At 45.7% G+C, this 140,661-nt stretch overlaps 11 protein-coding genes, 1 long non-coding RNA gene and 1 other non-coding gene across 25 annotated transcripts in view; 9 read left to right on the top strand and 4 right to left on the bottom strand.

Annotated features, from left to right (window-relative positions):
- Window positions 1-13,516: 13,516 nt before the first annotated feature.
- Window positions 13,517-17,537, top strand: Bre1 (E3 ubiquitin-protein ligase Bre1). The gene is made up of 4 exons (XM_001353091.4): window positions 13,517-13,658; window positions 13,890-15,042; window positions 15,102-16,000; window positions 16,068-17,537. The coding sequence occupies exons 2-4, from the start codon at window positions 13,897-13,899 to the stop codon at window positions 17,164-17,166; spliced, it is 3,144 nt and encodes a 1,047-aa protein (XP_001353127.2). The 5' UTR covers window positions 13,517-13,658; window positions 13,890-13,896; the 3' UTR covers window positions 17,167-17,537.
- A 2,634-nt stretch (window positions 17,538-20,171) lies between these two features.
- Or67b (Odorant receptor 67b) lies at window positions 20,172-22,265 on the top strand. The gene is made up of 9 exons (XM_001353090.4): window positions 20,172-20,309; window positions 20,384-20,483; window positions 20,544-20,682; window positions 20,748-20,939; window positions 20,994-21,098; window positions 21,154-21,322; window positions 21,374-21,479; window positions 21,542-21,799; window positions 21,865-22,265. Exons 1-9 carry the CDS (start codon window positions 20,173-20,175, stop codon window positions 21,919-21,921), a joined length of 1,263 nt encoding a protein of 420 aa, XP_001353126.1. The 5' UTR covers window position 20,172; the 3' UTR covers window positions 21,922-22,265.
- LanB2 (laminin subunit gamma-1) lies at window positions 21,961-31,607 on the bottom strand. Of its 2 annotated transcripts, none has more exons than XM_001353089.4 (10): window positions 31,484-31,607; window positions 28,494-28,877; window positions 28,167-28,294; window positions 27,968-28,095; window positions 27,289-27,903; window positions 26,255-26,666; window positions 23,576-26,164; window positions 23,179-23,515; window positions 22,820-23,120; window positions 21,961-22,749 (listed from the first exon to the last, which is right to left on the bottom strand). In XM_001353089.4, the coding sequence occupies exons 2-10, from the start codon at window positions 28,683-28,685 to the stop codon at window positions 22,538-22,540; spliced, it is 4,914 nt and encodes a 1,637-aa protein (XP_001353125.1). In that variant the 5' UTR covers window positions 28,686-28,877; window positions 31,484-31,607; the 3' UTR covers window positions 21,961-22,537. The 2 variants fall into 2 exon arrangements, with proteins under 2 accessions (XP_001353125.1, XP_033238345.1); XM_033382454.1 differs by lacking the exon at window positions 31,484-31,607 and adding an exon at window positions 31,091-31,242.
- A 1,511-nt stretch (window positions 31,608-33,118) lies between these two features.
- Tmc (Transmembrane channel-like) lies at window positions 33,119-49,854 on the bottom strand. Its single transcript, XM_001353088.4, has 19 exons — window positions 49,212-49,854; window positions 43,016-43,152; window positions 42,916-42,956; window positions 42,545-42,838; window positions 42,181-42,308; window positions 41,787-41,891; window positions 41,251-41,439; window positions 41,044-41,174; window positions 40,843-40,953; window positions 40,076-40,170; window positions 39,912-40,008; window positions 39,757-39,849; window positions 39,512-39,667; window positions 37,541-39,446; window positions 35,942-36,046; window positions 35,657-35,838; window positions 35,406-35,582; window positions 35,012-35,334; window positions 33,119-34,943 (listed from the first exon to the last, which is right to left on the bottom strand). The coding sequence occupies exons 1-19, from the start codon at window positions 49,446-49,448 to the stop codon at window positions 33,319-33,321; spliced, it is 6,132 nt and encodes a 2,043-aa protein (XP_001353124.4). The 5' UTR covers window positions 49,449-49,854; the 3' UTR covers window positions 33,119-33,318.
- On the bottom strand, window positions 44,706-45,825 carry LOC4812744 (MORN repeat-containing protein 5). The gene has a single exon (XM_001353086.4). The coding sequence runs from the start codon at window positions 45,710-45,712 to the stop codon at window positions 44,771-44,773; it is 942 nt and encodes a 313-aa protein (XP_001353122.2). The 5' UTR covers window positions 45,713-45,825; the 3' UTR covers window positions 44,706-44,770.
- On the top strand, window positions 46,037-46,825 carry LOC4812745 (serine protease 1). Its single transcript, XM_001353087.4, has one exon. The coding sequence runs from the start codon at window positions 46,053-46,055 to the stop codon at window positions 46,803-46,805; it is 753 nt and encodes a 250-aa protein (XP_001353123.1). The 5' UTR covers window positions 46,037-46,052; the 3' UTR covers window positions 46,806-46,825.
- Window positions 49,855-50,213: 359 nt separating the features above from the next.
- LOC4812742 (capon-like protein) lies at window positions 50,214-95,822 on the bottom strand. Of its 5 annotated transcripts, none has more exons than XM_015188690.2 (10): window positions 95,572-95,820; window positions 89,887-90,489; window positions 66,721-66,792; window positions 65,957-66,052; window positions 65,730-65,897; window positions 58,626-58,830; window positions 55,756-55,862; window positions 55,186-55,356; window positions 54,997-55,119; window positions 50,222-52,455 (listed from the first exon to the last, which is right to left on the bottom strand). In XM_015188690.2, the coding sequence occupies exons 2-10, from the start codon at window positions 89,986-89,988 to the stop codon at window positions 52,183-52,185; spliced, it is 1,317 nt and encodes a 438-aa protein (XP_015044176.1). In that variant the 5' UTR covers window positions 89,989-90,489; window positions 95,572-95,820; the 3' UTR covers window positions 50,222-52,182. The 5 variants fall into 5 exon arrangements, with proteins under 5 accessions (XP_015044178.1, XP_015044176.1, XP_001353120.3 ...); XM_001353084.4 differs by lacking the exon at window positions 50,222-52,455 and adding an exon at window positions 52,859-54,708 and having other exon boundaries at window positions 95,572-95,822; XM_033382299.1 differs by lacking the exons at window positions 50,222-52,455; window positions 95,572-95,820 and adding exons at window positions 52,859-54,708; window positions 90,709-90,818.
- A 3,822-nt stretch (window positions 95,823-99,644) lies between these two features.
- Ir67a (Ionotropic receptor 67a) lies at window positions 99,645-101,485 on the top strand. The gene has a single exon (XM_033381523.1). The coding sequence runs from the start codon at window positions 99,671-99,673 to the stop codon at window positions 101,483-101,485; it is 1,815 nt and encodes a 604-aa protein (XP_033237414.1). The 5' UTR covers window positions 99,645-99,670.
- A 13,630-nt stretch (window positions 101,486-115,115) lies between these two features.
- Window positions 115,116-115,187, top strand: TRNAP-UGG (transfer RNA proline (anticodon UGG)). Its single transcript has one exon. It is a non-coding gene; the product is annotated as a tRNA-Pro (tRNA).
- Window positions 115,188-120,011: 4,824 nt separating this feature from the next.
- On the top strand, window positions 120,012-120,770 carry LOC6900331 (uncharacterized). The gene is made up of 2 exons (XM_033383413.1): window positions 120,012-120,511; window positions 120,569-120,770. The coding sequence occupies exons 1-2, from the start codon at window positions 120,119-120,121 to the stop codon at window positions 120,716-120,718; spliced, it is 543 nt and encodes a 180-aa protein (XP_033239304.1). The 5' UTR covers window positions 120,012-120,118; the 3' UTR covers window positions 120,719-120,770.
- An 83-nt stretch (window positions 120,771-120,853) lies between these two features.
- Window positions 120,854-121,553, top strand: LOC6900330 (uncharacterized). Its single transcript, XM_033381524.1, has 2 exons — window positions 120,854-121,111; window positions 121,170-121,553. Exons 1-2 carry the CDS (start codon window positions 120,884-120,886, stop codon window positions 121,551-121,553), a joined length of 612 nt encoding a protein of 203 aa, XP_033237415.1. The 5' UTR covers window positions 120,854-120,883.
- Window positions 121,554-123,543: 1,990 nt separating this feature from the next.
- LOC117184512 (uncharacterized) lies at window positions 123,544-124,636 on the top strand. Its single transcript, XR_004469913.1, has 3 exons — window positions 123,544-123,637; window positions 123,675-124,487; window positions 124,548-124,636. It is a non-coding gene; the product is annotated as an uncharacterized lncRNA (long non-coding RNA).
- Window positions 124,637-124,657: 21 nt separating this feature from the next.
- The window catches only part of rols (rolling pebbles), a 54,199-nt gene continuing 38,195 nt past the window's right edge, over window positions 124,658-140,661 (top strand). For 2 of the 8 annotated variants that reach the window (XM_015188682.2, XM_015188684.2), the window contains exons 1-2: window positions 135,608-135,882; window positions 136,290-136,889. In XM_015188682.2, the coding sequence (XP_015044168.2) occupies window positions 136,634-136,889 (256 nt within the window). In that variant the 5' untranslated portion in view covers window positions 135,608-135,882; window positions 136,290-136,633. Of the gene's footprint in view, window positions 124,675-127,614; window positions 127,960-130,587; window positions 131,579-135,607; window positions 135,883-136,289; window positions 136,890-140,661 lie in introns of those variants that run through there. The other 6 variants (XM_033382560.1, XM_033382561.1, XM_033382559.1 and 3 more) reach the window with 6 other exon arrangements.

Here is a 140,661-nt window from a genome sequence, read left to right on the forward strand (position 1 = left end):
TGCCAAAAATCGGCCTCATTTTGGTAGTCGAGACTTTGATGCCGTCCGACAGTCTGGATCCTCACGATCCTGGGAAAGTAGGTCCTTCACCGATCGGGCCCTATTTGTATGAGATATAGCCTTCCGAAGATTGACATATCATGAAAATACTGGTTTCTTCTGCACGCTATATCTCTGCTAAACGGCAGCCGATCTGGGAGCGGCACGTCTCTCCGTGATCGGGAGAGTCCTGCCAACCGATTGACACCAGAAAAAGGGACATCCACTTTTTCACGATTTTCGCAAAAAATCATGATGGTTACATCATTAAATTTGCCAAAAATCGGCCCCATTTTCGTAGTCGAGACTTTGATGCCGTTCGACAGTCTGGATCCTCGCGATCCTGGGAAAGTAGGTCCTTAACCGATCGGGCCCTATTTGTATGAGATATAGCCTTCCGAAGATTGACATATCATGAAAATACTGGTTTCTTCTGCACGCTATATCTCTGCAATACGGCAGCCGATCTGGGAGCGGCACGTCTCTCCGTGATCGGGAGAGTCCTGCCAAACGATTGACACCAGAAAAAGGAAAGTAGGTCCTTCACCGATCGGGCCCTATTTGTATGAGATATAGCCTTCCGAAGATTGACATTTCATGAAAATACTGGTTTCTTCTGCACGCTATATCTCTGCAATACGGCAGCCGGTCTGGGAGCGGCACGTCTCTCCGTGATCGGGAGAGTCCTGCCAAACGATTGACACCAGAAAAAGGAAAGTAGGTCCTTCACCGATCGGGCCCTATTTGTATGAGATATAGCCTTCCGAAGATTGACATTTCATGAAAATACTGGTTTCTTCTGCACGCTATATCTCTGCAATACGGCAGCCGATCTGGGAGCGGCACGTCTCTCCGTGATCGGGAGAGTCCTGATAACCGATTGACACCAGAAAAAGGGACATCCACTTGTTCACGATTTTCGCAAAAAATCATGATGGTTACATCATTAAATTTGCCAAAAATCGGCCCCATTTTCGTAGTCGAGACTTTGATGCCGTTCGACAGTCTGGATCCTCGCGATCCTGGGAAAGTAGGTCCTTAACCGATCGGGCTCTATTTGTATGAGATATAGCCTTCCGAAGATTGACATATCATGAAAATACTGGTTTCTTCTGCACGCTATATCTCTGCAATACGGCAGCCGATCTGGGAGCAGCACGTCTCTCCGTGATCGGGAGGGTCCTGATAACCGATTGACACCAGAAAAAGGGACATCCACTTGTTCACGATTTTCGCAAAAAATCATGATGTAACCATCATTAAATTTGCCAAAAATCGGCCTCATTTTGGTAGTCGAGACTTTGATGCCGTTCGACAGTCTGGATCCTCACGATAATGGGAAAGTAGGTCCTTCACCGATCGGGCTCTATTTGTATGAGATATAGCCTTCCGAAGATTGACATATCATGAAAATACTGGTTTCTTCTGCACGCTATATCTCTGCAATACGGCAGCCGATCTGGGAGCGGCACGTCTCTCCGTGATCGGGAGAGTCCTGCCAAACGATTGACACCAGAAAAAGGAAAGTAGGTCCTTCACCGATCGGGCCCTATTTGTATGAGATATAGCCTTCCGAAGATTGACATATCATGAAAATACTGGTTTCTTCTGCACGCTATATCTCTGCAATACGGCAGCCGGTCTGGGAGCGGCACGTCTCTCCGTGATCGGGAGAGTCCTGCCAAACGATTGACACCAGAAAAAGGAAAGTAGGTCCTTCACCGATCGGGCCCTATTTGTATGAGATATAGCCTTCCGAAGATTGACATATCATGAAAATACTGGTTTCTTCTGCACGCTATATCTCTGCTAAACGGCAGCCGATCTGGGAGCGGCACGGCTCTCCGTGATCGGGAGAGTCCTGATAACCGATTGACACCAGAAAAAGGAAAGTAGGTCCTTCACCGATCGGGCCCTATTTGTATGAGATATAGCCTTCCGAAGATTGACATATCATGAAAATACTGGTTTCTTCTGCACGCTATATCTCTGCTAAACGGCAGCCGATCTGGGAGCGGCACGTCTCTCCGTGATCGGGAGAGTCCTGCCAACCGATTGACACCAGAAAAAGGGACATCCACTTTTTCACGATTTTCGCAAAAAATCATGATGTAACCATCATTAAATTTGCCAAAAATCGGCCTCATTTTGGTAGTCGAGACTTTGATGCCGTTCGACAGTCTGGATCCTCACGATAATGGGAAAGTAGGTCCTTCACCGATCGGGCTCTATTTGTATGAGATATAGCCTTCCGAAGATTGACATATCATGAAAATACTGGTTTCTTCTGCACGCTATATCTCTGCAATACGGCAGCCGATCTGGGAGCGGCCCGTCTCTCCGTGATCGGGAGAGTCCTGATAACCGATTGACACCAGAAAAAGGGACATCCACTTCGGTTACATTATTTAACTCTTCCTTTCGTTTGGCAGGTCGCCCCCTCCCGCGGACACCGTTATGCCGACCATCGCCTATCAGGGGCTTTCCCCTTCTGGTCTTCCGGTTCATATGAGCGAGTGTGCGCTCTATGACGGCTGTCCACTCCAGGCGCCTGCCCAGCAGACATCGCGAACTCCCCGCCGGCTCCAGCACAAGGGGCCACGATGACAGAATCGTATCCCAGCAGGACAGAAGCGCACCTCTTGCAATATCCGAAACTAGCAAGCCATCGTCATCCTTTGACCCGAGCACCGACCACAACGACTTTGACTATGTCAACCAAGGGACTACGCGCGTTAATAGACTCTAGATGTAGCTCGTAGTTGTTAGGTTTAAGGATATACACGTCCATTTATTTAGATAGTAGATACAAATGCTTAAACTTGTAAATTTATTTATACTAAGCTAAGCTTTGATGAATAAAACTATTGAAAAATCATCCTTGCTGTATCCTTTATGGGGGAAACTATCCCGACGGCACGCCCAGATGGGTTGACAAAACAAAATAGTTTTGCTTGGGGAAAATGTCCTTGATCCTTGATAAGGACTCCATCAAATCAGGGACCTTTTTTTGATCACAGGAAGTCGTCGCACGTCTAGCTCGGCCCACAAATAGCCGAGAAAACTAAATATGTATAGTTGGGGCTGTTGTAGTCCTTACCGAAGGATCAAGGAAAGTTTTCTGATCACTGCGGGCCATGGCACGCCCGATCGGGCCACAAATTAAGGAGAAAACAATATATATATGTCAGGAGAAAATATCCTTGATCCTTGGTCTTTGAGAAGGAATGCATTCGATCAAGGAAGCTATTCCAAACACAGGAAGACATCGCACGCCCCGATCGGGCCACAAATTAGGGAGAAAACAACAAAAGTTGTTGTTGTCAAATTTTGGTTGTTGTACAACAACAACCCTCAACCTGCGACCGCCCAAATGGACAAAATTTAAAATTTTGATCTGGAATACCAGGCGAACAGAAATCAGCAGAAGGTCGCTGGTGATTTAAAATTCCTTTTAATTTGGTTTTTACGTTTTTTCATATTTTCTTTGGCCGCTCAAATGGGGAAAAAGGGAATTTCAAATCTGGAATACCAGGCGAACAGAAATCAGAAGAAGGTCGCTGGTTTTTTTTTAATTCCTTTTACTTTTGTGTTTACGTTCATATTTTTTTTGGCCGCTAAAATGGAGAAAAAGGAGAATTTCAAATCTGTCCTCCATTTCTGGTATAATCGGGACGTGCGATGGCTTCCTGTGCTCGGAATAACATCCTTCATCTAAGGCAGTCCATATCAAGGACCAAGGATAAAGGATATTTTCTCCTGACATGTATATCATGTTTTCTCCCTTATTAAAGGCCCGATCGGGGCGTGCCATGGTCCTCTCCTTGGTCCTTCGGTAAGGACTCCAACAACCCCAACTATACATATTTAGTTTTCTCGGCTATTTGTGGGCCGAGTAAGACGTGCGACGGCTTCCTGTGATCAAAAAGAGGTCCCTGATTTGATGGAGTCCTTATCAAGGATCAAGGACATTTTCCCCAAACAAAACTATTTTGTTTTGTCAACCTATCTGGGCGTGCCACACCTTTTTGCAGTCGGGATAGTTTCCCCCATAAAGGATACAGCAAGGATGATTTTTCAATAGTTTTATTCATCAAAGCTTAGCTTAGTATAAATAAATTTACAAGTTTAAGCATTTGTATCTACTATCTAAATAAATGGACGTGTATATCCTTAAACCTAACAACTACGAGCTACATCTAGAGTCTATTAACGCGCGTAGTCCCTTGGTTGACATAGTCAAAGTCCTTGCGGTAGGTGGTCGGATCGAAGGATGACGATGGCTTGCTAGTTTCGGATATTGCAAGGGGTGGGCTTCTGTCCTGCTGGGATACGATTCTGTCATCGTGGCCCCTTGTGCTGGAGCCGGCGGGGAGTTCGCGATGTCTGCTGGGCAGGCGCCTGGAGTGGACAGCCGTCATCGAGCGCACACTCGCTCATATGAACCGGAAGACAAGAAGGGGAAAGCCCCTGATAGACGATGGTCGGCATAACGGTGTCCGCGGGAGGGGGCGACCTGCCAAACGAAACGAAGAGTTAAATAATGTAACCGAATAAATAATAGCTTAAGAAGGTGAAATAAGATGAATACAGATGAAGGATCAACTGGACATACAAGAGTAATTATTAATTTTATTATTAGCATTATTTTCAATGGTTTAACCACTAACCATTCAGTATATAGATGTGCCGGCTGGCAGTCGATTGGCAGGACTCTCCCAATCACGGAGAGACGTGTCGCTCCCAGATCGGCTGCCGTATTGCAGAGATATAGCGTGCAGAAGAAACCAGTATTTTCATGATATGTCAATCTTCGGAAGGCTATATCTCATACAAATAGGGCCCGATCGGTGAAGGACCTACTTTCCCAGGATCGCGAGGATCCAGACTGTCGAACGGCATCAAAGTCTCGACTACGAAAATGAGGCCGATTTTTGGAAAATTTAATGATGTAACCATCATGATTTTTTGCGAAAATCGTGAAAAAGTGGATGTCCCTTTTTCTGGTGTCAATCGGTTGGCAGGACTCTCCCGATCACGGAGAGACGTGCCGCTAATAGATCGGCTGCCGTATTGCAGAGATATAGCGTGCAGAAGAAACCAGTATTTTCATGATATGTCAATCTTCGGAAGGCTATATCTCATACAAATAGGGCCCGATCGGTGAAGGACCTACTTTCCCAGGATCGCGAGGATCCAGACTGCCGAACGGCATCAAAGTCTCGACTACGAAAATGAGGCCGATTTTTGGCAAATTTAATGATGTAACCATCATGATTTTTTGCGAAAATCGTGAAAAAGTGGATGTACCTTTTTCTGGTGTCAATCGGTTGGCAGGACTCTCCCGATCACGGAGAGACGTGCCGCTCCTAGATCGGCTGCCGTATTGCAGAGATATAGCGTGCAGAAGAAACCAGTATTTTCATGATATGTCAATCTTCGGAAGGCTATACCTCATACAAATAGGGCCCGATCGGTGAAGGACCTACTTTCCCAGGATCGCGAGGATCCAGACTGTCGAACGGCATCAAAGTCTCGACTACGAAAATGAGGACGATTTTTGGCAAATTTAATGATGTCCTCTTTTCTTTTGCGAAAATCGTGAAAAAGTGAATGTCCCTTTTTTTGATGGCAGTCGATTGGCAGGACTCTCCCGATCACGGAGAGACGTGCCGCTCCCAGATCGGCTGCCGTATTGCAGAGATATAGCGTGCAGAAGAAACCAGAATTTTCATGATATGTCAATCTTCGGAAGGCTATATCTCATACAAATAGGGCCCGATCGGTGAAGGACCTACTTTCCCAGGATCGCGAGGATCCAGACTGTCGAACGGCATCAAAGTCTCGACTATGAAAATGGGGCCGATTTTTGGCAAATTTAATGATGGTTACATCATGATTTTTTGCGAAAATCGTGAAAAAGTGAATGTCCCTTTTTTTGATGGCAGTCGATTGGCAGGACTCTCCCGATCACGGAGAGACGTGCCGCTCCCAGATCGGCTGCCGTATTGCAGAGATATAGCGTGCAGAAGAAACCAGTATTATCATGATATGTCAATCTTCGGAAGGCTATATCTCATACAAATAGAGCCCGATCGGTTAAGGACCTACTTTCCCAGGATCGCGAGGATCCAGACTGTCGAACGGCATCAAAGTCTCGACTACGAAAATGAGGACGATTTTTGGCAAATTTAATGATGTCCTCTTTTCTTTTGCGAAAATCGTGAAAAAGTGGATGTCCCTTTTTCTGGTGTCAATCGGTTGGCAGGACTCTCCCGCTCACGGAGAGACATGCCGCTCCCAGATCGGCTGCCGTTTAGCAGAGATATAGCGTGCAGAAGAAACCAGTATTTTCATAATATGTCAATCTTCGGAAGGCTATATCTCATACAAATAGAGCCCGATCGGTTAAGGACCTACTTTCCCAGGATCGCGAGGATCCAGACTGTCAAACGGCATCAAAGTCTCGACTATGAAAATGGGGCCGATTTTTGGCAAATTTAATGATGGTTACATCATGATTTTTTGCGAAAATCGTGAAAAAGTGAATGTCCCTTTTTTTGATGGCAGTCGATTGGCAGGACTCTCCCGATCACGGAGAGACGTGCCGCTCCCAGATCGGCTGCCGTATTGCAGAGATATAGCGTGCAGAAGAAACCAGAATTTTCATGATATGTCAATCTTCGGAAGGCTATATCTCATACAAATAGGGCCCGATCGGTGAAGGACCTACTTTCCCAGGATCGCGAGGATCCAGACTGTCGAACGGCATCAAAGTCTCGACTACGAAAATGAAGCCGATTTTTGGCAAATTTAATGATGGTTACATCATGATTTTTTGCGAAAATCGTGAAAAAGTGGATGTCCCTTTTTCTGGTGTCAATCGGTTGGCAGGACTCTCCCGATCACGGAGAGACGTGCCGCTCCCAGATCGGCTGCCGTTTAGCAGAGATATAGCGTGCAGAAGAAACCAGTATTATCATGATATGTCAATCTTCGGAAGGCTATATCTCATACAAATAGAGCCCGATCGGTGAAGGACCTACTTTCCCAGGATCGCGAGGATCCAGACTGTCGAACGGCATCAAAGTCTCGACTACGAAAATGGGGCCGATTTTTGGCAAATTTAATGATGGTTACATCATGATTTTTTGCGAAAATCGTGAAAAAGTGGATGTCCCTTTTTCTGGTGTCAATCGGTTGGCAGGACTCTCCCGATCACGGAGAGACGTGCCGCTCCCAGATCGGCTGCCGTTTAGCAGAGATATAGCGTGCAGAAGAAACCAGTATTTTCATGATATGTCAATCTTCGGAAGGCTATATCTCATACAAATAGAGCCCGATCGGTGAAGGACCTACTTTCGCAGGATCGCGAGGATCCAGACTGTCGAATGGCATAAAAATCTCGACTACGAAAATGGGGCCGATTTTTGGCAAATTTAATGATGGTTACATCATGATTTTTTGCGAAAATCGTGAAAAAGTGGATGTCCCTTTTTCTGGTGTCAATCGGTTGGCAGGACTCTCCCGATCACGGAGAGACGTGCCGCTCCCAGATCGGCTGCCGTTTAGCAGAGATATAGCGTGCAGAAGAAACCAGTATTATCATGATATGTCAATCTTCGGAAGGCTATATCTCATACAAATAGAGCCCGATCGGTGAAGGACCTACTTTCCCAGGATCGCGAGGATCCAGACTGTCGAACGGCATCAAAGTCTCGACTACGAAAATGGGGCCGATTTTTGGCAAATTTAATGATGGTTACATCATGATTTTTTGCGAAAATCGTGAAAAAGTGGATGTCCCTTTTTCTGGTGTCAATCGGTTGGCAGGACTCTCCCGATCACGGAGAGACGTGCCGCTCCCAGATCGGCTGCCGTTTAGCAGAGATATAGCGTGCAGAAGAAACCAGTATTTTCATGATATGTCAATCTTCGGAAGGCTATATCTCATACAAATAGAGCCCGATCGGTGAAGGACCTACTTTCCCAGGATCGCGAGGATCCAGACTGTCGAACGGCATCAAAGTCTCGACTACGAAAATGGGGCCGATTTTTGGCAAATTTAATGATGGTTACATCATGATTTTTTGCGAAAATCGTGAAAAAGTGGATGTCCCTTTTTCTGGTGTCAATCGGTTATCAGGACTCTCCCGATCACGGAGAGACGAGCCGCTCCCAGATCGGCTGCCGTATTGCAGAGATATAGCGTGCAGAAGAAACCAGTATTTTCATGATATGTCAATCTTCGGAAGGCTATATCTCATACAAATAGAGCCCGATCGGTGAAGGACCTACTTTCCCAGGATCGCGAGGATCCAGACTGTCGAACGGCATCAAAGTCTCGACTACGGAAATGGGGCCGATTTTTGGCAAATTTAATGATGGTTACATCATGATTTTTTGCGAAAATCGTGAAAAAGTGGATGGCCCTTTTTCTGGTGTCAATCGGTTATCAGGACTCTCCCGATCACGGAGAGACGTGCCGCTCCCAGATCGGCTGCCGTTTAGCAGAGATATAACGTGCAGAAGAAACCAGTATTTTCATGATATGTCAATCTTCGGAAGGCTATATCTCATACAAATAGAGCCCGATCGGTGAAGGACCTACTTTCCCAGGATCGCGAGGATCCAGACTGTCGAACGGCATAAAGATCTCGACTACGAAAATGAGGCCGATTTTTGGCAAATTTAATGATGTAACCATCATGATTTTTTGCGAAAATCGTGAAAAAGTGGATGGCCCTTTTTCTGGTGTCAATCGGTTATCAGGACTCTCCCGATCACGGAGAGACGTGCCGCTCCCAGATCGGCTGCCGTTTAGCAGAGATATAGCGTGCAGAAGAAACCAGTATTTTCATGATATGTCAATCTTCGGAAGGCTATATCTCATACAAATAGAGCCCGATCGGTGAAGGACCTACTTTCCCAGGATCGCGAGGATCCAGACTGTCGAACGGCATCAAAGTCTCGACTACGAAAATGGGGCCGATTTTTGGCAAATTTAATGATGGTTACATCATGATTTTTTGCGAAAATCGTGAAAAAGTGGATGTCCTCTTTTCTGATGGCAGTCGATTGGCAGGACTCTCCCGATCACGGAGAGACGTGCCGCTCCCAGATCGGCTGCCGTATTGCAGAGATATAGCGTGCAGACGAAACCAGTATTTTCATGATATGTCAATCTTCGGAAAGCTATATCTCATACAAATAGAGCCCGATCGGTGAAGGACCTACTTTCCCAGGATCGCGAGGATCCAGACTGTCGAACGGCATAAAAATCTCGACTACGAAAATGAGGCCGATTTTTGGCAAATTTAATGATGTAACTATCATGATTTTTTGCGAAAATAGTGAAAAAGTGGATGTCCTCTTTTCTGATGGCAGTCGATTGGCAGGACTCTCCCGATCACGGAGAGACGTGCCGCTCCCAGATCGGCTGCCGTTTAGCAGAGATATAGCGTGCAGAAGAAACCAGTATTTTCATGATATGTCAATCTTCGGAAGGCTATTTCTCATACAAATAGAGCCAGATCGGTGAAGGACCTACTTTCCCAGGATCGCGAGGATCCAGACTGTCGAACGGCATCAAAGTCTCGACTACGAAAATGAGGCCGATTTTTGGCAAATTTAATGATGTAACCATCATGATTTTTTGCGAAAATCGTGAAAAAGTGGATGTAAATTTTTCTGGTGTCAATCGGTTGGCAGGACTCTCCCGATCACGGAGAGACGTGCCACTCCCAGATCGGCTGCCGTTTAGCAGAGATATAGCGTGCAGAAGAAACCAGTATTATCATGATATGTCAATCTTCGGAAGGCTATATCTCATACAAATAGGGCCCTATCGGTGAAGGACCTACTTTCGCAGGATCGCGAGGATCCAGACTGTCGAGTGGCATAAAAATCTCGACTACGAAAATGAGGCCGATTTTTGGCAAATTTAATGATGGTTACATCATGATTTTTTGCGAAAATCGTGAAAAAGTGGATGTCCTCTTTTCTGATGGCAGTCGATTGGCAGGACTCTCCCGATCACGGAGAGACGTGCCGCTCCCAGATCGGCTGCCGTATTGCAGAGATATAGCGTGCAGACGAAACCAGTATTTTCATGATATGTCAATCTTCGGAAAGCTATATCTCATACAAATAGAGCCCGATCGGTGAAGGACCTACTTTCCCAGGATCGCGAGGATCCAGACTGTCGAACGGCATAAAAATCTCGACTACGAAAATGAGGCCGATTTTTGGCAAATTTAATGATGTAACCATCATGATTTTTTGCGAAAATCGTGAAAAAGTGGATGTCCCTTTTTCTGGTGTCAATCGGTTGGCAGGACTCTCCCGATCACGGAGAGACGTGCCGCTCCCAGATCGGCTGCCGTTTAGCAGAGATATAGCGTGCAGAAGAAACCAGTATTATCATGATATGTCAATCTTCGGAAGGCTATATCTCATACAAATAGGGCCCTATCGGTGAAGGACCTACTTTCGCAGGATCGCGAGGATCCAGACTGTCGAGTGGCATAAAAATCTCGACTACGAAAATGAGGCCGATTTTTGGCAAATTTAATGATGGTTACATCATGATTTTTTGCGAAAATCGTGAAAAAGTGGATGTCCCTTTTTCTGGTGTCAATCGGTTATCAGGACTCTCCCGATCACGGAGAGACGAGCCGCTCCCAGATCGGCTGCCGTATTGCAGAGATATAGCGTGCAGAAGAAACCAGTATTTTCATGATATGTCAATCTTCGGAAGGCTATATCTCATACAAATAGAGCCCGATCGGTGAAGGACCTACTTTCGCAGGATCGCGAGGATCCAGACTGTCGAGTGGCATAAAAATCTCGACTACGAAAATGATGGTTACATCATGATTTTTTGCGAAAATCGTGAAAAAGTGGATGTCCTCTTTTCTGATGGCAGTCGATTGGCAGGACTCTCCCGATCACGGAGAGACGTGCCGCTCCCAGATCGGCTGCCGTATTGCAGAGATATAGCGTGCAGACGAAACCAGTATTTTCATGATATGTCAATCTTCGGAAAGCTATATCTCATACAAATAGAGCCCGATCGGTGAAGGACCTACTTTCCCAGGATCGCGAGGATCCAGACTGTCGAACGGCATAAAAATCTCGACTACGAAAATGAGGCCGATTTTTGGCAAATTTAATGATGTAACCATCATGATTTTTTGCGAAAATCGTGAAAAAGTGGATGTCCCTTTTTCTGGTGTCAATCGGTTGGCAGGACTCTCCCGATCACGGAGAGACGTGCCGCTCCCAGATCGGCTGCCGTTTAGCAGAGATATAGCGTGCAGAAGAAACCAGTATTATCATGATATGTCAATCTTCGGAAGGCTATATCTCATACAAATAGGGCCCTATCGGTGAAGGACCTACTTTCGCAGGATCGCGAGGATCCAGACTGTCGAGTGGCATAAAAATCTCGACTACGAAAATGAGGCCGATTTTTGGCAAATTTAATGATGGTTACATCATGATTTTTTGCGAAAATCGTGAAAAAGTGGATGTCCCTTTTTCTGGTGTCAATCGGTTGGCAGGACTCTCCCGATCACGGAGAGACGTGCCGCTCCCAGATCGGCTGCCGTATTGCAGAGATATAGCGTGCAGAAGAAACCAGTATTTTCATGATATGTCAATCTTCGGAAAGCTATTTCTCATACAAATAGAGCCAGATCGGTGAAGGACCTACTTTCCCAGGATCGCGAGGATCCAGACTGTCGAACGGCATCAAAGTCTCGACTACGAAAATGAGGCCGATTTTTGGCAAATTTAATGATGTAACCATCATGATTTTTTGCGAAAATCGTGAAAAAGTGGATGTCCCTTTTTCTGGTGTCAATCGGTTATCAGGACTCTCCCGATCACGGAGAGACGTGCCGCTCCCAGATCGGCTGCCGTTTAGCAGAGATATAGCGTGCAGAAGAAACCAGTATTTTCATGATATGTCAATCTTCGGAAGGCTATATCTCATACAAATAGAGCCCGATCGGTGAAGGACCTACTTTGCCAGGATCGCGAAGATCCAGACTGTCGAACGGCATAAAAATCTCGACTACGAAAATGAGGCCGACTTTTGGCAAATTTAATGATTAACCATCATGATTTTTTGCGAAAATCGTGAAAAAGTGGATGTCCTCTTTTCTGATGGCAGTCGATTGGCAGGACTCTCCCGATCACGGAGAGACGTGCCGCTCCCAGATCGGCTGCCGTATTGCAGAGATATAGCGTGCAGAAGAAACCAGTATTTTCATGATATGTCAATCTTCGGAAGGCTATATCTCATACAAATAGGGCCCGATCGGTGAAGGACCTACTTTCCCAGGATCGCGGGGATCCAGACTGTCGAACGGCATCAAAATCTCGACTACGAAAATGAGGCCGATTTTTGGCAAATTTAGTGATGTAACCATCATGATTTTTTGCGAAAATCGTGAAAAAGTGGATGTCCTCTTTTCTGATGGCAGTCGATTGGCAGGACTCTCCCGATCACGGCGAGACGTGCCGCTCCCAGATCGGCTGCCGTATTGCAGAGATATAGCGTGCAGAAGAAACCAGTATTTTCATTATATGTCAATCTTCGGAAGGCTATATCTCATACAAATAGAGCCCGATCGGTGAAGGACCTACTTTGCCAGGATCGCGAAGATCCAGACTGTCGAACGGCATAAAAATCTCGACTACGAAAATGAGGCCGACTTTTGGCAAATTTAATGATGTAACCATCATGATTTTTTGCGAAAATCGTGAAAAAGTGGATGTCCTCTTTTCTGATGGCAGTCGATTGGCAGGACTCTCCCGATCACGGAGAGACGTGCCGCTCCCAGATCGGCTGCCGTATTGCAGAGATATAGCGTGCAGAAGAAACCAGTATTTTCATGATATGTCAATCTTCGGAAGGCTATATCTCATACAAATAGGGCCCGATCGGTGAAGGACCTACTTTCCCAGGATCGCGAGGATCCAGACTTTCGAGCGGCATCAAAATCTCGACTACGAAAATGAGGCCGATTTTTGGCAAATTTAATGATGTAACTATCATGATTTTTTGCGAAAATAGTGAAAAAGTGGATGTCCTCTTTTCTGATGGCAGTCGATTGGCAGGACTCTCCCGATCACGGAGAGACGTGCCGCTCCCAGATCGGCTTCCGGCTTTGGCCACAACTGTGCCAAAGGGCGCCGATGGTCTTCAAAATGGCCGCCACGGAAAATCTCCCCACAAATCCAATTGAGATGGCAGTGCCTCGATAGGTCGAGGCAGTTTCTCAATATCAATTGTGTTATTGATTAAAAATTTATACCGATGGTTTCATATCGATGATTATAAAAGTATCGATATTTGATTACGTTATCAATTATTTTGTAATTTTTAAAATACCAAAAAATACCGAAAATTACACTGCTTGTAGAACTTGAATTCGAATATTTACGGTATATTTTGAAAATGAGGCGGTATGTTTCGGTATATTGTTGAGGGTCGGACGGTATATTTTATCGATAAGTCCGCGGTCACACTGAGAAGCAGATAAAACGTAGAAATTAAATAGATTAGCTTAATAAATGTTAAGTTAAAAGTGTGGAAACCTGAGACTAAGGTAAGCAACACTTAGAACATAAGTTTATCTCAATATTAACGTCGTTGGGGGGGGGCGTCTTCGCTGCCTCTGTTCGGCGACACCCGCGCCACCACACGATAAAAAAATGGAGTACAGCCACGAAAATTTGCGGCCGTAGCTGCGAGTGCCACTTGCCGCTTCTGCACAAAAAATCAATAATCCGAAGTGCGCTTTCTGTTTTCAAATGCATTTTTGTTGACTTGTTTGCAGTGAAAGGATGTCGAAACGCAGCGCTGAAGATGCTACTGGCGGCAGCGGTAGCAGCTGCTTGGTGGCGGCGGCAGCGGCTGGACAGCCACCCATTAAGAAGGTGCACTTCGAGCCGCACCTCATTGGGCCGGTTTCCACTCTCGAGGAGATGGACATCAAGGTGCTCGAGTTCCAAAACAAGAAGCTTGCCCAGCGCATCGAACAGCGGATGCGCACCGAGGCTGAACTGAGACACCGCATTGAACAGCTGGAAAAGCGGCAAACGCAAGACGATGCCGTGCTGAACGTGGTGAATCGGTATTGGAATCAACTGAACGAGGACATCAGAGTCCTGCTGCAGCGATTCGATGCAGAGACGGCCGATGAGCTGGAGAACAAGAATGAGAACGAGGTGACCACTTCGTTTCTAACGCAACTCTCCACATGGGACAAGGAGGAACTGGACGAGAAGCTGGCCAACCGCGTCCAAGTGTCGAAACGTGCAGTGGCCAAGATCGTGCAGGTTATTGATCGGGTAATGCAGCGTAATGAGAAGATAACTCATGTTTTGAGAGGCGATAGCCTGTCGAGTGCAACAGGGTCCGGGGCCGCGGGAGCTAGTGGTGGAGATGAAGAGCAAAAGTCCAGTGGCGAGGCGGAAGCGGCTATCCTTCGAGTTCAGGCGCTCGAGGAGACGCTCAAGAAGACGCACATCGAGATCATGACCGAGAACCGCAGCCTTCAGAATCTGAACACGTCGCTGCACGAGAAATTCCACACAATGTCGCTAAAAATGAAGGAATACCAGGACGCCCTCACCGCGAAGGAGACGGAGAATGCCGAGCTCAAGAACCAAATCGATGAGCTGCAGTATGACCTGGAAAAGATCCACTGCCGCAACGACAAGCTCGAGAACCATCTGGCTGAGGCCATTGAGAAGCTGAAGGCCTATCACCAGATCTACGGCGATCCTAACAAGAGCAGCAACAGTGCCAAGACCCCAAGCACGGGTTCCGCCACTACCACAACCAGTGTGAACAGCCAGCTCCTGGAGGATTTGCAAAAAGAGCTGGAAGAGTATCGGGAATTGGCCAACAATCGATTGCAGGAGCTGGACAAGCTGCATGCAACGCATCGCGAGACCCTTAAAGAAGTAGAGAAGCTCAAGATGGATGTAAGTATATAGCCTTAGTTGATATACCAATTTATATACTCAATTCTCGATTTCATCAGATACGGCAACTACCTGAGTCGGTGATTGTGGAGACCACGGAGTACAAGTGTCTGCAATCTCAGTTCTCCGTTCTCTACAACGAGTCCATGCAGATTAAAACGATGCTTGACGAGACGCGGAACCTGTTGCAGACGAGCAAAAATCAACATCTCCGTCAGATCGAGGTGATGGAGAGCGAGGAGCTAATTGCCCAGAAGAAGGTGCGCAGCGAGATGATCCAAATGGAGGACGTCCTAGCCGCCATACGCAAGGAGTATGAAGTTTTGCGCATCGAATTCGAGCAAAATATGGCTGCCAACGAGCAGACGGCGCCCATCAACCGCGAAATGAGGCATCTCATTACCTCGCTGCAAAATCACAATGGCCAGCTCAAGGGCGAGGTGCAGAGGTACAAGAGAAAGTATAAGGACACGTCCACGGAAATTGTCAAGATGCGGAAGGAGCTGGACGATGCCCTGGCCAAGCTGGAGGGCAACAAACTTCAAGCAGCTACAAATGCTGCAGGCGAGGAGATCAAGCAGGAATCTGCGGCGAATGTAAAAGAAGAGAATGCCAACCACTCATCCTCCTCTGGGCAGACAAACAATACGAATGCCGGCAGCGACACCAACATAGCCAATATTAAAGAGGAGAACCCTGCCACGGCCGATGATGAAATGGATGACGAAGCTGGCAAGGATGTCAAGGATGGTATTAAACAGGAAAAGCTTAGCGCAGCAGAGACCGCGACAGCAGAGAAGAAGGACTCTCCTGGGCCACAAAACTCAACAGCAGGAGCCTCAAATGCTGGTTCAGGAAACGCCGTCAAAGCCGAAAAGGACTCCAAGGATGGTGTGAAAGCCAAGGACGTGAAGACCGTGGAAAGCGAAACGGTACGCGATCTCAAGGCCCAGCTTAAGTAGGTTCTATTCCATCTGAAATGGCGAACTGTTTTCCAACTTAATTGTATTTTTCTTGTTTTATAGGAAAGCGTTGAATGATCAGAAGGAGATGAAACTGCTGCTGGACATGTACAAAGGAGTCTCGAAGGATCAACGCGACAAAGTACAACTGATGGCCACCGAAAAGAAGCTCCGCTCTGAAATTGAGGAGCTGCGGCAACAGCTTAAGAAGCTGCAGGAGAGCAAGCGCGAAGAGCGGAAAAAGCTCGCCGACGAAGAGGCGCTACGGAAAATCAAGCAGCTCGAGGAGCAAAAGTACGAGCTTCAAAAGCAAATGGCCAACCATAAGCCCTCGGAGAACGCGTGGGGCGGTGCACCTGGCCCAGCGGGTAACTATACTCGGCCTTTTGTGGGCTCTCACGAGGAAGAGGCGCTGCTTAACGAAATGGAGGTCACGGGACAGGCTTTTGAGGACATGCAGGAGCAGAACTCGAGGCTCATCCAGCAACTGCGCGAGAAGGACGATGCCAACTTCAAGCTCATGTCGGAACGCATCAAGGCCAATCAGCTGCACAAGCTACTGAGGGAAGAGAAGACAGTGCTTGAGGACCAGATGGCCACTGCAACGAGTCAGATCGAAGCCATGCACGTCGTGCTGCGAAAGCTGGAGGAGAAGGAGCGCAGTCTACAAGCAACAGTGGCCTCGATGGAGAAGGAGCTGATGCTGAGGCAACAGGCAATGGAGATGCACAAGCGTAAGGCCATTGAGTCGGCGCAATCGGCGGCCGACTTGAAGCTCCATCTGGAGAAGTACCATGCACAGATGAAGGAGGCGCAGCAGGTGGTGGCTGAAAAGACGAGCTCCCTGGAAGCGGAGGCGTACAAGACGAAGCGGTTACATGAGGAGCTGGCACAGTTCAAGCGCAAGGCAGAGCGCATGAAGAAGATGGAAATGTCTGGCACAACCATCGACGAGGTGATGATCGAGGAGATCCGCGAGTACAAGGAGACGCTCACGTGTCCATCGTGCAAGGTGAAGCGAAAGGATGCAGTCTTGTCAAAGTGCTTCCACGTCTTCTGCTACGACTGCCTGCGCACACGGTACGAGACAAGGCAGCGAAAGTGTCCCAAATGCAACTGCGCCTTCGGCGCCAACGATTATCATAGGTTATATCTGCAGTAAATAAGCGATAGACCCCCTTAAAGGTAATTTAGGTACGTTTCGGCATGTCCTATTCACAACCACACACACGCACTCATAGACAGACATTCATGCCGAATTATTCATTATGAGCATATAATACGAGTATCTAATCTATGTATGTATGTACTAATCTTTTGTTTAAGTAGCCTCCGAATAACTCCCCGATTCCCACTGTGGGCACTTATTTGAATTTGTTCATATGGCGCCAAGCATCTCACTATGAGTTCCGCGAGACTTCGTCGCGGCTTTTTTATGTAGCTTCTAGTTTTTGTAAATCAAACTATTTTTAAATGATTTAATTTGAAACTAAATGTACGAACTCTAATAAATGGCTAAAAACTTTAATTTTAGATTCTAGAGTTAATTAATCTTTCAGTCCGTTTTCGCAGTTTGAAAATGTCTGGTTTTGGGGCGGTCGATAAATATACATAATATCTTATCGCACAATAACATCGATATACATATCACAGTACATATATTGATATGACAATCTTTTTAATTATACCCGATACTCGATTTGTGGTGAAAGTGGACGTGTAACGCCCAAAAGGAATCGTTTCCGACCCCATAAAGTATATATATTCTTGATCAGCATCAATAGCCGAGTCGATAGAGCCCTGTCTGTCTGTCCGTCCGTCCGTCTGTTCGTCTGTCCGTCCCCTTCAGCGCCTAGTGCTCAAGGACTATAAGAGCTAGAGCAACGATGTTTTGGATCCAGACTTCTGTGATATGTCACTGCTACATAAATATTTCAAAGCTTCGCCCCGCCCACACAAAGGACGAAAATCTGTGGCATCAACATTTTTAAAGATACGATAAAACCAAAAACGCAGACTCGTAGAGGATGACCGTATCTTCTAGAGTGTAAAATCTCAACCAGATCGTATAATTATTATAGCCAGAATCAAGAAAACAATTTGCAGTGGCTACGCAGCGCCCGACGTCACGCTCAGACTGATTTTCTGTCTCTCTCGCACGCACTCTTTGTCGTGTCGTTTAATATTAGCGCCGTCTGCCGGAGGAGAGCCATACTGACTTAGTATCGGGTATAACTGTAGAGTTGCGGTGTCCGCAGCAACTCACAACGTTCCCCCTCGTTTTTAATTTTAAATGTCGGAAAAAGGCCATTTCGAAGAGTGTATAACTGAGGTTTTTCAAAATGCTGCTTTCATCAAGACGCAAGACCATGCAAACCGTCGTATGAATGAAGCAAAAAGCATACGAAATCGCACAGCACAAAGAACTTTCCAACGAATTCAACAAAATAACGAAAATGTGCGTCTGAGTAGGTAACAATTCCTTGGTCGCTCATTTCCAAGAAACAAAACATTTTCACATGTTTAAGAGGTTGAATTTCAATGAAACCGAAATAGTAAATTTAGAGTAAACCTTACATTTTGATTCGCATAAAGTGGGGACAGATCTTGTGGCGTGGCTGGAATTTCTTGCTATACTTGTCAACTTTCCCTCAAAATTAGGATATGGGGGATCCAGACTGTCGATTGGCCTTAAAATCTCGACTAAAAACGATCAAGGTAAACAGACGCGCAGACTGACCCATTTTAGGAAACATTCTACTTATAAGAAAGTAGTGAGATGAGAGGAGATTCAATTACAAATAGTTTCGGGTTTCCAGATCGTGTCGTAATATGCATGGAAATCCGCCCCAACTCCCGAGATCCATCCATCCATTCCATTGAGAATTCCTGATTTAAAGCTTGGATCGAAAAACCAACCCAAGGGAGCCACAGAATAGAATAGAAGGCACTTTGCTTATTTACAACGAAAAGAACAATTTAAAGCCTAGAAATAGCTTGAAATAGCCTAGAATAGGCGAAAACTATTTGGTTAGGTCCTGTTCATTATAGGGGTACAGATTATAAAGCTAAATCCACATTTAAGGAATAAAGAATAGAGTATTTTGTATGGGTTCGTCGAAATTATGGACCGCTTTTGGATGTCGATATTCTTGTACATTATTTATCAGCAACTTGATCATCATCAATGACCGAAACGATATAGCTTTCTCTCTCTCTCTCAAACTCTTTCTCGTGCAGTTCAAGCCCCCTGATGGAAGGAAGCGAGATAGCAACACAGTTGGGTGGTTGGGGTGAGAAGTGAAATAGAGAGAGACAATGTAGCGGAATAGAGAATAGTAGCGGAAGAATGGAAAAAGATAAAGTAAATTAAATTCGAATTAAATAGGTAATTAGAATTAATAGTTATAACATTACGAGCTGTCGTGGTTCCTCTCTTTCATTCTATGTTTTTCCCATCTCTCATTCCAAGTGTTAGCAAGAATTGACAATTGCCGAGAGATATTGTAGAGAGATCACACCTCCCCGCATTAACCAAAAAATCAATTCCTTTCTTGAGCGAACAGCAATATCAAAAGACAGAAAGAGCCGTGGCCTTGGCGCGGCTCACACCGTTCCAGCTCGTTGAATTGGAGTGTTGTCCCCTTTCCAAAGGAGCACCATTAAACCAACTATATCGGTTCTGTACTTAAAAAGTATGGCTCGAAACGAATCTTAGAGTTACCTGCAATATAAAAATTCTGCTGTTCACCTCAGAGATAGTTAATGGTAAAAGTATATTTGATGTGCTCCTAATCACATTATTAGATCGACCCATAAATTATGGAATCTTATCTTTGATCTTTGCATAGAAATACTTTTTATTGGGATGCTATTCAAAGACTGTAGGGAATATTCCATTCATAAAAGCTCGACATTCTTCGATTTCGCTTTTTCGGCGTTGGTACCATATGCACCTTCGATGAGTTTTAAATTTTTAATGGCTTTAGGTCACGCCCATCCAATTTCAATAATTATTTGTGCACAATGACCATAACAATACATATAGCAAATTATCCCAGTCTAGCCATATAATTTGGGGCCACTAATTGAGACCCGAAAGACTGCGAATGCCATAAAAGTTTAGGCTTCGCATTGGGTTCAATCAGTTTTTGAATTATCCTTTGAAATGCAGGACCTTCTGGATCAGGAACTGGATCGTATGGACAAGCTGCCAAAGCAAGGTCTGTTCTGGGTGGAGCTCAGCGCCTATGCTCTTGGTATCAACATAGCTCCGCGGAAGCGTAGCTCCAAGCACTGCCGACTGTAAGTACATACATACATGTACAAGGAATTTTTCATTGGGAATTTCGTGATGATTTCATGTTTTTTTTATATAGGACGCTCATTGTGGTCTTGCTTGTCAATTTGAGCATAATCTACAGCCTAGTGGCGTTTATTATGGCTAATTTTCAGGTCTCCTTTGAGACCTACGTTGAGGTTCGCTTGGGCTATCACTTGATTGCATACGAATAACTAACCGTTCTGAGTTTCCTTCAGGCTGTGCTGCTCACCTTCCAACTTAGTGTTGGGGTGGTCAAGATGTTACACTTTCAAAACAGCTTGGGAGCATCAGTACAATTGGTGCATTCGACGGAGACAGGACAGGTACTGAAATCATTGGGTCTCTTCGATTTGGGTATGAATAACACAAAATCTGCAAATGCAAAATCCGCAATATCTTTCTAATGAAACTTGTCTTAGATTTGCCTCGAAAACAGGATCTCCTTAGGTCTTTGAGATCAATATTGCTCGACAATTGGCTGATCATCGATCGCCAGGTCATGTTTTTCTTCAAAATTGTCACTATGCCGGTGCTCTACTACACAATGCGTCCATACTTTCAGTACATCTTCGATTGCTATATTATTCGAGATACGTGTGAAATGACCCTGAGTAAGTGCTGACTCGGAAAGTAATGGTCATTTCATAATCCCTTTATCTTCATAGCTTATCCTGCTATAGTACCTTTTGTGAAGCTTGGAGCGTATGAATTTCCTTCCTACGTGGTTCGATTCTTTCTTTTGCAAAGTGGTCCTCTTTGGTGCTTTTTTGGTAAGTAGCTAAACTGCTAATATCAATCTGACACTAATCGCAATGCCCCTGTCAGCTGTATTTGGCTTCAATAGCCTCTTTGTGGTGCTCACAAGGTACGAGTCGGGTCTTATTAAGGTCCTACGATACTTGGTGCAAAACTCCACGTCGGACAACTTGGTGCCCAAGCATCTACGGGTGCGGTATCTTCGATGTTGCGTCCGACTCTTTGCTCGTATTGCGAAGTAAGTAGGGGTTCCACAAAACCCATCTTTCTTTACTAAATTTCTTTGCAGTCATCATAACCAGATAGAAAACCTCTTCAAATACATTATCCTGGTGCAGTGTTCCGTCAGCAGCGTCCTCATATGCATGCTACTATATAAGATTAGCACCGTCTTGGTGTGTTATTGGTTGTATGTATGAGTTTACTACATCAATTAATGGTGGCTCTGGTTTTTTAGGAAGTGGGCTGGGTATGGATGGGCATGATTATGGTGTACTTTGTGACAATAACTCTGGAGATCAGCTTGTACAATGTAAGCGCGCAGAAAGTGGAGACCCAGAGCGAGCTGCTCTTCTATGACTGGTACAACTGTGGCTGGTATAATGAATCGAGGGACTTTAAGTTCATGATTAAAATGATGCTTCTCTTCTCTCGACGAACATTTGTCTTGAGCGTTGGCGGCTTTACCAACCTCTCGCACAAGTTCCTAGTACAGGTTATGCTCCTAGATATGCTAAATGAAGAATTTGAATTAATTTGAATTAAACCACAATCCCGCAGGTCTTTCGGCTGAGTGGAAATTTCTTCTTGCTATTGCGGAATATGAACAACAAATAAGCGGAGTTTGGTTTATACAAAATTACAACGTTGGAAAAGTTATATTTTGAAGTGAAATCTTTAGGCAACTTATACACAAAGACACATGTTGCAATTGGCACATTAAACGTAGATGACAAATATGTTAATATAAGTATATTAAAAGTATACAGAATAGATTTCAGGCTGGAACAAAGGCTGAGATAGAGAAATGCAATTGGATTATCTGATTGGAGTACAAGGTTTTCGTATTTCCTTTTTTTTTTTTGTATTTGTATCTGTGCTTTTCCTTTCTTTAATATATAATACAGTCAGCCCATTCCATCCATGGCTGGCTTGAACGCGGTACGTGGTGAAGCACAGCTGGCAGTTGTTTCTCGACAGTGGCATCATTCGATTGCATTATAGTATATGGCATGATGCGTTAAAGCTTAACGTGGGTTAGTTGATCTCTTTTGTGGAACCTTGTCTTGTCACTAATCAAAATATTTCGTCTAAGGCACTAAAATTACATAATTTCATGCAACGACTACGTTCTATCATAAATCTGATTTGTTCGTCTCGTTCGACTCCTCCTCGTTCTTAGGGTTAATTGAAGTAGTTGTTATTGGGAGTGGGTCTAGTTCTAGCTCCTCGTCTAGGGCTCCAGACGATTGCGACTAAAGCACTTGTTGGGTAGTGCCTTCGATATTTGACCAATATTATCGACCTCCTTCATCAGCTCCTTCAGCTCGGAGCCGTACTTGTCGATCAGATTTTTCTGTATGGTGCGCTGCTCCCGGTACTTTTCAATGCGTCCCGTGAGGTTCACGCGATTGATCTCGCCCTCGACAATAGTCAACCGATTCTCTGAAAGATATAGTTAAAATCGAATTAGTTACCTGATGTTTGAGTGCGAGGAACATGTGGCTCGACTTACCCAATTTATCCAAATCAGCTGTATTGATGTCCTTCAGATTCTCCAGCTCATCCTTGATTGCCGTCAGCTCGGCGTTGGCCTTCTCGATCTGCTTCTGCGCCTCCTGTGTGTCGGCCTTGGCCTGGCCCACCTTTCGCTTGGCATCATCCACGAGATTGTCGTCTTTGGTGGAGCTTTCTTCCAGCTTGAAGATGTCCATCTCGGTCAGCTTTACGCGATGGTTCAGCTGATCGGCCTCATCGCGCAAGTTCCTGGCAGCCACCTTCGTCTCGTTTGCCTTGCGGCGAATAAGCTCTGCATCCTGTCGGGCAGAGGGAACTTAGATTGAACTAAGTCGGAAGGATAGAGAGATCGCTTACCTTTGAGGCCTGCTCGGCATACTTCTTCTGCGCCTCCTGGGCATTCTTTTTGGCCTCGTTGGCATTCTTGTTGGCTCCGTCTAAAGCCTCGCCCGCCTGACCGATGAGGCTCTCGGCGTTCTGTATCTCCAGCTCGATGTTTGGAACTGTTTGCAGTGCCTGAGCAGCACTCTCGGATGACCGCTGGACATCCGACTGGAACCCGGCCAGCGTATTGTAGGTGTTGTTTGCCTCCTTCAGTGTGTTGTCACCCTGCTCCACTGCCTTTGTGGCCTTGTCGTGTGCAGTCTTGGCGCGATTCAGCAGCTCAATGTCGTCTTGTTTCTGTTTGTCAGCTCTGCGGGGTGGGACAGTGATTAGTTGGACAATGTGCATCAGGTAACATAATGGAACCTACCGCTCCAGCAGAACCTCAGCCAGGGTGCGTTCCTCTTCGAAGTCGGCAAAGACCTCGCCGTTGCTGTTCGACAGCTCGTTGATCTGCTTGAGGAGAAGATCGGCGCGCTCGTTGGCTGCCACGGCGTCCCGCTTTAGCTGGTTGATGTCAATGTTCGGCTGTGACTGCCTGTTCACGTCGTTAAGGAGGGTAAGGGCTGTATCGTAGACCTCGTTGGCCTTGCGCAGCGCCTCCTTGGAGGTCTGAGCCACGGCACCCAGAGACTGCTTCACCTGGTCCAGTTCGAGCCGAACTTCGGAGCGTAGCTCCACACTAATCTTTTGCTGCAGATCGATGGCATTCTTGGCCAAAAGGTGGGCCTTTTCCACGGCATCCATGGCGTCCTTGGCGTTCTTCAGATCGAACTGCGCCTCCGACTCCAGTTTGTCGGCCAGTGCGCGTGCCTCGCGTGAAATGTCCGAAATCTGCTGCGACTGCTGGCCGAACTCCACGGACTTGTCCTTGGCCTTGGCCAATGCCTGGGTACCCTCGTCGTTGAGTAGATCGAGGGCCTGCTGCAGCTCTCTCTTTGCATTCTCGGTAATATCGTGAAGAATCGTGTAGTTCTTGCGGGCCTTGTCTATCTCAACGTTGGCATCCTCTTGCAGTTTGTCTGCACTTTGCAGATGTTCCCGCACGCTGTCCAGTCGCTTGTGGAGGTCATCGATGACCTCTGCATAGGTCTGGCCGCCTTCGCCGACATTGTCGCGGGCGTCCTGGGACAGCAGGGCAACCTTCTCCTGCACCGCCCGCAGCTTGGCCTCGAACTCCTCGTCATTGGTCACCGGCGTGCGAGCAATCTCGTCCAGGGTGGAGCTCAAGTTTGCCAGCTTAGCGCGATGCAGATTGGCGGCGTCCTGCACCAGGTTGTAGCAGTCCGGACAGTCGATGCAGCCGCGATGGCGATCGTACTTGTTCTCTTTGCAGCGGTCGCAGCGACGTCCCTCCACGTTGTCATTGCAAGGACACTGTCCGCTCTGGTCGCACTGGAAGCCCTTGGAGCCGCTCTCGTCGCACTCGCACGGCTTGCAGCCTTCCGAGGAGAAGCCGTAGAAGTAATTGGCGCACTGGTCACATCGCAAACCCACCACGCCCGGCTTGCAGTGGCACTGGCCCGAGTAGCGGTCGCAGGTGGAGTTGAAGCTGCCCACGGGGTCGCACAGGCAGTTTTCGCACCCGTTCCCGGAGCGTATGTTGAAGTATCCCGGCTGGCACTCGCCACAGTCGCGGCCGATGACGTTTGGCTTGCACTGGCACTGGCCGGTAACCTGGTCGCAACGCGAAATGCTCTGCTCGTCCTGCTCCGTGCCCGCCTCGTAGCAGCTGCAGCGGTCACACTTGCCGTGGGGCAGGGAGAGCGGGTCACCAAAGTGCCCGGGCAGGCACTGGTCGCAGTGCTCTCCGGCAGTGTTGTGGATACACTTCAGGCACTCGCCCGTGGTGCGGTTGCAGTTACCCACCGCATTAGGGTCCACGTTTCCGTTGCAGTCGCAGCCCGTGCAGGTCTGCACGGTGCCCAGGAGACCGGTGGGGTCTCCGAAGAAGCCGTCGCTGCACTGCTCGCATCGGGAGCCAAAGTATCCCACTGGACACTCCGTGCAGATGACCGTGTCGCCGTTGATTTGCAGACAGGCCCCATCATTGGGACAGGGACAGCGCTTGCAGTCGTAGGGAGTTCCACCTAGGGCGACTCCGTAAAAGCCCTTGGCACACTGGTCGCAGTTGTCGCCGAAGGTGTTGTGCTGGCAGATGCAGCGACCGGTCTCCGAGTCGCAGATGTCGGCATGTCCGTGGCAGTCACAGGGGATGCACGGCATGAAGGGTCCACCTCGGGCCGGGCTATGGCGGTAGCCGGGAGCGCAGGACTCGCAGAACTGGCCCAGATAGCCCTCGGGACAGGTACACTGCTCGATCCAGGTGGCCGGGTGGCCGGCTGCACCGCGATGCGCCGTGTGCAGCTCTACATCGTCGAGAATGGCCTCGCCTTGGACCGAGTAGGTGGCACGGATCTTGATGGCCGTCAGATTGGAGAGGATGGAGAGGAAGCCCCTGGCCGACTGACTTGGCTGCCATTGGTAATCGTGGTGCTCGTGCAGACGGAACGTGTACTCCTTCACATTTTGGTCGGGGATGCCGTTGCCCTGGGCGAAGATGGGCAGCGAGATCCTGCTGCCAGCGCCCTCCAGGATCACGTCGTTGGCGCTGGTGCTCGGCCCCACCTGACCCACCAGCTGTAGCTTGAACTTGAGGTCGCGGTTGTATGAAGCACGTTGATCCCCCAGGAAGCGATCAGGGGCCTGGAAGTAGACGAATTCGTTGCCCTGGGCCGTGGTCCCGATGCTGCGGCTGTACTGGTTGTACTTGATGTCCACCTCGCGACGGTTTAGATCGATGGCCGTCCAGCGCTCCTTGAACTTGTTGAAGTTGGAGGCCACGGAGACAATCGAGTAGCCCGGTGCCGTCTGGCACTCGGAAGTGTGGCCGTAGCAGAAGCAGGGCGTGCACCCAAAGCGATTGATCTTGTCCAGGTTGAAGAAGCCAGGCTTGCACCTAAGAGGAGGAGAGTGAACATTAGGATAAGATAGGATCGTCCAGATGGATTCGTTCGTTGGGTGGTTGGGGGAAAGGGGGGTTTCTTACTCATTGCACCGCCTGCCCTCCACATTCTCCTTGCAGAAGCAGATGCCACTCTCCGCATCGCAGGCTGGAGTGTTCTCATGGGAACCCCGACCGTCGCAGCCACAGGGCTGGCAGCCATGAGGTCCGAACTGGTAGTAGTTGTTGTCGCAGCGATCGCATTTGTCCCCCGTCACGCCCGGCTTGCACTGGCACTTGCCCTGGCTGTTGCACTGCAGCGAGCGGGATCCAATAGAGTCGCAGCCACAGTTGACACAGTACCCATCCTCGCGCATGTAAAAGTTCTCCTTGCAGCGTTCGCAGTTGGGTCCATCACGATTCTCGCGACAGTCCAAGCAGTGGCCGCCATGACCCGTCTGGTTGAAGAGATGGGCATCAAAGAAGCATTTGTCCGCCAATCCATTGCAGTTGCAGGCTGTGAAAGGAGAAACATCAAACATCAAAAGAGGTTCCTGTAGAAGTTCTCTGTCTGTTTATACAGTTGATCAGATACCAATGGGCTGGCCCTGTCCCAATGAGATTGGTCTGGAGGCTGTAGTCACGGGACCAGGCCTGGCCTTGCACAGAGGACACGGACACCACCAAGAGGAGGACCGCAGACAACCAAAGCAGCATCATGACTGATTCGATTGATGGGTCGTCTTCTGTCGGATGTGAGTAGCGGCTAACGGAAAAGTAGTTTGTCCTTATATAGAAAGCATTACCGAGATACAGTGGGCTGCTGCTGTTGAAAGCCAGAGCTCGTCTAACCCAACATAAATGAGAGCCACTGTGCCAACCTGTTTGCTCTCTGTTTCCCCCTACACTGAGGAAAACGTGTCTCCTAGAAAAGACTTTCGCTATTTAGCTGTGAGAACTATGCAGTATTAAACAAAATTTTGAATTCAATTGAATGAACAGCAGTCTACCTATCACAAAATATCATTGGTTGTTGTTTAGTCCTATTCTAGACAAACTGTCTCAAGACTGGGAATATATTTTCCCTCCGATTCCATCATCTCTTCTAAATTGTTTCCAGTTAATAATTCCCATCCTACCTTTGCACTCGTTGACTTCCGTTGAGGTGGCCCTCTTCCACTTGACGTCATTGTACAGGGGCAGACAGCGGTCACAGTCGGGTCCATCGGTGTTGTGGCGACACTCGCACACCAGCGTCCTCTCTCCGTGCATACCCGTGCTGGCGACGCACTTGCTGGCGTGTCCGTTACACTTGCATCTGGCACCCACGGCGATGTCACTGATGGCATAGAAGTAGGACTTCAGCACCTGGGGATCACCGAACAACTCGTCGCCGAAGGTGTTGAGGCGATCCAGCGTGATGCGGATGTCGGTGGCCGTGACCCAGTCCTGCAGCTCCAGGCTGCGCTCGAAATTGATGCCACTAGGACGACCCTCGAGGGTGGAGAATGCGATCTCGCCGTCGCGCAGCGGGGAAATGTCACTGTACTCGCTGGTGCAGAGTGCATGGGCCTCGCCCTCGCCCTTGCGGATGGCCCGGGAGTCGGGCAGGAAGTAGGTGTCCCTACAGGTGGCACTGTAGTACTGGTAGGGAATCCAGGCACCGTTCTCCGAAGTCCGCTTATAGATCGTGAAGGACTCGGGCCGAGGAGAGCGGAACAGAATTCGAACATAGGTGATGTCATAGGATTTTCCTGAAATATTTTAGGGATACAATATTAACTGGATTTTCTCGGCTCTAAACGTTGATCTACTCACGTAAGTGGAGCGTCAGATTCACATAGTTGGGATGCTGTATCCCCTCGAACATGGTCTCCGATTGCCACCAGGATGGATTCTGCGGATCGTGCAGGTCCGTCAGAAATGAGGGATTGTGATCTTCGTATCTGCAAGGGAGAAAGATCCAATAAATAGCGGCATCCGTTTGGCTAGCTTCGATTTGGGATTTTACACTCACCTGCAAAACTCGCAATTCTTGTGATTGGGATTCTGTATGCAGAAGTGTGTGTCACTCTGCTCGCCGCAGGTGTTGGTCGACTCGAATTGCAGTTGGTATGCGGCATTGATGAACTCGGGAAGGCATTTCTATTAAGGATGAACAGATGACTCAATATTTACCATCTCAATGAATATTCTCTTAATTGCTCAATTGGTCTGTATCTTTCATTTGAATTTGACCCCCCAAAACGGAATGAATAAATACTTGAGCCACTTATAATTTCTTTCAATTGGTCTGTGGACAAACAAATATTGGGGGGCGACTCTCTATTCCTCCCGCACTTACCTGCGGTCTGCCATAGGGATCGTAGCACTCGAGGGCCGGCATGAACGTGGTGGCGCGTAGCTCGTGTCCGGCAGAGTTAATGGGTGTGCGTTGGGCGCCGAACGCGTCTGGGGTACAGCAGGAAAGTAGGACGCCGACCAGCAGCAAGCGCGCCGTGGAGGAGCCACATAGGCTCCACCTGCTGCGCTTCATGGTGGGTTTCGTTGGGTGGTTTAGCCTTTCGCTTAGAGTCTATAGGTAGGTGACAGGATACTTGGGAACACTATTTCGAGTATCTGTATTCTAGGTGGGTTTCCTCTCAGTTTCGTCGTCGTTCCACAGCTCAATTCATAACTGGATCGTTGCTCTTACTGCTGGAGGTTGGTGAGCGACTTCCGTCATATGCTGGAAAAATGCATTGGTTCATCATGAGTCAACTAATATCATCTAAGAATCAATCCCCGAAATCTGGAAACATGTGTGCCACATATTGTGGCAGATATACTCGCAAACACGCAAAGAGGAAGACCATATTCCGGGACGGGTTTTTAATTAGTTCCTCGGACAAATGGCTCGAAAAATAAACTTTGCCCGACCAGTTCACGCAATGAGCTCTGTGAGACGCGTCTGGCCGGCCTTCCAGTAGTACATTTGGATAAACAGAAACCAAAAGCAGAACAACAAAAAACCAAAAAACAAAACTGCAAATGAAAATTTCAAACAACTGCCAGCCGCAAGCAGAGAGAGAGACATAAATAAACTAAAAAGATATGCGCTGGAAACGAAATGAGCTCCGAACAGTTCTGTATAGTATGTTTGCTTCCTATAATGTACATACAATGTACTAACAGTCTCCCAGTCCCCTGGCTCTATTTGCGCTATTCGGGAACTTGAAATAATTATATCCGATGATTTCATTCACTCCGCCCAGAGGCACAGTCATTCACATGTGCTGTGCCATTTAATAATGGGCCTGCTCAAATTTTTGCTGCAGTCTGTGGATGCATTCTTAATCCCCGGCAAGGCTAGATTCATTTAAGCTATCCTAAGATCCCAGATTCAGTATCTTTATGTACGAATTCAGTTAGGCGGTTGGTCTGAGGCACTAATTAGCAAATATTTGCCGCAAGTACTAGCTGGCGATGATATCACCCTTTATAGAGCGGGGTCCTAGCAAGAGCCACACAAGATGAGAAGAAGCTAAGATGTTCGGCTTTTGAGAGCAAGAAAATTCCAGTTCTTGTGGGTAAGATTCGGAACGCGAACCCAGTGCAAGCTGATACCGCCAGCACCAAGAGGAATGCAGAGCTCTGAAATGTTCCATGACTTGTGTTCTATAATAACTTAAGTTTCCCAAACGGTATTCCTGGAACTATGCTCTTTCACTCGCCGCTCGTGCCTCGTGTTTCATTCTATTCCTACTGCTATGATCAGTTAATTTGTCAACAAACTAGGATCCGATCCAGAGATTCGTAGATTATATACATTTTTTTTCTTTCATGTTTTTATCAATGGTACATAATTAATTTCCCCTGAGGCGTAGCACAGATTCAGATTCGTTGGTTTCTTGTACGATTATAGTCGAAATGTGTACTATGTTTTTGCTTATCAGTCCCGGGTCACAAGAACGGCTTCGCTTCGAGTCCGAATTGAGCACATGAAATCGTTCTGGGGTCTGTGTTGTCAGGCTGGGGCTCATGGTGGGGCTCATGGAGTCTCCGATTTCGTTTCGACTTCCAGCCTGAGAACCCTTTGCAGGCGGGCGAGTTCAGCTGAGGCCAACTCACCAGAACACACACTGATATTGTATGTACACACAATATGTACGATCAGATCTGTGTACTTATGTATGTATGTATATAGTCCGAATGAACATCCGCTCCATTCAGATTTCATTTGCTGAGCGGGAGCGGCCCAAGAGCTCTGTGTGTGGACGCGATACGCGCCTATGAACACGAGTTCCTTTTGCGATAAGAATTTGGGGCTACGAACTAGCCCGTCTCCACATAGTGTGATATCAGACTCTATATAAAGACGACTTGGCTTTGGGAGCCACAGATCTGATTCGATCCGCTGCCCTGCCCTGCTCTACGCTGCCCTGCGCTGTGGCGTTTGAAACTGCTTTTTTGTTTGCACCTTTTCGCCTGTATCTTTATCGCAGCGTTTGTTTTTATCCACTGCTTCACTACAAACTCACACACACAGACACAACGTTAGCACACACACTTAGACGTAGCCAGCAGGTAGAGAAGAGGAAAAACAGAAAAAAAACACACTCAAAAAGAGCACTCCCGAACGCACTCAAGATACTTTTACGAACTCCGAACCGCGTTTCGTATCTTACAGATGCACAGATGCAAGAGCGCAACAACTGGCGTTATTTTCGTTTATTTATCGGCTATTTTTGTGGTAGATACATTTTCTGTTTCTGTTTCGGTGTTTTAGGTAGTCCAGATTACATGCTGCTGCTGCATGTGCCTGACACTTTTGGGGGATTTCAGATCTCCCAAATATTCCTGATATTATTAATAGGACAATTGTTGCAGGGGTTATTTTCATTTGGGTTTCTTTCATTTAGATTTCAATGGAAGTGTGCACACTTTTCTGAATTTTTCTACCATTTCACTTTTCTGCTGACTGTTGTCGTCGCACTCGTATTATGTTGCTCTGTTTTCCCTACCACATTGTACGCGTTTCATTCGTGTAATTGTATCAGCACATCGAAGGCAAGAACCTTTCGAGTAAACACTTTGTCATATGGCCATAGCCACACACACACAATAAACACAAGATACTTTTTATCTAGAGGTTTTCTTTTTGCCTGGCTGGTCCCTGTCTCTGGCCCGCAGCAGCAAGACAGTCAAAAAAAAAAAATAAAGTGACCCAAGAAAACTTGAGACTCCTCCGCCTCGCTCCGCTCCGCTCCGCACGACACTGCACCACACAACCACACCACATTTACAATGGAGTGGGCTCCACATCCACAGAGCACCCGATCACCGATCACTTACTCGTCGCTCAGGAGAGACAGGCAACAACCGCAACGCTCAACGGATTTTCGAGGAATGCGACGATCGGCCGATCGCAACTCTCAGTCGAGTGAAACTCTATGCGGAGCGGCTCTCTTTGTATCTGTATCTGTGAGTGTGCTCAGAGCGGGCACAGATCTTGCTGGACTTGTGGGCTCTCTGTCCCAGAAGATTCAGATGATCTTCAGTGCTATGGTACTCGCACTTTAATTGCTCTGCTCTTCGTTTTCGTTGGGCTTCATATTTCCTAAGTGAAATACCATTTAATCTGGTAAATATTTGAGCAGTGATTGTCTTATAAGAGTTGTCTAAATAGGTTTTCTATGTGGCTCGGTAATAGCCAGGAAGCTGTGCAGTGCCGCTCTCTGCTCTACATTTCGTCTAGTTTTTAGTTTTTGGAGTTAGCAGGTTATCGCTCGGGCAGCTGATAAGAAGGTTATTGTACGACAAAACGTCGCAGCAGTTTCGGTTTCATTGAAGAAATCATATTCTTTTCGAACTGAAATTCAATTTCTGAATAAACTAATCTGATGAATACATGTACATATATGTATATACTGTAATAGCTACGGAACTATCATTTATTAATACATAGTAAAAACGCTCTTTTAATAAAAGGAAATTTTTAAAAATTTTTGTAGGCCTGAGTTTACGTTTGTGGGCGAAGGTAGTTCCGGATATAGTTCTGGCAATATTTATTTTAAAAGTACATTATTTAGATAGTATAATTTAAGTTGAGTTCCGCTTTAAAAGCTGTAAATTGAAAATATTTCAAAATAAATTTAATTTCTAGTTCAAATAATTTTACACTGGCGCCATTTGGTTGCGTCCGCAGAAATTTGGAAACTTTATAACAGAGCTTTTAATTTGATCAATAGTGTTGACAACGGACGGCGCCAACAGTGTTCGATAACACACTTATACTAAGCCCCGCGATTTTGATATTATTTAAAACTTCCCATCACACTGAAACCACGCCAATAATTGGTTTATATTCATATAAAAGTAAATACTTGGACTGTGTCATGCCGGAGACTCAGTTTTTTTTTACATAGGATGACAAAGAGTTGCGTCCTTTTCGAACGCAGAAATATTCGATTAGTTTCCCCCTAAAATAAACTAATTGTATCATTAGATAAGGCATTATTTTGAATTCATGAATCCATCCATATATGGGAGGAAAATATCGGTTGTTTTAATGTTGAGAGGAAGATCTCAGACAAACTCTACAAAGAAATTATTGAAATTATTAAATATATATGAGCATCAAGTCTTTTCCATAATTTTGTTGATTTCATAATTTCAGTAGCTTTCCTGCTTGTTTCAGCAACACAAATCAGCTCTTCTCATGCCGAAATACTCTACGTCTGCCAGTGTTAACGCCTATTCTGCGTCACTGCATTTATTCCGATATCGATACGAAACGCGTGGCAGTGTAAAAAGGTAATGAGTGACGATATATAAACTTGCACAGCTAAAAGCTTCTTGGCAGCTATCGATACCAATGCCAGACGTTTGCCAGCACTATGCTTTGCGCGTCTTATTTGATTTCAATTGAACACGCTGCTCAGTTTACCATTACTTAAATGAGTTTTTTCAAATTTAAAACAAAAAATCTCCTTCCGTGCAATATATAGATTTTATTTCAATTTTCATAAGGAATTAAGTTATTTAATGAAAGTATTGTACGAGTATTGTATTGGTAGTCAGTTAGAAGAACAAGATTCAAGCTAAATTGTGATTAGAGAGTAGGAAGAATACTAATTCCTTCGGTTAAGAAGACAATCTGGCGTTCAAGGCACTTGAAGGACGAGCATTTATTTATCCTGCTCTTCCTCGTCCTCAATGTTGATCTTGATAATGTTGACCGTGGGCCCCGGCGGTTCACTGCCACGCGTCTCTGGCAGCCCATTTTCCGGCGGCACCGCCTCCACAATGCACTCATCGCTGCCGGTGGTGCTGATGGTGATTGTGGGTATGTTATCGGACCAAATGGAGCTCTGCGAGTCCTGCCTCATGGTGCGACGTCGCTGGGAGGCGCTTCGGTTGGGAAATGTGATGGGTCCGGGCAAATCCAGTTCCTCCAAGTCATCCATTGTGGCCAATGTGGCCGTTGGGGTGGTCACCCCTGGCGGTGGTTTGGGTGGCCGCGAATTAGGACGACCAGACGATGAGGATGTACCGCTGCCAAAATGCAGAGGTGCACTGGGCGTTGGAGATTCTGGTTCCGGTGTAGGTGGCATCTCGAGGGCAGTGGCGCTGGAGTTGCTCGACAATACTGAAGGTGGTGGGGGCGGTGTGTAGGCCAAATATGTGGGCGTGGTAGGACCAGGAGACTCATCCGAGCCCTGCTCCACATCGTCCTTCTTGAGGTTTACAGCCTCGCGTACGAGGGCGAGAAGAGAGCCAATCTTCTTACGCCCCTGTCGCGAGAGGACAGACAACTGGCGCTGATGATGGCCCTGACTGGGCGTGGGTGAGGGCAGGTTCGGCTGCTGCTCCTCTCCGCCGGCCACCTCGCTGCTTAGGTGATCCGAGGCGGGCACATCTGAGAGTCCACCAGCCTTGCTCTTCTCCACGCTCCTCTCATCGAACTTGAACACTTCAGGCTCTGGCTTAGCAACCGCATTATTTGACTTGATTTTGTGCTTGCGAAACTTGAACTTTCCGAGGCCAATAGCCTCGAGTCCTCCGCCGCCTCCTCCGCCGCCTCCGCCTCCGCCACTTCCACCTCCGCTTTCCTTGGGCGATGGCAAGGGTTTATCTTCTACCTCCTGCGGCGGCTTCTTTTCGTCAACTATGTGGAATTTGCTCTTGGCCAGCGGAGGCGTTTCGGGTGTTGACTCCTCTGCTGTCTGTTGGACGCGCTCTGTCGTGGGTGTCTGCGGCTCTGGTGTGGGTGGCTTCGACTCGTCCTCCCCTTGCTCCTTGTGGCGACGTAGCAAGCTGGCGCGGCGCTCGCTGACAATCCTTGAATTTGTATCCGGATCATGTTCATTCTCCTTGGGCGACTCGTAGGGGGGCGGTTGCTTGTGCCTGGGCTCCTTTTTCTCTTTCATGCTGCCTCTATCTCTTCGCTCGTGTTTCTCGACTTTAAAACGGCTTTTGGGATGCGGCTCCTTCACGGGAAAGTTGCCACCAATTCCGCCACCCGCCCCTGAACTGCTGGCCACTCCTCCACCATTGGCAGCCACAATGGAACTGGCCCGGGCCCGTTCCTGCTTGGCAATCTGCACAATGTCCACCAGCGAGGGCTTCCGAGTGCGACGAATCTGCTGCAGTCGCGACAGGCCGAACCGCTTGTCCTTGGCCTCCTCATCGTGGGGCAGCGAGTCCTGGTGCTCAGTGTCCGTATCGTCGTCATCGCGTCGCACAAAGGAGTCTTCGTCCGAGGTGGCCGAGCCCTTGCGTAGGGCCTTCTTCATGATGCGTGAGATAAGCTCTGGGGAGGAGAGAGTCAGAACAAATGATTTGCAAGCTGAGATAGGATATATTTCTTCTTGGGCTTACCCTTTCTGGCCTGATTCTTGTACTCCTCCGTGTCGAAATCGGGCTGCTGCGTGGGGGTGACTGGCGAGGATGCTTCGAGTACCTTTCGCCAGCGATTTGTCAACGTTGTCGCCGTCGGTTCCGCCTGCTTGACCTCGGGCACCTTGAAGATCTTCTTGCGCTCCTCCTCGCGCTCCTTCTGCAGCTGCGTCCGCAGGTCCTGGTTGGCTTCGCGCAGGGCGCCCGTCAGCGACACCAGATAGTAGATGATCAGGATGAGTAGGAGCAGCAAGGGAATCACGGTGCTCGATGAGGTCAGGTAGTCCAGGGGTTCATGGAGTTGTCTGAAATTAGGCAATAATACCCAATGACTACCTCGGTTCTTTGGTTTGCATGAGATTCCTTGTCATCTTACTGGGGCAGGGCATTACGGGTGGTATTTGTAATGAACTCGGCAATCCGGTTGTACTCCGAGAAGGGTCCACAGTGCCAGGAGGGGCGCAGCCAGACAATGGCATATCCCACGGGTAGCACACAAAGGAACAACATGGTCAGCAGCAGTGACAGGTAGAAGTTGTTTGACTTGGAGGCCCTACAAGAAGAGATGGCACTGGATTAGCAGCCATTCCATTAACCCAATTCAGCCACCCAATAGGGGACACTCACTTGAAAACGACCTCGTGGGGCACGTTGCAGGTGAGGACTATCCACGACCTGAAGTACATCATAATCATCAGCTTGACCAGGTTGATGAGTACCAGGCCCGGCGAGAAGAATATGCCCATCCACACTTGGCCCTGGTTATTAATCAACGTCAGGATGTTCTCGGCTATCTTGAAGTCCCCGTACTGCCCAGGAAAACAAAGCCTCGCATTAGTCAAAGTTGCACCTGCACCAGAGTCAGAGGCAGAGCCAGAGCCAGACAGAGTCCCGGGCTCTCCTCGCACTTACCTGTGGAAAAGTCTTCTCCATGTCCCAGCACCAGTTTTGATTGACGTAGCGCACAAACAAAGCACGCAGGAAGTCGATGCAGAGTGGGGCCACAATGGACATCAGCTTTTGAATGGGAAGAAGGTGGGCTTAATAAGCATTTTGCAATGAAGCTCCAGTCGGATTTCGGACTCGAGACACTTTAAAGCTGAAACACGCAACTGTCCCTGTAGTGTCCTTGCTGGTGGATCTGTGTCTTGTAGTTTACGGCTGATTTCCCTAGTCTAGCCGAACTATCCCACAGAATCGCCATACACATTTTGGTCGCTGTTCATGCACGAACACGTGCCTCAAGTTCGAATCGAAAACCAAACGAAACCGGGCTCAAGTAGTATCCCAAAGGCCACACACAAAGAGCACACTCAATTTTACTTTGCGGGCCTTTTTGTTATGCGTAAAGCATGAATGCGTTTAAGCCCCTGCCCGTAACTTGTTTAATTTATGTGCTTAAATCGTTTAATAGAGATTATGTACGCCATGTCGGGTGCATAATCAAATTGGGTACCAGACCCATTTTGTTTATTTTTTTGTGGCTCAGCCTTGACCCTGGCAGTTTACACGAATGTCGGACAAATGTTAAGTACGAAATAAAAGGGAAAGTAATCCCTGGATTGAGATCCCTTTGAATGCCCCCAATGCCCGCCTAGTTCTGTTATGGTTGCTCCTCACATTTGCTCTGTCTGATAGCACCGACTGGATAACATCGATGTCAGGTCATTGATGGGCAGGGCAACCTTGAAAACTTTAGCAATTCCCTGAATTTGTTTACGATTAGACTTTAAGTTCAGCGAACAGCAAGAGCAAGCAGCCCCAATGGGATGCCAATCGACACTCGAGACTCATCGTGGCAAATGGGCAAATAAGACTTGGCGTTCGAGGGCTAAAGTTCACAATCATGCTTATGGCTTATGTAAATTTTCGATTTCGGATTGCACAGGGGGGATTCGTAAGTGTGCCCCCCATTCCCACTTCCTCGCCCACTTCCACTTCCACTTCCATTTCCTGCTCTGCCTGAATGCCAGCTGCGTTTTGTATCAATGGAAAGACTCCCGAGAGCGATTATTATGATAAAATACTTTTCGTTTGTGCTTCCTTTTCTTCCTTTCAAATATTTCCCTATTCAGATTTGCTCTTTTTCCGACGTTGGCCTTTTTTAAGTCAAGTTGATTTTGGGTTTCTAGACGAGCGCAAAAATTTGATTTTTCTACTCGTACACCCCCGTGTACCCCAGGAAGAGACGAAAGAACGGAAAACAAATTTTGCGTTACATTTTCCGGATAATTTAGCTAAACGGGATTTCACGCTCAAAACGCTCAAGAGATGCCAACAAAATGGCTGAAAATTCCCTTCTGGTCTGCCCCCCTGTGTACACAGATACTCCGCTTTGGGTTCAATCATATTTTGGGCTAAATAGATTTTGATACAGTAGCAGTTGGTTGGCTCGCTTCCGAGAGCCCGGAGTCGAGTCGGGAAATTGATAGCTGCTTCTGGTGATAAATTCACTTTTAAACTGTGGCATCTTTGGGATTGCTCAGCAGCTGGTCTCCCTCGTACACTCACCCCATCGAAGACGATGACCTTTGATAGCTCCTGGCCCAGGGACGTTTCCCAGCACATGGTTGTCAAATTGGTCTGGATTTGCTTAATCGCCAGCTTCACCTCCCGCAGACGCTTCATCTTCCGCTCCAGGGGAGTCAGCTTGACTGTGGATAGATGCTTGCTGTCGCTGCTAGGGGTGGTGCTGTCCAGGCCATCGGTGGTGCTGCCACCGAATATGTCGTCCTCTGGCCCCTTGGGACACACGGTAATTACACAGAGCTCTAGGTACTCGCTGTCCTCGTCGTAATAGACGGTGCTCCCGATCTCCGCCGCATTCCCGTATCCTATATAGTACGGGGTCTTTCCATATCGCTCAGTGAAGGAATAGTCATCCTCAGTGGTGCTGCTGCCGCCGTTGCTGGTGCTGCTTTCTGGGCTGGTTGAGTCAGTGCCAAACTCTGTGGTGGATGATGTGTAATCCTCCGTGGTTGACGTACTTTCTACGGTTGTTGTCCTAAACCATCCTCGTGTTCGTCGGGTGCTGCTGGTGGGAGTGGCCGTAGTTGTGGTGGTTTTTCTGCGCCCAAGTCTCAACTGATTTATGAGGTTATTCCACTCCTCTTCGGTGAGTATCCTCTTGGTGGGTCTAGTGCTGGCAGTCGTCCTTGTTGTGGGAGGTCTATAGGGTGGCCTATAAACGGGCCAACGGCTTGGTGGCGTATTCGCAGACTCTGTGGTGGACCCAGCTTGTCTCCCAGTGACACTGGATTCATTTCGATGTCGTCTACTATATTTGCTAGTTCGCCATATAGGTGCATCGCCCAAAGCCCTTTTCGTTCGGATCTGAGCCTTTTCCTCGTCATCATCCAATTGGGCCAGAACCAGAGCCAGGGGGTCATCGGCCTGTTGGGTGGTGTCCCCGTCCTCCGTGTCCTCGTAGTCATTATCCGAAACGGGCGGATCTTCCGAATAGTCCGTGTAGCTGGAAAAGTTATCATTGTCCGGAGCCACAGTGGAGGGTGATGCCAGCGGCTCATCGCTGCCATAGTCGTAGACATCTTCGTTGTCGTTGTCGGTGGTATAGAAGAATTCTTCCTCCTCTTCTTTCTTGGGTGCCTCCGTCGTGGTGGTGGTGGTGGTGGTGGTCGAAGTAGTGCTTGGCCTTAAAGTTGTTGGTACGGCTGTCGTTGCCCTTGCGGTCGTGGGAGTCGTGGGGGCTTTCGTTATTGTAGATTCTTCAGGGGTGCTTGTTGAAGGCGGAACTGTGTTCCAAGGTGTCGTTGTGCTCGGCTCTGTGGTCAATGTGGTAGCTTTCGTGGCTACCGTTGTCCAAAGCGATGAAGTCGTTCGAATTGTAGTCGGTTCCGTGGTCGGGATCGTGGGCAATGTCGTTGGCAAAGTTGTAGGCAAAGTTGTAGGCAAAGTCGTTGGCAAAGTAGTGGGCAAAGTAGTGGGCAAAGTAGTGGGTAAAGTAGTGGGTAAAGTGGTTGGTGGCAGCACGGTAGGTGTTGTCAGATTAAGCAGCATCAGTGTGGTGGCCAAGTTCTTTGCACTGATTATGGTTCGTATAGGTTTTGAGCATTTGAAAGTCATGTTATAGCACTTGATCCGCTGCACAGCGGAGGAGATCAGGGCGGCGGCTGCTGTCGTAGAGAGCAGGCCGTCGGTGGTGCTGCCTCCATCCTCGCCCCACGCGGCAGTGGAAGTGGATTCGTCGAACAGGCCCTCCGATGTACTGTCGCTGTAGAGCGACGTGGTGGGCGTCATAGCACGCAGGGCCTCGATGGAGCTTAAAAGATTCTGCAGCTCCATTGTGTTGGTCTCGTTCTCCAGCTTCAGCAGCTGCAGCGGCTTCTCCTTGCTGTTGATCTTGTAGATGAAGGAGAACATCAGGGAGTACAGATTCAGCATGTTGAGTATCATAATTCTGCAGGAAATACACAGAGAATAAGATACCCCCTGGGAGAGAGGACGCTATATTTATTTTCTTACCTTGCCAGCTGCAATCTTAGCTGCTGCCTGGGATGCCAGTTCTCAAACAAACCCAGAGCCTCGAATATCATGGGCAAGAAGAAGGAGAGCAACGTCATGGTCACGTTCACAGCATTCCTGCTCAGCCAGTTGTCGTGTTTGGCCAAATCCTCAGAGCTGCAAAAGCAAAGCAAAGCCAAAGTCAAAGCGAAGCCAGGAATAAGTGGCAGTCTGCCTGGGAGATGTGCTCTTCTCCATTCACTTACTGATTGACAAGCAGCACCACCGTGGCACCCGACAGACCCAGCAGACCCATTACCAATATATTGACCAGTATTCTTTGGAGGATTACCCGCCAGCTGAAAGGGCATTACCCCATTGATTATGGCACGCGAATAGCTTAAACTTGGCGGGGACTTACTTGCGATTATCTTTCTTCTTTTCGGCCTCCTCCAGCAAGGCCTCCTTGAAGCCGACAACCACGGATGCAATGCGATTATGCGCCGTCTCCGCGTGTCCTGTGAGAGTTGCAAGAGTTGCAAAAGTTTCTGTAACGACAGCTCAGCTGCGTGGTCGACCACTTACCAATCATAAAGTCCCAGCCGGTGAAGAGCTTCCACGAGAAGACACACTCATCATCCTTCGAGGAAAGTTTCGAGTTGCGAGAGTTCTCTGCCATTCTATTGAGAAATCAGGGAAAAAGTTTCAGCTGCTGGTCCTGCTGCTTCCGCTCCTCCTGCATATCCCGCTCTTACAAGCCATAATTTGTGCTCAAATCCTGACAATCCCGAACCCTATTCCAATCCCAATTCCAGTTATCCTAATGCAGCATAAACATACGTATAATTCACGCACTCTGAGCACGTGCCACGACAAGTGGCAAGGTCAGGGCTGGGCCTGCTCACTGTTGACATTGCTACTTTGTTCAATTACGAAATCAGCATAATGCCGACAAAGCCATTAAAGCGAGCAGCCCAATGGCGTTCGCCTGGTCAAAATGGCGTTTTGCCGTTTCGTTTCCGTTTCCGCCCTATAGACCTACAGTCCTGCCATCCAGCTTACCGCCCCCTGCACGTGTCTGTGTCCCTGTGCGTGCGTAACTCATAATGGTCAATTCCTTTATGGCTTCTGCTCCTTCCTCTTTTTTGAGGGCGCAAAAGTTTCGTGAGCCAGACACGCCCGTGCCAAGATTTGTATTATTTAATCAGCGCTTCAGTTTTGTTTAATTAATTAACGAGCAGTCTGACATTTAGTTTGCTTTTTGCGGCTTCGATGACCAGAGATTTAATGAAGTGCCTCTTCTGCACGGACACCCCCAGGGACCCCGACCCCATAGTCCTAGCCATACTCACTTTCTCAGCGTGGCCACAAAGCTGTAGATGTAAACCAAGACGGCGGTAAGGAAATAGGCTAAGGGCAGCTTATATCCGGAAACGCTGATGCCGGAAGTGCTCGAGTAGTAACTGCGGAAAGAGAGACAAACAAAGAACAGAAGGCAAAGGAAGCAGGGAAGATGAGCAGGGTAATTATCGGCAGGTGCGGAGGAAACTTACCCATAAAACATAGGTGAGTATTTGAGGAATCCCTCAAATTCCCAGAATGTGAAGAGATTGCCAGCCACATTTCGTTCCGCGTCGGTCATGCGTTTCCTTGGATCCGTTTCCCCGTGCTTCGTGGCGAAATACTGGGCGAGAAGAAACACAACGTACACACAAATGAATGCATAAATGGGGGCTTTCTCGCTGGTTACGGCTACCCACCTCCGGTCCGATGACAAAGGCCACCAGCGGAATGGCTATCATAATGTTGACCCACATAAGCCAGCGCAGGAATGTAAAGTAGGAGGCGACGCCGGAGCCGAAGTGGGATTCGATTTCCTTGATGCGCAGCTCCCAGGGTATGAGGACGGTTAGGAAGCTGGTCGTCTCCCGCTTCCAGTGTCGCCAGCGCTGCAGGTTGGAGATAGAGGGGAAGCACATGAGTTACGGGCATGGCATGGAGTCTCCAAGGAGTTGCATCCCAAGTTCGTATTTTAATTGGTTTTCAAGTGAATGCCAGCCACCGAACCGAGCATAAATCTGTGAATTATGCGACTGGGGATTTATTGAATGTCCGTCCGTTCTGGCATCCAGTCCGGAAAGTGGCCCATAAATTGTGTAAACATAAATATTTTCGCCCTACTAGGGGGCTGGGCGCATTCTGCACTCTGCAGTATGCATTTTGTATTCGGCAGGCGTTTCCGGCTCTGAAAATTTGCTGCTGAGGAGAAGACTGGGATAAGGGGAAAATCACTTACTGCCGCCATTAAAATTTTAAACCTCGCCCACAAGTCTCGGGTGCTGCGTGACATGGCGAAGCGCTCCTGAAGCGCGCCCTCGTGGCGTGCCACATATGTTTTGGCCTGTCAACACATGCACGGGGGGCAGATCCAAGTCCAAACATCATTAAAAATGCCAGGGCGAAGCCACAAGACGGGGCAAACCCGGGAATGGAAGGAACGTGAACAAAGATAAGAAGGAGGTGGTGTGAATGAAATCGAAAAGTTTGCTGTGAGGATTTGATGAGTGGAGTGTTCGAAGGGAGGAGGAGGTCGTAACATTTTCAACGACCTGACAGGCAGCGTGAAAACGAACGCGCCCAGTTTCGAGGCCCTCCCACTCTCTCCCACTCAGCCAACATTCCGTACCCACCTGCCGCACCAGCTTGAGCTTCTTGCGGATGGGCCATGGCTGTAACTTCACCGACTGTATAACCTCCTTGTGTAGGCGTATGTTCTCAAAGATTTGCTCTTGCGTGGACTCCTGATTGGTGCCCTCCTCTGTGAAGTAAACCAAAGCATAGCACACACACACGTTACACATTACACATACGCCGAGTGGGCTCCACGCTCGTGACCGTCTAAATGGCCGCACGTAGCCTGGGAAATTACAGAAAAGAGGCCCCCAGACGTTGATTAGCCGCCACTAGAGGACGCCCATCTCCATCTGCCATCTCCACTGCAGCTGCTCGTTAACTAAGCGAAATCTTTTCCCCACAATTGCGGGAGTGCCTTGCCTGAACTTGTCGTATAGACACTGGAGCGCCGCCGCTCCACACTATCCAGCACGTGATCCATGGGACTAGATGCTCGTCGCGAATTGCGACTGCCACGTTTTCCCCGATAGCCGCGTACACTGGCACGTCTCTGCATTATTGCCGATACGGATATTGAGTAGTCCTCCTCATCGTCAACATCGCCAGTGCCGCCATCTTCATAAAGTTGTGGAGGCGGAGGAGGAGACTGGACGACAAAGTGGGGCTCCTGGTGGCTGCTCTCGGCGTCGCTGCTCTGGTTCTGTGATTGGAAATCTGTGCAAGAATATGTTTGGTAGAGAAAAAGCTGAGATGGGGTCCAAAGATGGCGTGGAAAAGTTATCTCCTCCTACCGTTCAGCTCATACGACCTATTTTCCTCCTGCGATGCGGCTCTGTATTTGTAATTATTGCATGAGAAATGTAGGGAATTCCTTCCGGCAAGGCTACTCACCTCTTTCCCCTCTGTCCTCTGTAGAATTCCCTCTTCTCATCGGCGCTGCTCTGCATTTGCCAGCCCCCTTTATTCAAGTCGCATGGCGGGGCCCAGGTCACAGATAATTGATGTGGCGAGGTGACACCAGAGTTGTTCTGGGAATTTGGGTTTTAGTTTTAAAACTTACTAATTATCTTAATCACACTTGTCACATTTAATACTCGTTATGCAAAATTCTTCAGAATTGCTTATTAATAATTGCACTTTAAGGATTAACTTAGTTGTAACTGAGTATCCTCTTGCACCGCTTTGAGGGTGTGCTGAAGAGTCTTCATCACAGGATGTAGGAAAACTATTTAATTCCCAGTTGTTAGTTAGTTCGTCCTTCGCCGTAGCGCGTCGGAGGAGCCTTATGCGCAGACTGAACGGCTTAGCCCGCTTACCAGGCCAGCAAGGCGCAAAAGACCATCATCCAAAAGGACAACGACTAACACAAATACTTCTATACCTCCGCCCCCATGCTTGCTCACACAGACACTAGCGAATGCTGAATTTTTTCTAATAATGAATGAATATGAATGAAGAACAGACAGGGAGTCGAGTAGAGTCCTGGCCCACAGCACAGTCTAACACCAATGACCAACCCATGGCCAACTTATCAAAGCCAAAACGTGCCCAAAACGCACACAGCGAGCGCTGTGTAACGTAAAGGAATTTACATAGACAGGCACCAGGACATTGCGGTAGGGATCGAGAGGAAGCCAGGACACATACATACACACGTACGGGGCAGTATCTGACTTCCTCGCCCAGTTGGAACGAAGACGAATGAGTGTAAGAATCGCCAGCGGCATGTGATAACAACGCCGTGTCCGGGCGTAACTTCGAATGTCCATTTAGATGGTGGCCAGGTCTGAGTGCTACGAGGACTGTGTCTACGTGTGTGTGTGTTTGCTGGTTCCTATGAATATGTGTGTGGGTTGATATTGAGTCACGTTGTATTCTTGGCTTCTTGTTCTGTCCAGTCCTGTCCTCTGTTACCTCTCCTTTCCCATCACGGCCTGGTCATGTAAATGAAAATCAAACATGCAAGGGTTGATAAAGAAAATCGCGAATTCTAACACAAAACACACAAAAAAGTATACATATATATATGTATATATATATATAGGATTTTCCAGTCCTTTCTTTGTGTCATGGGAGCGCCCACTATTGAAATATGTTTTGGCGCTCTGCGCTGTGTTTTGTGTTTCGCTTTTGCTTTCCTTGCCTTTCTCTGATTTCACTTTCGTTCCCTTTTAATTAAATGAAGTTTTTGCTGAGGCTTTAATTAACATCAAATTTATCTGTGCGTGCTTCCCGCCGAAGCCCATGGCGACTCTGAACGCCCCAGAAATCTGCGCACGTGTAGCACAATGCCAGCCGCCAATGGGTTCATTACCCGAATGTGTGCTCGACTCTTGAGCCTGTCTCTGTGTCTGTGTCTGTGTCTGAGAGTCCTAGAGTGATTCTGTGACAGGTGCAGGTGAACTTGAAAAGTGCTACACACACTCGCTGACCCAAATGCCACGCCTCATCGGGATGGGGGAATCCTCCATCCGTAGGCCTAAGTGGCTTTCCATGTTCGATTGCAGTTTTGGTTGTTCCGCCATAAATCTTGGGCCCTAACTTGTCCCACCACGCCTTGGATCAAAATATAGGTCAGCCGTACAGAAAATATAGATATATATTTAAGCAGAACCGAATGAAAACTAATCCCATGATGATGCAACATTAGTTGATGCGGCACGCGTGTGTTTCGCTCGTGTCGCTTCTTTTCTCGCGTCTGCCCTTCGTCGGAGTCTTCCTGCACTTGCGACGGGGCTCCTTTTTCACGGTACGATCGATCTTAGAGCTGCAGCTGTCCGAAGTGCTGGCCGCATGTAGGCGCGTCTCCTTGGCCGATTCGGAGCTCTGCTGGCTCTTGGAACGGTGACATACGCCAGGGATAGGTATTGGGGGCACGCCGCCAGACGTTTGCTGACAGATTTGGTTGACCTCCAGATTGTTTTTCATAATCTGACGGTCAAACTTTGCCTTAACCGCGCTTCTGAGATGGTACTTGGTCAGCTTGCCGTGACGACAGTTCTCCATGATCCAGTGACGCACCTTGCGACAGCCCACATAGATGCTCGGGGAGCCGTGCTTCAGGTCCATGAGGTAGCCCTGCGGGTGCAGCCGGCCGAAGCCTAGGTCAAAGACATTTAGCGGCAGATCAGGCGGAGAGGGTCCGTCTTGGGTCTGATATTTGTATGGACCTACAGCGGCCAGCGGAGATCTCGTCTCTGTAAAGAAGCGACGATCCTCCGACGAGCAGTACTTCCAGGGATGGAAGCTAACGGAGCCATCTTTCATTCGAGCAAAATCAACCTTCAACTGATCGTCAAAGACCATTTCGTCGATCTTCAAAAGCTTGCCGTCATGGTGAGTCACCTGGAAGCTGACACCCAACGGAGCAGGCAGTTGGATGGAGCCACTTCCGTGAAAGTGATTGTTCCGAAAATAGCCCACGTAGCGTGAGCCATCTGGATACGTGTAGGTACCATAATCCTGCATACCCAGCTCATTCATTTGGCCAAAGAATTTGGTTCCAGTTGGGAAGTTACTGTTGCGTGTGCCATCAATCGACCTTCCCTCACCCGTTGAATCGCGAACCAGTGTAGTGTATCTCTCCATCGAATAAGACCCAATTTTGCAACTAATACTTTGAAATATAATCTGAGACTGTAGCTGTAGAGCTACTGTTATTGTAGAATTATTGAATATTAGCACCAGGCATGCTTGTTTTTGGATCCCTTCTACGAGTATACAGTTATTTTTCGCCTACTCCCATTTAAAGTCGTTAGCAAGCTCAGACCTCAGCTCCCAAGTCTCTCCCAAGTCCCGAGATAAGAAATAATAAATGATGTCTAATGCGCAAAACTCTTCCCTTACGAGACCTATGGTAATTACACTCTGACCATATGTATATATATATAAGCTAATATCCCATGTGGACAGAATCAAAGCGTCGAACATGCCACTGTTGGTAGTAGTTCTGTTAGCATTGGCTGTGGCTGCTGCTGATGCGGTCAGTCCCGAACCTGACCAAGTCATCACCAACGGAAGTCCGGCGTACGATGGACAGGCTCCCTATGTGGTGGGCATGGCCTTCCACCAGAGCAATCAGTGGTGTAGTGGCACTATCATTGGCGACACATGGATCCTGACTGCTCGCGCCTGTCTGACGGGCAGCACCGGGGTAACAATTTACTTCGGAGCGACACGCCGAAGCCAGGCTCTCTTGGCAATGTATGTGGGAAGCACCCAGTACATTCAGGACAACGAACACCTCGCCCTAGTGCGCGTCCCTAAGGTGAGCTTCGGCAACAGGATTAGGAAGGTCGCTCTGCCAGGACTGCGGAACCAATCGAATCGGTACGAAAACAGGTGGGCCACCACCTGCGGCTGGGGCAGCAGCGCATCAACACGGACGCAACCCGACTGGCTGCAGTGCGTCGACCTACAGATCATGTCGAACACCGAGTGCATCCCCTTTTACGGCCTGGCCACAATCACGGACCGCATCCTCTGCACCCGCACCACCAACGGCAAGTCCATCTGCTTTGGCGACGCTGGCAGTCCGTTGGTCATAGCACAGGGATCCACTATGGTGGGGCTGTCGCTGTTTGTGTCCACGCAGGGCTGTACCCTGGGACTTCCAGCAGGGTTCTCTCGGATCACTAGTCAATTGAACTGGATTCGCCAACACACTGGAATCTACTATTAAACTGCAACTAAAATTTAATATTTAAAGAAAAATCCATATATCTTCCGATTTACAGCTGAAAGCGAGAACGCGAAATTTCCATATAACTCGATCGACGAAGCATGTTGGATTGCACCACGTTCAAATAGTCCGTGTTTGTCTTCTTGTTCATCATGACCTTGACCGTGTCGTAGTTCTCCGTGGGGTCCAGAGGGATCGGCTCTGAGGCAAAGCTGTCGGACTGGCAGCTGGATGGCCCGACGGAGTCCACGCGCTGGTCATCCGAGCTGCTGGTCCACTGACGGGGCTTCACCCTTATGGTCATGTTCTCAGTCTCAGTCTCATCGAAGTGATACGTTGGCAAGTCTCTGATATCTTCTAGTTCTCGCTTCTCCGCCACCCCCTTGTGGGCACGGAGACACTGATCCGTGGCCCTGGCTTTGGAGTTCGGATTATAATTGCAAGTAAACGCCATCGATGAGGGGTCTGTCTTCGGCTTGGACTTTCCCTTCTCCTTGCACAGCTTGTGGTAGTAGTGCTTGCGTTCCATCCTGAAGTTCGGCGCATAGATGATAGTCTTGGGGAGCTGGGACATCTCCGTCTGTAGATTGTTGTCGATGATTTGGCGACAGAAGTACGGTATTGGCTCGCGGATCTCATCCGTGTGAGCATGACGGCAGTGGCGCAGGATCCATTCCTTGTCCCTCGGACAGCCAACGTAGATGCTGCTGGAGAAGGGCAGTGGGCGATCCGTTAGCCAGCCAGTCTGCGGATTGTAGATTCCCTCCTCCACATCGTAGCAGTCCTTGGGCACGATGCGTGACCTTAGACTGTTCGTCACATAGGCGGTCGGACCCACGGGCGGCTGACTGTACAGGTGCTCGGACTGGTAGCGTCGGTCCTTGGGCGTCAGATAGTCCCAGTCCGAGGAGTCAAAGTCAATTCCAGTGAACCGAGCAGTGAACTGGCCCTGGACATGGAGTCCATCGGGGAAGCACATGTCCTCGATGCTCACCAGTTTCCCGTTGTTGAACACACCCTTGATGGTGAAGCGATAGGGCTGCGCCAGGCGCAACTGGCCGAACCCATGGAACTTGCCCTGAAGAAAGCGGCCGCGATACTCACTTCCGTCCGGATAGTGATAGGTGCCGAGGCCATCCATCATGTGCGCCTCCTTGTTCCAAGCTCCTTCGTAGCTGCTGCGGGTGATGAAGTGCCTCAGCGGCGTCATCTTCACGCCAACACTCGACATCGCTTTGTGAAGATAGAGAAATGTCCTCGGCTCTGGTGCTTTGAATGCTCTTTTTTCTGTCCGCACCGTGTGTGTGATTGTATGATTGTCTGAATGTGTGATTGTGTATCAGAATCAACTGTATTTGAATTTGAAATGGAAACTGAGACACACCTGACCCACTTGGAATGGCCTGCCTTGTTGAGATTACCCATCAGCTTTATGACTAAATAAATGTTTGGACTCGACTCGACTCGACTCGACTCGACTCGACTCTGGGTCGGGAGTGGCCGCGTCCGCCGCGTTTCCGTCCGCGTTTGGCTTTTGTCGCATGTCTGACCTAATGAATCTTTGCATACTCTTGCGGCAAAAGGTGCGCATAACAGGTGCGTTGTGTTCTTTTTACAATGAAGTGGAAATGGGATTGAGTTCTTGAGTGTTGGGCAAGAATTCTTAGAATAAGAATTTAGTGGAATTACATTTGAGGTTGATATACTAAAAAATTCGTACGCTTGAAATTTGATAGACAATTTTAATAATTAATAGCTTATTCTGTTGGGAATTAATACCACTAAAAAGCGAAAGTCTAAAAATAAGACCATACCATCAACAAAATGGCAATGTTGAAAAAAATTACAAATGTAAAAAAATTATTAAAAATGAACTTTGGTATGATATATTTTCCGGTACAGCCTTTCTATGGCATCCAATTAATAATCCTATGAATAGCTCTCTTTCTTTAGCCTATAAATTTTTTTGGATATCAGTGTTTAAAATGCCTTTTTTCCAATTCCATTCAATATGGCTTCCACATAATGAGATTGTCGATACCTTTCCTCTTTGCTGAATTAAACACGTTCTAAAAAAGAGCAAGAGCATCCCATGTTCGATATGGCTTGAGTGTGCGCTTAACACCCTCTGAATAAATGGTGGGACACATAAAAAATGATTTTAAGCGCCACCTTGGGTCGACTTGCAGCATTGCTTGACCAGAGTCATCCACCGTTTAAGAGCTATTGGCGTTTATAGCTATTGGCATTTGCTGCCGTTGTCGTTGCTGCCATTGCCATTGCTGCCATGGCTGATGTAGGTGCTCTATTCTCTTCCCAATTGCCATGGTTACTGCCGCTGCACATGTCGTTGGCCTGGCCAAATCGTAAGCACTCCCCAGCGGGCAGTAAATCATGCTCACTTACCTCACTGTTGGCGCCAGTGGCGATGTTGCTGCCACTGCCGCTGCCACTGCTGCCCACGCAGCGGAAATCGACAGAACCACCTGATGAGCGTCGCGGCTTGCCGATATCCAGACGAAGGATTCCGGGCTTGGGTCGCCGTGGGGCTGCGGCCGGTGGGCTCTGCATGAAGTCGGTCGTTGCCACTGGTGTGGCTGTGGATGGCTGCGGTTCCACATTCTCGGTGGCCTCGTTCTGCATGACCAACTACTAAACCAGGAAGGCGAGAGTACCCACAGAATGCGCGATTCACCGCGCACACAACCGCCGTGCAGCGCCAACGCGAACAGACTATATCCTGGCATGGCCTCCTGGCCTCCTGTACAGCTCGTGGAAGCAACAATTACGCGCGCAGCCAACGGGCACTGAAATAAAATGTGAATTAAACGCGCCACCCACGCGATAAGTGTCAATGGATGTGTTGAACCCCGTATTCGCATACCCGTGTGCCCCATGGATGTAGTGTGTGCTGTGGTGTGGTGTGGTGTGTCTGCTCCAATGAGGATGACGCTGGACAGGACACGCGGCACTTTCAACTGTTTCTTGTTGCTGTCACAGTCACAGCGCTCACATGTTCGTACCCGTGTTGGGTGACACAAAAGCCAACTTCCTGCTTTCAGGGTCGCCGTAGCCTACCTTTGTGTAATTATGTCTGCCGCAGCCCCAAAAAGTGTCAACAGCGCTGGCCCAAAAAAAAATATCGCATGTCGCATTCACCATGTGAAAATTTCCATTTTTCATTTTCACTTTTCATTTTCTTGTTACTGTTTTTGCTAGTATCTTTGTATCTTCCATTAGTGCGTTGCGTTGGCCCATGTCCTTAATTATGAGAGCACGAAGCATGAAGCGCTGCCTTCACTTTGTTTTATAATTTGGATACCCTGTACTGGACACCGATTGGGGATATTTGAAGCTTAGTTAGGTATTCTAGGATCCATTTGGGGCTTATTTCACAATAAAAAACCCTTCAAACCTTTCGTTTTTATTCGGGTTTCCATTCATTCCAATTCAAATTTAATCGTTTACAAACATTCGAATACTTGTTCTGGCAATATATATAATGAATATTTTATATCTTGTGCTTATTGGGTATCTTTCAGTCGATTTAGTGCTTGCAATACCCCCGTCCAGAACCCTCCCATTTTCCCCGGAATGCGTTCCAGTCCCCAGTCCCAGTCCCAGCCAAGCCCACCTGCGGTGCCGTGTTCGCATATCCATGTCCTGGCAGCCCCGTGCTGATATGCAATGCTTTTTCTATTACATGCAAAGCGCGTTAAATTAATTGAACTGTAAAGTGTCAGCAGAAGCAGCAGCAGCAGTGCCACCAGCAGAGCCAGTGGCAGGAATATAGCGACACCATCAGATGACGAGTAACTCAGCATGTTGCATTTAATTTTTATTATTTTCACTTTATTCTATGGCGCTGAACCAGATCCACTAAATACTAATTTAACTTGGGTTGGTTATGCGTTGCGTTATGCTAAGTGGCTTATACTCGTAAAATGAACTTTTCTATTTTGTCGCAAAAAGTTATTTGTCGAATGTCTAGATGTGTTTTTGTGATGCGTGTGATACGAGTATGTGTTTTGTATGTGCTTCCTGGCCTGGATTATGCTTAGTACAAATTTCAGTTTCAGTCTCAAAAATTGTTTGCATAAATTAACTAAAACCATTTTACGTACGTATATTATTTGTATGTATGTATATTTCATCTTCGTCCTGGATCTATAAATGTCGTACCTAAATGGAAACTGTGATAAAATTGTGAGTAATATCGTCTACTGCTGCAGCCGATGCTGGACAATAAAAGCAAGGCATCTACATAAATAATGCAATAAAACCCCGACGGAATTTGATGACGACTGAAGTTATGTTGGATGCATAAGCATCTGGGCATAGCTCCAGTCTAGTATTTCCCAGTATTTCACAGATACAAATGCCTATCTAAATATTTTTCTAATCATTTTTCTGTATCCTTATCGACGAGTATGTACTTATCCAATAACTTATCAGAGTTCAAGTACAATCTGCATTTGGCTCGTGCACTGTACACCCTCTTTGAAGCTAGCTAACTACTATGTCTACGAGTCCTATCTACGAGTACCTTCCCAACCAAACCCTGTTTTTATAGTTAAAGAATCCCCATAAATTTCGAGTGAATCGCTTATACACCACGTATGCCACACACGCCACCGCAGTGGCAGTAAATTTATAGAGTAGCCCCCTGCAAAAAAGGGGACTGCGAAGCGCAAAAATGGAATCGATTTATGCATAAAAACGTTGATGCTGGAAAAATTTATGAATAGCAAACATTTGATCTTTGTTGTCCTTGCTGCAGGAGCTTTAGCACGCTCTTTTCCCGCCACCTTGGCCGTGTTTGCTTAACTTAATAACCAGTTTTTCTCGTACCCGAAAAACTGGTCAAGTTAAGCAGTGTAGAAGATGCTGCGCTTTTTGGCTGCTTCCTTTTCCTGTGTGTCGTACGTGGCGTATGATTAATGTGCGTGGCTTGTTCGCTTAATGAATTGGCCACAAGAGTACGTGTGTACTTGTGTGTGATTGTGTGTCTGTGTGGTGTGTTGCCAAATACTTTGTTGTTGTTAATACTTAAATACACATTGAGCTCGAGTCCTATGCTCGCTAATTGACTTATGTCTACTCGTATGCCTGTTGCTTTGGGCCTCCTCCATGGTCTTGGTCCACCTCCTGCCTATGTAAATGGCATCCCGATGAGCTTGTCGTTCGTTTTGCTTTGTTTTCAGTTAATTTGGTCATTTAGTCTATTGATTTTCATATGAACTAAGTATGCTAGAGCTTAGGGCCAGCATATTTATCAAACCTACACTTAGGGCTATGCAAAAAAAAAACTCACTTAACAGCTAATAAACGCACACATTACGGCAGTTCGAGGGGCGGCCGCTGTCTGGCCTGGCTCTCAGAATGTTGTCACTTTGCCCAAACGCATGCCGAGCAATTTACGGCGCTTTTTGGCGCTCAACTTTGTCCAAATGGTGCTGCTGCCCTCCACAAGCAGGAACTCGTCGCATAAATCATCAGTTTCCTTGGCTATGCCGCCGTAGAAATGATCCTCCTGATACTTCTCAGAGCGCGAGTCGCCGGAAACGAAGCCGCTCTCCGGCCGTGACAGGGAGGCGGTGTGCCAGGGCAGCTGCTGGAACCATCGTGCCACTTTGGCGGTCGAGGAGAGCTGTGGAAATGAGTGGGTGGTGGTGGTGGGTAAAGTCAGTGTGTAAATTTATGCAAATGAGTTATGTGCGCAAATTGCTGCCCCGCAGCAAATCCAGCGAGAGTAAAAGAGAAGAGAGACGAGCAACGAGCAACGAGCAACGAGGCGACCAGGGAAAGTGAAAAATGGTGACACTTGTTTTTGCTGCTTGTTTCTTGCGCCGCACTGAGCCGGACGGGCATCGTTTTTCATTCATCAAGGGGAAATTTATGCACTCCGTAATGCGCTCAAGAGTACGGTTCTGCTGTGCTGCCGGTTTTTGCTGGAAAACTCATTAGGGAAATTGGCCAGCCAACCCAGCGTTAACATTAAATTATTAACAATAATATATACACTCGGACTGGTATCGAAACAAGTGCAGAGCTCTGGTCAGAATGTTTATACATAATTATGCGACTTTTATTATTATATGCGATGTTTGTGCTGCTTCTGTTTCTGTTAATCTTCGATTTTCCAATGAACAAATAACATTTGCCTAGGCAACTAATTAATGCATAGAGTATTGGCATTTCAAATTATTATTATTATTATTGCGCTTTCCATTTGCATCATATTGTAAGGGAAAGCCTATGCGAGAGAGCCGCATAATGGGAATTAAAATACAACAATTAAAAAAAAAATTATTCAACTAAGTAATTAGAATATATAATAGATTCAATAGCTTAAGGGTAAGGGGTGTATAGGTAGATTTCACTTTAGGAAGAGAAAATACTTTGAAACGTTTACTTTTCCAGGTTTTTCATTGCTGATATGCCGTTGGGGATTTGGTTTAGATTATGCTTCGTAAATACTTTCACTGACTAGACATTAGAGAGTTAGAAAAAAAAAAAACTGAGACTTTGGCACACTTTGATCTCTCATCTTAACAACAATAATCGGCAACATAATCGATAATCACTAGACTAACTTTGAGCTGTGCAAATAATTTGCTTTAAATGATCTTTGGCACACTGGGACCTGCTCAACCTGCTCCACCTGCTCCTAAAATGCAAACTAAAGTTTTCTTCTAAATTAATACTGTTTCACTCATTCACTCGGTCCTTCCACTCACTAGCACTCACACCACTCAAACCACTCACAATCGAACTCACACTAATCGTCTAACTTAGGTCCTGGTCCGTGTTGAATCTCCTGTATCCGTGTATCCACGTATCCGCGTATCCGTGTATCCGCGTCCCATCACTTGGTCGTGTGCCTTGCCCAGGCGGTCCTCTGCACTTGGCTCATCATCTGGCTCCGATTGGGCACCTTCTCGCTTGTGCTGCGCGTAATGAAGCTGGGCGTGGCCGACAGCTTTCGCTGGTGTCCCGCTTCGTCCGTCACCCGCAGCTGCACCGTATTGAAGCGCGTGTCCCTGCCGCTGTTGTTACCGTTGCCGTTTCCATTGCTCTGGCTGCTTCCGGGACTGATGTTGTTGTTGCTGCTGCGTAGACGCGGGGACGAGGGAGAGTCCAGCGTAGAGGAGCTGCGGCTGGTGTCCCGCGTGCTGGTGGATCCCCCACAAGCCAGACCGGCCAGGTTACCGTTTGAGACGGCCGCTTTCAGTTGCTCCTCGAGACTGTTCAGGTTCTGCTCGATGCTGAGGCGAAGGTCCTCGTTCAGCGAGGAGCTGCCGGCGAAGGAGTTCCGGTTCAAGGTGCCCAGCTGCGAGGGAGTCAAGGTGCCCGTTGCCGCCGGAGAAGTGAGAAAATTGAATCCCCCCGCTGCCACATTATTGTTAGGGGTGGCCGGTGCACAGGACAACGGATTCGCATAAAAGAACGAGTTGTGCGGCGAGGCCGAAGGCGTCTGCTGAGTCGGGGCTGGATTTGCATTCAGATTGAGGGCCTGCAGCCGATTGAGCAGCTCCTGGTTGACCTGGAACAGATCCTTGGACAGGGCATCCTGCTGCTGCTGTTGCTGCTGCTGCTGCAGCTGGTTGCTTATGCTCTGCAGCTGGCTCATGGAGGGGTACGGACTGCCTCCACTGGCTGGGGGCGGCGTAGCAGGAGTCAGCTGAGGCTGCGGTTGTTGCTGCTGCGGCGTTGGCGGCGTCTGCTGCTGTTGCTGTTGCAGATTCTGAAGATGCTGGCTCTGCTGATTAAGCCCGCTCAGCTGATGACTAAGAGATGTCAGCTGCTGGTTGATGTTGCCCAGGTTGTTAATCTGCTGATTGATGGTCGCCAGGTTGTTGTTATTGCTGGTGGCCTGGAGCAGCAGCTGCAGCTGCGATTGCTGTGGTGGGTGAAAGGTCACAGACAATGGAATTAAGTACTGGGCACCTGCCGGGCAGCTCAATGAACTTACAACAAATCAGAACGAGAACGAGAACAACGAATAACGAACAAACAAACAGCTAGAACTATAAACAGTCGTGCAAAGAACAGCAAATGGCAGCCAAGTAAATCAAAATCATGCAAAAAGGGGATTCTCTGGGTCAGGATATGCTCGGATTTCAGCGCAAATTTACGATCGCATAACTCAAAAGCTTAAGGTAACATAAATGTCAGGGTATATCCTCACCTGGGGAGCCAGCCCTATGTTGGCTGTGGTGAGGCCAGCGCTCTGCTGCTCGTTGTATGCCCCCAGCGAGGCCAGGTGCTCCAAGAGCTCCCGATTCTGCTGGAGAAGCTGCTGGGTGCGCGCCTGTGGAAGGGATATACTCCAATCAATGTGGCCATTCAATGGGTCAGCTCTATAGTGGCTACTCACCTGCGCCTCGATGCGCGCATTCGTCTCCGAGATGAGCTGCTCTCGCACTAGCATCAGTTGTCCCAGAGCCTGACGGGTCTGCAGGGCCTGTGCCTCCAGCTGATCCTTCAGCTGTGTGATCTCAGTACGCGGCGATGCAGGAGAGCCGGGCAACTTGTCGTCTACATCGCACTGCGATCAAAACGATGTACAATGAATGAAATATAAATTACTAATCTAGAAACATTCAAAGCCTTGCCTTGACACCCTCTCAGGTCGAGCCAAAAACATATTTAATCGAATTTGTTTACTCTTTCTGGGTGGGTTTTGTGTTTGGATAAACAATTTGGAAATATTAATTTGTACAAAAGATTTCACTTCGATTTCCATCTGATTTTATGCCGGAGATTGCGGCTCATAAAAATTTGCCAATCACCGATGGCATTTTAATTGTTTTGGTCGGAATATGGTAATGGCCAATACGATTCGGATGCGGATTGGTTATTATTGGCAGGCCATTCCACAGAGCATTATGGGAATATGATGGGGGTGGTGATGGGGCTGTGGATGCGTATTAGTTACGTTACTCACCAGCAGGCTGGTCGATTTGCGTAGACTCGACTGCGATGGCATCAGCTCCAAGTGGTTTGGACGCTGCGGCTGCGTGTGGTTCAGATCGGGCGTTATGGCCAAGTGCTCTAAAAATAAAAATGAAAACCAGAAATGGTTTGGCGAATTGAGTGAGTGAACAACTGGAGCGTGTACGAGTACACGCGGCCTCATCCACGTCCTCCAATTTGTCAAGGTCATTGGACACCCACCAACCCCCACATGGGGCCCACACCTGGTGGTCTCTCTCGCGGTCACTTTCGCGCTTAATTTCCCATTAATTACAGCATTCTAGAGTTCAATATCTGTTTTGGTTATGTTCTGTCCGTTCAATAAATAATGAAACAATTATCTAGACACTCCCGGCGATCATCTCCCAAGATGATAATAATGATGATGATGTCGGGATGGAAAGGGGGATTGAAAGGGGGCCGAGGCTGGGGCGAACGAGGTCCACTGCCGAAAGCGCTCTGTTTCTGTTTATTTGCAGCCATTTCAATTTGATTTGTTGGCAAATATTTCAGCAATTTCTTCCACGAACTCTACGTACGCCTTTACTGGCTGTAAAACCCGGGGAGAGCCTGCCGGAATCTCATATATATCACTATACTATATGGCCAATGGGCAATGGCGAATATTTTTAGATTCCGTTTGGGTTTCGCACCTTGGGCACGTGTTAATTGCTACCGAATGGCTCCAAGTGCTGTAAAAATCCTTCACAGCATGTAAATTAATTTTGCATTTCACATTGTTCAGCGGGCGAATATTTTTGGCATCTAATTGATTGAATTTGGCCAAAATATGCACCCTTCTTTTGGAAAGAACTTGAATAAGGATTTGGCCTCGACAAACACATGTTTCTTTGGCTAAAATAAGAACATTTTTACAACCCGAATGACCCATTTCGAGGGAACCGAGCACACATCATCCTCAATTAGAGAACAGCTCAAAGAGGCCCGCAGAAACAGCTGCAAAGCAATGAATGGCTGTGTGACAGGGAACAGCAATTAGTAATCTAAATGTTCACATTTTACTTATAGTCCATATACATATAATATTGTGTGTTGTGATACATTTTAGCTAGCCAATTGCCTGGCCAATGTCAATATGGAAGGTATTGAGACGAGATATTGGCCTGCCAAAAGCAATAAATGGTTGTATTTTTATTGTATCCTATACTAGGGGTCTGGAAGTAACGATATATCTAGTGTAGTTCTGCACCAATTGAGAATAAAATATTATCGATTTTAGAATATGTATTCCGGATAAAATGTATAGCATAATTTTAGGTGTCTCTCAGTCTTGGGACATTCAACTCTGTCCCCACTGACGCTAATCTAACCAGAGATCAGAGATCTGCCAGACATATAGACGGACAAAAAGCTGACATAATTCATTAGTTCGGTGTCGAGTCGCTTGCTTGGCTACCCTTCGACACCCAAAAATTATAAGGGGATGAACTATGTATCTATTGATATTAATAAATAATTTTTGGCACACGACTCTAGGGCACGCCCACACGCCACCACGTGTCCCCGCCTACGGTGTGTCTCCTGACAACAAATTCAAGTTCTACCACTCTGATGCCATGGCTATGATGAAAGTATCTGCAAATATAGTAATCCATCTCGAACCTGGCTCCTCCACCTTCAAAAATATCCCCCCACCAAATCTCGTAGCTTTATTTTGTTGTTTTATTTATGTATACATCTTTCTCAGAATTTCTGGCGAATGATGTCGTCGGATGGTTTTAGACAAAAGATGGTAAAAAGAATTGGATTCTTAGTGAGGTTTTAATATTTTTTGTTGTCTGCTGTTTCGTTTTTTTGTTTTCTTGCTTTTGGCAGTCGCTACGCGTTGATGACGTCAAACTGCGCCTTGTCTGTGTAAGTGTCTGAGGGGAGGGTGGTAAAACTGATGGGTCGGGGAGACGGCGGAAAGCCGCATGAAGATTATTGAAAATTGAAGCAATATGTGGAAATTGCTTAACGGCGCTGAAGTGTATGTCGAGAGCGCTCTCATCTCTGCCACAGACTTTTCTTTGCTTTGCTTTTCTTTTCTTTTCTCTTCTCTTTTTTTTTGAATATTTTTCTCTGCTTATATGCGCAGTCATCTTTCATATTATATATTTTCTTTACTTTTACAGCGAGGGGTATTGTAAACTGCTTGTTCAGTCTGTTGGTTGGATATACTCGTACCCGTGCACTCGTATTTCTATAGATCTACATATATTGCATTTTGTGTATTTAAAGAAAAGCACTATGAAGCGGTAAGTAAAATAAACTATTCCTTAGATCAATAAACCGCCAGTTAATCAACTGAATTTCTGGTCAAATTAGTGTATAATAAACTTCGGTGTATCATCGCTTAATTTCGTTAATTTTTGGCAACAGGCAAATGAATTTCAGAAATACATTTTTAATTGTTTTATTTCCCCAATTGCCGTTTTCATTTTTAATTGTTGTTAATTTTTAAAGCTTTTTCCGTGCAGTTACCTCTCAACCCGCCCTTCCTTGTCGGTTGACCGAAAAATGCAATTTAAATGCAAATGCCTGGCGCCCTTCGCTCGGAACTGAATTCGAAATTAAAGAGCAGAAATTTGCATTGGAATGCAAAAATGAATAGGAAACTAATGCGCCCGGCGAGTCCAGAGTGTGTCCATGGACCCAGGAAGCAGCCGATGGACGTAGTCGTCCGGCAGCGAGAGCTTTTCATTTATTTATTGGCCAGGCAACGACCCACTGGCAGAGCCAGACACGGCGTAGTCGTAGCCCCAGTTCCCAGTCCCCAGTCCCCATCTCCTTACCCCCAATTCCAATTTCCATTTCCATTTCCAATCCCATTTTTCTTACCTTTCTTTGGCGTCTCGTTGTCGCCGCCGCCACGTTCCCCATCTTCGCTCAGCTGCTGTTCGCTGATTTGTTCTACATCGAGGAGCTCCGACGACGAGATATCGGAGCGCTCGTCATTAGGTTCCAGGGAATTCTTATGAAGATTAAATTTGTGGCACACTTCAAAGGCTTGGCCGACGGTGCGAACGATGCGCATGGCCTGAGACTGCAACGAGAGGAAGAGAGTAGGAGGAGAAGACGAAAAAGGAGATTAATATAATTTGATTAAGCCATCAGGCCCCGACCAATCTCCCACCTCCTATATTGACTGCAATTAAGGCTCCCAAGGAGGCACCACATGTGGTGCCCAGTGCCACGCCACTCAACGCGACGCAAATTACGCACACACCCCGTATACCCATTGAACCCACCTCAGGATCGCTTGCCGCACAGCCGCAGGAAATTGCATCCTTTGTGCGATTATTGCATAAATTATCACAGTCGCTTCCTCCTGCTCCTGCTCCAGCTCCTGCTACTGCCAATCCCCCTCGGGTGCGCTCCAGGGGAGAGCTGCGTCGTCGTTGCCTCGCCTGCCGCTGCTCAGCCATTAGGAGCGGCAGGACCTGGTCCCCGGCCACAATCGGCTCCCGGAACGACAGTTTCTTGCGCGGCTTGTCCGTCTTGGGTCTTTCCAGCATAATGCTGCTGTTGCCGATGCCAAATCCATCGCCACCTCTCCCTCCGCCACCACCACCCCCGCCCCCGCCGCTGCTGTGGCTGGAGTTGCTCTGCTGGTCACTGAGGCTTTTGCGGCGCTGCAACTGATGGCGCTGCTCAGAGCGCTGGTGCAGCTGTTGGGCACGGCGCAGGGCCTCCGGAGAGGCCGTTTCGTACCGGTCGCTGGGCAGGCGCTTGAACTTGAGGCGGGCTTTCAGCACATCTCCATTGGACACGGAGGCGGAGGCCTGTGGCTTGTGGGTGCTCTTGGCCACAGGCTGCTCCTTCTTGATGATGTACACGGTGTTCTCGTCGTCATTGAAAAGAATATGCTTGGGCTTGTGGTCGATGTATGTGTCGTCCAGGAAGCGAGTCGGCTGTCCTGCCTGTCCTACCAGTCCGCCTGTCGACCTGGGTGCCAGTTCGCTTTCCACGCAACCGATAAGCTCCCGGATGTCCAGACTCTTGTTGCGGGACAGATGCTTCTGCTTCCTTTTATTCGCCGGCACCGGGGACTGGGGCGGCTTGCTGGCATTGTTATCCTTGAGATTAAGCTGCTTGTCGCCCACGAGAATGTCTCGGATGAGGCCGCCGCCGCTGCGGAAGATATTCCGATGGTAGTGCACCTCCGAGGGCTTCTCCGCACTGGCCGCCTGCTGCTCGGCCTGTGGCGCCTGGGCCTTGGCCATGTTCACCTTGCTGCGACTGCGCGCCCATGGTAGGAAGTCGAAGGCCTTGGTGATGGGACTGCGGGGCGTGGACGAGGAGCGTTCCAAGAGCTGCTGGTGGCGCTGCTGCTTGTGTTGCGGGGATGCCATGATGAGTGTTTTCTCCTGCTTCATGGCCGCAGCGTTCAACGATCCGCGAAAAGTATTCACAAGGTTGCCGCGTTCACAATTTGTCGCGTTTCTATGTTCTATTCAACTTTCACTCGTACAGACTCTCGATGGGGAAAGTTCAATGCTGTTAAATGTTTGGCTTTTCTTTCGACCAATTGTCGGGCTATTAATTTCATAATTTCTTAGGGCTCTTCTCTGTGGTCCATGGGGTCGCTTCCTTGGTCCAGGTTGTTCACACATTGCCGATGCGCCATTTTTCTCGCACCTTCTAGGTGGCGAAATTGTTTATGCTTCTGCTTCTGCTTCTCTGTTTCGGTTATTGTTTCTGTTCTTATTTTGAGTTCTTTTGCGCGTTCAATTATTTGTGTATTATTGAATTATTTGCAACTTTTCATGCTGCCTATACAGCCATGGAAGATACGATATGAGTATTTCTGGGTTATTTTTCGTTGATTATTTCTGCTGCCTGCATTCGAGCGAGCGAAAAGAAAAACTGTCAATCTCTGGGTTTGTTTAAACTAACCATCGGACAAGACTCATGCAGGCATCAGGCACCAGCAGTCGAATGATGTGCATTTCTCCGATGATTATGAATCAGACCCGCATTTTGACTGGCAGTACGGAAACGGAACGGAACGGATCGCTATCAGAGAGGGGCACAGAATTGCACCCTAAAACTATGAGTAATTCAAGCCATTCCACAAACGGTTGTACACCTTTCCAATTGCCAATTAGGGCCAGGCAAATTTGTGTTCTCCCATTTCACCCATGCCAGCATTTGGCCACAACTGAAGCACTCTGAAGGGCTACTTCAGTGGCGGGCGACTTTGAGCACTTGTCTGAACGACATTAACCACCCATCAATTTGAATTATTTTGACAAGCAGCGACAGCACTTGTTGCGCAAGTGGCAGGCAGAGTGAAATAGAGACAGAGATAGAGGGAAACATGCTTACAACACGTTCCTTAAGACAAACTTCGCGGGTGCCTAACAGTTCTTTCAAGGTGAATCTTCTCCGAATCGAAAGTGGCGTCGAACCGTCTCCCTTTGTGGGGGATTCATAGACATACTGTAGATGTATCACGCTGTCAGTTCATATGCCACGTGTGCCGAAGAAGAACCCGTCTAGAGAAGGTGCCAACTGATTCTCTATCGTGCTTTTGCACAGAAATATATTTCCCATAGGTCTCTTGTGCAATTTCACATAAATCAAATCGAAGGAACTATAAAAACAGCGCATATAAAGTGTGTGGCAATTTGAAATCGTTACAGAGAACGTTACAGCAAATGAAAACTTAAATAAATACACGCATACAGCTTGAAGAACGAAGAAAATCGCTTTTGCTTGGTTTTCGTGGAAAACTACTTGAAAATTTATGGCGTTAAAAAATGACTTTGTTAGCTTTTGTTTTATGTATTTATTTGAATTTTAATTCCCATTTCACGCTGCATGGCAATCAAATCTGGCAGTTTGTTTGCTTTTGCCCTCCCCAAATGTCTGTCATAAGGGAAAATTTTTACAGAAAATCTTTTGAGTAAGCTGTTCCAGCTGGTGGTTCTGGTTCTGTTTCTCTGTCTGTTTCTGTGTCTGTTTCTGCTACTGTTTCCTCCTCTCCCTTCTACTCTCTCTATCTCTGGCTCGTGCTATCTGGCAAATGTTTACTGCGGCTATAAGTCGTTGATGGTCAGAACTTTGCAGCAGTCGGTGGCAGCCACAGAAGCCACATCCGAAGCTCCAGCTGCAGCAGCCTGCAGTTCCCCTGTGGCTGCAGCTCATAAATTCTGCACATTGTCACGTGGTTTCCGCTCTCTCTCTCACCCTCTCTCTCTCTGTCTATCTGTCTCTATCTATCGCCATGTAGAGGGGCTGGCTACTAATGAAGTTCTCATTAGTCATGCAGGAGGCGGCACTTAAAAATTCAATTTACTTAACACGAGTGGAATAAGCAAAAATACTCAAAGAACAAGCGTACGAGTATATTTCTGGTTGTTGATGGACTCTGGCTGGGAAAAACACACCTGAACGTTTCGCTCATTTCGGGTTGTTCGATTTCAGAAATACTTTAGAGCAGGCTATTAAAATAATGGATATATTTTTGCTTGAAATGCAAAAAAAAAAAAAAGAAAAATATGCATATAGAATGGAAAACTGAACGAACGAGCCACGGGGAAACGAGAGGAAAACAAAAAACAAAGCGAAACAAAATGAATGCCGATTGTGGCAGCCATTTTTGGGAAAGTCGAAAAGATTGTGGGGAAAAAGGAAAAGTTCTGTGAGGCTTTTCGCCCAAGCAACAGGTAAACGGAAATAATACCCCGACCCATTTCCACTCCACTCCACAATTTGCCATAAATTGCACAACTTTCGAGCAGTTCATCAAAATATTAGTAGTGTCTGTCAAAATTTGAGTTTGCCTTTGTTTTGCTGAATTCGATTTATAAATAAATAAGCTAAAGAAATCATAAATATTTCAGCCTGAATATGATACACACACGTCTGTGTGTGCTCATAATTCTATTTATTTGGATGAGCCCACGCTTTTCCTGGACTACCTGTGGCTGGCCAGGGCTCATTAAATGAGAGCAACTAATATGCATAAACAATGTATTAAGGAACAAGTGCGTCATGGAGCCACGAAAGATGTATATTCGGCCTTAAACTCAGTCCGAACCGTACGTATTGTACTTATTAGTGAAACCTCTATCCCCGAGGCAAAGTTTTCACTCTCTATCCAAAATGGAACCCCATTAGTGTCTGCGAGAGGCTTGTGCTTGGGCTTTTTTCTGGCAATTAATTTTCTAGTCACCGCTCTGTTCCGCTCCTGCTCCTGTGGCTCATTATTTAATTCCTAGCGGTGCTGGCCATTGTTTAAAAATATATAAATACTGCTTGCTGTTCTGTGCTGTTGTTCAGAACTGATGCTACGGGCATTTAATGGCGTCAGCAGCCCCAAAATCCAATGACAAAACACTTTTCTGTGACTGGTTGATTTCTGACTTCTGATTTCTGCTTTCTGGCAACGGGGAATGTTTTTCCACAACATTTTGAAACATTTAATTTCTCGCCTCGTCTACGATGTTGATAGATGGGACTGGTGAAATATTTTCCCTAACACTTTGACATGCCATTGCCTGAATTTATTTCTCTTTCGCTTTTCTCTCGCTTGACACTTTTCGGTTTATTTGTGCAGTTGGCAGAAATATGGTTTTAGTTTTGGCACAGTTTGCAAATTCATTCGTATTATTATTCACACACCGCCTATGATTGGGTTTGTTTCACTCTTCACTGACACGCACTCGTTGCATAATTTTTAGTTATTGGGCTTTTCGCGGACGCTTTTCCAATCTCCCTGCACGACGTCTACAAAGGCGCGCCGTCTAGAGCGCACTGGACAAAGAACCGTCTGTTAGCGGAGATCGGCGGCCATCGATCGATTGCCTTGCAGCCGGCTAAATGTGAGGGGAGCTTTCACTTGGCCAGAGGCCCACAAAGAGGCCAGCGAGCTTTTGGCTGCTCAGCTGTTAACACGATCGTTTGCGGTTTGCCTTTCGGCCAGTTTCACGCTGCGTTTGTTTTGGTCCGCCGTTCCACCACCAAACACAAAAACAACAAAAACAAAGGAGGACCCACTGCGGCCGGTAAAGTGCGGCGTATGCGTGCGATTGCAGATACTACTGCTGTTGTGACGTCATTGCTTTGTGTTTCGCGGAAGTACTCGGCTCTGAAAAGCCGCTGCCTTTGCTCTTGCTTAGCCATAAATCATACACTTTTCAGCGCATTGTCTGCTGGTCGTGCTTATGTGCTTATGTATGTACATATGTACATACAATACACACATACGTTTCGGCTCTCCAAATTGCGTTGCATTTCCATTGGCCTGTTTTTGGTGTTGCTGTTGCGGTTGCTGTTGCTGTTGGGAGAGAGGTGGAAGTGCCTCTTGCCTCAGGTGCAGCGTTGCTGAGGAGCTTTGCGCTGACGCACGCGGCGTATGCGCAATTTTCTACACGTGCATGCGGCGTGTAGAAGATACTGCCCCCCGCCACGCCCGGCTGTGGCTCCATCAGCCCCCCAACAGTCTATGTCTATGGCCCCCATCCCCATCCTGGCCTTAATTTCGTGTGTCACTTGTCAGGCATTTCGACAGGCCCACAAACACAGTCATGTCAGGCCCTGGCCTGATGTCTTCTGATGGATAGATTGGAATTCGTTCCCAGAATTTCTGCTTGTTAATTAGAAGACAAAAAATAGAAATGCCAACTTGACATTGTCTACGAATTGAAGTTGAAGGCCAGCGAGAAATAATTTCGGAATATGTACCCAGAAATACGGCTTCAGCTTATTAATGGTTATTAATTTGGAACATTTTAGCATTTGACGGAGAATTAATCAAAAACCGCATTCGGTTCGAAATCAAAGCGAATGCATTTCCCCCTGGGCGACTACAAAGTAAAAGCTGATTTATTTATTGGACCAAATCCCGGCCATAACTTAATGGAGAGCAATCCCCATCCTCAGACATGCCCGTTGTCGCCCCGTTAAAATCCGAGAGAATCTGTGGATCGCCCGGATCGCGCGGACCGCTGACTACAATACGGAAATGGAAGCGACCGCCTGGCGGTCTGCCTGATGGACAGTTGCGCCTTACTTTTTGCTCAGTTTGTTTAGACCCCAATGTTCTCTAATGGCCAATGAAAATTCGGTCGAGACTCTTGCCCGAATTGACAATGAAAAATGATCATGGAACCATCAAACAGGCACTAAAGAGCCCAAACGAATGGCTATCAACTGGCGAAAGTGTCTCTGCTGGAAACCTTGCTCGAATGTTCAAATTCTGATACTCACACAAATTAAGAATCTTTATGCGATTGAAAACGGAAGTCCTACGATAAACAAACACATGTTCGAAAAAGATCGTAAGGGGGAAAGATAAACTGTTGGAATAAAGAGATTAATTGGGTGCAGAAATGCTTAATTTATTATAGAAATAAACGAGAAATTTTAATTATGATAAAGAGCTTCTTCTAACCACTCTAACCAATAGATACAAATATTTCGTACACTTGAATGGCAATTGGTTGTTTATTCCACACTTCTTGAGGCTTGCCCAATCTTTAGAGATTCCATCAAATAGATCGCTTTTATAGCGCATCTAATGACTGCACTCTCTCCTGTACAGATCGAGGGATATACTCGTATCTTGTTTATTTGCTAGTTGTTTTCGTTTCGGTTTTCCAATGCTGGATACAAGCCAAAATTATGCATATGTGTAGACATTTTGCACAAGACCAGAATTCTTATTTATAGACCCCCATCCACAGGGGTAAGGTTGGTGCTGTTGGGATGGAGACGGAGAGGGAGGAATGGGTAATGTCAAGTAAGTCACATGTACAAGTAGTAGCCCCTGCATTACGCGAATTGCGGTCATAAACAATTCTGTGTGTGCCCCAGCAAATACCTACTCGTAAAACCCGCCGAGAAATATCAAAACAGAAACTAATTTCTGCTCGCATTTGTATAAGATCTGGATCAGGTAAACATAATGTATATAAAACACATATCGTATCTCACCTTTTTGTGACTTTTGAAGACGGAACACTTGAACGTATCCGTGCTGGCGTCGCGCGCTATATAGCTGAATATCTTGAGATCGCTGCTGTCGTGGGACACGTAGAATATGCGGTATATGGGATGATTGAGCAACTCGATTTCCTCGGGGTCATTGGTCCAGTTTTTTTTCTAAAAGAAATTCCCCGTCAGAAGCTAATGATGGAATATTATGTATGACATTGACTTACTTTTCGGCGACGCTTCTTAAGCACAACGCGTACGCCATTTACCGATATGTGTATGGTGACCTTTCGCTTTTTCAGATTTTGCACTTTGCACTCGTACTGTTAGAGAAGAGAGAGAGAGAGAGAGAAAGAGAACATATAGAGTGCATGTAGGAGTCAAAAGTGGGCCGCGTAATTCCAGAATTTTCAATTAACATTTGACTGCGTCTGACGGCTGGGCTAATGGCAAAGACATGACAATAACAAGCGCCAAATCTGCCTCGTCTCCCTTCCCATCAGCACAATGGCTGACAGACAGGGCTAATATACATCCGCACACACACATGCACACATGTTTCTGGCACAGCCAGGCCAAGGCGGTTTAAGCCAAGACACGCACGACCCGCCAGCAAGGAGAGGGAAGGCTGAAAAAGCCTCGTTACTTTTTATGCTACTAGGATGGCACTTTTTTCTTGTCTGGATTTTCCTTTCCTTTTACCATTTTCCAGCATTTTTCTGGAGTGAGTGTGGGGTGAGTGTGTGTGTGTACCTGTAATCAAAGCGTGTGACGCTTTTAAAATTGTTGCCTGCTTTTGGGGGCAGGGAAAATTTAAAACCGCTACAAGCCTGTTCAAAAGTTTCTTTAATTGCCTGAAGGATATACAATGTACATACAAAGATCCGGGCTAAATGGCTGTGTAGCTTCGCGATTCCCGGATTTCGGGATACCAAAATTCACATGGCGGCCCACATGGCGTATGCTTGATAGATTCTGCCCAAGTACTTACCCTTATGCGACGCATGGCCTGAACAATCTCGGCGCGTGTGTTCGGTCGCGGCACCTCCTCCCAGCCGACAAACTGCAACGAGAAAAGCGGGAAAGAGTGTGAGTATTTGTATTACTGTTGATTGCTCCAAACAAAGGGTCTCAAGTCAAACAAAAGCTACAAAGGCCCTCGAGAGCGCTGCGGGCCGGGAGAGCCCTACAGATGGAGTGGCCATGCCGTGCCATGTCCGTGCCTGTGCCCCTGCCCTGCCCCTGCCCCTGCCCCTCTACCAAACTTTAAATTAAACAAATTAGCTGCCACACAAGCAAGTTTGCCAGCAAAGTTTCCCCCGCCAGCATTTAATGCGAGAAATCATTTAAATATAGCAGAGTCGGGCAATTCAGTTGCCAACAGCCTCGACACAGTAAACGGTTGCGGTAGCCGTATTTTTAGTTGGAGCATTTTCTAAATTTAAGCCAGCAATCGAGTGCAGCAGGCCCTTTTGTCAATGCTGTCCCAGAATGGTGCAGTAATCTGTTCTTTCTACATCTGTGAGACGCCATTGATTTCACTATCATTTGGGCATACATTGAGCGGTAGCCTCTCTATCAAATTGATGGCCCAAAAATGAATCACAAAAGCCAAAATTTGTCGAGCACTTATTTCGTGGAATTGTTTGAATAACACAACAACAACAGCAACAGCAAATTGCAATTTTAGTGCAATATTTCGCGCTGTTGTTTCGGTGTTCAACGCCAAATGCAGCTCAAGGATAACAAATGCGTAGATATGGACCTAGATTTGCGAATTTTATTACAGTGACAACAACAATTTAAATGCAAAATGACAGATGAGAGAGAGCGAGACCGGGAGAGGGAGAGAGAGAAAGAGACGTGGGTGATGCCATCGCGGGTTGACAGTGACAAAATGTGCATGAGATAGCAGCACCACGCCTACCACGCCCATCACGCCGCCCACGCACTTGCCAAAATGGCGACAAATAACGCGCGACAATAATATATATATATGTACATATTTTTATGGATATACTCGTAATGTAGTAGCGAGGAAGGACAATCCTTGCTGGGAAAAATGGGAAAACCTTTCACAGAATCCCCACCTACCCCCCACCCATTTGCCGAGCATATGTCTATTCTCTATTACGAGTATGATCTATGTCAAGTTGGGGTAAACAAATCGAAAGTTTTGCGCCAGATTGCGCCTAGATTTCTACGAATGCTGTGATGAATGCTCTCTGGCCCAAGGCGTGCGACTCGTCGTATAAGGTTCTGTTCCAAAAATATCTCAGATAAATGTTTAAATTCGGTAGAAAATAGATTTTGGCACATTATTCTCGCAAAATTATGAAAGAAAACAATGTTAACGCTCTCCACTGATTGATTCGCAGCCCACACAAAGGCTCCACAGATTTATGCCATGTGCCCTAAAAGGCAGATACATTTTAACACAGAAAAATAAGAACAAAAGTTCATTAGCATGAAAGCCAAATGTTTATTTTAACCAAAAACATCAAACAGAAAAGCAAACTAATATAGATAACCACAAAAGATTAATCATGATGGAGTGAGATAAATATTTATAAGGTTAAGCACAAGGGAGTTTGAGAACCAAGAATAGAACGATTCCTGTCTGTATTAACAGAAGTATGACTTGCTGTTTAGTGCTCGTAATGATGAGTGAATATATTCATAAGAATGATCGTTAGAGAGTTATCCTATCAAAGGAGTTTACGCTCTAAGAGTGTACTTTCTTTTCTCCATAAATAAATATATGTATGTATATATATTCTATATTTGCATGCAAATGCCGTTCGAAAGGTTATGAAACGAGGCTTTAAAAAACTCCCCACAAAAGCCATCCGGCAGTAAGCCCATAAAAAGCCATTTACACAACGGAAAAGAGCCAAAAGAAAAAGCAGCCAAAGGGAAACCCTCTCACTCTCGCCCACAAATATTTGGATTGCATTAAATTCATGCAAACACAAAGGGATAAGAGATACACAGGGCGCTTATCCTCTCCAGCTAGACAAATCCCCCGCGCAAATAAAATAAAGAAAGCCAACTCCAGAGTCCCGGCCAAACGCTGCTGCTTCTCTGCCTCCTCTGATACTTTTCTATTCCCAGCCCCATACCCCATACCCCCATACCCCCCATACCCCATACACCATTTTCCTTTTCCATTTCCATTCAAAATCCCTTTCCCAGTGCCATTCGCATCCCTTTTTTCACTTAAAAACCATTTCAGTGGGACGGCTCTATGTAAATAGCCGCTGGACTTTGCTCGTCGCTTCGTTTAAATTCATTTACTTTGATTAAAACCCTGACCAAGAGAGAAGACTAAAGTTTTATCTCTCTTCAGAGGGAAGGAGTGACGACTCTGCCGAATGGCCGAGTTCATAATTTATTTGAAGGCGTAACTGTGTCTACCTTTATACTTTTATGGCTGGTACGGTTAGGTCTCTTCCCAAGAGCTTTACGACCCGCATTACGTTTATCGATCAAGGCCCACGGCTCTGTATTGTAATACCACTCACGTTTTTCAGACAATTTCCCTACAATTAATTGCCAGAGAATTGCAATCGATTTTCCCCTACTTTCAGTTCTATTTTCATACATTTGTTTATTTATGTATTCGATCATTCCAGTGAAAGACAAGTGAAAAGTCAAAAGCCACGCGGCTGGCCAACTTGACGTCAGCAGGTGTATAGGGATGGAGAAAACGCCTCAAAAGGTATCCCCAGGTACAAAAACTGCTACCCAAATTATAGCCAGTCATTTTTCACCGACAAACGGCAATTAAGCTGCGTTTAATTTCATCCCCAAATCCCGACTAATATCATCTGGAAAGTATCTGAAAAATCAGAAAGATTCAGAAAGGAGGGAAAACCGGAGATGGAAATGGAACGGGCGATGGCCGCTGGCCAACGACAAACAGATTAGAACAGCTTAGTTTTTCCGCAAAAAAATGGGGGTAAAAAGTATGCAAAAAATGAATAAAGAAAAGCCCCAAAGCGTTTCGTAAAAAATCAGGAAAAAAGGATTTGGCCATGGCTAATGGCGCTGCAGGCTGGACAGGCTTTCATGTTCAGCTTTTCCTTTTCCTCTGGACTCTGGGCTCTGTACTCTTTTCACTCCTCTGCTCCTTTGCTCTTTTGGCTCTTTTGGATTTCCCTTTCAACAATGCGAAACATTTGTTTGTGCAGCCATTCCAGCACCCAGCATCGGCGGCAGCAGCAACAGCAGCGTTCTTTCGCGTTGAAAACATAATTTTCGTCGGTTTATTTATAAAAATAAAATACCATTTTATATTTACACAGAGTCCCCTGACCCCCCACACCTGGCATAACTGGCGCAATTTTGTGTCGCACTGCCGCAGGGCATTACAATTTATTTTTGCTCTTTTCTGTTTTACAGAAATTTATGTAATGCTTATGAAAAGCAGTCTTTAAGTCAGATTAACACTTGGCAATGGGTTCGTATGCCTTCAGATTTTTGCATTCAAAGAGCTGTAAAATCACTTAAAACTCTATTCCACAAAAAACTATCCTTTGAAATAGTATCTAAGTAGTTGTATTCAAGGGGAAAGTGGAGTATTTGAAAAGAGATATATGTATCTAGCAATTATCCATGGTCTTTACCGATCCCCGAGTTGGAACACGGAACTGCAGTTCCCTTGTCGAAACTCTTGTCGGATGACGCACAAATATTTATAAGTATATGGCGGAGGCAGCCATTGTTAGGACCAGCTCTCACCGCATCGAAAGCCAAAAGCTGCTTTCTAGCAATCGCCCGTTCCCAGCGCTGCGTACGAACTCTCATAGAAAAGAATAGATTTCCGGTAATATGGCTTAATATAGTCCTGCTGGCGATGCAGGGTATTCTTGGCAACCAGCATGACTCTGGTAAGAGTCAGGATTTCCAAATACGCCTCCCTTTGCCCCCGATCCACGCGTATGATTAGCATGGATTAGTATGGTGGCGACTCCGTCACCATTATCAGGACTAGAGAAAAGGGTGACAGGATGTGAAGTATAAATTCTCAGAAAATAATATCCTGACAGCTATAGATATACGAAGCTCACAATTGTGGTGCCGCTGTTCGATATGTTGAAACATTTTTATAGTGCGATAGTATTTTGAATAATTAGCTCTTTAGTTGTCCGTAGGGGTAACAGCAATTTACATAACATTTGTACCGATTTGTAAAGCATATTTTTGGGCTGGCAAACAATTTTCACAATGCTTCCAGAAAGCTTTTTCTTAATCCCCATGGTCATCCATTGAGTGGTGTTTCTGTTAAATAAATAAAATATTTAAAAAACGTGCAGCACAATGGTAGGTATACATGTGTCCCCAATGATAATCGTTTTTTATGGACTACACATGTACAAAAATAAGCAGAAAAACTATTGCATACTTTTCTGGGATATATTTCACAGAGAACAACAGAACGGGAAAAAAGCTCTTTCCCTCTCTTTCAAAGTTCTCTCTGACCAGAAAAACGACATGTGTAAGAAATTTAAAAATGAATTGGAAAAATAGAATGAAAAAATTAAAAACGCATTGGGAAATTGTGAAAAACTGAACGAAAATAGATTGTCTAGTTGCCTGTATTTATCAGCAGTAAATTGACGCTGTTTATTGGAACATTTAATTGGCCACTTTTTAAGTGCTCTTCGATGGAAATTCGTTTTTAATATCGTTTATTGAGGATTTGATGGCTTCATTTGTTTATCGGTGGATGGAATTAATGTTTGTGGTCTAGGAAAAATTAAAATAAAATAATAAAAGTAGAGCTTCTTGACAGTACTGGGTGTTTATGCACTGCTCTCTCAGCAGGCATGTCTTGGCCAGAGTTCTTGTTTCGCATGCGGTAACGGGAAAAAGAAGTCCGACTCCAGCGGAGAAACAAATTTAAAAATAAAAAAATCAACAGCACAAAGTTAAACATGAAATGCAAAGCCAGACGAAAGGAGAAGCTGAAATGCCCCCAGCAGTCCCAAGAGTTTCCGCTAATAATGTTAATTCCATTGCCACCTACCTCCGAGAACTCCCCCAGAAAGCACCGAAGAAAGCTCTCAGAGAAACCTCCCCCTCCCCCCAGAAGCCTCTTCTAGAGTCTTCCCACAGAACACCTCCTCTAGAAACCGCCGCAGATAATCAGCAAGCAGCTCGGTCTTGTTCTGCTTCCCAGTTTCCTTTTGTTTTGCTTTCATCTCGAGTTTTAGTTTTGTGCTGTCTTGTCCTTCCTTCCTTCCTTGCCAACTTCCTGTCTTCCCATTGCGTCCATTGTTGTTGCGTAACTGAACTTCCTTTGGCCCAGTCCCTGCTCCTTCCTACTGCCATTTCATTAGCCTCATCCACAACCAGGAGGCAACTTAATGAGATGGCGTGCAAAACTTTTCTCCTCTCTCCATTTCGCTCCGCACATCTTCTGTGTTCTGGCGTTTTTCTGTGCTATGCATAACTTTGGGCATTTGGCTTGTGCTTAATTTAAAACAATTATTTGACGAGCTGTAAGTGGCCAAGGCCGCAGGCCAACTGAGAGACCAAGACCGAGCCCGAGCCCGAACCCGAACCCAACCCAAATCAAAGGTTGACCGCACCAGCAAGGCACAAAAAAGGCAGCCATTGAAAACTTTAAACTGAAAATCAACAGTTTGGCAAACCAACAAACAAACAAGCCAACCAGAGGATGGGCATAAAGAGAAACAAACTGAAACTTTACTCCTCCAGTTAAATGATTCTCTTCCTCGAATTGCAGTCTTCCACCGAAATGCAAATGCAAATGAAAATCACCTCCCTATTATATCTCAACTATGGTAATTTACAGCGAAACTACTTGTACAACTCGTACAACTCGTGGCCGCAAGCTAACATTTCGCGGCTCAGATGCCAACTGCAAACAAATGAGTTTGCGTTGGTCCAGCGAAATAAATCATGTCGGGCAGGGGTTTTTGGGTTAGAAATGCTCCTAGTATCAGCCAGTGCTAAAGTGCAGAGTCAGGCCGCCTAAGTGGCGTGAAATGAAATGCTTTCTTTGCACCAACACTCGCGGCAACAAGTTAAGTGCAAGTTAAATCAACAACTGAATTTCCCCCGTGCTAAACAGCAGCAAAGAGAGCCAGCTCAGAAGGTGCCAATGGCATGTCCAGAAGTCAGGGGATATAGGAGCTTGTATACCCTCACAGAAGCTTGAAGAGTACACAGGATTTTCCGTTATAACGAGTAAAAACATTTGTACTTAGTCCTCATTCATTCACAGAATTCAAACCGATCGCAGCTATCGTATTACTATATGAAGATCTGTCATAAGAGTGATCAAATGTAAGCCCTCAAAAATATTCCACTGCAAGGGTATTCCAAGCTTTGACAAACCAAAACACACAGTTTTTCTTTCATTTTGTGCTCATCCTCTCCAGTTGGCCATAAAAGTGCATGTGTGATAGCGCTGGGAGTTGCCTGGTAGCTGGAGCTGGAGCTGGAGCCCCCAGACAGGTAATAAAAGCCAGAGACCTGCACACAATTCTCAGATTGCTTTCTTTCGAGGCATAAGTATTTGCATAAGCCTGACGTGAGTATCTTCACTTTGATTAGTCCATGCCAAAGCGTTTTATTGAAGACAGCGGGCACATTACTCATCCTATCAATGCCTAGCCCCCAGACCTGAGTGGTGGTAATAGTACGTCGTTTCCGGCGACAGAAGACAGAAGACAGAGGACAGACTGTCAGACCCGATGAGCTCGATGGAAAAGGTACGAGTACATTAAAAATTCATACAAATTATGCTTTGCGCTTTATGCGCTTCACACATAAAAACCCGTAAAGCTCTAAGCTAATAATAAACGACTTTACTCGCAAGCCGCGTCGAAAGAAATGGAAAAGCAAAGAAAAAACTCTTGCCCCACGATAAGCAATTATCTGACAGATAAAAAAGGGGGAAGGGTAGATAGTTGCATTCTTTGTTTGTTCTTTGTTACGACTTTCGCTGCGAGAGTCTAGGCCACACTTCATTAACCCCCCCTGCCCTGCCCAGCCCGGCCCTGCCCACAGAATCTCCCCACTCAATTGTGGAGTGTCAAGTTTTATTAGCCCTCTGGGCTGCACAGGGCTGCACACAGTTCCAGAGTTCGATGCGGGAAAAAGTAAAAGTTTCTTTTGGCTGCTGTCCAGCGTTGACCCATATATATTCCTTGGTCTTGGACAGAAATTTCGGTTTTCTTTCGATTCTGTTTAGACAAAAGCGATTCGGAATGAAAATGCATTATGCAAATGCAGCTGCAGCATCATGGGTTTTCTATATACTACATATTTCTGTCCGCTGTCGAGGTCGCAGCGGGTCTCTGATGGATGTGTGTGTGTGTGTGTGGAGACAATGGATATGCCTTGTATGCCACATGTAATTGAAAATCGAATGAGGCATGAAGGCATATCTATCTCAAGAAGATATCTCTATACGGCATTGCTGCTCAAGCTTCAGCGTGGAATGTGGTAAAGTTTTCCCCCTTGAAAAACTTTAAGAGATTTATTTGATTCGGAGTTCGTTTCATGGCTGGACAGGAACCACACAATACCGGTAAAGTTCTCCAGTCAAAGGTAAAATCAATAAACAAGTTACCAAAACCACCCCCCAATAGGAACCTACCACCACCCACCACCCACCCCATGGCCTTAAGCCATAAACAATGGTGTGCCTGAATTACCGGCTCGGGTCTCCGGGTCTCCGGCTCCCCGGTTCTCCGGTTCTCACTGAGTACAGGGTGTACACTGTGTGCAGTGTGTACTAGGGTTCGGACGGAGGGCGACAAAGCGTGTACAAGTTGAACAATAATAACAAAGCAGAAAATCAATTGGAAGTACTTAAGCAAACAATGGACCAAAGTAATGAAAGAACAGGCCAACAAAAACCAATCCCCAAAAAACAAAAAAAAAAAAAAACAAAACGAAGGAGAACAATAAAGGCCTCTTTCGGGGCAGTCTCTGTTTCGGTAGCAAGTGGCGTCTAATTTAGCACAAGACGATTATTTAGATATCAGCAACAACCACTGCAATTACGGCCCTCATTCTTCCCAGAGATGGGGCCAAGAAGAGCGGAGAGTCAAAGTGCGAAAAGAAATTAAAATAAATAAATTGCGTGCCCCACACACGCACGCAGGGGAGTGCCGCGGAGCGTGGGGCGTATGAGTAATGCGTCACAGAATCTAAACGAGCGGAAGCATTTAATTAGCGGCTTTAATAATTCAATCAGCGTTATGTGTGCTCTTCGTCTCTCTCTTCTCTCTCCCCTTCTATTGTGCGTGTTTTTGGCTGACCGCTAATTTTTATACAACAATTTAACAATGTTATTATCGTTCGAATTTCGGTTGTCGTGTCTTCTTTTTGGCGGGTGTACGTTTCACAGACAAGTGCTAAATGGGCTTAAACGATTGATGCCTCAAATTATCGAAAATTTCAATGGATTTTTCTCTGCCTGGTCACACAATTTGTAGAATGCTGTAGAAGGGGGAATGGGGATGAATGTGGGGGCCTGCGGCTGCCTTTGTAACGAGTCCTGTGGCTTTTGGGGGTGGCTTCAGGGATCTTTTGGGGGTGCAGGCATTCAGCTGTTGCTTAGGCCCTTGGTGGCTTTTTGTTTTGCCACCTGCTGGGTTGCCAGGCGGCGGCTTCCATTACTGGTTTATGGGCTAATGAACTCTCCTTAATTAGGTTAGCGGTTTTGCTCCAGCCAAAACTTAACACAAATATTACACTGATCGCTGTGGCGCGGGGGAACAGGCAGAGAAGGAGGGGGAGCGGGAGACGATATGCAAATTAGTTGAAACATTATTGGCTTCGTGTTGACAGAGAAATCTCTGGCTGCTTCTGATGCGACTTTAAAGCGTTAAAATTGCAAATGCCCGACGCACGCACATATAAGGCAGAAATTGCAATGCCATAAATTGCCAGACGGCCAACACGGCAATGGTCAATGCCAATGATGGCCAAGAGGACGCAGGCAAGGCGCTGAGAGTGTTTCGCGGCGAGTGCTTAATGAAAAAGTAGGAAAAACAAGCAGCCAGCCAGAAGCAGAAGGCAAGGCAAGGCCTGGTCAAGTCTGGTCTGGTCTGGCATGGCCTGGCCTGGCCTGGTCAACAGCCATTGATGTTCAAGAACAGACAAACAGAGGAGACAGAGCTAGACGGAGTAAAAACCATCAAAGCCAGCGCCAAATGTTGGTCTAAGCCGGGGAACATGGAACATGGCCATGTCCAATGTGCGTGCATCTTGGCCTGCAACTGCAACTGACTTTTGTCCACCCCACCGTCATCCCATCCTACTCGAATCCATGACCATATCGATGCTGCTGCTGCGAGCTTTGATTTGATGGCCATGTGTCTCCATGTTCGCTTTCTGTTTCTCTCCATCTCTATGTCTCTCCCAGCATTTCACTTTAGCCCGCCTCTCGCCTCTCGGCAGGGGAGTGAGTGAAATCCAGAGACTCGAACCCGGACAATCTGTGGATCAGCCTCCCAAATGACTGCATCCGCCGAGCGAAAATAGAGGAGAATCTTCTGCTATGAAGTAATTTCATGCCATTCCAGACAGCTTTGCCAAACCGAACCGAACCGTAATTATATTCAATTCCAGGCCATTCACAGCAGCAGCAAGTGCAAAACTAATTTCAACAAACGATGCCAAAATGATAGCACACTCAGAGCTCCGATTCGGATCCAGTTTCGTTATTGTTCTCCGTACAGAAGCGTCAATTGCCTAACTAGAACAAAAGCAGCAGCAGTATCAGCTTCAGCTACAGCCACAGCCACAGCAACAGAGCTCTGTCATGCATTCGCCTTTCCCATTTCCCATTAGCAGAGTAAATATAATTACTAAGGCTAACTGGGGCAACAAAAATGTCAGGGAAAAGCCAGGAAAGCCAGGCAGGCCACTACCACTCTTGGCCAGGCCATGCGAAGCGCATAAATGCATGTTCAAGTGAATTTATGCAGGCAGGCCAGACAATGCAGCTTAGATCCTCTGGAGCATCCTCTTCTGGCATCTGGCTTCTATGCCAGGCCCAGATTACACACACACACATACTCACAAGCACCTAGGAACAGGACACGTGCTTGTTAACGTAATGTGAACACCTCACACTAGCAGATTACACCCCTAGCTCCCTCGCCCCCTTCGGCCAGCACCCCTTTGAATATGTTAAGTGGCAGCCGCGATACCGTTGCGTATGAGCATTATTTGCTGCACGTGTGTGCATGCTGCAATCTCAATGGAATGCAATTTGCCATTTTAAAGCCTCACAAGCCTCGTGCAATTAATTTTGCGATGAAAGAAAGTCAAGTTTGAGTTTTGTGGCACAAATGACAAATGGCCTGCACATGCCCCAAACTTGGAATTGGACAAAAGTTGCAGCTCGTAAGACGAATGTGCAGCATTTTCTCAGATTTGACAGCTGCTGACATGTGAAGGCAGGACGCAGGGTCCCTGTCCCTGTCTGTATTTCTGTCTGTGTCGGTGTCTCTGTCTGTATCTGTGCGGGCTCTTTTATTTTCCATCAAAGTTCGGACCCAATGGCGTGAAGAAATCATTTTTCTTTGGGAAAGTTTTTGGTGGTACGGTAAAAAATAAGTAAAATTACATTTAGTTTTCGTGGGTATATCACAAAATTTTCCGCCACATTTCGAAAAGTTAATTCTACTAATAGTACAGAAAAATGTATCCAAAAATCAATATGCCTGACGCGTGGCCTCAACGGAAATGTTTCGGGGTCGTAAAAGAAATGATAAAATGAATAATATTCTTTATTTTCTTTTTTTTTTTGGTTCGGGAGGGGAACATTGCCTAGTGACACGCAACATGGGAGTTATGAAGCAGGGAAAAAGGGTGTGGCTATCCAAAAAAAAAAAACTGTCACACATTAAGGAAAGCGGGAAAAACGAAATAAACAAAGAGACAACTCTTAACGGTTTCTTCCGATTATCCGACTATGGAGTACCCGTTATATTCAGGCAACAGTTAAATGAAACTTTCCTTATTCAGGCAGAACCACATGCGGTTCCGTTTGCTCTTTCAGACTTCTAGATTGTACAATTTCTAGGACCACAAACGAGTCGACAATTGCCACAGTACGAGTATACCCTACTCTCAATGGCTACCACGTAGAGGAAAATGCTTCAAAGATACGTATTGTGTGTGCTTCCCTGCAGCGATCTGTTAATGATACTTTCCCGGTGAAAATCACCAGCGAAATGGCGTACAAAAAAACGAAACGAAACGAAACGAACTCGAAACGAGGACACGCACATTATATAGCAATTTGCGACTGTTGCAACTGCAACTGCGAGCAAAGCAGCGCTCGACTTTCGCGACTGCAAGGCACAAAAAAGTTTGAAGCAATTTGGATTTGGGAATGGGAATGGGATTGGGGGCCACTTTTTCACCGCTCCGCTTTTTGTTGACTGTTGGCCGCCGTATCACGCAACGTGTATGGCGTATGGCGACCAATAAGGACACACTGCCACAATTGTTGCTGTTCGTGAGAAAAGTCAATGTCAAGGTGTCGGTAGCGATTTTCTATTAATACTTGTCGATGCGATACTATATTTATTTGCTATTCGCTGAATGTTTGGCATTGTTGAGTGCCTGAATGTGCATTCGATTGCCCCTCTGACGGCGGGCGGGAGGCTCATTAATTATTTATGAAACATACCAAGATGGAATGCCATGATTCATCCCACAAAATGCATTCAATAAAATGTACGAGTATTCTCTGTGCCCCAGCTGCTGCCACTGCCGCTGCCCCTGCCACACGGCATCGATGTTTTTGCTCTAACTCAATTGTTCTGTAACATAAGATAAATTGTCTGTGAGTGGCAGTGAAAAGCCAGCAACGCTTCATTTTGCCAATTTTGTAATTCAATTTGTCGTCAACCTACGGGAAAAACGTTCTCATTCCTTCTCTGCTCCACTCTGCTCCACTCTGATCAGCTCTGCTCTGCTCTTCTCTGCCTGTCTGTCCATTCTTTTAATTGACAAAATTGATTAAAATGTTGCTTAACATTTTTCGCCAAAAACTGACATTTATCTTAATGGCTGGGAAAATGTCGTTCGTTGGGGAAATAGAAAAAGCCCGAAATGTGCACCGATGAAATGGCTCCATCCGGCAGAGACATTTTCGAAAGATGGAGCTCTTAATTAGATAATGGTTGTCAGCGCAGTTTGTAAATTGAATTTCTGTCCAAGATAAATGGAAAGTTAAGTGATGGAAGGAGACATTTGCTGCTTCAATGAAAAGTTATAAAAAAAAAGACAAACACACAAAATTTCAGAGAATACAGGGAACCCATTCAGCTTCATTGAAATATCTCAAACATTTCAATGGTTTCGTTTCTCTCTCTCTCTCTCTATCCCGGAATATCTTTCGCCTTTTCTCTCGCATGATGGGCTAAAATGAATACCATGTCAGGCCCGCATTTTCGGTATTCCGCTACCGTTTTGATGGGTCTGGCCCACCCGGAATACATAATCTCTTTCACAACATTCTCATGGCATTTCAAACACTGTCCATGGATTTTGCCGCCTTTTTGCTTTATTTTTATCCGTTGAAATTCAAAGACTTTTCTGTGGCATAGTTTTGGTTGCCAAAAAAGATAGAATATTTCTATGATTTAGTAGCAAATGGATCCATGCTCTCTGAACGTTTATAATTTATTTATTGTACAGATGTATGGTGTATGTATGGTGTGCCATTGAGCGACTGCTGACACGATATCCACGCCCCCGCCGTCCTTCCCCCATCGATAGTTTTCGGTTGTCATTTGTTTATAACGACACTCGGATGTTGCGCAAAGAGCGAAAATATACTCGATCTTCTCCTGAATATTTCGATATGCCACACATTAAAGGTGCAAGGAAGGTGGGAGAAAGATTTATGAGTTTGGAGAAGCAATGTGCGGCAACTACTTCCGCCCCGGATGTCAAGCATGTGGCAGACAAATGTTCTCCAACTATTCGATGTTTGGTCTTTGGTCTTTGGCCTTTTGCCTTACTCTCAAGTGCCTGCCACACTGCAATGCACTTGACACGTTTCCAAGGAGCATTTCTAAGGACTTTGGACAGTTTCCAAGGCGCTTGGCGAAAAACTTGGCCTGCAGAAATCCTTTTTGAGAGCTTTGACTGTGTGTGACTGGCATTTTTATAGGCTGCAGCTGAATTACCGACACATTTTCCATTTCTATTTGCCATTTCTTGAACCTTCGGTTCTAGACTGCCCCCGAGACGCCACCCTCAGCATCTACTCAGCCGCACTCAACTCATTTAACTAATCAAAAGTAATTTTAATCAAAGGGAAAAACCTTTGCCCCAGGCACTGGCACTGGTACCGGGACAGATAACAGATAACAGAAACCAGACGGAGCAAAAGCAATTAAAGCCACGTGCAAAGTTTGCCCAACGTTCGGCAAAAGTTTTCATCTAGGTAGAGGGAACTCCACTCCAGAAAGAAGGATTACTGTTCGATTTTTCCCGTATTTGTCTTGGCAAAGATCAGAGGGAAAGGACCTGGGTCCTGGACCTAGCTTGGCCTCTCCTTAGGCAGCGACAGGGGGCTCGGACTTGGGCATGGGTTGGGTTGGGCATGGGTGTTTTCCAAAGGAAAAAGCTCGGTTAAGCAAACTTAATTAATAAACGAGAGGCGCAGCTGAGGGGAGGCTAGACGCTCGCTCTTCTCCCTTCTGTCGTCGGCGGTGCGAGGAATCGAAACTCATTAAAAACTTCCACTGCGGTTTTCATTAAAGCCAGCTGCTGACACGCCCACTCATACGCAGTACGAAGGATGCTGCTGCTGCCATTGTCTTCTATTAATATGTCAAGGCTCGAGCACACACATTGTGCCGGCAAATAAATTTGAATAATTAAACGCCCCACAAAGAAAAGCATCCGACGGAAGCTGAAATAGAGGCGGAACAGATGTCCTTTTATTTTCGGCAAGCTGTTGCCTCCTCTCGCCCCCACTCATTATACAGCAAGAGAGATATGGGGGGGGGACACAAAGACAGAGACAAATAAAGCAAAGATAATCGGGTCTAGCAAAGTGCAGCCCCACACAAAAATAGACCAAAGCGACAGCTTGACAAACTAATGACAAAGGCCCAAGCGGAATGAAGTGGTGGTCCCTTGGCCAACAAGAAGAAGATCCCAGCTGCCAGATAGCCAAAAGGGAAAAACGGCAAAGCCAGTCCCGAGTCCCTAGGCTTTCGGTTAGCTCATTAAAAATGAGAGTGCCTCAGAAGAGTAGCCAGGACCGGGCCAGAGCCAGGCCAGGGCCAGGGCCAGGGCCAGGGCCAACAAGTGCCAAAGTCACAATTTTAATTTTCCACAGACAAAACACAACAAAACAACACAACAGAACAGAACAGCAGTACCAACTGTTTGTTCTGGTCAGGATGGGTTAGAGAGGTTTCTCCTCTCTCCTCCCATGTTTGCCTAATCTTTAGTGAAGTACCCTCATCTCAGCTATCCTTCTAGGAGTGCGCCCTGCTCACCCACATTACCAGCCAATTATGAGGCGGGCTTTCGCTTTGGGCCTCAAAAAGTTTGCCAACTTTAAGCGACAGCCGACAGAATGTACATATTTTAATTAAAATTCAAAGAAAAATCCATGGCATAAATTCTGGCAATTTGGAAATTTAATTGAGCGCGCCCAGAACAAGGACAAACATTCTCTGACAGGATACGTTTTGCTTTACGCTCTGTATATTTTCTTGGGATCACCAAAAGCTGCAGCTGTAGTTTCGGGCCTTATTTATGGCTTGTAATTTTGCAGTCTCCAACGGGAATGAAAATGCTAGGAAATCTTAGATTTTTTTTCGGCAAAATCATAGAAATCTTTAAAGATTTTCCACACAAAAACCGAAGAAATCTTTAAGTATTTTTGGGGAAAATAATTTTCAATGAAAATGCAAATGAATTGGTGGCTAATTGGAAAAGCTTTCAGCACGCGCACACTCTCCGCTTGCCGCCGAGAAAGGTCAAGGAGCAGAGTGGAATACGCAAACATTGCGTATACGCGGCGTTGGTCGCACGCCTTTTTCCTATTTAGCAACAATTAGCCGCCAATCGCGGGCAATTATTAATTTGGCTTGGCTTTCAATTAAGCAATTTGCCCCGTACGCCTACCCGTTCCATTCCGTTCCCACCACCCTCCCCCCCTATCTAGTAGATTGTGGGGCTTGGTGTGCTCTGTGGTTAGTGAAAAGTTTGGCGGCACAATAAGCGGAAGGCGGACCATGAAAATTGGACCATTTATGGTATCACAATGCGGCGTATGTGCGATTTCTAACATTTTACGATTGGCAGGCGGCGAACGCTAAAAATGCCAGAATGCTGCGCCCCCCCACCGAATGTTTTTATGCTAATTTTCCACCCATGAACAGATGAGGAGAAGGAGACGCCAGCAGCAAAAGCCGAACTCAGCATCAAGTGGCGGGGAAAACTTTCCCATTCGACAGAGTGTCGAGGAAATGTTTGTTTAGAATTTGGCAGAGCGTTATTTATGGGCCAATAACTTTTAACTTCACATGCGGCCCCGTCCTGGGTTTGGGCCTGGGAGTGGGCCTCGACCTGGCCAAAAATGCAAATTACTTGCCATTTGGCCAAGACTCACGTAGTGCGGAAAGCTCAATGGGGGCGAATAAATTTAATTGAAAAGCGGGCGGTCGGCGGGAGCGTCAGGTGAAAAGTTCCTTCCCAGAATGTCAATTGATTCGATGGACCACAATCCCTGAGCGGAAGCTGCGGCCGTCAGTCAAAGTGTTTAATTAATGTCTAAACAATGGACGGACGGGTACAATCATCAGCACAGATTTTCATTAAGGTATAGACACTCTTCCGCGTGCCACCGCCGCCCCCCTCGGCGATGTCCACGCCGAAGGTTAAGGTCACGCCCACGCGGCTGCTCAAACAATTTCTTTTTCGTTTTGTTGGTTCTTTGATTGTGTTTTCGGCTACAAATTAATTTCAGAGCAAAAGCCATCACAACAACCAAATGTTGGGCCAAGAATATAAAAATAAGATACCACCAAGCATATATGTATATTAAAAGGTAAGTGTTTATATGTATTTATATGTGGTGTATATATGTATATCCCACAATGACGTCACTTAAGTGGTGGCCAATTAAACATGTTCTGGCCCTGCCGTTTGCTCTTTTTCTGCCATTAACCAATTATTAAAAAGAAAAAGCTTATTTGAAGAGAGACCCTTCTCTGAATCCACCATTGATCTCTCTTTCTATCCATGCGGATTCTACGGAGTACTATCTCTGCCCTGTCACCAGTCGCTTTGTGTGTCTATTCTCTCTGGCAGCAATGTCAAAGGTCGCTGTGAATGGTGGCACATAATTGCACTTGACAGCAAACGACAGCCAGTAGCTGTGGCAGCACCAGTTACTGCTGCACTAGCCGACGACAGTCGACTGGCAGAGATAAGGAAAAGTCAAAGCCCGGGGAAAACTGTGAAAGATTGCATAGGAAAATGAATTCAATTGCATCGTTTTTTCTCGGTTTTTCTTTTTTCGGTGGCTCCCATCCAGGGCTGTCACTGATTAGACGGGCTCCCGGCGCTTTTGATGCTGCTGCACAGATAATTTTTCCATCTTTTTTCTTTGCAGTCGCTTTTCCCAGCAGCAGCCCCCCTCTCTCGCCAATGAACGGAACGAAACGTGAGCACAGCGGCAGTTAACGAGTTTTTTTGCGAACCCTTTTTCGATTTGTTTCCAATGGGAAAATTGGCTGGAAAAAATGATCACAGATCGCAGCGTCGACTCTTGTCATTAAAAAAAAAACAGATATTTTTGGGCTGTGCTGGTTCATTTGTTATTTGTTTTTTTGTTTAATATGTCGGCAGGGTGTGTATTTTCATTTTGATATGATGTTTGCAATGTACATGGGCCCTGACATCTGCAGCAATTCCTCTGTCGGTCCTTCCATTTCCGTAGGTTTTGCCATAAGAAGCGTGGCAGCTATCTTTCTTTTAGTGGCGTAAAGGGTACAAAGCGTTCGTTCCCGTTGAAGCAATTGCTGTTTCTGTTTTTGTTTTTGGTTATGGCCAAACCCAGTCAGGCGGACCGTGGACAGTGGACAGCTGTCAGCGAGCATCGACAGTGGCCTGGGAAAGGGTCGGGTCTGTGTGCCTAGAAGCTGCTTCGTCGAGAGCGTGCCACAGCAGCTGGCGCATGCAACTTCCGCAATTGAGCGCTTCGCTAGGCACCCACAAACGTTGCACACACATTTGCGTGCGTTTCCCATTTTGGTCAGGAAGAAGGGAGTGGGTGAGTTTGGGTGAGGTGAGAGTGGCAGTGGTACTGCGGTCTCGTGAGCCTGCGCGCCTGCCTCTTGCCTGCTGCCTGCCGCCTGACTCATTGCCCATTGATCAAGGGGGGAAACTCGTTTGCGGCAGCTGCGCCAGGTGTAATTGCGAAATACGAACCAATTTGCAACAGCAAATTGTGTAATAGATAATAAATGAGCAGTGTTGAGAGTGGAGCACAGAGCATGTGCCACATTAATGCCTCACTGATCTCAGCACCATTCGAACAGAATGAATCATCAATGAGCTGGCGAATGCCAGATATAAGTATGGCAGAGAGCAGATAGCCGCCAAAAGGAAGCCAAAACCAAAGTCCATAAGCCCTGGCCAAGTAATGGCCACTTAATCCCTGACGACCAGCATTAATGTCGCACTTGACACACATTAAACGCGAATAGAGCCAGGAATTATGTCGGTAGATGAGGTCTGGGTGGAGTCACTTCATCTTTGGAGTGAAGATGGGCTGGTGGAATATCTCTGTTAGCTATTGGAGCTATTGGAGTGCCGAGCAAACATTGGTATTGGTTCAAGGAGGGAGCGCTGCCACAGCCACAGAGTGGAAAGAACCAAGAACCAAAGAAGCCGAGGCAATAGAAATCAGAAAAATCGATTAGCCAGACCAACCAATCAGCACGGAAATAAGCGGAATGAATCTGTAATAATCAAAATGAACTGCAGAGATGAAGGAGCAATCGTGAGTTGGAAAAATTAGTTACCTCAGAGCGTAAGCATCTCAATAGTGGGGAATCCGATGAAGACCTCGAGTCAATCATGTCTGCCAAATGGAAGCCATTTCCGCACACTCATAAACCGAATATCCTCGAGTGGAGTAGTGGAAGGAGTGCTGAACTTTGAACCGGAAGTAGGCCATAAAAGCATTTAGCTGATAATTTGCAATGAATATGAAAGATACCATGAACCCTCCCCCAGCACACAGAGGAGGATTCAATTGGGGCAAAGCAAAAACCCATTTTCCATTATTTTTATTACACTTCCAAGTAACTGGAAATATTGCAAATTTTATTATTGGATTGAAAGCCAGCCACAAATCGATGGAAAGCAGAAAGAGCCAAAGGCCAAGGGTGAGTCCGATGAGAAGAAACGGAACGGAACGGAACGGAGAGAGCCTGTTGCCATAACATTAAAAATTGATTGTACTTTATATTGAATCAAATATGGAAAGCGGGCGGCGGCATCGGCATCGGCTTCCCATCGGACCACTGCCAAAAGTACAAGTCTACCATCAGAATGATGATCCGTGCATTGTCCAGAACAAATTGTGGGTCATAAAGGCCAGCCAGGCGGCAGTGAGGCGTGTGTAATTATCCCATGTAAACCAGACGAATCGGCACACGAGGCTCAATCTATCCGTAGATTTTTTGTATGCTTACCGAAAAATTAACGAGCAAATTGAACTTTAAGAACAACCAAACATGGGCAACCGAAACATATTTTATCCCCAAAAAGAATACTCTTTAAGAGAGACTCTTTAGGCTGTACAGCGGAAACAGACAACAGAACAGCATGAGGCAAAGACTTGAGGACTCTTGACTTTTTATTTGCATTTTATGACTCATTTTTCACGCCCATCGTTTGATTCTGCTACTGGTGCGGGGCTCTTTCTGTGGCAGGCAGCCGCCGCCTGCTGGTGTCAGTTGCGGCTGATAAAAGCCAGGACCAGAAGCACACTTACACTCACAGACAAACCAGGAACCTGGATCCAGGACGAGAACGAAGACGAGGACCATGAACCCAAGTTAAATTGCAGGCCGCATAATCCTTTTTGGGGCCAGGCCACTCTCCTCTCGAAGGCGTTGTCCTTTTTGTCTGCCTTTGTCGTTTGCCAATAATTTATATATGGCAAAATGCTTTTGAAATGCTGCTGCTCCTCCTCCTGCGCCGGCCAAAAGCTCCAAAGGAAATGCCAGATAATTGAAATTGATATACGAGTAGGTCCTGAAACAAAACGATGTCTGCATGTGCCGTCGTCACCGCCGGCCTCCTCCTTAGATAAACACAATGCCCGAGGAAAGCACAAGGAAACGGCATAGGGCTCTCGAATATATTGCGTATACGCCGCATGAACCACATTCATAATTTTTGCGAAATGGAAAATGGGGTAAACACAAGAGGAAAATACAAGGCACACACAGCAGAAGCAGAAGCAACATCAGCAGCACACACACACATGCGTAGCACGTGGACCCAAGGCATGTGGCCGTCTCCGTTTTTATTTGTTTTTTAATATTTTTATGTGCGGGCCGCATTTTCTTTATTTTTCATCTCGATATTCTTGTTCTCTGTGCGTGGAAAATTGGAACACATGCGCTTCACCTTCGCCTTAATTAATATTATTTTGTAAATAATAATTAATTTTACCCCGAGCGTGAAGCAGTGCTCGAGCCAAAAATAAATAATTTCTCATAAATAAAACAGACAAGATGGAAATAATATTGTAAACTGAAAAGTCAGCAGCAGCGGTTTGGAAGAGAAATGATAATCAACATGGGATTAAAATAATTTTGAGGTAAAGAACGTAAATTGATATTTGATTGGAAATTAAGCCAAATAGGAAATAAATAGGAACCCTTCCTATGAATAAAGTTTTCCACAGAACGAAACTTGCGTGGAACAAGTATCAAATTTAACCCGAAATTTAGGTAGAGGGGAAATTCTTCATTTCTTTGAAATAATTGATGAACGCTGAGACCATAAATTCCCCAAACACCAGTCGGAAGTCGGAAGTTGTTAAGCCAAAATAAATCGACTTGAATCGGATGCAATCGTATAAATATTTGATAGAGCTGCTAGAGCTCCCGCAAGCCGCCTCGAATAGCGAAACGAAATCAGGGACTTAGCTCCCGCGTTAAGCATACGCAGTGTTTCCGCGCGCGAAACAAAACAGAAATATACCAAAAAAAAGCCAACGAAAAAAGTGTGAGAAAAAATCGTCGGCGCCTGGCATCGTGCGTGAGCGAATAAGTTATACACCTTTTGAAAGATTTATGCGTCAGGGCCCAGAGGCGGTGGCAGTGGCAGGAGGCAGGAGGCAAGTGCCAGTTGGCAAGGCAATTCGCGAAATCAAAGCGTGAAATTCAATTAATCTAAGAAGGCAGAGCGGGAGGATTACGAGATCCGAGAGATGGAATGAAGCCCATCCAGAGTCAGGCCTTAGTGGGCCACCAGAGCACACACTCTCGGAAATGAAGAGCCCCCAATCGAAGAACCAGTGACTCATAATTCCCAAATTTCTGGACACTCTCCCGTCCCGACCTGTCAGATGATTCAGATAGGGGCGGAGGGACGCTGACAAAGCACAAAAAAACGAAGCAGTCCCTGCTGCTGCTCCTCATACTCATACTGGTACAAATATTCGCTTTCGTATTTGGGTTAGGCCAAGCCAACCATATAGCATCAGCTGCAGCGGCGGCAGCAGCATCGGTAGGTAACGGTACCCACCGTTGTGTTTCTTTTCGGCCAAAAGTGAGACCCAGCCAAAAGCAAACCAAAAACAAATATACACCCAAGCAGACGATAAAGCTGCAGCTGAAGCAAAAGCACAAACAAAGCGAAAAAAAAAATACAAAAGCATAACAAAGTGCAAAAGTTTCGTATACTCTTATAGAGGGTAGGGATTGTTTGCCTCATATTCTATATGTGTCTATTGTCACAGAGCCTATAAAAAGGGTATCCGCGGCTTCGACTCCCAGTGTTAAGATTTTTGTTCGTTTACTTTTTGCTGTTTTGTTTATGGAAATATGCAAATAACATTGAAGTTTTGAATGGGGGTGGAGAAAAACTACAGCACGTGCATGGTGGAGTGCAGCGGAGAGAAAACTTAAAGGAAAGAAAATAAAAGAAAAGCCTCTTCAAGCTCTGCAAACCCCAGCGATTGGTTTCCCTCTGCAATTTGGCACACAGAATTGAGTGAATTTAATTGCAGTTGCAGCAGCAGCAGCAACTCCAATGGCAAGTGCAATGCCTTGCCACACAAAGAAATCCAGTATGCAAAATGCTAGAGAGACAATGTATCCAGAGACACTCACTTGTACGTGAGAATGATGCGACTAATGTTCGAATCATTTGCATACAAAATTGAGCATGTAAAAGGGGCAAAGTCAATGCCCAAGCGGCAGTCATGAACTTGCCACAAACACTGGTTTTTCTTTGCCTGTTGCCAGTTGCCTGTTGCCTGCTGCCTCTTGCATATGGCCACAGCTCATCAATCTTTCAGGTAAAACTAATTGAAATTTTGGTCAACCGCATGTAATTGATCAAATCAAAATCGAAATCAAAAGAACAGAAGATATAACAACAGCAACAGCAGCAGCAGCAACAACATCAACAGTGACCAGAGTCTGGCACGCAAACAATTTCCACACATTGAACAAAAATAATAAACAGAAGCCGAAACCGAAACAACAACGTCAGAGAAACAACGTACATAAAACTAAACAAATGCTCAAAATACGATGCTGAATAATTGAACACGATACACACCACACACACACGGACACTCGTATGGAAATGAAACATTTGTTTACAATTTTCCAGACTGTGTGTGTGTGTGTGTGTCTGTGCATCAGTATCTGTAGCAACATAAAGAACAACAACAAAACTTCATGAGAGTTGAGAGTTGTGACAGTTGACTAACTCTTTGCTTGCCCACCGACTGTTAACGTGGAAAACTCTTTATTTGCTGCTTCCGTCAACCGCAGCAGCAGCAACAAAAACAACACCAGCAGCAAGAGAGAAACGCTGTGGCTTCAAAGACCGAACCTTTATATACCCTCACATATGCCCTTTCTATCCTAAAATGATATTATGGTGTTTTTGATACTGCATTAAAAATAATAAAGAAGTATGCCTTTGGGGTCGCAGATGCTTCCTTCTCGGCATTGAAAACATCCTAGCAATATCAAAATACCCTCTTCAAGGGTATATAGATAGCACAATTGCAACACAATCCACACAAGAGCAACAACCGCAACAGCCAACAACTGCACAAATGGTTATGAAGCCGCTCCAACACATGTCAGAAATATTTAATTGCATTTAAAAATTATTTAGAATAGTTTATTCGCCCAGGCACCACAAATAAAATCGAACAAAATGAAGCTTAATTAAATGGAGATAGAATAAAGAGAGGTTTATTCTGTGAGAATTTACACAATATTATGAAATGCTCGTGGTTGTGTCAATGAGTATTTCATTAGAGATGCATACCATCAATGATTAATGCAGCAGAAATTCCAGTTTATATGAAGAAATATTTTAGGAGGAGTTTTTGGCCTTTTATTAAAGAAGATTCCAAAACCTGCGTGTGTAATGAAATTTCTCCGAAGTGATCAAAGCAGAAAAGTCTTTAACACTAAATAAACACATCTCATTTATGTGTTGTTAATCTTAATTGACAGCGAATCTTCTAAGTCATTCTGTTTTAATGGTAGCAGAAACTAAGAGATTACTATTTGAAAGGCGGCTTAAAGGCTCATTGACAGTGACAACTTAGGTTTGCGGAAAATAAGGAAAATGTTATGGCTTAATTCAAAATCTCGTAAGAAATAGAAGCGGCAGATACTCCAGACTAAGTTCTAAATCAGTTTTGACTAATTTCATCGCCCCGGGCAAATATTTAAAATATTTATTGATACTTTTAGACTTCTTAGTCATGGAAATCCATTAAAATTTCAGAGAAACCATTAAAAAAAAACGCTTCAAAGATGGTCATAAAGATAAAGCACAAACACTTGTCTCGACAGTTCCCCGAAAAATCGCTTCGGAAAATGGAAATATACATGGGACTTACCTTTGCCTGAAATGTGATGCCATGGAAGAAGGCTTGCTCTGCATGAAGGGGCACACGCAGATCCTGATCGTCCTGCACCAAATCGTACGGTGTCGATGGCATTCTCAAATAGTTCAATAGCACCGATTCGGACCACTTGTAGTATCATGAGATGGTTTTCATCTTCCTCGTGCTACGCTTGTGCAGCTGATGGCGCAATTGCCACAAAACGCCACTTGGTCGACGCTTTGGCTGATGTTGCGGCTGTATCTGAGGTTTCTGATTCTGCTGCTGCTGCTGCTGCTGCTGATGCTGGATAATGCCTTTGCTTTGGCTCATGCAAATTGCTGGGGGGGCGACGAGCGCTCGCTCTGTGATTGATTTTCTATGTTTCTGAGGTTCTCCCTCTCCACGCTCTCCCCACGCTCTCCCCAAGCTCTCCCCAAGCTGTTGCTTAATCCCAATTTATGAGCTTGCGGTTCCCGATGCTCAGCAAATTGAATAGCGTCAGTTGGACCAGCGGATTCTTTAGGCTCTTTTCTCTTGCGTTTTATTATGAAATCTGCCCCATTCACATCCACTGCCAATTTAGAGTTCGGTGCGGTGCGGTGCGGTGCGGCGTATCTGCAAGTAGAGAAGAGAGAAATATAATGCCTTAATAGATTAGAAAAATAGAAAGGCACTGGAGGAGCCTGAGTTTGAGCTTTGTGGATACGTATATTTTGTAATCAAACGCCGTCTATCGATCTATCTATTAAAGTGAGTCATTAAGTCGATGATTTTGAGTCAGCTTTTGAATTTCTTGGTAGCCGCAATACTAATCACGAACTTCGATTGACTCACCTTTTCGACTAGACAAGCTCTTGGTGCGATGACACCTCGCTGATCAAAGGTATCAATATATGTACGAGTATATGCATATGTATGGGTTGGTGGAATTCGAAAACCTACCCACTCGTGTCGCTGGTTGCTTATTGAATTCTTAATTTTATTTGTTTGTGGCAATTGTTTTTGTCGAGCAAATGTCTGCACTTTAATTAATATCAATTGTCGATTTACGTTTAACAGAAGAGGATTTCAGTAGCTTTTATAGGGGATAGCTCTCGTTCTTTGGGACAAATATAGCTACTGAGCTTTCACTGTACTCTGTCTGGTGATTAAGTCTACCGAAAACCGAAACTTAAAATAAACAGCTGCTTAGTATCGCCCGCCTCTCTCTCGTTGCCAATATCTTTCTCTCTCTCTCTTTGGCTGTTTATCTCCATCTTTTTATGTGTCTATCTTGCGCTTCTTTGTTTGCAGCCTCTGAGGCTTCCTCTGAAGTCTGAAGTCAGTTCAAAGCCAGGCCAGAGGGTCATGGACGTTTACGCGTGTAAATGACAAGGCAGCCAAAGCGCAACAGCAACAACCAAAACAGCCGCCTTTAGTTGTTGCTTCGTTTGTTTATCTGCCTCCTTTTTGGCTTTTGTGGCGTCTCCTCGGATTGCCTGGTGCCTGGTGGCTGGTGGCTGGTCTCTGGTTCCCGGTCTCCAATGAATAAATATGCCGGAGTCAACTTTTTAAAAGGCCCCCCACTCTTTCTTCGCTGATTGTTTCTCTCTGTCTCGCATTAAGTTATCAATTTGGGTGTCGATTGAGTTCAAATTGCCACGAGCTGATGCCGCCTCCGAATGGAGGGCATTGGGTTGAGGCTGGGGCAGCAGCAACAGCAGCAGTTGACACTTTTCGGGGAGCGACATAAATCAGCTTTGGTTTAAGGTCGGGCCCGCATTCACATGGGGATTTGGGGCGCTTGACCTTTGAAAGTTATTCTAATAGTCGCTTCTGAATAGATAAATGGGTGTATGGAATGCACGCACACCTTTGTGTTGAGTAAAGTAAAAACAACTCTCAAAGTCGATAATAGATGTAGTCTGGACTCCATAGAATGGAGCCCTTATATCCCTAAGAATACCCCTGGCTTCTTTCCAAGCCCTATTTCCTTCGTCTTGTTCCTATTTTTCGCCAGCAGAGAAACATTGTGCAGAGTTCAATGTGCCTGGCTTCGCCCACAGCCATATATCAACCATACTGGTAGCTGCATAAGGTACTAGCTCTAGTATCGACGCCATTTTGTGGCACGAAACTACACACACATACATACATATATGAACAATAAGGTTCAAGTAACTCCAAAGCAGGCTGCACATGCGTTGTACAAAGACCCATCTAGCCAGCCAAAGGAAAAAGAGAGAAACACAGAGAGCACAGAGCAGCAGCAGTGCATTGCATTGCACTTAACACCCACCCTGGAACCCCCAGCCCCAGCCCTAGCTGGAGGGGGGGGAACCCCCTCCACCACGACTCTACGCATGACTCTTTTCGGATTCTTCTATCTTCTAGTTTACGAACAAACTATCGGTTTCGCATTGCGCTCTCCGCCTTGTTCTTCTGCTTCGAGCAGTGTTCTCTTGATTCCGTTTTGTTCTTTCGCCCGCACTATCAACGGCAGGCCACTGCAACTGCAACTGCAACAGCGACTGCGCAGCAGCAGCAACAACAACAACAACATTTAGAAACCCGTATCGCCCTGCAAGTGAATGACTCGCGAGGCTGACGACGACGACGACGACGTGCTTCCAAGCATTCAAACACAAGAGATGAGAACCGGTTTCCATGGGCTCGACTCCACTGCCGAGTCGAGGCGCGAGCCCAAGTCGAAGTCGAAGTCAAAGTCTTGGTAACTTACACGCTCACTTCCTTTCCGGTTCTTGCATGCACAAAGAAAGACAAAGACAGAGAGGAGGAGAAGAAGAGGGACAGAATGAGAAAAAGAGTTGGACAGAGAGGGGCATAAGTATCCCTCCTTGGATGGCTGAGCAAGAGAGAGATGGCCACAAAACAAAGCCCAACTGCAATATCAGCTGCAATTTTATGATACCCAGCAATATGGCAGGGTACCATACATGTTGTGCTTGTGTTTCCAAAGAGGAGAAGTAAATATTGTACATGCTATAGAAATTGTGTATTATGTATGACTTGGTCCCGCCATGCCCTTCTCCTTCCATGCAAAAATCACTCCTATAGCGTTTGGTCATCTCCCACCAATATTTCTATACATCATCTGAAGTGTCAGGGCTGCCATTGTTCTTCCAGGGTATCTAGTGAGTCGGTATCCCTGCTTGACAGTCATTTGCTTCTTGCATCTTTTTTTTCTTTGCAGTTTTTCAAGTTTTGTACTTGGCAATTACGTAGCAGCGAATCAAGCGAATCGCTTCGGAGCTTTTGTCATGCCTGAAACTGAAAATATTTACTGCGCAGCCGCAGCCACAGCCTTCGACGAAGCTGCACTTGCCGCAAGCTGTTTCTGTTGCAGTTGTTGTTGCAGTGTCAGATTATGCAAGTTACTGGGGGGACACACTGAAAACGAAGAAAGAAAAACGAAACTGGTCGCCGCGGGCTGATATTTTATTCGAAAATATGCTGCGCACTTTTTGGAAAACCAGGCGGGAAAACTTGAAAGGAAAAATATCTGCATGGATAGTATATTTCGCGCATTGTTTTTTTAGCCAACTGCCTAATAAACAGATACACAGCAGCAATTAAACAAATACCAAGCGAAGAAAACATGGCTAAAAAGACAGACCAGCTGCGTTGTCTCCTGTGGCTGCTCCTCCTTCTTCCGATATGAACACAGACCCGATCTGGGGGTCCGGTTGTGGCATGGCCAAGGCATCAATCTTGTTTTCGATTTCGAAGAAAATTAACTGCCGAGAAAGGCAACATGCTACTGCCTTAGATGAGAGCCAAGAGAGTGAAGAACATCTCTGCTTTGTCCCGATCCGCAATCCGCGATCGTCATCACATTCTGAGTTCTGTGTCTCGCCATTGTCGTGGCCATATATTTATGGAGCAGACAGCCCCAGACAGATATTCCGACAGCAACATCCAGAAACGAGGGAGAGGAAGATGCGGAGAGTAAAGGAGAGGAAAGAAGACGACTGGCTGCCTGGCTGCCTGGCTGCCCGGCTGCCTGGCTGGGTACGATGCAAAACTTTTTGCCTGTATCTATAAGATACATTTGGTGCGAGGAGCCAGCCCCGCGTATGTGTGATATAAATAGCAGCGGGGCGGCCACTCAGCCTCCGCCTCCGTCTCCTCTCCGCTCCTCTTCGCGTTCCCGTTCTCTCTCCTCTGACCCATAGAACGCACCTCAACAACATTCAGATACAACATAAATCTATTGGGCAAAAGAAACGATTGCCAAACCAAAGTGAGAGAGGGCTGAAGCAGCGTTGATTTGTACTTTTTTCGGGAAATATTTTCCAACATTCTCGGCCATCATTTGTCTCTGTGTTTGTTTGTTTGTTTGGCCGGGCAGCCAGTCACTGGGGATCATTAGACTAAGCTCTATAATCTATAATCCATAATCCATAATCCAGCCAGAGGAACAGGCACTAACCTTGAAAGTTCTTTGCTGGTGGACTTTTCCCCAGAGTTTTCTGTATCTTTATCCACAAGACAACAGAAATAATTGATCAATCGAAGAGACAGAGGAGGCAGAGAGTGAGAAACGAAGCGAAACTAAAGTTAGCAGCAATTTTGTCATTGCCCTGAAATTCATCGTTGATTATGCGTTGTGCCTGCTGCTTCGGTGGCACTGTGTATCTTTCAGATGCATTTCACCAGAATATCATATAAAAGCTTCGGGTGAATCAAACAATACATTTTCTTGTTTTTGTTGTGCAATAATTTATAAAAATAATAAACACGCCTATGGCGGCGGTAGTTTTCATTTCGGTTTTCCAATTTTTCGTATCTTTTTTGGCACACATTCAACTCAAAAACACAGACAAAAAAAACACACACACACATATACGTATATATCGTATGTAGAGTGTAGATCTATCTAGATCTAGAGATCTGCACTGCAGCCAGAATGTATCTAGAACGCGTCGCGTAATCAGTTTTTTAGCTGCGATCTGCAAAATATTTTCTTCTTTTTTTTTTCTTATTCTGCAATGCTTTCATAATGCGCAAAACTTTCCATTTCTATGCGTTCGAACAGTTCTCGAATGTCACAAAGATGGCTTCGAGCTGCTCATCGGGTATATAGTTTCACAGTTATCACTCTCTCACGCAAACAAAAATGCACACACACAGACACAGGTGTAACACCTACGGCTTTCGTTCGGTTCTTTTTCTTCTCTGGAGTTTTTTGTCGGCTGGAGGTGATTTCAAAAATTAACTGCCAATTCTTGGAAACGGACGCCGATGAAGACGACGCTTTTTTCCGTGCCTCAACAACTTGGTTTGGTTTTTGGGGGCTCTGAGAGAGTTGACCAACTGGCGCCGACTTGTTGCTATGTTTGGCTTTTGGTTTTTTTTTTCGGCTTTGGTAGTTTTTTTTTTTTTGGCTATATTCTGTATGAATATTAAGTAAATTTTCGCCAGTTCTGCTTTACGTTCTTTATTTGCATATCCTACAAATTGTTGCCGTAACGGAAATGCTTAGATTATGATCGCGGAGAGAACTTCACTTTCGTCACGAACAAAACCCAGACAGACCGAGAGACAGCCCAAGTCGAATGCAGATGGAAAATGCCGTAAAACCCGTTTTTCAGAATGCATCTGACGCAAACCAATAAGAACCAATATTTTTGGATGGGGGGGCACAGGGCCCTGCATGATTTGACTAATAAAAAAAAATATTAAATGGAAAATTACTTGTATTCCTCTGGAAACCGATATTCCACTGCTTTAGAACCGCTTTTCAGTCAATATTCAACAAGAATCGAACGAACGTGTGAAGCAACCGGTATGCAAGAAACAGAAACAGAAACAGAATTTCGTTTTTCAGTGCGACGCCAAAACTGAGCGGACGATGCGTAAAAGTCGTATAGGCCTGTGTCGAACAACCACGATGAACGCCGAACCACCCAAAACTGACTGTGGCTCGGCAGCGCCAAGAGTGCCCAAGCAAGCAGCAGCCCGAATGCTATGCCAGCATACAGGGTGTTCATTCTCGCTGTGGGGAGTTCCTCTCCGGCGCTTGGAAAACCTGTTTGTTTCCATGGTGTATTTGAACTAAGAGTGAGGTTTGCCCGCTCTCTTTTAGGGTCATTTGCTCTCTTTGTCTCTTGCTCCCTTTTCGAAAAAACTTAAAGCATACAGTCATGTGGAAAATACTAACTATCATAATAATATTAAATAGTAAATAACAGAAATAATAAAATAAATATTTTGATTGGAAGTAAAATATCCTGACAAAACGTAAAACTGTGAAAAATACACACACATAAAATATATTATATACGTATTTGGCAAAAATTAAGTTTTTCTAAGTTACGTAAGTAACTTAAGTTAGTAATTTCAAGTGTAAAAACATGCATAAAAGACAGCTAAAATATCCACGAAGTTAATTTGAGAGGATTGTCATATCTTAAAATGGCAGAAATATTGAAGTGTTCCAAAGGATCGGTGGAAAATGCAATCAAAGGCAGGGATAGGTAAAGGGAATACCTCACCTTCTACTGACGTACCCTGTTTGGCTCTCTTATGCTCGCTGCCTGTTGTCGTCGTCGGTGATTCTGGCTCTCTGCGGAAACGAAAAGCGAAAGCCGTTGGCCAATCAGCTTGCGGCAAATACACGTGCTCGCCGCTTGCCTTCTAGTGCGGGGGGTGGTTGGGGTGTCCGATGGGAGCCTCAATGCGATTTCGCAATGTTTCTCTGTTTTGGTTTCCGTGTGGAAGCCCCAGAGTCTTGGGGATCTCTCTTTAAGTTTGCTAAAGATGCTACAGGGGGCTACTGCCTACGGTACTCGTACAACAGGGTATACATGGTCAAAAATATGTAGCCTAACATGCCTAAGTTGTTGTATTTCTGGAGTTTTGTGAGATTTTTAAATACTTTTTTCAAGTTCAGGGATTACTTATAATATTTCAATGATTTGCTAAAAACAAAAAAACCTATCCAAAGCCCAAATGATCAATTGCAAAGCGAATTTTCACATCCCATCTATGGTTTAGTAAGCCCTTCATCAAAAATTCTTTCGCATTCCTTCAAATTCTGCCCATACCTTTCGCAAACAAACATCTGGCAGACATACATTTATTTTCAATGCGACTCAATATATTGGCCGGAATCAAGGTTGACAACTAAATTCTGCACATACCAAAAGTAACCGAGTTTGGTGTAGACTGCCACAACGTGAGTTAGGATGTTATGATGCCAGGATGGGGGCGAGGTTTGGGGTCAGGCGAGAGGCAGCCCCTGACAACATACTCCGCAGAGCTGCGAATATCCACGCATAATTCAGACCCGACTTGCGGTGAGTGTGTGCAAATTGTATTCATGGGAAATATGCAAAAGCCGCAATCATATGAAAGGAAACAGCGGGAATGGATAGGGGAATGGGAGCTGGAGCTAGAACAGGAGTAGGATCAGTAGTAGGATGGCGGTAGCTAAAGCCAACGACAAGTCGAGACCGCAAAAAGGATGACAAAAAGGCGCAAACTCGCAAAGGATACGGATGCGGCCTGATTACCAGGCAAGCGACACGGAACGCTCACAAATGAACGGAAAGTGTGCTCAGTTTTCCGTATTAGATACGGCTATACGGGACACGGTCACGGCCCGTGGTCCTTGGCATTACTTGCAGAATTGGCCTGAATCGGTGGCTGTCCAGAGAACAACTGCATTCGAACGGACTGCAAATATTTGCCGTATTTTAATTACTTTTTGTCTAAAGTTTCTGCAACAGTGGCAACACAGAGGAACTAGGGATTGGAAATGAAAATGAAAATGAAAAGAGGCAAGGAACAAGTTCAAATGGCTGTCGCCAGTTCTCCTTACCCTTCCTTCCGCCCGCCGAATGGCCACTTTTTAATTAAAAAAGCGCAAAACTCAAAATGGCGTCCACAAAATGGCGTACAATTTCACAGCTTAACATGGTGAAACTTTTCCCAGGCAGGAAAACTTTAAAGGCACCGCAGATACAGATATTTACATACTCGAACATGTGTGAGTCCTTAAGGCCTCTTTTGAAAATGCGTTCAATCATGGAAAGCTGTCCCCTTTGGCCTGTGTCAATTTTCACTTAACACATTGTCGAAAAATCTTAAGAAAACCCTACTTAGGCGGTCCTATCGAACAGAGCAGGGATGCTTAAGGCTTCAGGTTTCAAATGGCAGCAAAAGGAGGGAAAACTTTTCCCTTTTTTTCATGCCTATCCATGCAAACTTTTCAACGAGTTTCCCACTCAATGACTGGATCAATGGAGATGCTGGATGGAACAGCTTTAAAGCCAAATCAATTAATAACTTTTCACTCACATGCACGCTGCACGCACCTCCTATAGCCTCATTATTTTATGCATAAATTATATTACCGCTGTCAGGGAAAGAAGGAACAGCCACTGAAACTCATTTGACATAAAAATTTACTGCATATATTCACCGGAGATGAACAGACGACACAGCAACAGAAACAGCCATGATAAGCTCCATTAGGGGAGGGAGGAAAGCAAGGATATAACAGGATAAAACCAATAAATTTATTGTCGCACGAAGGACAAGCTGCTTTTCGGGGCTTCCTCCTTCTTTTGTGTTAACGCTTCGTTAAGTCTGCGTTAATTTATGAGGGCGTGTTCGGGGGGGGTATGCCTCTGGGCCAGAAGCCAAATGACTTTGATAAACCAAATTGTCTACCTCAAACGGATGTTTTAGAAACGGTAAGCAGAGTGTGGAGTGTGGGGAAGGGGAAATCAATCAGCAAAGCAAATAAATACAATTAATGGTACATTACGTATACGCAATGTAGCACAGCAGCAAAGGAATAAAGAAAAAAAACCCATGAGGCTCTGGCATAAATTATGCCTGGCAACGGCAAGCGTTCACTTACAATTTTATGCATGTCAACGCCAAGGAGCAGGAGCCTGGAACGACTTTATGCAAATACACGGACACGGGAAACGAGGTACAGAAATATGAATAAAGTAAAATCAAATATGCACTCGCGTGAAAATTAATGCGACACGCTCTTCAAGCACTCGACTCATTCAACTTTTTTTTTATCCTTTTCTCCTTTTTCCCCCATTTAACTTATTTAATTGAAAGAGAAGCAGCGGAAACAGCAGCCACAGTGGAAATGGAAGTGCAAATGTGGAAAATTCCAGCTAGGAAAATTCGAGTGAGTGCCGGGCAAACTTCTCGAATAGTTGAGGGAGGCTTACCCCGCCAATCGGGGTTAAATGGTGTGCACATAAAAATGATGCAAAATTCATGAGAGAGCAATTATTATCACGCGTACGAATATCTGCCTCAAGTTTTCATAAATATTTTCCCAGACAATCAATAAATTCAATATAGTTTCATGGCAAGCACACCACAAATGGAAATGAAGATAAATCAAATGCAAAGAGGACTTAATCCTTAATAGAGTCAAAAGGATATGCATATTTGCATGCAAATTTCAGGAAAACATGGAAACTATTTGCAGAAACAATTAGAAACAATCTACAAAGTAGTAATATTTTCAGGAAAGACATTAAGCTGCATTCTAGTTCGACATAAATCGTTTTGCAGTGTTCATCGAGTGATGAAAATGCCTCTGGTAGGTCATTATTATTATTTTCCTGCATTTCTCTGAGATATAATTGAAACTCTAAATACGTACATTAAGTAGTAAAAGTCGTTAAACTTTATGCTAATGGCTGCCGTTTCTCAGTTGCCAGCAATCCGAAGACCATTAGACCATTTAAGGGGCCCCAAATCATTTGTAACCTCCACTAATTAGCGCCGATGCCGAAAGATAAGCTCTGGCCATATGGCACCGAGGCTTCTGGTGGACTTGCAACCATTCCCTTGCGACATGTGGCAGCTGCTGGTTCTTCTTCTGCCACTGGCTAATACTGAAAGTGAGCTGAGCGGCATATTGGACACCATCTATGCGGATCAGCCTTTTGAGACACTTCTGGTGCTACGACACAGCCAAAGCCAGGCAGACGAGCCGGATGAGAGGTTGGCCCGGGCCTGGCCTGTCCTAAGCTTCGATGAGCAAATGGATTGCTATCTGAGTGGCAGCTACAACAACGAGATGCTTGGCCTGGTTTGGCAAAGTGGCGGCAACAATGAAATGAACATGGAGCTATGGCAGGCATTGGACAGGAATCTCCAGAATATGAGGCATGTCCGGCTGTTGGTGGTAATGTCCACACTGGAGGGACAGCAACTTCAACAGATTGCGGACACAGCCGAGCCTTTGAAATTTCTTCAAGTAGCTGTATTGACATCCCAAGGTACAGTCTATCGCATGCAGCCCTTTGCCCAACAGCATTGGGTAGAGATAGATCCCAGAAGAGAACCTATCTTCGCCAGGATTCGGAACTATCAGCGCAAGGCTATAATTACACTGCCCGATCAATTCGCCCCTCGTTCGCTGGTCTACGAAGATACCCACACTCAGGAACGCGGAATGACGGGATATGTGGCGAAACTAGTGATGGAGTTCGCCCGCATCTACAACCTGACCATCCAGTGGCAGCGTCCCATTGTACCCGGCGAGCACATGTCTCTGATACTTCTAAGGAATCTGACACTAAACGGAACCATTTCCCTGCCCATAAGCCTGTGCGGCTATGAGGTTCCCAGCGAATCGGGCGTCTTCTCGGTACCCTTCGATCTCGAGAAGTGGTTCATAATGGTGCCATGTGCGGATGAGATTTCCACAGCCGATGTGTATGGGTTCGTGTGTGGCAAGAAGTTCCTGGGCATCGTAGCGGGTTTCTACTTCATCTTTTCGCTGCTGGACACCTGCTTTGGGTATCTGCTGCTGCAGCGAGGCATCAGCTGGTCGACGCTAGCCTTCAACGAACGCATCATATCGGGGATGATTGGTCAGTCGTTTAAGATGAGTGCCCACAATACGATCAGCTCCAGGGTTGCCCACTCCCAACTGTTTCTGCTCGGCCTCGTGCTGAGTACCCTCTTTGCGGCTCACCTGAAGACGCTGTTGACGAAGCGACCCCCAGACCAACAGATCTCAAACTTCCAGCAGCTGCGGGATGCCCCGGTGGACATCTACTTTGACGAGGCCGAGCACTTCTATCTGGACGGGTTCAGGGGCGCTCGAACCGTGGAGTTGATACGCTCCAAGATCAGATATGTGAGCACAGCGGACTTTCAGTACCTCAGGAGTACGCTGAACAAGTCGCAAGCTTTCTCCGCCCTCACCGCCGAGTGGCTGATCATAGCCAAGAGGCAGCAGTATTTCCAGCGACCTGCCTTCTGCTCTCTGCCCGGTCTGATCTTTGCTTCGAAGATTATCTTGTCGCTGCCCATGCAGGCTAATTCGATCTTTGAGCGTCCAATCAACCGACTGATACTCTATGTTCACTCGTCAGGACTTTTGGAATACTGGAAGCAGCAAACGCTGTACGAGATGGTTGCTCTGGGACTGATACCCCAGGAAGATCCCTATCCCTATGCGGCTTTTCGGGAGTTCAAGGTGGCAGATCTAACTTGGGTCTGGGTACTGTTGGGAGCCTGTCTGCTGCTGTCATGGCTGATATTCCTTTGCGAATATTTCGCATATTCTCTGCAAAGGAAAAAAATATCAAAAATACACCTACAATCTATGTAAATGCTTTGTTTCATTCAGCCTAGATGGCATATGAAAAATAAACAGCTAAACAACTTGTTCAAGGGGTTTTCTGAAACAGGGTTTTATAAACAATTCCAACCTTTCCTTTTAGGAATAGATGATATTAAAGGGATAAATAGTTATCTCTACACAACGAACTCTTCTGTTACTTATGTCTTCATCTATGAGGATATTATTGCTTGCTTAGAGCTGTGAAAGACATATACATACTTGTAAATGTATGTAAATACGTTTATTCAATGAACTGAAAATCAATGGCAGAACATTAGTAAACATTTTCCCAAACATTTACGTAATTAAGAGCCATTTAATGGTGTTTTAATAGCCAATCAAAGTGCGAATATGTGCCAGTACACTCCACTATCTATCCATATCCATATCCTATAGCCCAGAACAACGCTCATGGGTACGGGAACCCGCATAGTCCCGCTTCGGGCTAATGGTCTAATAGCCTCATCCCAACGACAGCTTTACGTTGACATAAATCAAACATTTTGCCAACGAGCGGATTACTTTTACGAAAAATGTCAGTAGATAGCTGCTCCTGCTCCTGCTCCTGGTCGTGGTCCTCCTCCTGGCTCTGCTCATGGCAGTGACGAGGTTCAAGCGTCTGTCGTCAGTTCCGAATGCTGTTTGTTTAGTTTTTGTTTTCGACAACGAGAGCTTCCAGTCATTCAATCATCCGGGCCGTGGGATGTACGCCCACATAATTGACGTTTACGCCGTTGTTGGAGCACACCAGTTTTATCTTTAAAGAAATACCCAGCCAGCCAGCCAGCCAGCCAGCCATTCACCCGAGAAGACAGGGCAGGGAGACGGGTGCTGTGAACAGGATTTGCCGCTTATTGGCGAGTTAACGCGCGCCTTCTGATAACGGGGCATTACAGGACACTTATGGCAAAATCGATGCGACAATTCCTGCTTTAAAGGGAAGGTACTTCCTGCAGGGAAATGCATTATTGTAGATAACATGCGATAGATAGAGTTTTCCATTCTTTACAACGTTAAGGGTTCTGCGGCAATCGAATTACTGGTGCACTGCAAACGGGCCATGGCCATGCATGTGGCAGACAATTTTTAATTAAGCCCAAAAGCATTGAACGGATTCGGTCAGAGCGGAAAGCTGATTCTATCTGCCCGAATCCACTTCCTCTTGCCGCTGTAAGTCCGAAACAAACGAAACCAATGCAGTTCCAGCAGATAGTTTCTGGGTATTTTCGTGTAATGCAATATGCAAATTAGCGGCTAGCTGCCCAGAGCTGCTGTCAGTCAATGCCACTCCCACACTGCCACACAACCCAATGGCCACTGCCCACTGCCCAGAGCAGTACACTACGCTAATTGAACCGCATTTCGGGGCTAATTGCAACTGCGTCAGCCCCAAAATGTTGCCAATGTTTTTGCTCATTTTGTGTTGCCTATCAATGCGGGCGGGCACTGGCGAAAATTCACCAAAACTAAAATACTAATTGCAAACTCATTTTCGGGTTACATTTTGAGATTAAAGATATTTATAGTGGGCCAAAGGACTTGTTCAAGGGGAGCCACATAAAGTGGAATAGATTTTTCCAAAGCCACTATTCCAATTTCAGCAACCAAACACTTTTAAAGTTGAACTTTCCGCGACCTAAAATTACTCAGGCCCTTATGGAATTTTATGGATGTGTTCTAGCTTTACAACAAGATTGAGCTATGAATATAAATGATTTAACCCTCATTAATAGCTGCAGTTCTGTTAAATTTTTATATAAAAAAGAGTATTACTGCTCTACTGTATCTCTCTTCTACTAGTATATTGATCTCAGCTAAATTGCCTCTACTCTCCCTCGCAGTCGCGTAAAGTTCCTTACAGCATCAACACATCCCCTCTCGCATAATATATATCATTTCCACATTAATTACATATAGAAGGGAGAATGAAAAATACAATAATCAATCGTAATTGTTTAAACCACAAATTGGCCCATGTGTTAATTAACTTGTATTAATTCGATGCTTCTGAAAATGCTCAGGGAATCGCATTTAAATGCAAACCAAAGCGATGTGAAAGCCAACCTGTGGTGCCGCAAACATTGGGTGCATTCACGCCGATTCCAAACGGTATTTAAATACGGCTATGCTGGGAATGATTCTGAAAAGTCATCGTAGTCCCTGAGACTGGAAATTTTAGGATGATATTCCGAAACTTGGGTGAAAAAGCTCTTGCAGAGACGTTTTCCTGTAATATGTTCAAGTTTTGAACATGCAAAATGTTGCCCAAAAAGTTTGTCTAGAGTACAGGAAGAGCAACGGAATAAATGTTGCATGCACCTGGTGTGACAATTGTATTTCCTGTGTCTCTCTGGTTTAGCATTCATTTGCATTTATTTATGCAAATTGTGGAAGCATCAAGAAAACTGTCAGACGTCACAAAGAAGTCATATAAAAAGAGGCATAATTTTTCTTGCGATTTAACTTTTGGTCTAATTAGTCGTGAATTTTAACGCACAACTGTAATTTGCATAAATTGCAAAAAGGTTCTGCGGCTAGCCCCCAAAAAATTCCATGCCACTCATTTGCATTTGTTCTAATTATGAGCTCAAGCAATTAGCAATGGAAAACTTTTCCTTTCCAAGGAAGCTGAGCAAAAACAATAAACGGAAAATCAAAACAAGCTTATGGCAGACACCTCTCCATCCCCATCTCCGGATGGTAGGATGGTAACAATCCCTCAGAGAAACTGTCAAAAACTCAATCACGAAACTTTCCTCAAAGCCGGCAAATGGCAAAGTTGTTGCTTTTTGGGGGGTGGGAGAGAGCGGTGTGGGCCCCAACTTAGTTGGCATTATTAACAAGTTTTCTATATGCAAATCAGCTACGAAAATGAATGTAGCTGACAGCACAGCTCAGAGAGAACTTTCAATGGAAGGCAAACAAAGAGGTGGAAAATGTTTACCTTACCCAAGGCTATAGACGTTTCCCTGTTATGTTCTATCATTCATTCCTTTCCTCCTTTACCGGGCTGTCGTTGTGTCTTCCTGCAGCCACTGGCTTTCGTTTTGCTATTAGAATGCGAAAGTAAGTGAAATTGATGAATGCTCTAGTGACAATGGAGTGCTTCGGTTGTCATTCTCCTGTCTAATAAATTAAAGGGAGGAGCTCTGGGGGAAGCGAACGAGCTGCCACATTAATCAAGCAGCTTCAATAAATTTAAAGCCACAAAATGATCTATCCTCATAACTTGTCCTGTAAGCCCTTATCCCCTCTTTTCTCATCCACTCGCTGTGACCTTTAAAGCTGGCCATTGATTCTGGTCTTAGCTCTGGCTCTAGCTCTGGCCTTGCCTCTGGTCTTGACACTGGTCCTCTTGCTCCTTGTCATAAATCAATCCAAGAAGAATTTTGAAAGCATTAAAAGCATTACGAGAGCGCAACATTTTTTTTTTCTTATTGCTGCGAGTGTTCCTTTCTTGCTGCTGCTGCTGCTGCTGTCGCTGTCATGTCTTTGTCATGTTGAACAAAAGCCGCCATACAGGCTGAACACACATTACGTATACACCCCGTGGCCCACATGCAAAAAAATCAAGAGAGACAAACGCTATGGCAACTGAATGAGTGAGAAAATGAATGGGTGAGCGAATGAATGAATGAATGAATGCATGAATGGGAAACCTAAGGCAATCTTTTGTCCTCCCTATCTCATTTCTGGGTTCTGGGTTCTGGTTTCTGTGTTCTGCGTGTTCTTTTTGCCAGCATTTTCCCTGCCATTTGATTGTTTTCCATGTTACATCTCCTTGCCACACATCCATACATACATAGTATGTGTACACTACGCAAATAAAGCTGAGAGCTATAACTTAATATTAAAGCATTTCTACCTACTGGCGGATAGTTATTCTCGCTGGATGTGGGCGGATATCTTTCAAGGCTCCTTTTCTCTCATTTATATGCATTCGGTATCAAGCGATAGTATTTGTATAAGAGCGTAACATTATCGTTTTATATCCTTAAGGTCAACAAAAGTCGTTTGTGAAGATTGCCTTCTGCCAATTGGATTCCACATGGGGCATGCAACATGTACCCAGCCACAGCACCAGCACCAGCACCAGCACAACAGAGCAGAACAGAACCGAACCGAACCGAAAACAAGCTTCATTTCGGTTTCTTTGGGATGCCAAAACAAGTTTGACAGCTATGGGCAACTGATAGATACAGATACTCGTGCAGATAAAGTAAGCTACCAATTCTTGGCTGCATCATCATCATCCCGCAAAAGTTCATTGCCACAAGGCGGGGCAGCAGCAGCCAACAACGAGACCAAGTCGTGGATCCAAGAGGAGTCAGAGCACTGAAAGTGAAGACGCAAATTGCTTCTGCTGTCAACTTGCTGGACAAGTTTTTGGGTTCGCTCTGGTGCGGTTCTGTTCTATTTAAGAGGAACTACTCGCAATATTCGCATGCACACTTCTTGGGGATAAAAGTAAAACTTTAAAATATTTAGGACGAAGGACGGACGGATGGAGAAACTTTCGAATGCATCATTCGCATCCATTCGTGCGAATTAAACAAAATGCCAGCTGCCATTATCCCATATCGTACACCCATTTATGATCTCGCATATAAATTGACAATTGTTGTTGCAGCATCATCATCAGAAATAAAACATTCATTCGATTGACATTTCAAAATGCTTTCCATGCACATGAGCACAGCCATAGAAGCGGGTTGCGAAAATGGCAAAATGGCAAAATGCACAACATCAAAAATATATACGGGGTGTACAGGCATCCAGAAAAAAATCATTGAGAATCGAATTGTTACACTGAGATTTAAGAATGTGTAACAATCGATTTGCTCCGAAAGTGGATATTGGAAGCAAATTTGTTCCCCCATATTATGATTTGGATTTACTTGATTCAAATATATTTTATATTGAAATGAAAAATAGATCTTATTTCAAATGAATATTTTCATATAAATACATTAAATATATTCATATACATTTATGTTTGAATAAAATAAAATTCTATTTCATTTCGCAATTTGCATTTTTTTAGTGTATGTATGTACGTATGTGTATACATATGTATGTATGACAATGAGGAATGTATCGTTTCTATGGAAAATTGGCATACAATTGCCTCAAACGGATTGACCGCAGCATAGCGAAAATAAATTTTAATTCAAATTATGTTTATACGCTTCCTGAATGGCTCATCAAATGTAAATCAGCCAAACGGTGTATTCAACCAACGCATTCTGCGGAAATAGAGGCAGAATTCAATTTATTGGCCACTTATGTTGGGGATTGTACAACGGATTATGATGGAGAGAAGCAATGTACATACATTGTTAAAATAGGAAATCAAATATGATTTCGTTCTTCATACAATTTAAGTTAATCCTACAAGTATATATGGTATGCTGATACTGATACTCGCATATATTCTTTTACATATAATTGTGTACATTCCTATTGCTTCTTAACTTGATAGCATATCATTAAAGGGATCTATTCTAGAATATATATATATTCATATCGATCAAATTTGATTCAATTGATGGCATAACTCTTCCATTCTAATATTCCTTTAGCCCTTCTTCCTGCTTGAAACATTAACCGCTTCATTACGCTTACATTCACGGCCCGACGTGACATTTCAATTGGTCCGTGCCGGGGCAAAGGACTACATAAATCCTCTGTCACCCGTCTGCCCTTTACACTTAACCTCCTCCACTCAAACTCCACACTCATATTCACATTCACATTCACACTGGCATTCGCATTCTCATTCTCATTCAGAGTCATGAGTGTGTGGGGGCCAAATGCATTGCACGTACAGAAGCCTCGCTGTAAAATGATGCCAGCGCTAAAAAGTATAAGAAAATCAGCAACTAAATGGGTGCCCAGGGCAGCAGGGGGAAAGCTGCCACATTCTGCTACTTAAAGCCACAAAAGCCACACGCACACACTAACAGCTGCATAGAGGATGAGGCGGCATCTTTAGCACCGCCATTGTTGTTAATTTTGCAAGAAGGCGACGTCCCTGCCAGGCAACTCTGCGACGGAAGCGGAAACGGAAACGGAAACTATGAGCACTCGGCTCCTGCCATGTCTCGCCGCGTCCTAGCTAATGTATCCGTGTGTGGCTTCGCGTCTCTCTGTCTCTGTGTGCGTGTGTGTGCGGCATTTACAGTTGAGTTATGAGCGCACATAAATAAAATGTCAGCGACAAAATGGCTGCCAAAGTTTATACGGAAATTACCTGAACTACGTCGTTGACACAAAATTGAGCCAGCAGCAGCAGCAGCCGCTCTTTGACATCTTTGGGTCCTCTTCGCTTTGTTTCGTTTCAGATCACGTAATCTCCTGCAATTTTTGAATTGGATTAGATGCCGCTTTGGGAACTGAACTGCCAACGCGTTTGATGAACTGCTAAGCTAAGCTGTGCGGAATTTCGACCCCACTTCCCCCCAGAAACTAATTCGATGAGCAGACAACAACATTATGTTAGTCCATTAAGACTGTCAAAATCAGGTTAAAACTCCATCCCCAAATATCCAACAAAAGAGGATAAGTAAACCCAAAAAAAAGGTTAAACAAAGGCCTCAACCGCAGGCTTGAAAGGGTTCGTTCGCATTTGATATATTTATCTATGAAATATTTACATTTTATTTGCAAGTTTTCGAGTGTCTCTCCCGCTGAATATATTTAAAAATCCCATTAATCCTTTTAAGAAGACTCGTTCGGCTCTGATGTCATGCTTAACCCTTTCTACCCCAATTTGTTTCACTTTCCGACCCTTTTTTTGCTGAGAGTAAATTGATTTTTGGCCTTTGTGTATGTGGCGAAATTTGGTTTTGATTTGAATAAAAATGCAAATGTCTAGACAGGAAGGGTGGACGGGGAGGGCTGGGGGGTGAATGCCGGAATAAATTTGTCTGCTCCCCGTAAGAGTAAGAGTATACCTTAAAGTCCTACCGCAAAAACAGCTTGAGTTCTTTGTGGGTCTTGTGCTCATCTGGCCATGTAATGCAATTGTTTGGCTTTTGTTTCAAGCTGCACTGAACACACCCACCCCGACCCTCCGCAAAAAAATAAGAAACATCAGGCAGAAGTTGCAGCAACATTCTCGGATATTTATTTTACTCCTTTCGGTCGCTTGGCCATTTTCAATTTACGTTTACAATAATTCAACAAAAACGCTCAAATGGCAAGCAATAAATTTGCCACATCAGGAAATGAAAAGGAACCAGAAGCAGAACCATTTACTTGTCTCTCTCATGCAATATAGATGTACAATGTACAAACTTTTAGTTTGCTTTATTTGCACTTTTATAGCGCACACAATGGCAATTTATGTTTTTGCCATTTTCAGCTATAAAACAAGGGAAAAATATATGGTATTAAATGTATCTTTTTGGGGTCAGAGTAAAACAAATGCTGACAAGTGCAATTATCCCAGACGGCGAGGGAGACGGTGGAGCTGAGCTCAAAGGTCCTTCCGCCCTCGCAATGAATGTAATGCCAGCAAATGGCATTGTAAGTGCGGTCTGCTTCAGTCCGGTGTGGAATCGGACTACATATTTCAGCTGGCCAAATGGTCAGTGAACATGGGCAGCGGGGCAGAAGAGAGAAGAGAGGTAGCTGGGCTTCTCGCCAAAAGGTAAGTGCTACTGATTTGGGTTAAGTCTCCCGCGACATTTGGAGAGCTGCAAAGGAATTAGGATTAAAGCTTCTGAGGCAGAATACTAAGACATTCGTGGGGGTTTATAGGTGTTTCCACGTACACTACTTTGATATCTAACCTATTGGTCGATTATAGAAATTATCGACAAATTTAGAGAAGAAAATTAATGAATAAATTATTTAATTGTACGGCAAACTATTTGGCATAGATGCCGGTACATTGCGTTCTTTTAGAAATGTTATAGGAATTTTCCGAGTACCCAATCGTTTATCTATGCATATTTACATCTAGTTCTTAAGCGGATTTTATTTTAATTTCAGGTGGAACTTCTCGCCCTTAAGCCATCTCGTACAGCATTGTTGGATGTCATTAACGTTGCTTAAATAAACATTATATTACCCTACTCTATTCGCCGTATTGTGCCACCTGCCACTCCCTCAACTCACGTCCTGAGCTCAGCCACTAGTTGCCACATACAATACTTACATTTTAGCATCCATAAAAGTTGGCTTTCGTTTTAGCGTTGGCCCTAAATGAATTTATGTCAACGGCACTTCATCCAAAGGCCCAGAAACAAAAAAAAAAAGCTAAAGCCCAACAAGTTTGTGTCTTGTGTCTGACATTAAATTAATTTGTTGCCTACAACTTTGCCGGCTGCAAATAGTACCCATGGGTGGCCTTGTTTCCTTGCTGCCTTAGTACTTTCTCTCTTCTCGTCCTCTCAGAGAGCAGGAGCAGGAGCATTGGCTTTCCCGCTCCAGTTTGGCCTCCACAGAAACTTGTTAAAGACGAAACTAACAAGAAAAGTTTTAAATCATTCGCCAGTGCCAATGTCGCAGAAGTTTGGCGGCAGCCCCAAAAAATAATAAAAGAAACGCAGCGAAAACTAGAACTAAAACGGAAACGGGAATGGGAACGGGAACCAAATAAAGGCGTGTGTTATGGGTGTTGCAACTGCTTCCCTAGGCTTGCCACATGCCGCACTCCACATAGCGCCGAAGCCTTGAACCGTGGCAAGGCGTGTTTCAAGGGCAGCCGACACTCAGAAGGGGGAATCCAACGAGTGCTAAATCTTTGGCCTAATAGTCAACGCTTTTGGGGAAATGTTTATGGATGTTTGTACTTAGCTCGTAACCCAAATTGATTACAAAAGTGGAGTTGGCCACACATTCGGGGGGGTAATATTCAGTTGTGAAGCAAAAGATCTTAAGTAAATTATGGTTGTATCGTTTTGTTTGATGGGTTAATAGATACAGACAAAGTTATCCCCTAGATCTAATTAATCAATATAATACTAATCTTTTCTCTGTTCTCTATAGTTAATGGTTTCAGGGAATAGTGGAAAGTGGAATTAAGCAATGGGAATTCCCATTTTCTTGGACATTTTCCTAAGAGCATGCCTTATTCGACTTTTTAGAACACTCAAAACTCTTTTCAGTTTCGTAATTCCCCAATTCTTTTGGATGTTTTAATGGAATTGCTGTAATTCGGATGCGTCATGCCTCATTGACAAACTTGACCCACATGGGGCGTCTCCGTCTCCACCTCTCTCTGTGGGGCTTCTGTGCCATTAGCTGCCACTCCACCAATTTGTCGATCGTTTGCCTGCATCCACACACACTTTATTTCATGCTCGACCTCACACTCTCTGCCAAGAGTTCTCTCCCACTTGCCACCGCTTTCTACCCTCACATACTCCCCCTGCTTCTTCTTCTATTTACCGGACCCCTCGGTCCCGGAAACTTCATTAAAAGCTCCGACACTGCAGCGGCGTAAACCAATTACAAGTTGGAGGGGGCTCCACCAAATGTGATTAGAGTGCAATGCCGTTGCGGAAACAGCAGCTGCTCCTGGTCTCTTGAATGAAGTTATAGCAGAAAGGGGGAGGGTGCAGGGATGACGGGTATGTACCGCTCATTGCAGACACATAAACAATTTTACGAGGCAAATGTTATAAGCAACAAACGAGCATGGGAAGCTTGTTAAATGATTTAGAGGGCAGTCGAAGAGTCCAGTCCACAGTCTACAGTCTCCAGTCCAGTGTCCAGGCAGGAGTCCTTGTCCACGTCCTTGCCCAGTCAGGACACCGTTCCAGCTGCAGTTGCCTCGGCCAATATGCTGCGACATGCACTTAAATCAATTTACGTCTGCCATTTGGTTGGAAATCTCTCTCTCTTTCAACGGCTACCACACACACTAGGAGTTGGTAAAAGAAAAAACTTGGCCAAGGAAACTATTAAATCGTGCGCATCGACATCCTAAGAGTTGCCACTCTCTCCCCGTTTGTCCTTTGGTCCCTGTGCACTTGCAGTAAATTAAATTTCACCCAGTAATAGACTACTGCCATGAAAGGGATAGGGAAGAGGATGAGGACTGACTGATTCCAGGGAGCAGCATCCATTGCAGCATTGCAGCATCCCCAACTGCAGCTTGGAAAACTTTTGCATATTTTTAGTGACACACAGGCAGTATCCCCCCCATAAGTTCCCTTTAGTTGTTCGAAGCGACTAAAACATTGTTGTGCTGGCAGCTGCTCTTCCACATTCGCTTTTTGCGGGTCTTGTTCTCTGTGTTCCCATTGCGGGTCAGCGTGCATATAACAGAAATTACCCAGCATCCTCCCCGTCCCGCCTTTTGTTTCCTTTCCTGCCGCATCCTTGCTGTATCCACCGATGGCTGTCGCTGTGTGTGTTTCCTATTACCAACTGCAACACTTCCTGTGTGCAATTGTCGGGGGTCCAGTTGACTTTTGTATGGCATTCATGACGGCGCCTGTCTGCCATCCGCTCCCGCTCCCTCTTCCTCTTTTGGCTTCTTCTCTCATGCAGAACTAACCGCATTTCCCTGCACCCAACGAAAAAAAAACCCTGAAATTGTAATACTTATACATAGATTACAAAAAATATATATCAATAGACTTGTTCCAAGATTGGAAACTTTAAAACGAAAGAGTTTCGCATACATTCTAGCATTAATATAAAAATTTTCGATTTAAATATATATTTCAAATTTAATAATGACCATTATTTACTTACCTTTCCTGGGCACTCTTCAGGGACTGAGAGAAGAGAATGCATTTATGGGAAAAGGGGGTATATTGAACCTCTCCCACATCTGATTAATTACGCTGCCCGCGCATCTCATTGAGGTCACATTACGCATTCGCATACGCATACGCACTTGGCTACAAGATTGATGACAAGCCACCCTCCGCTGGCCATCCGACTCTTTTGATTGATTGTGTCCCGGCTGCTGATGTTCATCCTCTACATTCAAGCCACTCATCATCAGCCATGCACGTCGCATGGCATCCTTCAGCTATTCATCAAGAGAGCTGCCTGCTGACTGCTGCCAGCGTGGCCAAGTCTAATCATGGCCGGAATGTTTTCATTCGCTCTTGATATTTCCTTTTTTTAATTTTCCATTTTCCGCTGTTTATTTGGCATATGCCAAGCCCCACTTGACTTGCCGAGCACGTTGGCTTTGGAACGAGATCTCTTCTGGCTGTCGGGCCTTTTGGAATTTTCCTCAACTATTTGTGACAGCCTGACGCCTGCTGCTGCTCTGTTGGCATTCTAATGCACTTAAAGCTGACAAATTTCACGCTTAAAATAAGTTCTTTCTCTTCCCAGTTCCTAATTAGCATGCAAAAAGTTTTGGAAGAAGGAATTGTGCTGCTAATGCTGTAATGTGTATGCCGGGCACGCGATGCCTTGGCAGACTTGGCATTAAATTTCAAATTAAATTGCTGTCTGCAATGCGATACGAGGCAGCGCACATATACACACAGAGGACACACAGGACACACAGTATCCGAAAGGAACATGTGTTAAAAATCAGCGTCGGCAACATTTGTCCCCATCACGTATACGTCACGTAGGCAACCGCCCCCAAAACAACAACAGCATCAGCAGCAGCAGCAGGAAAAACTATATGACCAGCTTTCTGGGAGGGGGTAAGGAGGAAACTTGTCAATTGGTTTTCCGCTCGGAGGCGGCTTAAAGCTTCGGCAGCTTAAAGCCGATCGAAAAATGTACGCATACGCCACGTGCAACAGACGATGCGTTATAAAAATAAACTTCAAACATTAATTCGTGTGTGTGGGTGTGTGTGTGTGTGTGTGTTTAAGGGCACAGGAGGCTCATGCATAAATCTCTTTTAACTAATCAGCCGCCTTCTGGGGTTAGCCCCCAGAAAAAACCAACAGCCATAAAGTAAAAAGTTTAAACAGCACTCGAACTTCATAAATTGCACGCACACACACACACACACATCTCGGAAGGAGGGTGGAGAGGATAATAACCTTATACAGGGGCTGTCAAAATAAATATAATAAAGCGAGAAAACGTTGTCAGCATTTTTAGGAGGAAGCGGCAAATGTCAAAATATTTAACAACAAGACCATCATCAGCATCATCATCTGGAGGAAGAGCAGTATGGAAATGCCTGCCAAGGTGCAAATTCAATAAAGATAAAAACTTTTTTTAGGACGAAGGTCTTACGCGACAGACGACAGGCCGGATAACCTTATCGAGTCGTTGTCACGCCCCATGCCTGCCTATCATTGAACATTTGCTTACAGCGGGAATTATTAAGAAATATGCCCTTTGTGGGCCATCAAATTCTGAAACGGAACGAAACGAAACGAAAGCCAAACGGAGATGGTTTTCCAGTTCAGTGACAGCTTTTCATTTCATTTTGTTCCCTTTACGCTGGCCAGAAAGCCTCAACGTTATGACAATCATATACATACATATATACCCACCCACACACCCATGCGGCCACACGACCACGCACCTAGGGGCTAGCAAGGACGAATAGGAATATAGAAAGGACGAGGAATAAGTCGACACAAGTTTTATCTTTACGCTTGCCTGCGTCTGCGTCCCAAGTCGGAAACAAAGGGCGAACAAAGTAAATTCCACGGCAATGAAGTGTAAAAATAACAAAAGCTGCTTGCTCTCTGCCTCCGCTCCACCTGGACGTCGTGTCCGTGTCCTGCAGAATCCTCCCCCCACATAGTTCGAATTTAATTTCCCAACAATAGCTTTTAGGGCTCCAATCCCCCTCCCACAAGTTGACCAAAAACTTTGGTTTAAGCATTTCCTTTAAAGTCATTCCGCAGCGTCCTGGAGGGTTGCCTTTTAACGCACATTAAGCCCGAATGTGTCCTCTGTTTGCCAGTTCTTCCCCTGGAGTTCTTTTGCCGGCCATTTCTTATGGCCATTTGGCTTTTTATTGACTCCGTTTTTGAGGGGTGCGGGCGGGGGTGCGGCCAGGACCGCATTCTTTCTGCTGTTTCTGCCGCTGCTTTGTGGTGCTTGTCACGTGGCCTCAGATGCTCCAGATTCGCCGGACTCCTTACTCCGTGCTCCATACTCTGGACTCCCTCTGGGTAACACGGGGCTGGATTGCCGTCGGTTTTTATTATTATTCTAGCTCTCTAATTGGGAGGTCAGGCTGTACGTGTGCTGGTGGCACTTCAAAATGCTCGCATCCTGCACGCTCCTCCGCAAAAGGCAATTAACTTGTTTTAATTAGTTTTAACGACAAGTATTTTGCACTCAAATTTGTTAGTATCCTTAGCCCATCAAGGATATGTCTATACCTTGGAGATCTTGGCTAAGGATGTTAGATTGGTTGGAATAATCCCAATTTGTAATAAAGAGATAATTCTAAAGAACTTGTAAATAATGAGGTGCAGAATCATGGAAAGCGTTCACATAAATAAAGCATCTTCTTTTAACCATTCGATGCGATTTTTGTAGCACAACCATGCAGCTGCAACACCTGACCACAAAAGAAACGACTGAAACCGGTTGGCAGCCGATTGGTAAGTCATTAAAAATGCTGCCTAATTATGCATGAATGAACAAAGATACAGATGCTGCTCTGAGCCTCGAAAAAGATAAAGATTCCCTTTGAACCGCATTTTAGAGCGGCTCAATGGTCTAGGGGTATGATTCTCGCTTTGGGTGCGAGAGGTCCCGGGTTCAAATCCCGGTTGAGCCCGTAGTAGCATTTTTTATGAACTTTTTTGAAGTTTTCTCAATCTGCTACAGCTATTTTTTTCATTGTAAACATTTCATCCAAGTGGGTATGCTCTCTTTAATGAGCTAAAATCAATACTCAAGCAAGGACTTATATCTGTGGCAGCCACAACGAGCCAATTGTTTAGCCAATCTCTTTGCCACGGACTCCAAGCAATGATGAACAATTCAATTCAATATATTGAGAGTCGATTTCAAATGTTGCCAGGCTTCAGACCACCCCCTCACCTAATCGCACCACACTGCCCTGGTGTCCCCCATCTGGCCCCCCACATCTAATCCCGTTCTCCCCCTACTTGTGTGATATCCCTGCGTCTTTGGTTACACCCTGCCTCACAGTCCCTCCTGCCAGCCTGTCATGTTTGTTTGCTCGTTCTCAAGTGTTTCATATGCTTGTCAAATATATATACGATGGAGTATTGGCAACACTTGCCTTGCCACAGCTGCAACGCCCCTCTGAATGTCACTCGTTTCCCCCTCCTTTGGCTAACATGTCAAGACACTTGTTGTAAATGAAAGATGTTCAAGTGTCGCTTTCATATTTCTTTCATAGCGTTCGCTTAGGCGTCCACTCAAAACTACTTTAAAAGTCAGGCAAAGAGGGAAGGGACCAGAAACCTCAAATTACATATAGAAATCCACTGAGATCTCCAGATACCCATAGAAAATTAATGTTTATTGAATTTTATTACGCATACACTCGTGTTTATGGCTCTATGAATCTAATCACCATCAAAAGTGCCTCAATTAACATGCTAGGACAAGCACAAGGACTCTCCATATAAGCACAAAAAAAACCCAGAGGGAAAAGGCCAGAGACTCTCCACACATGCAAAATCTACAAAAAATATATGGAAGGGAATAATTGTTTACGCATTTGAGCCAGGCAACCGGCAATAACAAAAATACAGCACCAGGACAACGGACCGCAAGAGAGGTCATGTTTTTGGGAGACTTACAAAAGGGATATATGTATGTACATATGTAGGCATACAATATATACCTATTCGTATATGGGAGCATGTGGCTGTGTGGCAGGAACACGTTTAAGTGGCATACAAAGCAACAATAGAGGGAAACAAATTAATAAAGCTAACAAGAGAGGAAACCCATGCAAAAAGCACAGAACGGAGAAAAAGAAACTGAATGGAAACAGACACACACAAAATGGAGTGCAACCCAAGCTAAATTGATAGCCAAAAAGTTGAAAAAAACCCTACAATCAGTGATTCAGTTCTATCAATATTCATCTGGCATAGAGACCTATCGTTAACCGAAACATGGCAATTCAATCAGCAACTAGAGAGACAGCAACTGTCAATGCCCCCAGGGTGAGGGGCAGCCCTCGAAACATATTCGCCAAATCAAAAACTGCACTCAGCCACAGACCTAACTACACCACTGGCCCCAACAGACATCGATTCCTATGCCACTGCCCCAACAGCCTCACAGTCAGCGTTCCCATTCACTTCAATAAATTTGATTTTCGCCCACAACCTGAAAATTCATATGCAGGCAAAACTATCAGCAAAAACCCGAGCTGAAACAAATATTGAGTTGTCAAAAAAATGAAATCAACACAGACGCGGTATCAACAACAAATAGTTTGGTGTCTTTCCTCACAGATGGGAAATATTTAAAAGAAGAGAAAATGAAATCACGAAACCGAACTGAATATATGTAGAACCAGTTGCCAAAAACCTCCAGATCCAACCAAAAACGGATGAGTAGACAAGAAAGAAATGTTTTATACCCTTTAAGATCCATCTTTTCTGTAGCACTTATTTAAATTAGTTGTGTGGCACTGGCACTGGCACTGGGTACTGGGTATATACGTTTACCTTCTAAGATCAAAAAATCAAACATGTTGTGAAAATCACCATACACTCTTAAAGGATATACAATCTTGTTCAGGGCAAATGTTGTGCCAACAGCAATATGGAACTATCCAATGGAAGAGAGATTGATGGAAACAGCCACAAGAACGGCAGCAGTAGCAGTGGCAGTAGCAGGAACTAAGGCTTAAACTAAATGGACAGGACTGGGAATGGTCATGGCAGGGGCATGTGGAAAAGGAAGAGCCTGCTGGGCCTGGCGAGAGCTTTCAAATAAACGAAATTGCTTGTACAGCTCTTGGCCAGACACTTGGTCACTTGGCCCTGACCTTAGGCACATTTTCACACAACCAGCAACACACACTCGAGCAAATCGAAAAAATCAGAGGTGGGGAAGAGAATGTATAGCTGGGCAATGACAACGGAGCTGCAAAAGGAACTACACGCCTGGTAAATGCTCTACAAAAAGGGAGTTATTTCCACAACATTTACGAGTATATATTCACCGGACATTCAAAAAAACTTTAACATGAGGCAAAAACTTTGCTAAAAGGCAGAAAACTACTGCCCCAAAGTACGCAACACTAAACCCCTGTCTCAAAAATTCTGTGGCAAGAAAACAGTTTGGGGGAAAAACCTCCATGAAGTAGTGAACCCCTAAGATAGTGTCTGTATAACTTGCATGCATAACTTCATCAACTCTCGCTCGCCCAGTGGCTCAGAAGCAAAACCAACCTCAGGCCAGGACAGGCATATGCACACATAGCACATAGCACATACTCGTAATACTCATAAAGCAGAGCTGAAATGTTGTTGGCAGGCGGCTCTGGCACCCACAGGAAAATGGCCAAGAAAAGGGCGAAGAAAAGGAGAGGGGAGAACCATTATTACATTTTTCACGCCAATAAAAACAAACACAGAAAGCAAAAGGGAACAGGGAAAAGGGAAAACTGGGTCTCGGCTCATCCACTGCCTTGGAATACTGTCCGAATGCCTGTACAATGCCGGTATTTTCCATTTTTTCTTGTTTAGGGTTTTCTTTTTGGCAATTTCCTTTTTCAGGCGTCGCCATCCGGATGGGAGTTCGATTTCGATTTGGGGACACGGCCTTTGGTCACTCACGAAAATTACTAAAATTGTATATCCGTTTCCGGTTCAAGTTGGGTCTCCCGTCCCCAACATCCTTCCTTTTTTGTTCTGCTTCCCTCAGTGCTTTTTGACAGGCATATCGAGTGTTATTTATTGGCACATGTGGCCCATGTCCTCGCACTGACCAAGTCCTTGCCAACCAGAAAATAGTTGGGACATAATTTATGGCACAGACACATCACGCATACGCCGCATTGCACACACGCTAGCCCAAGTCTGCGTGGGCTTACGAGGAGGCTGACTGGCCGAGAGAATGTCTGTTCTAAGTGAATGTAAAATAGTTACAGCCATTTTTCATTCTATCCAGTAGCCTGGACATGTAATCCTCTGCAAGCCCACAAGTCGAAGAACAGTATAACAAGTAGAACAATTGCCCAAGCAATCAACACAGGCGGCAAATCCTTGTCCAGCTTCAAGTGGCTGGAAGCAATTTCCCAAAAATGGTAACCCATTTCGAATGCATCACCAGGACCATTGTGGGGCCAAACGGGCAGTTAAGAGGTAATCATTTCCACAGTATGGAGATGGGGGCTTCCCTTAATCATTACGACAAATTGCCAGGCCAGGGCAGGCCAGAGGCAATAATGATTAATAATGAGGCAGCTGCAGTTCGTACCTCCGCAAAATGGCAAAAGTTTTGTGCGGTCGCTTGTGGCTTTATTAAAATAAATAACTACGGTTAAGGAAGTTCCGGGTAAAGGGGGACGGGGACGGGCACGACGACAACCCAAGGTAAGGCTCGACCCTAGTTGCTGTTTCCGCTTCCGTTATGAATAATAAACTTGGCGCGACTTCAACTTTATAGAGGCTCGGGCTGCGGGTCGGCGTCCGGGCCAAAGTTTGTGTAATTTGTGTAATTAAAAAGTTCTCCTGATTAACCTGACAGCTGACAAGGTCACTTAGTGGATGGAACTATCTCCCCGATAGGACAGTAACACAAATCGACAGCCAATGTAAGCCCGTGACAGTTGTACGATTATTGGGGCAAAGATATGTACGTACATCGGGTCAGATGTGTGCAACTTTGCAGCTTTTGTTGCGGGCTTACTCTGGTGGCCCATCAACCTACTGCACATTGTTTTGTTTCGCATTTTGTGTTATTTCTTGTGGCATTTCTACGTGCATTTCATTGCAAAAGTTTTTAGCTCATGTCCTGCGGAGATGTCATGTGTGGTGGACGTTGCTCCAAGGAAATCGGTGGCAAGAAAATTGTCTGTCTCTGGCTGTATACAATGATATTGTTTTACTAACAGAAAACTCTTTTCGGACCATTTGTAGATGTGTATGCCATGGCACATGTTTGGAGCAGTTTAATTGAATAAAATCATGAAAATTAGATTACAAAAAGAGATGAAGCTGGCTGCTAATCAAACCCATCCAATTGAAACTGAATCAAACTGAGGACGAAAATTTAATTGAATAAAATTCTCATCACAAATGAAAAACTCAATTCAAAGGCTAAAAACGTTGAAGTCGATTGTTTGGTTTATTTAAAGAAGAATTAATGTCAATAGCAAAAGAACCCATAACTTGGTCTATGGCATATATGAATAATATAGTTGTAAAACTAATTTATAATTGGAAGTAATAATATTTGACCAGAAGCACTGTGGAATACGTCTGTGGGCCTTTGTGGAGCATTCCCTGGCTCTGACTCTTAGAGATCACACTGTTTAAGATGTTTAATGTTTAAAGGTATCTATCTAGTTTGATCTGAGCTCAATTTAGAACAAAAATAAAAAAAGAACAAAAATTAGCTTTATCTGTTTCCAAATCTAATGTAAATACCAAGTTTTTTCCAATCTAATTGCACTGCCCATTAGTCCGTTTAATTAGCTTATAATGAACAGAGTTACACATACAGAAAAAATTTGATCAAATTGCCAGCAACTGTCAGAGACTCAACACCATGTGGAAACCCATGCCAAGCCTAATTTTAATAGCAATTCTGATTTCCCTGTGCCCTGGGAGCTGCTTGGGAGCCTACTTCAAGTTCACCAACGTAGAGTGCAAGGGTCTGGATCCAAAATTCGTAGAGTTCAAGGAATGCTACCTCAAAATGGTGCGCCGCAATGTGGTCGGCATGAACTTCCATTTGGCGGTGAAGACTGACAAGCCCATCGACAAGATCGAGTTCAATCTGTGCATATTCCGCAAGTCGAATGTCTATAGGCTCTTCATGGTCAATCATACCCTGGACTTTTGCTACTACATGAAGAAGCCACAACAGTATCCCCTGTTCTACATATTCCACGACTCTCTGATGAGCGCCACAAATGCCAATCACACCTGTCCCTATCAGGTAAGTCGTGGCTATCCTTTCTCTCACTCAGTGTATAATCCCCATCTTTTCCAACAGGAAAAGGACATCTTCCTGAAACAGATGACGCTCAGTGAGAAGGCCGTCCGGGACCTTCCACTGCCCAATGGGGAATACAAACTGACGGTGACTGTGGGCGCTTATAAGGTCTGGCGCTTGCAGGTCAGCGTTTATGGTGTGCGTGGATAGTTTTTCAATTTCAATTTTTTTCAATTATTTTCAATAAACACAGTAGATTGAAGATTATACAAAACCATTAGGGCCAACGATGTGCACCATGCGTTAAATGTAATCCATAAACTTACCGTACCCCAAAAAATCAATCAGTTTAATGTCTCATTCCGTGTGGGAAACATGAAAGATCAGCTGGTTTTTTTCAGTCTCATGCTATCCATACTGCTGCTGAAGGAGCTGGAGCCCATCGAGGGTAGGGTCTTCAAAGTCACCAAAATGGACTGCCGCACGCTGGACCCTTCGTTTGCCCACGTTAAAAACTGCAATGTTGTGCACAGTGAGCATGGTAGGGCGGCACTCTACATCCATATAACGATGCTCTATAAGGGGCCCATCGATGATATCATCGTGAGTATACGCAGCGAGCAAACCCCATTAGAGGTCTGGCTAATAAGTGTAAATACAGTTAAATTTGGGCATTTATAAAATATTGAAAAATCGACGCTTCCAATTTGTGAACGAGACCATGGACTTTTGCTCCTTTTTGCGGCAGCCATTGCAGTCCGGATTCTTCGGATTCCTAATCAACCCGTTGCTCAAGATAACCAATATCAATACAACGTGCCCCCTACAGGTAAGGTCTTGGATATCTCTTGGAGGCAATAATTACCAATATACTTACAAAAAACAGCAGCAAGACTACATTTTTAATGGTTTCCCCATCGATGAGGGCACACTCAAAGAAGTTCCCTTACCAAATGGGGTCTACATGTTGCAGTTGCGGACATCCATGCTCAAGAAGTGGAGAACTGACATAAAAGTCTATTCGACACGGGTTGAAAAGTACTAGTATTCATAAACGTTTTATTTTCTGCAGCATTTCACGAATATTAAATCTTAAAAAAAAACATGTTTATTTCATGCATAACCAACAATTTTAGTTATTCAACTTAACAAAAAATTGCACAAAAGTATTTTGTTTCAGAATCATTTGGATTTAGTTAGAACAAAATTTTTGTTTTTATAATTGTAAAATTTCAAAAATTTGCGCAACATAGAATTTCATAGCTGGGAGCAATTTTCTGGTTCCGCATGGAACTTGAATTTATCAGTATATTTACGCTGTACTGAAGAGGGTCTGACGGTATATTTCAACGATAAGTCCGCGTTCACACTGATTTACTTTCCATCATGACTAGCCACACACCTTGCCAATTTTATACATTTCATAGTATTTTTAGTATTTTCCAGTATATTTTAAGACGCGTTATGGGCTTACTCATGGTTTTTCACACTGGCGCTTCCATTGGGCTCATATGGAAAAAAAGCGCTAACATTTTTGAACATTTCCCCTTCAGGTGTCGCCTTTGATAATTACATGAACATGTAGTTAGCATGTAGCAGATGTGTAGTTATTGTGTAGTTACCATGTAAGAACATTGATTTAGCGGAAATTTTTTCTTGGCCTGTTTTGCTTAAACCTTATTTTATAAACAATCCAATAAAGAGGAGAGCTTAAGGTTGACCATTCTTGTAGGAAATTGATGTAATAATCGGATAAATGTATGTGGGCAGGGCTGAGGGTTTTATTTAGCTAGTTATATTGCACGGAATATCAAAAACGAGCAACAGTGTGACTGTTTTTTTGTTGAACTATTTTGTTTAAACCCTGTTTTAGCTAAAAAACAATAAAAGCAAGGAACAAAAACAAGCCAGTTGAGTATAAAATTGATAAATCAATGGCCTAAAATTACGTGGGCAAAACTTAAAGTTTTAGTTAGCCGACATTATTCAACGGAATATAAAAATTGAGTAATATGAACGACGCAGTCGCGATGCCTGGAACGCAGTCGCAGCAGTCGGAACTTTAGGAACAAACAAAACAAAACAAACTTTCGGAACCTCACACAGGTGTCGACCGGTCAGCCGCACGAGGGTTCTGGCTACGACTTTGCGACATTTCTTCACCGCTGCTGCAGCCCGTGCACAGTTTATTCACATTCAAGATCTATACAATTGAAACAAAATTGCAAAATCGCGACTATGTCCAGGACAGAGGTGAGTATAAAATCAGCGTTGCGACTGCGGAAACCACAAAACCCATGTCTCCACGCAGAAACGTTCCTGTCGAAGTTTTGCAAGTGCGACGATGACGGCAAAAAGCAATTTGTTTATAACTCGCAGCGCATAGGGAGCAGGTCCTGATCACCATCGATCTGGACGATCTCGGAGTTCAATGAGAGCCTGGCCGAGGCGGTGATCGACAACCGCCGACGCTATGCGGGCATCTTCAGTGATGTGATTGCCGAGCTGCTGCCCAGCTACAAGCAGCAGGAGGTGCACGCTAAGGACGCCCTGGATGTGTACATTGAGTATCGCTTGATGCAGCGCGATGACCGCAATAGCTTCCCGTCCGAGCTGATGAAGCGATTGTGAGTAGGCCCCCAAAACCTCAGTAAAGGTGAAATCTCTGATTTTATGCCATTTCCAGTGAGGTGGGCTTCAAGCCAATGTCCACGGAGAAGGCCCATTCCAGCCGGTGAGCTCGCTCTCCTTCACGCCCGTCCACGATGGTCCCTCGGGCGATTGCCACGTGAGCAAGGCCGTCGGTCGTCTGTACTTGCAGACGGTACAACTCGAATATTGGACTAAAATATAGAGTGTCACCAAATAATACCCAACTAAGAGAGACAGCGGTAGAGCAATCACGTACCCGAGGAAAAAGTCGGCTACGAACACGCCTATTCGCAGCGGAAATATGCATAAAAGAAGGGAAGAATATGGTATACTTTTGCATTGTGGCAAGTAAAACACATGACCACATTAAAATAAATCTAAATCTATACCCTCTTAGGAGTTTAAAAGCCTATTGAAGCTGGAAGTGACGAAATCGAATACTCCAGGAGAAAGGAGTTCGTCGCCAAACAGCTACAAGTAAAAGGACAGGATGTGGAAGGCGCTGGCAGCAAAGGTATCGGCTGCTCGCCTGTAGAAAAAGCGATCGGCTGTAGGTGTTAGCAATGGCAAGCCCAACGTCAACGCACAGCCTTATACGCCATCTCTCCACTAGCCGATGTATTCTACGATGAGAAGCTGAAGCAGAAATCAGGAAAAGTCCACGCTGCTGAGGAAATACACATCAAGACAACTTTACATTTAACGAAGTTCTGCCCCCGCCCACAGTGATTGGCTATAAGAGCAAGAACATGTTTGCCGTGGACAAGATCTGTGAGGGAAAAGTCTTAAGTGATGTGCCGCTTGGGCAACTACAGCGATGGCACTGTGGATCTCCATATGTGCCGCACTTACTAAATAGCAAATAGGCAGCTCAGAGTTATTTCAAAAGATTGGAGGCAATCGATATTCCTCGTTCAGCGAGTGCCAATCGGCTGCTGTATGTCTCCGGCAATCCGCACAGTGCCAAACGGAACTTCAACGAGCTGGCCAGACCCGAGTGCAAGCAAGGGATCCAGTCCTTGTTTGATACCCCAAAGGATACACACGAAGATGAAAAGCACTGTCAGTAGAAGCAGAATCAGAGGCTGTGGCTGATTGAAACTACAACTAATGTAAACATTAAGACAAACATGGCACTTCTTGTCTGTACAAATCATTTACGTTGCACACAGGCAATGCCCTTCTGCGTCGTCTGATGCGCCTTGCTGTCTGTGATAAATCTCGCATGAAGGGCGTCGAAGAGGCGAATCCCTGCACCGGCTCTCAATGAATATTGATTGCCTAGATGACTCTGTTCACTCCGATCCTAATGCAAATCACGCATTGCGTAAGTAGCACCGAACGTCTTGCCAAACACCTTTAGACAATTTTCGGTTCCCACGTCTAGGTTGCACAAGCATGTGGGCAACATTCCATCGTTCTTTGTGCGCCTGGCGGCGGTTCTGGTTTCGTCAAGCGCCATAACCAAAAGAAGAATGCAGAAAACCCAGTAGAGGAAGAGGATTAAGGACCAAGTAAGTAGTTTGGTATATTTTACTGATTGGCTAACTGAATACCACTACCAGTTGGGTAACTTTTTTTTGAACAATTGCCACCTCTGTTACTGAAGATGACGTACATGCGGGTGCGTACATGTATCCATGGCTTATGTGTCTTAGAACCATTCCCTTCATAGGAATCCTTATAAAAGTTAAAGCATTTTTATACCCGGTACTCGAAAAGTGTGCGGATATATTAGTTTTGTGTTGGATAATGATCTGTGGAATGTCCAGAAGGAATTGTTTCCAACTGCTCTGAGCGTTTCTCGATCAACCAAATTATATCAAGACTCCTGTAATATCACACAGTTACAAGCGTATTTCAAAATTTCGCTTCCATAATCGTGAAGACGGCTCGTAGAGAATTACCACATCTATTAGATCAGATCGGATCATTCTTATAGCCAAAATGAATAAATCCATTTGCTGAGACGCTTCCCATTCATTCCGACGCTTACTCATTCTCTCTCACTCTTAATCGTGCAGTGCCCGAAAGCGAGATGTAATGTTTCCTGTTGATGTGGGAAGGGAAATAGAGAGAGACAGATGAAGCGGAAGAATGGAAACGAATAGTGTTTAAAATTAAAATCAAATGGTAATTAAGTGAGAATGGGATAAACTAAGTGCAAGAGTTAACATTGGAACATAGGGAGTGGTCGTCCCCTCTCTCATGACCAGTTCAAGCTAAACTGAGATAAATCGTGGTCTGAATTGGCTGTCCTACCGAAATCCCCCCAACAAATACATTGGTCCCTTCTGGGCACCGCTAAACCAAAAGACAGAGAGCGAGATAGAAAGCATGCGGCAGTCATCGGCTCCTGTAAAATTACGTTTGAAATATATTGTATTGGTTACATAAATCATAAACTCTCATATATACATAGACACTGATCCAGTGCCGGGAATAAAAGTATAGTCGCTACTCACAGCATTCCCGCTCGTTTTTTAAAATTTAGATTACAATTTGTACTTTTCTCATAGAGACTCCCCCAAAAGATACTTTACAAATTTTTCCGAAATATTCTCCACTTAGACTGAAAGTATGCACTGATGTCGGCCGATGTGAAATTGTTTGCGGCCACTGAAACATTTAGTTGCAACTTTGAGGCATTGCTACATTGTTATACCTTTTCCGAGGGTAGGTTAAATTTGCACAGAATTTGTAATATACACAATTTACAATTTAGATCCGACCATAAGCCCCTTTGGCATCGACCTTATTGTGGGGCATAAGCCTTCAATGCACCTCTGGGGGATTCGATTCAAATTTGTCCGTCCGCGCGTCTATTTCGATGCAAACTAGTTGGAATCTGTTTCAATGTTCAAAATGATGTTCTTCCTTACAGAAATTTCCATTATTTCCTCACTCGAATGTGTCTAATTTCTCGATGGAGGGTCAGGGTCCCAGATGATAATTAACAACAGAAAGAGCCAGGCAACCGCCAGAGGGTTGGGCAATTCGCAAATCCCCAAAATTCTGATTAAGAAAATATTTCTGTATGTACTCTCTGTGGTCGCTTCCAATGCTTCCATCATTCTATGCCTCATACAAATCTGACCAATTTTATAATACCCTCGCCAGTGGGCTGTACAAAGCCATCCTCAATGTATCTTACAAGCGAGTATAGCATATACTCGTACATATTTTTGGTTTTCCCGAATTTATGTGAATTTCCCACAATAATTTATCATGGAGACAGGAGGAGATCGATTCTTAAGCCTGCCTGCAGTTAGACGACTCTTTAAATTATCCCCCAAGATTAAGAAGATTCCATGCGCAGGCGTGGCAGCATCAGAAGTCATCAGAAAGGTGTCACAAATCATTCACGCGACACGACACGACCCGACACCCTCCCCTGCGCGCCGCGCGGTGAAAGTGGAAATGATATTAAAGCAGCCGAAGATAAATACAGGGAAAAAGTAATCAGAAATTGAAACAGTTGTCTTGAAAAAATCAACCGAACTCCAAGGGTCGGGCACTGAGCACTTCCAGCGAAGCATTCAGGCGGCATGTAACACAATCCGTGCGTAACTATAACTACTTAGTACAAGGCATAGAATGTATCTAGTGCGCGGCCTGAGGTGAACAAACTCTGCTGCGCATGCGTCGCTGTTGCTGTCTTCCTCGGAACTTTGTCGTCCTCCTCCTGTTCGTTGTCATCCGATTTCAAAACATGAAAAATTAGTCCACTTCCGTCGCATAGATCCAGGCAGTCACCTCTCCTGCCCGCCTGCCTGCCTGCCTGCCTTGCCCCTAGGTTGAATGAACTGCAATTGTGTCCAATCCTGCCTGCCAGACTTGTTGCCTTTCGCTTGAGTGCATTGAACTCGGCTTGGGGTTGCGTGGTTGAGATAGTTCTTGGATGTGAGTGTGTGTACAGTCAGCAGGATATGGAAGTGGCTGTGGAGGCAGGATTTCAAAGGAACCAACTATATGTTGTAATATCTGGAATATGGCTCTTCTTGGGGAAACTTCAAAATACTCGTACTTATAGCCATTTCCCTTGGCAGTGACATGGGGCCATGGATGGCGTTGCAATTAAATGGCAACCAAGCAAGCGACACCTCTGGTTCCGCTGGCAAACTTTGGTCGCCCTCCCGCCACCGTCCTTCCTCCTGCGGGACCCCATTAGAAACGCAGAGCCCGAGCCGGCTTCGCGGGGTGCAACACAAACAGACGCGACGTCTGCTGCGGCTGCCGCGGCTGTTGCTGTGGCATGTGCGAGGGGTAAGGGGGAACGGGCGGGGGACACGGGGGGAAAACGGAATCTAACAAAAGTGATGGACCGGCGCTGACTGCACGTCCGACTCCGGGACTATTTTTAGCCGACCGCGCGACGTTGTCTCCGTCTAGTTAGTATCGGGAACACATCATCTTCTTGTTGCCGAGGGAGGCTGCTGCGACTGCGCTGCCACACCGCCTCACTGCTAGAACTGCTGCAACGGATGCAGTTGGTGCCGTGATCTGGCTTCCGAGGCGATTCAATTGCATTCCAGCGCGCGCTCGGTACGGATACGTTACGGCACACCAGAGAGACGGATACCGATACGGATACAGCCGTTCAGATCGTGTGCAGACGAATCTCCATTCGGATTAATTGTCACATTGGATTATCAGTGAAAGTGGAGAAATTCTGAATCAAAAGATAGTGCAGTTCCTAACTTCTATGGTTGTGTCTTCAAAGTGTTGTTCCAAGATTGTTCCAAAACAGTACCAAACAAAAAGTGATCCTCAACAAGCAACAACAAAGTTAACTAAAGGTTGGAGACGAAAATGTTCAAGAAACATATATGATTTGTTAATAACACATTCGACTGCAGTTCTGCTGGTTTTATTTTATTTTTATTTATTTTCCTGTGGCGAAGTGCTTTCAAATATCATAGCATACTTTTTGCATTGCGAAACATTCGTTTCGACTTCGATCTAAGAATATCGAAGAGTTCTCTTTGGTCCCTGAGGAAAATGGCAACGAAATGAGTAATGCCAATATAATGCTTCTGGGCTATAGGAATTTGGCCCGTCCCTCGCTCCCCGTATCGTGCAGTGACCACATCTCAATGCCTTTAAGTGCAAATGTCTGGAACGGCGAACCGTTGAACAAAGACATCGGCAGGACAGGACCGTGCCGTGTCGGACGAGGCAGGGCGGGGCGGGACGGGGCGGCGCATGGGGACGCTGAATTTAAATTGGAAACAAGCTGAAAAATGTCGCATGTTCGATGGTTCTCCATTACCAATCCCCCTCCACTCCCCTACCCTCGGCAGCATTTTTAAGCATTTTCCCACTCTCCGCTCATTTCACTTTCCACCCAAAAAGAACGAAGGAATACGTAAACACAAAAAAAAAGAGTGAAGACGCACAAGTTCAAGATTCTCAGAGGCAGAGAAATGTGTGCGCACACACACGCGCAGAGTACATCAAACAGGAGGTGAGGCAGTCGCTGTGCCCGGACAGAGCCTGGTTTTAAGTCCCCTCTTGTTTGGTCTCTCTTTCTCACAGCCATGACAACCAGCCTGCCATTTGCTCTGCAGTAGACTCGCCAGGACTGCCTCACCTCCGGTATGATATGCCTTGCACACACTCACACACGCGTGGAATAGCTAAAAGTAGAAACGCGCGCAGTCGAAGCAATAAACTGCAACGAAAGTAGTTTAATGCAGTTTGCTGGGGATCCTAGGCCCCCCCCCCCCCCCCTCCCCGGCCACCGTGCCTCACCGGATTCCCTTTGCTCTGCTTTGGCGCACGACAAACAACAGCAACAGCAACTGCCAGCACGTCGCGTCATTTTGGTTGCCCCTGCAACAGAACAGAACAGAACAGGCAGCGGCAGCGGCTGCGGCTGCGGCAGCCTCTCCTCCGTGCCCCGCTTCCCGGGCCGTGCACAGCAGACGCGTCACCGTCACCCGATGCAATCGTTTGGTTGATCTATTTTCGTCCTAGCCTTAGCCCCAGAGAGAGGGGATGGGATGGGATGTATAGTTTTTCGTCGCCTCGAGTAATTTGTTTGTTGCATTAGTTTGGTGGAAATTCTACACTGTGAAAAATTTAGCATTACTATTTCTTTGGGGTAGAATACAAATGGATTTTTATCGACTGCCACTTGTGGGAATGTTATTAAAAAACAGTTTTGAATGGCAAAATATTGGAACATAGTAAACCAGCGGGCAACGGCAGACATGTCGTGTGCATTACTCGGCACCCATGTGCCACTGACTCCACTGAAAAGGGCTTTCTTTTTGTTCAGTTGCAAAAATTTGTTCAGTGTAGTTTTCCCCAAATGCCGCAGACCAAACCAAAACCAAAACCAAGTTCAGGCCACCAGCCATAACAAAATCGCATTCAAACAAACTGCAAACGACGCAAAAATGTTTATTTAAGAAAACTTTGCACTGCCAGAGTCAATGTTCAAGGAGTTTTCAGCCCCGCCGTTGAGCGACCCGTACCAGCCCCAGTACCAGCCCTAGTCCCGCTCCCAACCCCAATTGCAGTCCCTTTCGCTAGTTTTCCCAATGGTGGCGCAAGCGACTTAAAAATAGTGAGCTACAGAAGAGAATCTAAGACAGCAACAATAACTAAGACAACACCTACTTGAGAGGCGGAGGATGGGTATGGGGATGAGACGGAGACGGAGTCGGAGTCGGGCCTGTATGGACTCATATGTCAAGAGTGCGACGACATTGCCCATGTAATGGCAGCACAACTATTACGAGTTCTTTGCACTACGGAAGAAGCAGACGCCAGCCATCAGCAGCAGCAGCAGCAGCAGCAGCAGAATCGTTGCAGGGGGCCACACCACACCACACCACATACTTGTACTCGTACTCGTACTCGTACTCGTAGAAGATGCGCTCACATGTGGCCATAAATGGGGGAAGTTGCGTGCATGCGTCTATCGTTCTTTTGGGGGGACACTTCCGTCTTGTGTGTGCCTGCGTGCCCCTCTCCCTCACATATGTACGTATGTACGTACGTATGGGAGATTTATGTTGAAACAATTCCACGTTCTGTTGTTGCCCTGGCATTAAGTGGCATTAAAGTTTCCCGGGCTTATCGCCTACAAGCTCGCACCTACAGATGCACAAGATCTTCGGGCATGAGTTGAGCTAAGATTTGGGCTCATTTCCGCTGGAGGTACATCTGTACATCCATACATCCACTGTGCAGTATGTGTGTGTGTCTTTTATGGAGGATCGTTAATGTCAAGTCAGCCCTCAAATTACATATGTCAAATTATGTTGAATGTGGAGCATTCTCCAGGTACAGTTGTGCCTGGATGGAAGCTGCAGCCGCTGATCAGGATCAATAACCGAAAAGTCGACCTCGGAAATAGTTTGCCTAACATAAAAACCATATTTTAATAGAATTCTTTCTCTTTACCTCCTTTTCAGCACATGGCCACCCTGCAGCAGATGCCACTGCATCACATGGAGGACGAACAGATAGATCTACCGACGCCACCGCTGCCCATTAATCCGCCACCGAAACTGCTCGCCAATGGGATTATCTACGGCTTTCGGACACGTCACTTGTCCTGCATCGAGGAGAACGACTCCGATTCGCTGGCCGGCAGCTCCATTCCCCGTGCCTACGACATGATGCAGCAGGCGGACGAGACCTTCCAGAAGCTGAACGCCAATGCAGAGCAGAGCTGCGAGGAAGAGGAGGAGGAGCAGAGCCAGTCTGGTAGCGAGGATGAGGAAGGGAACCTGGATGATACGATTGCCATGATCGATGAGTCGCGACTCTGCGATGCCGACTATCTGGATGAGCTGGTGGCCGATGAACAGCAGCAGCAGCAGCAGCAGCAGCAGGAGGAGTCCTCGGATCTAGTCGATTCGGGCAATGTAGAGGAGGACTACTGGCAGCCCAGCTTCAATCGCAACGACATCATGATGACCTCCGTCTACGGCACACTGAATGGCTCCATAGCCAGTGAAATCTCCTCGACAGCCCCGCCAGCCTACTCAGAGCTAAGCACTCCCAAAAAAGAACAACCCGAGCCTGTGTATGCCACGCCCGAGAAGCGTCGCGCCAGCAACCGCAGCTTCGACTCCACCTGCGCCTCCCTCACCAGCTCCATCTACGGCGGCTCCATGAACTCCTCCCTCGATCTAAAGTACTCCTCGCTGGTCGTCTCAGTGGGCGGCGGCAGCGGCGGCGGCGGCGACTCTGGCGGCATCAGTGCCACCAGCACACTGCGCGGCACCTCCGTCCCCCCAATGGACATCTCCATGATGTCCAGCGATGGCGTGAGTGCCCTCGACTGGAGCTCGACCAGCGTAGGACACTGCGGACACGTCTTGGACACGGACGATGCTAATCCTGAAGAGGACCTCAACGAGGAGATGTCCGCCAAGTGCCTGAGTGCAGCAGAGAGTGGTGAGTGCTTCACACACTGAATATTTGCCATAAACACCATAAAATTGTCCATCAATGACTAATTGTGAGAGAGACCCAATCCTTGGCATGATATTTATTTCTGTTTTGGCGATTTCTCTTTGTATTGTACTTCCATTTGAATGATGACCGAATGGCAATTCATCAATGCCGACCGGCTTTAAACTCATTTACAATCCTTCATTACCGGACATAGACACCGACACAGACGCAAACACAGCTACAGCTACAGCTACAGCTACAGATACAGATACAGATACTTCCCTCCTCGTACACGCCTGTACAACTGTTTTAATGACCGACTCGCAACGGACTCATTTCTTTCGGCATTAGAAAGGTAGCCCGCAAGGCGGCGGCTAGCGCTGACCCCCAGCAGCACACACTTCAACATCATCAGCATCCACAACAACATCCTCTCAGCCGAAAAACCAAACAGATTTCCACCGGGCTGGGCTGGTGGAGCGGTGGTCCATACGATTGGTACGATTCAATCGGCCGTAGAGCAAACAAAGCCATGGCAAAGGATAGTGGAGAGAGAGAGAGAAAGCCATTTCACACAGATGTTTAACAAGCCCCAGCACCAGGGTCATAAATCATCCAAGTGGATTTTATATATCTCTTATTTGGTTAGCATATGACCGGACCGTGGCCGGCAAACGAGGATCCTCGGCGACTGACTTCTCCTCGGGGTGAAAATACGCTGACATTGACAGTTTCTAATAAGAAAATTGGCCAAGATTTATGTCCCAGTCTTCTGCTGACTTCCTTCCACTTTTCATTTAAAACTAATCAATAAACTAGCACAGCGCACAACAAAAAAAATTGTTGCAACAAATTGCCAAATGATGCTGCAAAGTGCAATGTCACAGTAATTTACGTGCCACTCCAAAGTCCCCCCCACCTCCACAATCCACCATCTACCATCCACAATGCTGATGAGAATTTATGCAAGGGTTAAGTGTCAGCCTCAGCCTCAGCCCCGTCAATATTTGCATAGTGGGTTTCATCCGCTTGAATCTGTTTAGAATCATTTGGGCAACACTATTCCAAATCGTATTCGGTGTTCGATTTGGCATCAAATGATCAGACAAGGAAGCGTCTTTGGTAGCCAAATATCATCTCCATCTCTTCCGAAAGAATTGTCCCATATTCACCCTTTTCCCTGGATAGATATTCGCAAAGTTTTTCTCAATTTTCGTCCACTGTTCTGCCATGGCTGTGGAAATTCGTGGCGCGTTGCGGTGTGTGCGTGTGTGTGTGTTCGCAAAAGTGAAAAGTCATGAATCATATGCATCATGATCACACCGAACACTATGCCCGTGCCACACCAAACCATGGCAAACTAGGATGGATGATGATGATGATGAAGCTCCAGCTCCAGCTCCAACCACAGACACAACCACAGCCAGAGCCACAGCCACAGCCACAGCCAGGGGGAGCATTGAGTGCGAGTGGATGTGGATGTGGATGGGCCATAAAGTTCCATTGCTTATCGCTGGAAAACTTTTAAAAAACACTTGAGATTGCGCTGAGAACGTGCAGAGAGACCGAACCGAACCGAACCGAACCAAAGCGAAGCCTCAGAGACGCATCCGTGGAACAGGTAGAAGAGTCTCTCAGCACACACTCCACTCCGCCGCAGAGAAATGGGGAAGACGAAGACGAAGACAGGCAGTGGCAGTGGCAGACGCTTGTTGTTTGGCTGCTTGTATCTACAAATAGACTTGGAGGAGAGCTCTGACGGCCGCAAGACAAAGTCAAACAAAAGACCCAAACGGTAGTTGCCATGAATGGACCAACAACGAATCGAGAAACCGGCTGAAAACTATCTGTATCTGACGGATGCGAGAGGCCAACACTCGGACACAGTTGCCATTGCAACTTTGTAGCCCGCGGGCACAGCTGGACCCAAACGGGGGACGGGACCCGGTAACTATTTATTGGCACGGATGGATCCCAGGCTCCATCGGATCCAGATAGGAGCCTCAATAAAATCCCAGCGCACGCACTGCGTTGAATGCATTTTGTGTGTTCGATAAGCCCCGAGTCGGCGAGGAGTCGCCGACGTCGAGGATTTCCCACAATCGATGCACTTGAATTTGAATTTCGCAATTGCTCTTTCAATATTTATGAGTTGAACTCTGTAGTTACTCTTGTTCAGTGTTGCGATAATGAAAGTGCCTAGGATAGAAACCATTTACTTACTTGGTTCCTGATTAAACAGAATTTACGACAACAAAAGGATAAAAGTCCAAGAATTCAATCGAATGAGAACTGGAAGAACTAATTCCCAGAAATTTAGAGCTTACCCGCAACATTGCCAAATGTTTAAATCAGTTAGGGTTTTATTTGTAAGTGTTTCTAGATCAGCCTTAATATTTATGGTTCTCTTATCAAGTAGATTCTTGTAATTAAATGTAATTTTCTAGATTTCTCTGTGCCAAAGATTTCTACAACCGACATGTAATAGAATGGCCCCCCAATCGTTCTCCTCGTTGCCCTCTTACCATAATCAAAGCCCATTAATCAAGATTGTGTCACAGGTATGAGCTCATTTGAGCGCTTTACATGGACTCAATAACTGAGGAGGGATCTACGACCAACACGAACCCATGAAAACGAACACGAACATGTCGAGCGATTACAAACCATTATTGTTATTGCTCGAAGATTACACTACGTGAGCTGGACGCGGACGGGCGGGCCTTTGTTTCTTCTCCTTTCTACCCTAATGAGTAGATTAATTCTAATGTAATTGAAAGTTCAGTTGGGCTTTCAGCTATCGAAATGTTTCAAAACTTGGGTAACCTTCCCATTTGACTGGATAGCTACCAGAAATGGTGTTGATGGTGATTGTGGTGAAAATAGAACTCTGTTCTTTAAGGAATTTTTGATTTTGGGCTGTGATTGGGATTCCTATGACACCTGGCCCCAACAACTACTGTTACAATTCCCCTATGGAAGGAACAGATCAAATAGGACTCGTATCTTATCATATAATTTATGTAAATATTCGAAAATAATAATGTTGGGTGAAGAACCTGTGTAGAGTGTAGGCCGTAGAATAATTTCAAGGGAGTCCCGACGGCACCCTGTAGAGTGACACCATTCCACCTTCCACCTCATCCTCGGCCAATCGAAGTCTTGCCTAATCCACTCACTTTCAACCAGTCACTTATCTGCGAGGAGCCCCTGCAGAGGAGAGTCACCTACATCTGCTTGCGTCATCATTCGCTCCTCGGTCAGCCGGATGCGGTGTGTGCGGAGGGAGGTAAGGGAGAGCAAGCGATAAGCGACGCGACCAAGTCAGCACCTCAATCAGTCAAAACCCAAAAAGAACAAATACAAATACTAGAACCCAGCGTGAATGAATGCTTCCACACAAATTGAAAAAAAGAGTGATAGTGGAACTGATAAGACAGACGCAGAGACAACCAAACCAACGCACGCCGAGCGCCGAACCGAGCGCCGTGCGGAGATCGCTTATCAGCTGGAGAGCAGAAAGACAACCAGCGGGAGAGAGGAGGAACGACAACGAGAGCGCAAGCACACTCTGTGTCTTGGGTCTTGGAAAACCGGTAAATGTGCACGAGAGTTGCGCACGCTCTCAGCCCGCTGTGCGGAGAGAGTCGGACACTTGTCTGGCTTTGGTATAATATTAAAAGGTGGGGCCAGCCGAGCGAGTTCTCTCTTTTTGAGGCACCAAATTCTTTCCGCATACAGAAAGTGCAGGCGCGCATGCTTATGCGGTGTATTTACTGCCAGCAATAACAATTTATGTATTTTGATTTATATTTTGTGCATGTTAATAAGAAAAGAATCACAAAACCATCATGCTCAGAAAACCACAAGATCGAAATGTTTGCTATAAAAACATTGAATTAAAAACGAATATATATTTGGGCATAAGAAAACAAAAATAGTTTGAAGCCCATCGCTCCGCCTCGCAAAAAGTGGCCGCTCGCTGAGCTGCCCTTACCTTGCCGCAAGGTATATCTCGGCATAGTTATACCATGTGCCTGGCTTTCCGCCGCTCAGTTTCAAAACGCATTTTAAAGCTCGCGCACGCGCACCTCTCGGCCCAGCAACGGCTTTCGGCCAACCGCGATCAATCGTACGGACGGACGGGCCCGGCATCGTCGCTACTTTGGATACGGTTCTCATTTCAGAAACACATACTCGTATGTCAAATTCCCAAACAAATGTGCAAAATTGCTAAGTTAAACGGAGTTCACATGTGCCGTTGCGGCAGGTGATGAGTAATGTGGAATGCACTGAAGAAAAATGTAATAAACCCACCTGAGTATAAATACTATTGTTTGTTTCAGTGTGTGCAGTATGTGTGTGCATAATCGTCTTGGAATTCCTCTAGTTTTGTGTGAAAAGTATTTTACTGTTTATTAATTGATGACTCCTCCCCATACCGAGGGATAAGATAGTATAATAGGAAATTATTCGCGTCATGTGGCTAGCAATTACGAAATTTTATGAAATTGCTACACCTTAAGACAGTAACAGAAAAGAAAATATTACAGTAAAATTCTTTGCCAAAAATGTATGGCCAAAACAAAAAAAGAGGATCCACAGAGAACCAACTAGCCAATATAATGAGAGAAGAAGCGTAAAATGAAAAGCCAACATCTATATTTAGTGATTTATTTTATCTGCATGTATTTTTTTATTTATTTTTAAGTGCATTTAAAAAACGAAACAAACGAAAGAAAACGACTTAAAAAAAAGAACGACAAAAAGAACGTGCTACAAAAAGTGTGACAGAGAGGAGAACGAGAAAGAAGACAAGAATTTAGGCAGCAAGAAACAAGGCTAAATCAGGCGCCCGGCAGCCAGGGCAACGACTTGAAAGGATTCGCCTCACCGGCAGCAGCCAACAGGCAGCGGCAGCTGGAACTGCATCCATCTTGCAGCAACAGCAACAGCAACAGCAACAGCAACAGCTACAGCTACAGATACCGATGCTGAGATACTTGTACATGAGGCAACCAACGAACCCACAGCGAACCACAAAAGATACATGCCATGTTCCCACTAACCAACCGCTCTTCGAGTGGCAAAGGCACCAGCAACATAACCCGAAATAACAACACCAACAGCCAGACCACAAGCTTTATAATCGGCAACAGCAACAGCAACAACAACAGCAACAATCATAACAACAACAACAACCACAGCGGCAGCGGCAGCGCAAAGGATAAAGGAAATTTTGAAAATAATTGGAGCTGCAATAAAACAACCGGTCGTCGATCTGGAAGCGGGAATAGCTGCAGTTTTTTAGGTAAAGCATCTCCTTTGAAGCCCAAAAGCCACTCACTCATTTCGCTGTCATAAGTTAAGAATCATTTACCGTTAATTGTCATGTTTCGCATTGGTGGAGGTGCATCAAGGGGGTTTTTTTGTACACACAATATTTTATACGGAATAGTTGCTAGATAATGATCTTTCTAGTTTCCGGACAAGTCGACAAGTGAAGTGTGGTCAGGTACACTGTTTTGACCAAAAGAAAGCTCTGGCCCAAACAAAACCCGAGTCTGCTGTCCATTTATTTATTGTGCTCGCACTGGGAAAGCTCTTCGCAATGAACTCCGCTGGCGAGCGGTTTCTTTTGATCGCCCGAGCCTTATCTTGTGGCCATCATCTCATCTCCTTCATTGGAATGGCTTCAATTTCGCAAATCGCATTTACTCTTTTCCGCTTGCAGTACTTTTGATGTCCCCAACTGATAAAGGGTTCCCTCTTTTAGCTGAAATTTACAATGCAAATTGCATTAATTGCAATTTTCTGTTCAAATTGACTTTGCAGCGGCGGCGGCATTGCACTGTGGCTGTCGCTGTTGTCGTTGTTGTTGTTGGATTTACATTAAAATGCAAATACTTTTGCACTAATTTACATGTCGCGCCGGTTTCGTTCGTTCTCCCCCCCTCGACCCCACAAGCGCCTGAGGAGAGAGAGAGAGACAATGGAAGTCTTTTGTTGTTGCAGCAGACATGGCTTGGATGGGGGAGTGAGTGCAGGAGGATGTGTAAGTGTGAGCTTCAACCATGTGAAATGCCATAAAAATTCCAGTCTCTTCGCAGGGTTGTCCTCTTCCTCTGCTTCCTCTGCCTGCTCTGCCTCCTCCGCTCCTCTCTGCATCACTCTTCTTTTTTGCTGTCTGCTGCTTTCTGCTTCTGCTGCTGCTTTAGTTGCGCTTGCGCAATCATCGTCGAAAGCTTCTTCTTTGCTCTTTCATTGCGCATGCCAAAAAGAGAAGCCGAAAGAGACACAGCCAAGTGTATGTAGAGGGAGAGAGAGAAAGAGAGACAAAGGGACAGAGAGGGGAAGTTTGAGGGGATGTCGGCACATGCGCTTTGTTTGCCAGTCGCTGTGGTTGTTGCTGTTGCTGTTGCTGTGTTTGGGAAAGAATTCCCAGAAATATTTTACTTGGAAATTTGTTAACAGTCAAGACAAAGACAGCAGCATAGTAGGGAACATTGTTGTTGTTGTTCGACCGAGCCGGGGGCCATGGAAGTGTATCAAGTGTTTGCTGGGTAGACTCTCTTCCCCTCACCCCTCACCCCCCCACCACCACCACCGCGATTCCAAGTTGAAGGTTAAAGTTGAGCCGCTCTCAAGCCTTTCGATTGAAATGTGGAAAAAGTTTTGGTTCTGTGGCCTGGAATTTATTTGTTCGAGTGGACTTGAAGATCCTTTGTGCGGCATTAGAAACTGAATGGACGGAACTTGAACTTGATATGTTAAGACAGCTCTCAAGGATCTCTAGGAGATGGGACAAAGCATCCTGGTACACTCGTACCCACAAAAATCTAGAGGGCGATGCTAGCCAATAATCCTTTCGAGCCCAGAGCCCTATCCAATACGATTCCGTGTTAGTTCTTGACTCTTCCGTTCAACTGAAGGCTGAATCAGGGGTATTCTGGGGCATTCGAACGCTGCTTCCAATCCCATTCCCACTTCTCGGGGCAGCTGTCGAAGCACTCGTGTGCATAGTTTTAATTGCAAATTGCAAAACTGACCAGTCATAACAAGTCTAATTAAGGCGAGATGTCTGCTGGCTGCTGCCTGCTGCCTGCTGCCGATGGCAGGCAAATAACTTGCATATTTTTAGATTTAGCCGTTCGCTCCGCATTTGCATGCCGATCTCTGGGTCTGTGGGGGCTGGCTCAATGTCAGAGCGTCTGTGTCCGCGGCCACACCACGAAAATTAGAAAGGGAGATCCATGCAAAAGATGAAGAACCGCGGGCCGGAGTGGCAATGAGTTAATTTGCTGCCAAAACACACCCTCAGGCCTCATTAGGTTGCACTCTGAGTGAGATTTATAGGCAAAACTCTGAGTGGAGCGGCGCTGCTGGCGAATTAGTTGGAAATGCAAAAAATTGTCGGGTCAGCCGTAGAGGCAGGCCGCAGTGTTCAGGAGGAGGAAGAGGAGGTCGCGGTCTGGCTCTGCTTAATTGTGTGGCAGAAGCAGCACCATCTCCGCGGGTTGCCCGACTAAATGAGCGCCTAAAGTGTTGCCGCGCCAAGATTGCAACATGCCCAGGGTCGATGGGGGGGAAGCCAATCCGACTAGCCAGTACTCTGATTTCGCCGTACTAGTATTCCCAGTATTCAAGGATTCATTACTCAGAGGGTCGCTCCCATAAAGACAACGATTCGCCAACATAAAGATGTCCGCAGCTGGGGGAAAAAAATGGCTTTCGATTTGCTTTTGCATTTGCTGTGACATTTTGAATTATTTGACACTTTGCGCAAGCGAAAATCCATCTGCACCCCTTTCTCTCGCCGCGGTGTGTCTCCACATCGCCGGGGTCTTTCTTCATGCATTTTATTAACTCATTATTTTGAAATCAACTCTGCCTGGCAGGCAGGCAGACAGGCAGGCAGGCGGCAGGCAGGCAGGCAAAACGTGTTGCCGGCAGAGACACACACAAATGGACAGTTGTTGGGGCTGGTGGCTTCCGTTGCACTCTCTTCCTGCGAAACTTTTCTCTTGATTGAGTACTCTCTCCCTCTCTGGGCGATTAGCAAGCGAATATTATTCATCTGGTGACCGCAATTTGGGGACTGAAAGAATAATGCTCTTAATTGAGGCAATCAATAATTGTGGCATATCGTTAATTGACATCGATGTGCGATTCTTCTTCAAAGAACATGCACATTTCCATGACTTATAAGCCAGTAAAATAATAAAAATAATAATAATAATAATTTTAATCAAATTAGCAATAAAATCAAAAAAATTCGGTAGTCTTTGATCGGATCTTGGCATTGCATAAATTTCGTATCTAAGGTTAAGCCTCTAACACGCTTAAAGGCAACAACAAAACCAATTAATTATTTGCACATTTATGGGGATTTTCTCCCCACACCCCCAATTCTTCGTGGATTTCAAAATTGAAAGAAAAAAAACAGCAAAAACAAGGAGCTGCCAGCCACTGCGTAACAGTCTTTTTTTTTAGTGTAGATAAAAAATAAAAAAAACACCAGCAGCAGCAGAAACAACAGTTCATATCTCTCCCATCTCGTATCGGGAGTCTTTTTTGGAGTCTTTGCGAGTAACTACTGTTTGTACGAGTACGAGATGCTGCTGCTGCCGCTGCTGCCGTGAAGTTGTAGGCGTAAGACAGTTGTCCATGCATCTGTCTCTGTCTCTGTCTGCCTGTCGTGTCGGCAGCTCCCTGTGATGTGTGTGTGTGTGTGTGTGTGTGGAAAGAGACATGAACAAGTAGCCGAGGACATGGCCAGCGATCAACGAACGACATCAAACGGAGTGCCAAACGAATGGAAAACGAAAGAAACCAAAATGTACGAGTACGTACGTACTCGTATCTCTTGGAAGATATTGCGCGATCTCTGTTCAATGGATTTGCAATTACATTCATAAAAATTTAATTGGCGATGGGAGAAAACCTTGAATGGATTAAGCATATGGAGACAATGTGTTTCAAGAGGGCATGCGTACATATTTGTGTGAGGAATCGTTGGAGTTTTTGTTTTGCCTTGACATCATCCGGGGAGGACAGCTGGGGGACTGGGAGATCTACCATTA

This window comes from Drosophila pseudoobscura, chromosome X, assembly GCF_009870125.1.
Source record: "Drosophila pseudoobscura strain MV-25-SWS-2005 chromosome X, UCI_Dpse_MV25, whole genome shotgun sequence".
In the NCBI taxonomy this organism is placed as follows: Eukaryota; Metazoa; Arthropoda; class Insecta; order Diptera; family Drosophilidae; genus Drosophila; species Drosophila pseudoobscura.

What these genes read in the sequence shown, in the direction of transcription:
- Bre1 (XM_001353091.4), top strand. Translation starts at nt 13,897, where the DNA reads ATGTCGAAACGCAGCGCTGAAGATGCTACTGGCGGCAGCGGTAGCAGC. An exon ending in TAGAGAAGCTCAAGATGGAT is followed by an intron (nt 15,043 to 15,101) that starts GTAAGTATATAG and finishes CGATTTCATCAG; the next exon opens with ATACGGCAACTACCTGAGTC. An exon ending in GATCTCAAGGCCCAGCTTAA is followed by an intron (nt 16,001 to 16,067) that starts GTAGGTTCTATT and finishes CTTGTTTTATAG; the next exon opens with GAAAGCGTTGAATGATCAGA.
- Or67b (XM_001353090.4), top strand. Translation starts at nt 20,173, where the DNA reads ATGCAGGACCTTCTGGATCAGGAACTGGATCGTATGGACAAGCTGCCA. An exon ending in ATTGGGTCTCTTCGATTTGG is followed by an intron (nt 20,683 to 20,747) that starts GTATGAATAACA and finishes AACTTGTCTTAG; the next exon opens with ATTTGCCTCGAAAACAGGAT. An exon ending in CGCACAAGTTCCTAGTACAG is followed by an intron (nt 21,800 to 21,864) that starts GTTATGCTCCTA and finishes ACAATCCCGCAG; the next exon opens with GTCTTTCGGCTGAGTGGAAA.
- LanB2 (XM_001353089.4), bottom strand. Translation starts at nt 28,685, where the DNA reads ATGAAGCGCAGCAGGTGGAGCCTATGTGGCTCCTCCACGGCGCGCTTG. An exon ending in ATCCCTATGGCAGACCGCAG is followed by an intron (nt 28,295 to 28,493) that starts GTAAGTGCGGGA and finishes CATCCTTAATAG; the next exon opens with AAATGCCTTCCCGAGTTCAT. An exon ending in GAATCTGACGCTCCACTTAC is followed by an intron (nt 27,904 to 27,967) that starts GTGAGTAGATCA and finishes AAAATATTTCAG; the next exon opens with GAAAATCCTATGACATCACC.
- LOC4812744 (XM_001353086.4), bottom strand. Translation starts at nt 45,712, where the DNA reads ATGGAGAGATACACTACACTGGTTCGCGATTCAACGGGTGAGGGAAGG.
- LOC4812745 (XM_001353087.4), top strand. Translation starts at nt 46,053, where the DNA reads ATGCCACTGTTGGTAGTAGTTCTGTTAGCATTGGCTGTGGCTGCTGCT.
- Tmc (XM_001353088.4), bottom strand. Translation starts at nt 49,448, where the DNA reads ATGCAGAACGAGGCCACCGAGAATGTGGAACCGCAGCCATCCACAGCC. An exon ending in TTAAAATTTTAATGGCGGCA is followed by an intron (nt 41,440 to 41,786) that starts GTAAGTGATTTT and finishes TCCAACCTGCAG; the next exon opens with CGCTGGCGACACTGGAAGCG. An exon ending in CCTTTGTCATCGGACCGGAG is followed by an intron (nt 41,175 to 41,250) that starts GTGGGTAGCCGT and finishes CTTCTCGCCCAG; the next exon opens with TATTTCGCCACGAAGCACGG.
- LOC4812742 (XM_015188688.2), bottom strand. Translation starts at nt 60,163, where the DNA reads ATGAAGCAGGAGAAAACACTCATCATGGCATCCCCGCAACACAAGCAG. An exon ending in GTGCGGCAAGCGATCCTGAG is followed by an intron (nt 58,831 to 59,035) that starts GTGGGTTCAATG and finishes CTCTCGTTGCAG; the next exon opens with TCTCAGGCCATGCGCATCGT. An exon ending in ATGCGCGCATCGAGGCGCAG is followed by an intron (nt 55,120 to 55,185) that starts GTGAGTAGCCAC and finishes TCCCTTCCACAG; the next exon opens with GCGCGCACCCAGCAGCTTCT.
- Ir67a (XM_033381523.1), top strand. Translation starts at nt 99,671, where the DNA reads ATGGCACCGAGGCTTCTGGTGGACTTGCAACCATTCCCTTGCGACATG.
- LOC6900331 (XM_033383413.1), top strand. Translation starts at nt 120,119, where the DNA reads ATGTGGAAACCCATGCCAAGCCTAATTTTAATAGCAATTCTGATTTCC. An exon ending in ATCACACCTGTCCCTATCAG is followed by an intron (nt 120,512 to 120,568) that starts GTAAGTCGTGGC and finishes CTTTTCCAACAG; the next exon opens with GAAAAGGACATCTTCCTGAA.
- LOC6900330 (XM_033381524.1), top strand. Translation starts at nt 120,884, where the DNA reads ATGAAAGATCAGCTGGTTTTTTTCAGTCTCATGCTATCCATACTGCTG. An exon ending in GGCCCATCGATGATATCATC is followed by an intron (nt 121,112 to 121,169) that starts GTGAGTATACGC and finishes GTGTAAATACAG; the next exon opens with TTAAATTTGGGCATTTATAA.